The 121,896-nt window shown below is 43.8% G+C and overlaps 2 protein-coding genes across 3 annotated transcripts; both read left to right on the top strand.

The window, feature by feature from the left end:
* Nucleotides 1–19,738: 19,738 nt before the first annotated feature.
* Nucleotides 19,739–29,511, top strand: LOC143843024 (uncharacterized). The gene is made up of 4 exons (XM_077348512.1): nucleotides 19,739–19,769; nucleotides 22,898–22,960; nucleotides 23,078–23,276; nucleotides 27,426–29,511. Exons 2-4 carry the CDS (start codon nucleotides 22,907–22,909, stop codon nucleotides 28,295–28,297), a joined length of 1,125 nt encoding a protein of 374 aa, XP_077204627.1. The 5' UTR covers nucleotides 19,739–19,769; nucleotides 22,898–22,906; the 3' UTR covers nucleotides 28,298–29,511.
* A 6,102-nt stretch (nucleotides 29,512–35,613) lies between these two features.
* On the top strand, nucleotides 35,614–55,423 carry OTOL1 (otolin 1). Of its 2 annotated transcripts, none has more exons than XM_077348510.1 (5): nucleotides 35,614–35,684; nucleotides 48,807–49,181; nucleotides 50,065–50,154; nucleotides 51,555–51,626; nucleotides 53,920–55,423. In XM_077348510.1, exons 2-5 carry the CDS (start codon nucleotides 48,815–48,817, stop codon nucleotides 54,816–54,818), a joined length of 1,428 nt encoding a protein of 475 aa, XP_077204625.1. In that variant the 5' UTR covers nucleotides 35,614–35,684; nucleotides 48,807–48,814; the 3' UTR covers nucleotides 54,819–55,423. The 2 variants fall into 2 exon arrangements, with proteins under 2 accessions (XP_077204625.1, XP_077204626.1); XM_077348511.1 differs by having other exon boundaries at nucleotides 35,621–35,684; nucleotides 48,810–49,181.
* The last annotated feature ends 66,473 nt before the right edge of the window (nucleotides 55,424–121,896 follow it).

Below are 121,896 nucleotides of genomic sequence, written 5' to 3'. Positions count from 1 at the left end.
CCCAGTGGTCAGAACTGTGATGATACACTCTATATAAAATACCTATATTCAACTCTTTATGAAGTGTAGCTGAGTGGTTGAATGGGATCTGTAAATTATGGCTCCAACCAATATATATAAATTTTATCCTTTTTGGAGACCACCTCTTATTATATGTATCTAGGGTTACCACTCTTTGCTATGATTTAATTCTGTGCTGAGAGTGTATCTCATGTGCGTGAGGCTATTTTTAGTGTACGCAGAGTGTAATGCTTTTTGAGTGACATACTGGGAGAGGGTTTCACAAGCCCCATAAAGACTGCATGCTAATAAACAAAGGCAGAGGGAATATAAAAGATGAGAGGACTTCCTTTCAGAAGTGGTTGGATTGCAAGTGGTTGGATTGCAAAATGAGTCTTAGTTAAGTCTTTCTCAAACCGTTTCTCGAAAAACAAACCTAACTTGACAGCAAGGCAAGCAAAACAAGAATTCCCAGAGCATACTGGTGAAACAAACAATAAGAATTTATTTCAGAAGCAGGAAATTGAGATATTGGATGACAAAGGAGTGAAAAGATGTCTAAAGGAAGATACAGAGACTGCAGAGACACCAAATTAATTTGTGTTGTGAAAGACATGCAGTGCCAGCTCTCCTCCTCTGGCATATCCAGATAAGAGCAGACCGTTCTATATCCAGCTAACCTCAGACCTTAGTATGGGAGCAATTTTGATCCAGCATCAGGCAGGCTGTCACAGAATTGTGGCTTGTGCTTCCAGGAAACTAAGCCCTGTGAAAGCCATAGTCTTTGCAAGGAGTGTTTGGCTCTCGTTTGGGCTCTCACACACTGGAAGTTCATCGCTGGCAATGCAAAAGTAATAGTTCTGTCTGCTCATACCCCTCTAAAGTACATTATCTCATGCAAGGTTCAGAATGGTCAACTTTTCAATGCTGGAATAGCCCAAGTGACCCTAGCCCTGGTAAACAGAGGAATTCACTTTTAAGAAGAAGAGAAAGAATTCTCTGCTCCCTATCATTGTAAGGAGATATTCTCCTTACTCCGTTTGCTGTCCAGTAGCCATCTAGCAGAAGGTTCTCCCACCCTTTTATCATTGCTCACTTTCCCCATTTTATCTATTTCATTTTTTTAAGAAACAGAATAAGTCTAGCGATGCATGGATGCCTTGCAAGTCTCAGATCCCTAGTTTTACAAAAAATAAGGGAAAGTTGTATATTGGGTGGGGGGCTGTATATCGTGTATCTTTCTTTACAATTAAAAAAATGCCCTGAGTGAAATTGATCAATAATTGTATTTATTTGTTTGTTTGTTTATTTATTATATTTATTGATCGCCACTCCCAGGCCTTGCCTGCCCATGGCGATTTACAATAAAATGATAAAACCACATAAAAACAGAAGAAAAAAATATAATCCCATGCCACTGGGGATAAAACTAATGTAATCCCCCCATTCCCTTCTTTGCACACTCAACTGTAGCCACCCACAGCCTCCAACGACTGTCTTGGGGGGTAACCCATAGATGACCGGCAAATGTGTCCTATATAGGGAGAGACCCGATATTCTTAGCATGGCCTCAACGAAATGCCTTGTGGAAGAGCTTCGTCTTATAGGCCCTGCGGAACTGATATACTTCTGTCAGGGCCCTCATCCCTTACAAGAAGTTGCAGGCTCTCTCCCGTTCCTGATAGGGTTAATCAGCCTCATCCCTTCGGATGCATAATTCTGACACCGGGCAGGAATGGGGGAGGGGGGCAGCAGGTGCATGGACAAGGGATTACCAAGTCACTACCAGCGCTGGGGGATCTGCGATTAGATGCATAGGCATTTAAAATTAGCGGGCATCGTGGGACCTTTAAAACACGGAGAAAGGGGATTGGTTGCCTGGGTTGATTGACAAGTGGAAGAGAGTCACGTATAAAGCATGTTGCTCTCCCCCACCATTTCCAGCAGCAGTTGTAGAGGATGAGAAGTGAAAAAGGTGACATACTAGAACTAGACAGCAAAAAGGAGAGGAAGGGCTGGGAGGCGCGATAATATTTAGTGCTAGGTCATTCAGCTGTTGTAATGGTATTATTACCGATGTGTGGAAATGCCCATAATGTTAGTACCAGGTTTAGATTCTTATCAAGTGAAGGTGGATAAATGTTGTGTTATTTAAAGGTATATTTTTATGGTGATTAGCACTCAGCATGGTGTTTCTAATTACAACTTATATTAATGCTTGTAAGTTTTAATAGGCTCAGTTGAAAAGATATATATCAGCCCTGGTAAATTCATCAGGAACATTTGGACACATTTTTTCTTTACTCCTGCTCATGTCGGCAAGCCAAGACTTGCTGCCATAGAAGATGCTGCATTTCTTTTTGCTTCTGGCAAGGGAAGAAAAGAATTGCCTTATTGTAATAAGCCATGGAATTTTCAAGACCAGCATCTTGTTTCTAGCTGCAGCCACCTACAATGCTTATAAGCAAGGAATGATTATATCACCCCACCCTTATTGCAGTCCCCCAGCATATCTTATTCAGAGGAATATTTCTATTAATATGAAGGTTCCTTTTAACCGTGACTAATAGGCACTGCTAGGCATATCCTCTATGCCAGGGGTAGTCAAACTGCGGCCCTCCAGATGTCCATGGATTACAATTCCCAGGAGCCCCTGCCAGCATTCGCTGGCAGGGGCTCCTGGGAATTGTAGTCCATGGACATCTGGAGGGCCGCAGTTTGACTACCCCTGCTCTATGCCAAGCTTTCTCAACTAGGGTTTTCCTGATGGCCCTGGAAGGGTTTCCTGAATGGTTGGGCATCTATCCATCTATCCATCTATCCATCTATCCATCTATCCATCTATCCATCTATCCATCTATCCATCTATCCATCCATCCATCCATCCATCCATCCATCCATCCATCCATCCATCCATCCATCCATCCATCAGGGCTTCATGACTGGATCTGCTGGAATTTAGCTGCAAAAAAGGAGCTAAATATGAATAAAGACTGTGATGCTTTGGGAGTGTGAGTTTAACTCTTTCTTCTACAAAAGACTTAAAGCAGCCCCTCGAGGTTTGGGAGGGGGGGATCTGCTCCCATCATGAAATTCAGTATGATTTAATGCATTATGTTAATACTTATTTTTTGCTTCATTTCTGGTTTTTAGACTTCTGGTTGGATCTACAAACCAAATCTTATTGTATTGTTTATTGAATGTCCCATCTTGATGTGTATGCAATGTGTACACTATTGATTTTAACTACAGTAAAATAATAGAAGCACAGGGAAATGTTAAATTTAGCCAATGACAATGAGGTTTAATATGAAGATTAAACCTCATTGTCATTGCGAGGAGCAGCGAGGGGAACATGATCTCCATGTTCTTGTGTGCAGCAGCCAACTGTTAATTCTCCAAGGGGTAGGGCTTGATTAAGGTGACCAGATTTTAAGATTGCTAAAGAGGGACACCATTGCCTGGGGAGGGGGTTATATGGAGCAACAAAATGTCTCGTGGAACGCAAATATAGTATTGTAATTTTTAAAAATTTCAACAATTAACAAATAAGGTAAAGGTAAAGGTATCCCCTGTGCAAGCACCGAGTCATGTCTGACCCTTGGGGTGACGCCCTCCAGCGTTTTCATGGCAGACTCAGTATGGGGTGGTTTGCTAGTGCCTTCCCCAGTCATTACCGTTTACCCCCCAGCAAGCTGGGTACTCATTTTACCAACCTCGGAAGGATGGAAGGCTGAGTCAACCTTGAGCCGGCTGCTGGGATCGAACTCCCAGCCTCATAGGCAAAGCTTTCAGACGGCTGCCTTACCACTCTGCGCCACAAGAGGCTCATCAATTAACAAATACAAAACATTAAAAAACGTATGTATAATATTATATATATTTCTCACTCGAGTGATTTCCCTCCCCCCCGTAGGTTGCTGTCCTTGCTTAAAAGGTGCTTTGTGAGATGAGGGGCCGATGGCAGCGATCATGTAACAGTTATGGACAGGGTAGACGGCATCCCAAAGACTGGCACAGCTTGGGAAAGATACACTTCGCTGGGTAGAGAACATAGCTTACAACCCAAAGGAAAAAAACATGCCATCTCTTTGATGTGTTAACATCCCTCAGTTGACTGTCCTGCTTCTGGCAGTCTTGAACTCTACCTCCTAGTGCCCAGATTGGCCAATGCCCTATCAGTCCATGTGGGAGGGGGATCTAAAAAGGGGAGCTGTTCCTTTGTTTGGGGTTCAGAGAGACAGACATACAAAAAAAGAAAATTCAGTGTGAATGATGAAGGAGGATGGTGCTTGTAAATACAGTCCTGGGGAGAGGTTCACTTTGCAACAGTAAACCTCCCTCTGAGTCTGCCCCAGATGTTGAAGGATTGTAAGTTAACTAACAAGTGGCCTTCCTTCCATTTCACAGTCAGAGTAGTTCAGCAGTGGAATAGGCTGCCTAAGGAGGTGGTGAGCTCCCCCTCACTGGCCGTCTTCAAGCAAAGGTTGGATACACACTTTTCTTGGATGCTTTAGGATGCTTTGGGCTGATCCTGCGTTGAGCAGGGGGTTGGACTGGATGGCCTGTATGGCCCCTTCCAACTCTAGGATTCTATGATTCTTTTTATTTGGCTTAGCCCTATCTAGAACTATCTTGTTTTTTGTGTCTTGTAGTTAGTTCCAGTGAGTTTGTGCCTTGTAGTTACTACAGTTATTCAGCTGAGGAGCCTTGCACATTCCTTGCTCCTGGGCTTGGCTGCTTGACAGCACTATTGTAAGATCCCTCCTGGGTGTAAGATTCCCTTCTAGTTAATGCCAGGTGAGAGGGGTAGTTAACTCAGGGGCACTGGAGATATGAGAGCCCCAGAGTAAATTTTTGCCCCCAGCATGCCAGCGAGGGGAAGTCTGTAGGAGAAAGCATTTGACCCCCTACATGGTGATAATAAAATGTTTTTGCTAAAGTTGCCATTCAGTTTGTTTCAGTTTCAGTTTGTTTTAAAATCTTTTACATATAAGTTGGTCTTGCAATAAGCATTTCTATGCCTTTGTTCTTTGATACAGACTAAATTTCAAGGCATATCAATCAAAAAGCCTGTAATCAGCATTAGGACTAATAATAGAAGTAAAATTGTTTTTACTGAAAACAATTAAAAGATGCCATAATTAAAATGAAGTATACTTCCCTATCTTGAAAAATATATGCTGAAAGGGAGAGATTACCCAGAGAATCGGAAATTAACTGTAAAAAGGGTTTGAGATAGTTATAAGGCAGGGTAGATCTCAGGAGGAGAACCCCAGCATATCATATATACACACACACAAAGCAATAATAAGCAGGCACCCTTACAAAATGCACCAGGGACAAAACTGGGAAGCTTTAGCCTAGGGAAGGGACATATGCACAAACACACAGCAATAATCAGGCACACTTACAAAAGTCACCAGGGAGAAAATTGGGAAGCTTTAGTCTAGAGAAGGGACATACACACACAAGCCCGCCCCCCTTCCCTGGCTCACCTCGTTTGCTTGCCCCACCCACTCACTTCCCCAGCTCACCTCCTTTGCTTGCTTGCCCCGCCCACTCACTTCCCCGGCTCACCTCATTTGCTTGCTTGTTCTGCCCACTCTCTTCTCCGGCTCACCTCATTTGCTTGCTTGTTCTGCCCACTCTCTTCTCCGGCTCACCTCATTTGCTTGCTTGTTCTGCCCACTCTCTTCTCCGGCTCACCTCATTTGCTTGCTTGCCCCTCCTGCTCTCTTCCCCAGCTCACCTCGTTTGCTTGCTTGCCCCTCCTGCTCTCTTCCCCGGCTCACCTCGTTTGCTTGCTTGCCCCTCCTGCTCTCTTCCCCAGCTCACCTCATTTGCTCGCTCGCCTCCAGGCTGAAGTTGCACGTGCTGCCATGCACCTTCCCTTCCCTTGCAGGTGCCACCTGTGAAGAAGGCAGAATCCAGGCAGGCGTGTTATGTGGCGTGGGGACGGCTCTTGAGCTTGGTGAAGGCCTGGCTGGGCAGAGCTACGCTGAGTGCTCACTTTGCAGCTGGGCGCGGGACTTTCTAAGTACCTGACAGGACGTGGGACTATTTTGCCAAAGGCGGGAGAGTCCCACAAAAAGCGGCACTAATGGTCACCTTAGGCTTGATTTACTGTCTTTTCATTTGCCCTTTAGTGCTGTCATGGCTGACTTCGTATAGCACGTGCTGAAGTCTCTAAAAGTAACAATATACTTGGGTGGAGACGGATGGGGCAAACAACTAGCCTCTTAATTATTTCTTTTTATAACTGGGAAAGTGTCTATCATTAATAACTAGCCTTGACATTTTTATTTCTCCCATGTTTTTGTGAACTGCAACTGAACTCAAAAGTCTTAGCAAACTTAGCTGTCTTAGCAAACAATTACCATACTGGGTAATTTGGATATTATGGCATATCTTACTGATTTGCCACTAATTTACTATTGCCTCTGATTTGCCACTAATTTAACTTACTTTCAGGCGATTCTGCTCTAATCATACAGCTTTGGCTTCCAAACATCGGGCAAATGTATCGGGGGGGGGGGGAGTCTGGGCAGTTGTCCGTCAGGAGGTAGAGCTGGGAGTCATCTGCATATTGGTGACTGTCCAGCCCTTAACCCTGGATCATCTGGGCCCAAGGGCACATGCAAATGTTAAACAGTGTAGGTGAGAGTATCTCCCCCTGTGGAGCCCCACAAAGGAGTTGGTACGGGCACAAACCTTCTCACCTACTATTACCCTTTGTGCCCGGTTCTGGAGAAAGGAGCACATCCATTGAAGGGCTGTCCCCAGAATCCTGGCCCTGGTGAGGTGGTGGGCCGATAGCTCATGGTCAACCACGTCAAATGTGGCTGATAGATCAAGCATCACAAGTATTGCCAACTCACCCCAATCCAGCAGCCGCCAGAGATCATCCATCAAGGTGACTATCACCATCTCCACCCTGTGGCCAGGATGGAAGCCCAACTGGTATGGGTTGAGCACACCCCATCAACAAGCTAGGATAATTGTTAGGCAAATATTATGGGATATCTGTTATGACTCACAGAATGCAGTCCAATAATGTTCAAAACCAACAAACAGAAGTCCCAAGCACTGGAACATAAACTCAAGTGAGTTTGGTGAGAGCCAGCTTGGTGTAGTGGTTAGGAGTGCAGACTTCTAATCTGGTGAGCCAGGTTTGATTCTGTACTCCCGCACATGCAACCAGCTGGGTGACCTTGGGCTCATCACAATACTGATAAAGCTGTTCTGACCGAGTAGTAATACCAGGGCTCTCTCAGCCTCATCTACCTCACAGGATGTCTGTTGTGGGGACAGGAAAGAGAAGGGGATTGTAAGGCACTTTGAGACTCCTGGTAGAGAAAAGCAGTATATAAGAACCAACTCTTCTTCTTCCTTCTTCTTCTAGTAGCCAGGGACATGTAGCAATATTAGCCAGATAGATGCTTCATTTTTAGCTTATTGTAGCCATCTATCACACTAGTGTTAATAAACTCCCCAGGAAGATCAGAGCAACTCTACACAGGGTTGCCAGATCTCGGTTGGGAAATACCTGGAGACTTGGGGGGGGGAGTAGAGTTGGAAGTGGGCAGAGCTTGGGGTGAGGGAGGGAACTCAGTGGCGTATAATGCTATGGAGTCCACCCTCCAAAGCATCCATTTTCGCCAGGGGAACTGACCTGTTTAATCTGGACCTAAACTATAATTCTGGGTCAATCCCCAGGTCCCAGCTGGAGACCAGAACCCCTAGATCTACACCTCCCTGCTTCTCTCTGATCTTTCTTCTGAATAACTTGGCAAGGCTGTAAAATTTTGCACGAGGGCAATTAAGATGTTGGTTAAATCCTTAAACAAGGCTGGATTATAATGACACTTTCAACTTTATTTGCTGAGTTTAGCGTTGTAGGCAGCAAGGTTTTATGCTGATTTTATATTGAAATAAACTGCTGCCTTGCAGCTTACTTATGACCCAGAACTTAAGGATCTTATCGGTATGGCCAAAGGACATAATGCACTTCACAAGTCGATCTAGTGATCTTTGCTGTCAGATGTAGCTTCTATGTTCAGATAGTCTCACTTGAACTAGCTAAACGTCAGGCTTTCTCAGCCAGGGTTTTGTGAAGTTTCTTGACGGCCCTGAGAGGGTTTCCTGAGTAGGTGAAAGTTAATTTTACCATATTTTTTTAAAAAATTGTTAAACAATTATCAGGTGATATTACCAAATATGGTAATATCAATCCCCTTCCCCCCCCCCCAAATGGCCAGTGATGGGCCTGGAGGGGGTGGGAAGGAGAGGGTCCCAGGGTGGGTGTATGTTTTGGTTAAATCAGTCAAGTGCTCAGTTAGAATTATGCTGCTGAGGAGGGCCAGAGGCTGAAACATGTTTGGCATTGGTTCTTGCATATGGAGTCAATATGAACTTTTAAACCTGTACTTATGTCAATGGACATTTGTCTTTATATTGTAATTAGGTACTTATATGCTGGACCACTGGACTGTTGTTTTTAAAAGAAGTTTTAGCACTTCTGAATGTATTCTTTACATATGATATTGGTACATATAATCATAGAATCATAGAATCATAGAGTTGGAAGGGGCCATACAGGCCATCTAGTCCAACCCCCTGCTCAACGCAGGATCAGCCCTAAGCATCCTAAAGCATCCAAGAAAAGTGTGTATCCAACCTTTGCTTGAAGACTTCCAGTGAGGGGGAGCTCACCACCTCCTTAGGCAGCCTATTCCACTGCTGAACTACTCTGACTGTGAAAAACATTTTCCTGATATCTAGCCTATATCGTTGTACTTGTAGTTTAAACCCATTACTGCGAGTCCTCTCCTCTGCAGCCAACAGAAACAGCATCCTGCCCTCCTCCAAGTGACAACCTTTCAAATACTTAAAGAGGGCTATCATGTCCCCTCTCAGCCTCCTTTTCTCCAGGCTGAACATTCCCAAGTCCCTCAACCTATCTTCATAGGGCTTGGTCCCTTGGCCCCAGATCATCCTTGTCGCTCTCCTCTGTACCCTTTCAATTTTATCTACGTCCTTCTTGAAGTGAGGCCTCCAGAACTGCACACAGTACTCCAAGTGTGGTCTGACCAGTGCCGTATACAATGGGACTATGACATCTTGTGATTTTGATGTGATGCCTCTGTTGATAAGCCCAAAATGGCATTTGCCTTTTTTACCGCTGCATCGCACTGCCTGCTCATGTTTAGTTTACAATCCACAAGTATCCCAAGGTCTCGTTCACACACAGTGTTACCTAGAAGCATATCCCCCATCCAGTAGGCATGCTTTTCATTTTTCTGACCCAGATGCAGAACTTTACACTTATCTTTATTAAATTGCATCTTGTTCTCATTTGCCCATTTTTCCATTGTGTTCAGATCTCGTTGAACTCTGTCTCTATCTTCCGGAGTATTTGCCAGTCCTCCCAATTTGGTGTCATCTGCAAACTTGATGAGTAGTCCCTCCACCCCCTCATGTAGATCATTAATAAATATGTTAAAAAGTACCGGGCCAAGCAACGAGCCCTGAGGTACCCCGCTACTCACCTCTCTCCGGTCTGATGAAACATCATTGACAACAACTCTTTGAGTGCGGTTCTCTAACCAATTCCCTATCCACCTGACTATCTGAAAATCCAGATTGCAGTACACTTGAATTACATGCATAGTTATATTTTGCTTCTGCCCCTTTCTTACCTTTCTTGTATGGAATGGTGCCCCCCCCCCACACTGGTTGTACTAAGCTTCAGGATGTCACCCATTGTCTCTGCTGAGAAATCCAGGGCCTTTCTGCACAAGGACCAATGTTGCCAATTGGTCCCACAAAGCGGAGATGCTATTTTTTAAAGTGCAATATCAGCATTACGCATACCTGCTTTATTAGTGGAATTCAGTAGCATTTCATTCATTTCCCACAGGTTTCCGGTCCCGCAAAAATCGCTAGATAGGACGCGATTTTCCTGTGCTTTGTCCCGCCCCTGACCATCAATCAAACGTACAACCAATGGGCGGTTGTTATCATGCCCCGGAAAAGCCCCTTTCACTTTAAGAACAGGTAAAAACAAAACAAAACAAAACACGTTGCAATAAATATGCCTTGATTTGTGGCAACGGAGAGACCCATCTAGCTGGCAGCTGGCGATTCATCGTTACCACGCTCCCCCGAGTGAAAAGAACCCCCCCCCCGAACAGGCGCGATTTTCGGCCGAAAATAAAGGGAACTTGCAAACAGGGCTGTGTTGTGCTTGGGGACTTAGGGAGCTTTAAAGCACTTCTGTGGAGGGACTGTAGCCAGAGAAGCCTCGTTGGGTGAATGAAGGCCCGCTGGTTCATTGCTTTCTGCTTGCTCTGAGAAAAAAAAAAGGCGATCGCTTTGCCACAAGTTTGGAGGAGAGAGCCAGGGGGAGGGACTTTGTTGGAACTGCAACAATGGGAACGCACAGCTCTTTTTTGCTAGTGTTGCAGATTGTTTGCAAGAGTGTAGCACTTTTCGGAGGGTGAATCCACTTTTCCCCATTTCCCTTTAAGCGCTACAATGAATCGCTTTTTGCGGGACTGTTTCAGGAGTGTGGCAGATTATGTGCAACGTCTTGCGGAACTGCAAATTAGTAGTGTTTACAATTTGCAAGCCTTCTGCTACATTAAAGTCGTGTGGAATGGCCCCCAAAGTTGACCTTGGCTATCATGGCTACTGAAGCAGCGTCTTGCTGTAGAGCAGTGGTCCCCAACCTTTATTAGGCTGGGGACCGGCAGGGCATCGGGCCGTGCCCGCAGGGACCGCGCGGGCCACGCCCATGCTTCGGGCCACGCCCGCGAGCCGCGCCCGGCCGCGCCCGCGAGCCGCACCCGCGGATCGGCCCGCGCCCGCGAACCGCGCCCGGCCGCGCCCGCGAGCCACGCCCGGGAGCCGTGCCCGGCCGCGTTCGCATGCCACACCCGTGGATCGGGCCGCACCCGCGGGCTGCGCGGGTGCAGCCCGGCCCTGATTCCCTCTCCCCGCCCTCCCGCAGTAAGTAGCTTCCCGGGCTGCAAGCTTGCGTGCGGCCTGGGAAGTTTTTTACTGTGGGGGGGGGGCGGGGAGAGGGAACCGCGGCCCGGCGCCATGGCCTTTGCTGCCCGGCGCTGGGCCGCGGCCCGCAGGTTGGGGACCACTGCTGTAGAGGTTAGGAGCATGGACTTCTTCTTCTTCTTCTTCTTCTTCTTCTTCTTCTTCTTCTTCTTCTTCCTCTTCTTCTTCTTCCTCCTCCTCCTCCTCCTCCTTGTCCATCTGCGGAGCTATAGGCTGTTTTTTGTACTCCTGGTTTAGACTGCTTTTCTCACCAGTGCAGACCCAAATCTACTCTTAACGGTATTCACTGCTCCATTATTTTATCCTCACAAAACTCTGTGGGTTAGTTTAGGCTGAGAGAGACTGGCGGCCCATGATCACCTAGCAAGCATCAGTGGCAGACTGGGGATTCAAACCTGGGTGTCGCAGGTCCTAGTCCCACCAAAGTCAGCTCTAGCATGGTGTGTTGGTCAGAATGGCAAATGAAGATCTGGAAGACCCAAGGTGGAGTCTCTGGTTGGGAAGCATAACTGCATACAAACCCATACCCTCCCTCTCCTACCACCTCGAGGCCCATCATTGGCCATTTTGGAAGTGGAGGGGGGGGTTGACATATATGGTCATATCACCCGATGAATGTTTAAGAAATTAAAAAATATATATTAAAAATTAATTTACTCCCACCCTTTCGGGAAATCCTTAGAATCATAGAATCATAGAATCATAGAGTTAGAAGGGGCCATACAGGCCATCTAGTCCAACCCCCTGCTCAACGCAGGATCAGCCCTAAGCATCCTAAAGCATCCAAGAAAAGTGTGTATCCAACCTTTGCTTGAAGACTTCCAGTGAGGGGGAGCTCACCACCTCCTTAGGCAGCCTATTCCACTGCTGAACTACTCTGACTGTGATAAATTTTTTCCTGATATCTAGTCTATATCGTTGTACTTGAAGTTTAAACCCATTACTGCGTGTCCTCTCCTCTGCAGCCAACAGAAACAGCATCCTGCCCTCCTCCAAGTGACAACCTTTCAAATGCTTAAAGAGGGCTATCTTGTCCTCTCTCAACCTCCTTTTCTCCAGGCTGAACATTCCCAAGTCCCTCAACCTATCTTCATAGGGCTTGGTCCCTTGGCCCCAGATCATCCTCGTCGCTCTCCTCTGTACCCTTTCAATTTAAACGACGTCCTTCTTGAAGTGAGGCTTCCAGAACTGCACACAGTACTCCAAATCCTTCTAGGGCTGTCAAGAAACTCCAGGGTTTCACAAAACTCTGTTTGAGAAAGTCTGGGCCACATGTTCTCTCTCATGCTAACCAACCTCACAGGAATGTTGTTGGAAGCATAAAAAGGGGGAGTGATGCTGTAAGCTGCTATGGATTCAGGTTGGGAAATATGGGGTCTGTATTACTCAGCTGTGCTCCCATTTCTCTTTAATTAGGATATCTACCTTACATTTTCTCTTTGATCTGGGCAGGCCCTACAACATCAGGTTGAGCCCTTAGCTTAATTAGCTTAAAGCAGTGATATCAGGGCTCTCTCAGCCTCATTGACCTCATAGTCTGTTGTGGGGAGAGCAGCATATAAGAACCAATTTCTTCTTCTTCTTCTACGGTTTCTTGAAGCATGAAAAATATTTCAGGGTTTTCGCCATGGTCAAAAGGTTGAAAAAGGTTGCTCTAGTGTGTGGGCAAGAAAAAAGCAAACAGCAAACCTGTGAGGTTATTGTACAAGCACTTAAAATTTTTATGGCACTTGTTCTGATCAGAAACATCCTAGGGCTGTGTTGATCAGCTTTCTGCTTTAATGGAGCAGAACAAAACCCAGTGTGCTGGTCAGTGGAGCCTGAAACTCATAAAAGAAGTGGATGCTTATAGTGACAAACCAAATGGATTAGCTGGTATTATAGGCACATCAGCACTATGCCTATGAAATCATAAGCATGGACGAACAAGGTGAACTTGCATTAGTTGTGTTGTCTTCTTGGTAGCAAGCTATGTATTTTGAAGTGTAGCACTGCCACCTGCTGGATACATTTCATTTGAGAATGGTCCAATAGGACTTTCTCCGTAAAACTTTTACAGGGTAACTTGCCAGGCCTTTCCTTAAGACTTCCATTTAATCCGGGCTTGGGACCGGCATGCCCAGGTGTTTATGGCTATATCACTTATCATGCAATCCATCTCAAAGGAGAGAACAATTATGCTAAGATTGGTCAGTAGTCAAAGGAAACTAGGCTGGCAACTCTGCTCTGGTTCGGCCTCACTTGGAGACCTGTGTTCATTTTGGGGCACCACTGTTGAAGAGGGATGTAGACAAACTGGAGCATTTCCAGAGGAGGGCAACAAAGACGGTGAGGGGTTTGGAGACCAAGAAAGGTTGGGGGAGCTTGGTCTGTTTAGCCTGGAGAGGAGATGACTGAGAGGGGACCTGTTAACCATCTTCAAGTATTTAAAAGGGTGCCAAATAGAGGATGGAGCAGAATTGTTCTCTCTTGCCCCAGAGGGACAGACCAGAACCAATGGGATGAAATTTATTCAAAAGAAATTCCGTCTCAACATCTGGAAGAAGTTCCTGACCGCTAGAGCGGTTTCTCAGTGGAACAGACTTCCTCGGGAGGTGGTGGGTTCTCCATCTTTGGAAATTTTTAAACAGAGTCTCGATAGCCATCTGACGGAGAGGCTGATTCTAGGGTGTGGCAGGTTATAGTGGATGAGCGATAGGGTTGTGAGTGTCCTGCACTGTGCGGGGGGGGGGGGGTTGGACAATATTTATTGTTAGAACTGTTACTGATATGTTGTGACTGTTATTTAATATATATGATGTTCTATGTTTCCTATAACGTTCTATGTACATCCTGGGCCGTGTGGAAAGGGTGACATAAAAATATAAGAAAATAAATAAATAATAACTAAATAGATGACCAAGGAGGTCCCTTCCACCTTTGTTAGTCCATGATTCTATGCTTCTAACACAACCACTCCAAGATGGAGGTCCTATGGCTAGGAAGGAAGAGGGAAGAACAGGAAGTGCATCTACCCATTCTGGCCAGGATGCAACTGACCATCGTGCCCCAGGCCAGGAATTTGGGGGTGACCATGGATGCCTCACTTACCATGGAGGCACAGGTCGAGAAAGTAGTCTGCCCGGCATTTTACCATTTTCGTCAGGTGAGGCTACTAGTGCCCTACCTGTTGTCAGATTACTTGGTCACAGTTATCCATGCAATGGTCACCTCCAGACTAAACTTCTCTAACTTGCTTTATGAGGGCCTACCCTTGTCTCTGACCTGGAAGCTGCAGCTGGTGCAAAATGCGGCTGCTAGGGTCCTCACAGGAACATCTTGGTAGGCCCATATCCAGCCTGTAATGAGGCAGCTACATTGGTTGCCAGTTGCGGCCCTGATCAAGGTCAAGGTTCTGGCTTTGACCTTTAAGGCCCTCCATGGTCTGGGACCTACGTATCTGAGGGACTGCCTGTCGCCCTATGCACCCTGCAGGGCCTTGTGCTCTGCAGGTACTAACTTGTTGCTTGTTCCTGGCCCCATAGAAGCATGCCAGGCCTTGACCAGGGCCAGGGTTTTTTTGGTCCTGGCCCCTACCTGGTGGAATGAGCTCCAGGAAGAGTTACGGGTCCTATGGGACCTTCAGGCATACCTCAGAGCCTGTAAGACGGAGCTCTTCTGCCAGGTCTATGGTTGAGGCCAGTGCTGTGAGAAGATTGGATGGGCCACCTTAAGGAAGAGTCCCAACCATGCTTGGGAATGTCATCGGTGGTGGTCAGCTGTTGTACTCTCTTGTCGCCCCTGCCAGTGGTCATCCTCCAGCTTCCAAGCATTTGGCCAAAGAGTCTGAGGGTGTAGATGGATGGCTGTCCAACAACAGAAATAGCCCTCATCAGCATACTGATGGCAACCCAGCCCAAAGCTCCAGACCTGGCAAGGGGGCACATGTAGATGTTAATCAACATAGGGGAGACAATAGCTCCATGTGAAACCCCACATATCAGAACCTGTCAATGGGAGGTTCTCTCCCATAGTGCCACCCTCTGTCCCTGACTTCGGAGAAAAGATTGCAGCCATTTAATGTCTTACTGCACATGCATTGAAAGGGAACTATTTGACATGACAGAGAAGACAAAGGAGAAGGCAGGAATGGGGAGGTCACAATTTTTAAAAAAATCACAGGTGGGGTCCTTGGGTTGGTGACAATTTTGCAGAAAACAAAAACAAACCTGGTTGGAACCTCTCTAACTTGGGGCTGATGTTCCAAAAATTAATGGCAACACATGTATATTGGACAGGCCCCTCTCCAAGTTCCAGCAATCCATTTTGCAATCCAAAATACTCCATAAAAACTAGAGGGGGGGGGGTAGGAGATCTTCATGGGTCCCCCCTTGGTGAAAAGCAGTATTTCCAAAATAACTCATGAATAGGTGTTAAGCTACTGTATCCATCTCAAAGGACCTTTCTGGGTATACCTGAGTAACAAAAAAATTGATTATATTTTAATCTCACGTTGTTCATTTCTGCATTTTCAATGAACCTTTCCATTGAAGTATTTGCAGTTCACAAACACACGTCTGTGTAAAAAGAAAGGAGCTTGATTTCCAAACTGAAACATTTTATTTCTTCCCTTTTTAATTGGGATAACCACAGGGTCTGTAACGGGAGTCCTGTGTCATTATGAAAAGAGTATTGCTATCATTGCTTCTGCTCCAAGGAAGCAATAAGTGCAGAAACAGAGAAAAGAGTTTCTCTCCGGAAATTAACTGAAACCCCTTGTTACCGAATCCACTGGGTTCACACTGAGATCACTCAGGGGAGTCCTGCTTAAAGATAACTCTTGTTTCTCTGAACTCTGCATTATAATTTGAATGTCCTCTAGGACACATGCAACAGAAAGGTTCTTCTTTACATGCTTGTTAGCTGAAAAAAGGTTTTTAAAAATCTAGAAAGTGTGCATTTCGTATTAACTAAACAAGGAATGAACTGGATACACTTTGATCTTTATGCGGTTACCATTAAAGAAAGGCTGGGCTGAGAAAGGACCACATGTGGCTGGTACGTCTTTGATGTGAGGTCTCCCACTATTTGGGCCCCTCTCTCTCTTCTCCCATGGCTTGAGGGTCAATTGGCCAGCTGCATCAGGACTGTGTAGCCTCTTATCTTCTTCTTTGACCTCGCTGCTCCCCACCCACCCCACCCTCATGTTTGTTCAACCATTGTTATGATGCACACTTATTTTCTCTGCTTATGTTATTTGCCTATTCATTCTGTCGTCACAGCTGGCAGTGGTGCATGGGTTGGATCCATATTAGGGGGAGCCTGAGCTGGCATGCTGGCCTCTCCCATTTTGGGGGGCCTCCTTAGGAGGCTGTGTGCACATGGAACCACAGCGCCATCCCTGGCCTGGGGCGGGGATCAGTTGCTTGGCTTGCATTTTCAGGTGACAGGAAGGGGGGCCCTAGTAGAGGCTGCTGCTGCAAGGCCCTCCTGATGGCTGCCACCTCCCAGGTACCCAGCAGGCATCATTCTCCATGGGTCACATATGAGCCTGTGGGACATGCTGCTGCTGGTAGGGCTTCCTTGGAGTCCACTGGCTGCAAGATGGCTGGATCCTTCTACGCTTTGCGGATGCTCATTTGCATGATAAGAAAGCTGGGGCTATTTTATTGCCAAAACATATTTCTGGTGTTGGTGTCCTTTAGTCCACCTCAGCACATGTCCCATTGCGATGCAATGTCTAATTATAATGAAACCAAACTAGGAAATTAACAAGGTTTAATCCCGAGCAGAGTTACAGACCAAAGTCAATGCATTTTAGAAGGGTGCAGCTCTGTTCAGGATTATACTGTTACCCTATTGGGATGTAAGGGTGGAAACTCATATATTCTCTATATTCTTGTGTCTAATTTTGAGGAGAACAAGAGGAACAGCAGAGGGCCAGAAGGGAGAAAAGGAGTCTGCCTGTCTCTAACCATTACCCCACACTACTGCTAAGAAACATTATCCGGTTCCTGATCCTGAAAGGCAGAAGTTTCTTGTTCTCCCACCATTCACAATTAGCAAGACAATTTTGTATAACACGAGAGCTGACTCAGGGGATTTTTCGCTAAAAACCCCTTCCCCCGGATCCCCCACATTTCTGCAATGAATTTGAGCTGAGACAATTTATGGAATGTTGAGAGTCAAAGAGCTGGATCTGAGCATAGCAAATGCAGTGACATGAATGACACAATGCTTCCCCTCATTCTGCTATAGCTTCTTCTGCTCCCTGAAATCTCTTTCCCAATCTCAAGGCTGTTGTCTCTTGAGTCCATAACAATTGTCTCCCTAACCACTTTTCACTTGTACTGCATGTAATAGTTACCGTTTCAGAAGAGTGGATGGAAAAGAAAATTCACATTCTCTTTTTTGCAAAAGAAGAGATGATTTGCAATAACGAAGAGCCAATAAGGAAATAAATGTATATAGATGGTCCACTATTGCTCTCTAGTGGACTCAAAAGGCAACTGCAATGTGCCAAACCGGTGTGAACAGCTGACATTACTACTGCGCTCTTGAAGCAGAAAAACCTTCATAGGAAAAAAAGAAGGGAAGGCAGATTAACATAATTCCAAATCCGGTAAAAATTCTCCACCATTTGTGAGTGACAAAGGATTAAGCTGCATTTAAATTATAGGAAGTTACCAATTGATAAGAGGCTACCAAGAGCCAGCTTGATGTAGTGGTTAGGAGCACCATTTTCTAATCTGGCAAGCCAGGTTTAATTCCCCACTCTTCCACATGCAGCCACATGCAGCCAGCTTGGGCGCATCACAGCACTGATAGAGCTGTTCTGACAGAGCAGTAATATCAGGGTTCTCTCAGCCTCACCTAGCTCAACAGGTCTGTTGTGGGGAGAGGAAAGGGAAGGCGAATGCAAGCCACTTTGAGACTCCTTTGGGTAGAGAAAAGCAGCATATAAGAACCAATTCTTCTTCTTCTTCTTCTTCTTCTTCTTCTTCTTCTACAAACCAATTATATATTAAGTAGTGCCATTTATCAACCCAGTGAAAGATTTAATAACAGCACAGAGCACCTCTCTTTCACAGCTTTTTTCCCCGCACAAGTTTTCTTTCCCAACCACATCTTGATTCAAACTAGATAGGGCTGCTAAAGACCTGATATGGTTGTTATTTCAACTCTTCCAGCCATTACGATTTACCACATGTATGAGGAGGATGTGCTACACATGATTTCCCCAGTACACACAATCATTGTTTTTGAGGAAGAATGTGCATTTTCATCCTTAGTACACACATACTGGGAGGGAAGGTGGCATGGTAGAACCCAATCTCATCAGCTATTGGAAACTAAGAATGGCTGTGAAACATCTAGAAAAGACTTTGCAGAAGAAGGCAATGGCAAACCACATCTGCTTCTCACTTGCCTTGAAAGGTCCTTGGTAGGGTCACTAAAAGCCAGTTGGGGCTTGAAGGCACATACTTAGGGATGGGTGCAAACTGGGAAAATGTGGTTGCTGTGTAGGCAGCGCTGGTGAGAACCAAGCTTGAAGTCTGAGGCAGGATCGAGATTCGCAGCTGCTGATTGGCTCTTGGCTAGCTGGCTTCCCCCAGTGGATCCAAACAGTCTAGCCGCAGCCTGATTTGCTGGCTTGCGGTAGGATCCTTCAGGAATCCAACCAGTTTAAACCATCGCATGTCCGATCATCCGCAGTCGTGAGTCAATCCATTGTTCTTTAACTGTATATATTGTGGGGCTTGCTCAGGAGATTTTCAGTGGAGCCTTAATGCTACTTGTATCATGTGTCTTCCCCAATAAAGACCTGCAACGATTCCAGTGTCTTGTGTGTCCTTGATCCATGGATCTAACAGCGGTTCATTTTATGATTTGTGATGTGCTCTGTTTGCAAACCATGGATGATCATGAATTTTCAGCTGCCCCACAAACTGGTTTGGTTCAGAAGGTTTGTCAGGCAATAGAATGCTTCCCCAGGCATGCTAGAGTTAGAAAACCCAGAGTCTGACTGTCTTCTACTTGCCCTCCAAGTTTGGTGAAAATTGGAGTTATGGCCTCCCAAAGAAGATGACTCAGGAAAGTGCTTTCTGGGGAAATGAATGTGTATCATTTCCCCAGAAAGCACTTTCCTGGGGGCACTTTCTTTGGGGGGGGTATGTAATGTAGAGTCCATAAACCCAAACCTCACTAAACTTGGAGGGCAGGTAGAGGACAGTCAGCCCAAGACCATTAGTTAGTTTGGTGTCTAGACCTGGATTATATCTTGATGGGCCAGCAAATCCCCTGCTTTTTTTGGGTGTGTGCGTGTGTATGTGACTGAGATTTATTGAACTCTTATATCAACTTTGTTAAAAAGAACCAGGTTCTTCCTAAAAATGGTACCTTAGAGAAGACAGTTGCCCATTATTATTCTGAATTACAGGGATTAGGAAGTAATAACTAGCCTAGAGTCCTAGACTATCATTTCATATATAACAAAAGAGATTTTATTGCTCAGGGATATGTGAAGAATGGATCAGTGTCCTCCGCCAACTTTATTTATTTTATATCAGAAGGTGGTTCGGCTCCTCCCACATGCTTTTCTTTATTATCCAAAATTTGCGGTCTTTGTTCCTAGTTTTAGTATTTAAGCCAGTTCACCTTGCCTTTTCACTGTCACGGAGAAAGCTGTTGTGTATCTGAGGACTCCTTCCTTCCAGGTAAAATACTCATTATGAATTTGCTTGCCTGTGTAGACTGATGATTCCCCTCACCTCCTGTAATCCCAAATGGCTTGTTTCTGCTTAAGAGTGTTGCTGCATTGGACCAATGGTCCATCTAGTACAGCATCCATTTTCTAACAACAGTCTTCCTCTGGGATGACCTATCTGAATGGCTGCAGAGGGCCCCTTCTCTTTCTGCCTTCAGGAAAGCATAAAGGATAGTTTTAGTCCAGAGGGCCAACTATTGTGGTCGCCATGTTTTTGTGGTCTTGCAGCTCTTGCTGCTTTGCCTTGACTTCAAAGGAGACAGGGTGGGGGCATCCGTATTTTAAAAATACTAAAATAAATAAATATGGAGCTTTTATTTAGTTATCTTCATACGCTTTTCGATCGTGCACACTACAGGTCTTGAATATTCCAGTGCATAATCCATTTCCATTGCCGGAGTGAGACTAGTTGCTTGTGAATTGCAGCATTTGCCTCCAAAGGCTTTATTTGGCTCCATAATTCCTGGTGCATTCGTTCTACCAGATCTTGGAAAATGCAAGGTGCTGTTTTCTAAAATATATAACTCTTCTAAGAGTTAGGCATTTGTCTAAGGCAGGGGTAGTCAACCTGTGGTCCTCCAGATGTTCATGGACTACAATTCTCATGGGAACTGTAGTCCATGAACATCTGGAGGACCACAGGTTGACTACCCCTGGTCTAAGGGTATAATCTTTTTCAATGGGAATAATGGTGGTGGAATGTCCTGCCAAGCAGCAGCCCAGTTATGATGACCTCATTGAGTTTTGAAGACAAGAGATATTCAGAGATGGTTTGCCATTGCCAGCCTTAGTATAGCAACCCTGGACTTTCTTGGTGACCTCCCATGCCAATGCTAACCAGGAAGGACCCATCTCAGAGCCCATCCAAGTCTGTTAAATACAGAAGTTTGGTCAACTGTGGTCAAAATATGCCACTTTGTGTGAGAACTCTCATTTATGGTTGGTAGCTGATGAATGGGACAGTAATATCCTAGCCAGCATTATGACCTCCTCAAAGTTATCATGTTGTCTCCTCTGGTGGGGAAAAAGATCCCCCAGGAAGAATAGCCAGGAAGACTTACTTTTTGATATATTTTCCTTTGTGTCAGAAGGAGGAAATCCCCATTGTCACCAGCAGATAAATTTTGGCTAATCTCATACCTTTGGTTCTATATTTTTGTGGAAGCAGCCTGGGTAGTCCTTCACTCTGAGATCATGAATGCTCTTTCTATCTGCTTACAATCACCTTCCCTTCCTCTCTCCACAACAGACACCCTGTGAGGTAGGTGGGGCTTAAGGAGTCATAGCATTATTGCTCTGTGAGAACAGAACTATCAGGACTGTGATAAATCCAAGATCACCCAGCTGGCTGCATGTGGAAGAGCGGAGAATTAAATCCAGCTCACCAGATTAGAAACTGCTGCTCTTAACCACTATACCAAGCTGACTCCTTTCTGTTTCAGTAACTTCATTTCTTTTATTATTATTGCTATTATTCCAGGATAATTTTTACAGTATAGCTGGGCAATTTTAACGGCAATCATAGTATCAAGTGTTGTGAGCATGGTCAGGGTGGAAAGCCTGCTATTTCATCCCAGTTGGAGGGAATTTGAGTCAAGAAACCAATTTTCAAATCAGAATAGTGTATTCATGAAATTCAATAGCATCCCAGCTTTCTGTGTCAGCTTATCTCTTCAGGGCTAACTGTGTATCTGCCACAGGCCCCTCCAAGCACAGTCCAAAGAGCATTCTGGGACACACACTTAGTAACTGCAAAGTTCCGATTTACACTAAAAAACATCTCTAAACAACTTATGAGCAAGCAGTAGGGCCAGCTGTTTAGGAGAGCAAAGCTTGAAGTGAGAGACTCACTGCTGGCATGTTGTTGTGGACTCCATGGAGTCAGCTGGGTGTAGTGGTTAAGAGTGGCAGCTTCTAATCTGGCGAGCTGAGTTTGATTCCCCGCTCTTCCACATGCAGCCAGCTGGGTGGCGTCGGGATTGTCCCAGTCCTGATAGTGCTGACTGAGCAGCACTGTCGAAGCTCTCTCAGCCTCACCTACCTCACAGAGTGTGTGTTGTGGGGAGTGGAAGGGAAGGTACGTTGAGACTCCTTTGGGCAGTAAAAAGCAGGGTATAAAAACCAATTCCTCTTATTCTTGATTCACTCAGCTATAGATCTGGTTCAGTAACAGTACTATGAAGTAGAAGAAGCTGGCTTTTTTATACCCCACTCCACATACAGCCAGCAGGGTGACCTTGGACTAGTCACAGTTCTTTTAGGACTGTTTTTGTAGAGCAGTTCTGTTATAGCTCTCTCAGCTTCCCTGCCTCAAAGGGTATATGTTTTGGGGAGAGGAAGGGAAGGCAATTGTAAGCCATTTTGGGACCTCTTCAGTTAGTGAAAAGTGGGGTATTAAAAATGATCGTTGGTTATTCACCAAAAAAAGGGTCTTTTTCCTCTGAGGACAGGAGGCTATCTTGATTGGGTGATTCCCACCTCTCTCTCAGAGAGGCAGGACTAAAATTCTTCTTCTTCCTGTCTCCTTGGTGGGCTTCAGTTCTTGCACTCCAAGAGTTACAATCTGAGCTATAATTGTAATAAACTAGTAAAAGGAGATAAGTATGTAGTGATCAACGCTTAACAGGTAGCTCCCACCAACAGGATACATATGAAAAAGCTATGGTGTGGAGGGTTTTCTGTTGGATCCACTGCCAGTTCTGAGACACATGGGTTCCTCCAATCCATTTTTCACATGTTATGTAATCAACAGTTCAAGGTAGTCGTTCCATTTTCTCTTCACAACAATCCAACAGGGCAGGCTAGGTTGAGATAAGTCATCCTACTCCCTATGTGTGTGGGGATTTGAAGCCTAGCTTTCCGAACTCAGAACCAATGCCCTGTCAGCTACACCACTGGCTCTTGTTCTTCTGAGGTAATACACTGAACGCAATAGACTGTCCTGTTAACAAAATCAATGTAACCCCCTCTATGAGTATAAACTTAGGCAAACAACGCTCTTGGTTATTTTGAATTTATTTCAGCCAAAGAAAATGTAATGTGTCTGTGTGTGTATGTCTTTTTAAAAAATTTCTGCAGATTTCAGATATGATTTCCATACTCCTGACCCACGCTCTGCTCTCCAGTGTCATCTGGAGTCCGGTAAGAATGACAGTCATCTTTAGCACTACTCCCCACCCGGCTTTCACAATGGAGTCACTCAGCGGTGCTGTTGAAACTGAAGACCCTAAACAAGCCTCCACTGTTCCCCCTGATCAGAACCCAGAGACAAATGAAATCAATCCAGTCGCAGATGGTGGGAGTCGAGCGAGTTCCCAGATTGTCGTAACACCTCCAGCAACCTTGTCCTCTAACAGGGCAGAGGGAGCGGAAAAGAAGAACTTTCCAGAACCAGCGGCTGCCTCCAAACAACAAATAGCTTTAGAACCGTCCTCTGCTGTAAACACGGGAATAGAAGGTACTGAAAACAGCCATAGCCATTCTATGCCGTTTTCTGGTGCTAACAAAGGCACCGCGCTTGCCGATCTCTTAGCTTCCGCCTTCTCAAATACACCAAAGGGAAACGGCACTGACACTGAGAGTCACCGTTTCTGTAAAATTCCAGGGACCGAAGGACAAAAGGGAGTCCAAGGTGAAAAAGGGAGTACGGGTAATTTTATCACTTAATGCCTTTGGCTTGCCGAAATCTTTTTTTTAATGAACACCCATTCATGTATTTCCTAATTAAAAACAACCGGATCAGTATCATACTGAAAATCCCCCAAATCTAAATTCTGTATGCAAGGAAGTAAAAAGATACTCGGTGGTGGTAAAGGAACAAGCTGTGTTTCTTGTGACCAAACAAACCACCGGTGCACAGAATTCCAAAGGCAAACAAAGCCATGTGCTGTAAACAAAACACACAAGGTCCTTCACCCTGTTGCACCCAGATGTTGTATCACATGTCTGGCCCATACTGTGGTGTGCTAACTCTCATAAGATGGTAGTGTTTGGTAGTACTGTATTGGGAACTTTTTGATCAGCCAGGTGTTGGGAACTGTTGTGTACCTGAAACAATATAACATGACCTGGCCTGAAACAGCTTACGCTGTGGGGTAAATCATTGCTTTTGAAACCATCTTCTGGGAAACCAGGCAGTTCTACAGAAGCTTAGCAGGTGTCCCTCAGTGAGAAGACCAATAATGGTTGAAACACAATTTATCTACCATTATCGATTGCTTCCTAAAGGCCAAAAACAGACAGGATGCTGGGAAATCACTGGTAGTCTTCAGGCAAAGGTTGGATACATACTTTTCTTGGATGCTTTAGTATGCTTAGGGCTGATCCTGCGTTGAGCGGGGGGTTGGACTAGATAGCCTGTATGGCCCCTTCCAATTCTGTGATTCTATGAAATCAGTGACCTGCTATTCCTAGCATCTTTAAAATGATATTTCAGGTTTCTGAGGCTATGATTTAATCCCTCTACCTGTGCATGCTTTCACCTATCAAAGCCATCCCCTCACTCCTGCCTGCCATGGATAGGAAGAAAGATGGGCAAATGGAGGACGACATTTTTGATAGACAAAACTGCATGTTGGGAAGAGTTGTAGAGAAGACAAGGAGTTTAACCTCAACTCCACCCATGATTTAAAATATTCTCAATGTCAGCACTTTTTGGGAGCTTTGGTCTAGAAACATAATTCTCTCCATTTCAGCATCCTTACTCCAGTTAATTGTTTACTACTGATGGGAGGTTAACAAAATGTGGAAATCCTTGAACCTAGAAAATGGACAAGATCTACTTGGGGTTATAGAGGAGAAGTGAACTTCATGCATGGCTACTAGTTTTTGTGGCATTTTGGCATATTTATTTTGCCCTAAAAAGCTATTAAAAGAAGGGGATGTTTCTCTAGGGGCAGAAAATGCAAAAACACAATAGGAAGGGGCAGAGCAAAGCAAAGAGCTGGTCGATCCACACAGACTTGGAAGACTTGCAGTGTGAGGCTGCATAGAAATGATAACTGGAAATATTTGATCCTTGGGAAAAGGCGTGTTGATCCTCCCAATAGGCTGTGAAGTTAGTGAGCCGAACCTCAAGTGTGGACAAAAGTCAACCAAAGTCTAAACAAAGGAAATGTATTTGTGTCTTTCCTCATGCTCTTCAATATCATATCTATAAAGCCAGCTTGGTGTAGTGGTTAGGAGTACGGATTTCTAATCTGGCAAGCCGGGTTTGTTTCCACACTCATTCACATGCAGCCCACACCTTGGGCTTGCCATGGCTCTGATAAAGCTGTTCTGACTGAGCAGTAATATCGGGGCTCTCTCAGCCTCACCTACCTCACATGGTATACTAGAGTGGAGAGGCTTAATTTTCCCTCCCTTCACGTCAAAGTTTTGACCAAACTGGGGTCCCAGTCACTTGATTTTTACAGGGAAAAACAGATGTCAGGGAGTTCCCTTCACAGATCTCCTAGGCCCAACTCTGTGTGACATACCTTAGTTTAAAATTCAACCAAATGGTTTTTCCTCCACACAAACACAGTAAACATGAAGTGGCATAAGAAAGACTCAAATGAAGGGATGAAGGGGGGGGGGGATCATTCAGAATCATGCATTATATCCTGAGTTTTACAGATCTGTTTCTCAGTTTTTAGCAGTACTTAGTTTGAACATGAGTATGTTAAACACCTCCTGTATAGCAATTTTTTAAAATGTTCAGTCCTTTCTAGAGGGGTTTATAATTCATCATGATGAGCTAAAATGGCTGATTTGGAATCACACCAGAGCATTGTGTAAATAAGTACATTTTAATGATACTTTAAATATGTTCTCTGGGACTCCTATAGCTGCCATCATTGACCCGCAGTATGATGATGGCTCTCATGGTGCCCTTACTGCCTTTCCATGCATACTTTTAATAATAAGGTCTGAAATTATATATTTTGCTCCGTTTGCCTATTGTAATAAACCAATATTTAACAATTCTCAGTAGGCTGGAATATTTTTACAATCCTTAAGTGATTCTTTTGCAAAGTTCGTAGGGAGGTATTCAGTTGGACTCTGCCCCCCGAGGAAGCCATTTTGGACTGTGTTCCACTTCTTGTGGCATCCATTTTGTGGTGGTTCTCACCATCCACTCTCAGAATTTGAATTATGCCCACTGGCTCAAAAAGTCTGGGGACCCCAGTCTACTCGGACTGGTAACAGTTCTCCAGGATTTCATGTAGAAGTCCTTCACATTACCTACTACTTAATCCAGGGGTAGTCAAACTGCGGCCCTCCAGATGTCCATGGACTACAATTCCCAGGAGCCCCTGCCAGCGAATGCTGGCAGGGGGCTCCTGGGAATTGTAGTCCTTGGACATCTGGAGGGCCGCAGTTTGACTACCCCTGAATCCTTTTGAACCGTAGATGCCACTGATCTGGGACCTTGTACATATAAAGGGCATGTTCTGCCACTGAGCCCTCCCACCTTGTATCTCGTTACTAGCAATCTGAAGGATTTAAAGCTGGCCTTTAAAACCTCACATACCTCCTCACCCATCTATACAAAGCTGCAACTGGTGAGACAGCTCACACTGGGAAAGGAATGATGCGTTTGGAATATGTAAGAATATTCAGTAGGGGACATCAGAAGAGATGTATAATTAGATTAGGGCCTTCCTGATATTTTTCAAATAATCTCCTCCAGCATCCTGATTGGCTGATTTGGAGACTTCCTATTCCTTTGAGCATACTCCCTCCCTGCTTGCTTCCAGAACAGTCTGAATGGATGAAGAACAGTTAGATAGACAGGACTTTCTCACCACTCTTTCTATACAAAGTTGTTTCTCTTCTAAATAAAACTATTTTATTCTTTTAACCCGCTTGGTGTTCCTCTCTCTTGCATATTTAAACTCCGTACCAGATATTTTCTTTTGCATGGATTTCTTATTCTTATTATCTTATTATTTAGTATTAATGTCCCAACTCAGAAGACATTTCTATATTCTGAATAGAGTCTACGAATTATGGGATACTATGCTATTGTAATCATTTAGCATTCAGATTTTCCTGTTAAAAATTCCAAGAAGTGAATGGCTTTAATAGTGCAAGATTCTGTCATGTGTAGATCCCCAATATATAGTACTAATATTGGTCAGACATCAAGGCAAAACAAACAGCTATTGTTTATCTTGTTTCTCGATGATATACGCAAAGAGGTCACCTGCAAAGTAGCAAGACCCTGTGCCATTGCCTGCCAAATCAGACAGAGAAATTTGCCCTAATATGATTTTTTTTTAAATCCTGATAATATTTTACTCTAATTTTAAACTGGTTAATTATTTTGAATAATATCAACATTTATTTTACTCTGTGTTAACTGTATGATAAGCCAATCTTTGATTGGGAATAAAGAACTTTGACTAATGTGTAGATTCCCCCCTAGATTCCATGCCAGCATTTCATATCAAACCTAGATGCTATATCCTTCATTGTACACGCTACCTTATTCCTGCACAAAGAGACAAAGGGACTATTAATTGTTAAAGCTTAGGCTTATCTTTATTTTATTGTTTTGTTTGATGCAAATAGTTACTTCCATTTCTGTTGTAATGTATGGCAATGTTCTTTTCCCTTCTAGATCAACCAAGGCTTGTGAAAAATACAGGAGAGCTGCGATCTTTGGTAGAGATAACTGGACAAAGGGCTGTGGCTGATATAGGTGAACCAGCATTCCGTACTTTGGTACAAGAACTTGGTGGGTCAAATTCTTCTTACGCAAAGGGTGACAAAGGTGATCAAGGTGAGGTTGGGAGCCCTGGTCCTAATGGTCTTCAGGGTCTGAAGGGAGATAAAGGGGATTTTGGAGAACCTGGTCCAAAAGGTGAACCTGGAGCTAAAGGGGATCTTGGAGAGAAAGGAGAAGGAGGCCAAGTTGGTGAGACAGGAGCACAAGGTTTGGATGGGGCACCAGGGATTCAAGGGCCTCCAGGAATGAAAGGAGATCCAGGGGTACATGGAATAGATGGTGTTCCTGGAGAACAAGGTCTGCCTGGACTTCCTGGCCGAAAAGGAGAAAAAGGACAGAAGGGAGACTGCAACCCAGTGGAATCCATAGCATTCTCAGTTGGTCTTCAGAAAAGAGCAAGTTTCCCTTTGCCAGGATCCCCAGTGAAATTTGAGAAGATTTTCCTGAATGAAAATGAAGCCTATCATCCTGAAACAGGCATATTTACTGCAAGCACAGGGGGTATCTATTCTTTCAGTTATCACCTGAGTGTTTCCAGCAGATCTCTGAGGGCTGCACTTTTCCATAACGGCCAAAGAATTGTCCAGGTGTCAAGTGTAAGGGAATCTCCACAGGGTGTTACTCAGGTTTCTGGATCGACGTTGGTTCAACTCTCTGAAGATGATGAAATTTGGCTTCAGATTTTGAATGGCTCTCAGAATGGCCTAATGGCTGATGAAACTACCGATTCTATATTCTCTGGGTTTCTGTTGTACCCTGAATAAAATTAAAATTATGGATGGGAATTCTGATGTTACCCAATTTTTCAGAGTCTGACACAAGTTTTATTGCTTCAGTCAACAGATTTCCATTTTCTATTTTGGATCATAATGAAATTTGCTTTGGTTTATGACACACCTGATAGGTTAGATCCCACATTTTTCTACAGGAATGGGGGGGGTTAGTCTTACTGAATCCCTCCTACCATGGAAGTCCAAGTCCCCCCTCCAGTACTACTCTTGGGGGATGGAAGACCCCCAGGAATAGCTTGAGGGAATTGGTGAAAATGGCAATCCCTTGCACATGCAGAAATCTACACAGAATCCAAGCCTATATTTCCATACACATCTAAAATTTAATGTTGAAACCCTAAGCATTGAAATAACAGCATTGACCAGTTTTATAGTCATACCATTAGCCCAGTAAATTCAGAGGAATGTCTGTAAGAAAACCATGAGATTTTACACTAGATCTCTGGTCCTCAAGGGTGACTTCAAAGCAATACTGCTGAGCTCCTTCACTCCTGTCTTGATAACTCCCTTCCAACTTGGCCTTTGTTCTAGGCATCATTTTACCAGTGAAAGCAAATATAGCCTTTGTGAGATGCACTGCTTTCTGCTATCCTTGGGCATCCTTGGATCAAGGCTTTGTGCTCATTCATGCACTTATTTCCTCCCCATATAATTCTGATCATAGGCACAGTTACTTGGAACCTAAGTCCCATTGATTTCTGTAGAAAGGCCTTCTAGTAAAAATGTTGAAGATCACAGCTGAAAGGAGCTTTGTCTGTAGAATAATTGTCACAGGATGTGGTTTTGCAGAAGCTTCTGTTTAAGCGAAGATATGGTTTATCACAATTACTTGAGTGGAAATGTACTTATTGGAGGTACTGAGGTTACACTAGAAAGAAGCATTTGTGGACTGGGACCAAATTATTGATCTTTGTGCAAAATTAACCTTCCTATGGATGTTTGTGATAGTTGATGAGGCATAAAGGTGGACAGCAAGAAACCCCTAATAATACTTTTCCTTTAGATCATCGATTCTGTTCTTTAATTTTAATCCACGCATTGTGACCTTGTTACTTTATAGTAGAGTGATTTCAAACAGGTCTTTTCCCTGTACTTGTTTGTGCAACGTGAATATGTTATTGGATTGTGGAAAAGTTGGCAAATAGCTGACAAATTAAAACTTTGGACATGGTAACCACTGAACAGAATTTGTTTTGCCTTTGTAAGTATTTGGTTCAACTCAGGTCTACACAGTTAGTTTCAGACATGCAAAAATACCCTGGGAAACTCAAGCAGGAATCTGAAGAAGTACTTTCCTGGTCATAAGCCTCTCTGGCTAAAATGGGACTTAGTCCCAAGGAGACCTGCTTAGATTTGCTCTCTAAATAAAGGATTTTTCCATAGAACATTACTGGTGATTTTCTCCACTGGAGTTAATAAAGAAAATAGACTCTTGGGGGAGTAGACTTGATCATGGGTGAAATGTTGCTGATTCCCCACGTTCAATCTGTCATGATCCCTGTGCTCTGAACTTTCTGACAGTGCCCTTCTTTATAGGGAGGAGATATATAGATGCAGACATTAGCCCCCTTCCTTGCAGAGTGCAGGTACCGGGGCCATTCAATAGGTGGAGGGAGGATTAATCTCAATCACATTGCAATCACCATGCATTGCCCAATTCACATAGGCCATCACGCAGACTGGGTACATCATAAGGACTGTGTGCTCTTGATATGTATGGCCACCAAGCTCCCATTGTGAGTCAATGTAATGTCTGTGTAGATTTATTTCAGAGGTCCTCATCCTTTTTGAGCTGGTGGACACCTTTGGAATTGTGACATAGCATGATGTGCGCAGCCAATTATTGTTACAAAATGGCGGCTGCAGAAGGTGGAGCCATAAAATAGCTGCCACATCTTACCTTCAGTCGCACAGTGAAGATTCTCATGCTGGGGTGGCAGCTGTAGTCAAAATAATGTTTTTTTTTTAATGGCACAGCCAGTCAAATCTCCAATGGTCAATCTGAAGCCCCACCTTGTTCTACCCACTTTCTAAAATCACTTGAGAGGCACCTGGTAAGGTGTTGTTGGGTGTCATTGCATCCATGGGCATCATGTTGGGGACTCCTGGTTTACAAAGAGATAATCCTACCTCCTCTTCCATGCAATTCAAGAGAAGCATATTGTTTGGAAAAAAAACAAGGAATGAGGAACAAAATCTAGATATGGCAACAAGCTTAAACTGGTGGATAACTTTGCTGATACATAAGTAACACTTAAACTTTCTGATTCAAAGCGTGCATTATAATTAAGATGCAATTGATTGAACCAAAGTAAGCAATTTACTTACAAATTGCAAGTGCAAATTGCCCATTTGTAATGACAGTGCAGATTTTTGCGCCTATTATATTTCATCCTGTTTTCCAATTTTTGGTTGGAGACCATTAACAGAAGTAGACTCACCCCGCTCTTAATTCAGTGGATACATCACTGTGAACAATAGATGAAAGGCAATATGAAAAGGCAATATGCATTTTATTGGTTTCATACTGTTTATTGCTGATTGCAATGGAGTGTAATTAGAAAAAAATTAACTCTATCAACATTAAAAAGGATTTTTTTGGGGAGCCATGCATCACTAACAGATCATTGTGGCAGAAGTTCAGACTTTATCTTAAAGTTAAGATTTTGCTTATGATATTATCCCATGTGCAAGAGGCACTCAGTATCTGCTATCTCCTACAGAAAATGTGCAGGACCGTTTCTAGGGAGGAAAATGATTTTAAAATCCACACTGTCCATGGATGTAGTAAGTCATACAGAGTTAGATCATTAGTCTATCACGTTCCACACGCTTTGGATAATGCACTTTCAATGCACTTTAGAAGCAGATGGTCGAAAATCCAGCTGCAAAAGCACATTGAAAGTGCATTATCCAACATATGTGGAATCCCTGAAGGTCAGCGCTGCCTACTGTGACTGGCAGCAAAGTCTACGGCAGACGTCCCTCACATCCACATCCCATGATCTTTTTGAAATTGGAGATGCCAAGAATCGAACCTGGGATTTTCTGCATGCAAAGCAGATGTTATGCCACTGACCCAAGGCTCCTTCTGCTAAAAAGGACACATGGCACTGCCTCATTTACCTCATCCACCCTGGGGATTTCTGTCTTTTGACCCCCACCGATGGTTCTCTTCTTTTTCTTCCGCCTCCTCCCACAGTCTCTCAGGGTTTATACTGTCACCCTCAACCAATTTCTAAGAAGCTGGCCTCAGACTAAGAGACTGTGCTTCAGCTCCTCTCTCTTTTGGGTCACATAAGTACCTGGGTGGCCCAGACTTGTCAGATCTTGCACATGGTTAGTCCTTGAATGGGAGACCACCACCACTGGGGTTGTTACAGAGAGGCAAGCAATGACAAATCATCTCCGTTAGTCTTTTGCTATGTAAAACTTACAGAGTCTCCAGGTCAGGTGTGACTTAATGGCATTTTCTACCAACAAGAAGACAGACCAGTTTTGGGGGTTCTTTTTCTCTCATTTTACCCTCTTGGTAAACATGGGCCCAGCAGGGCCAAGCATACTTCACAGATATCAGACTGAAAGCATTTTCGTTGAGACTCCTGGGCACAAATACTGGAGTGGAAGCCATTCTGCCACATCTGATGGCCCACTTAAGAGCAGCAGCTGATGAGGCAGCTTGCTGTGTTCCTCTGCTTCTTTTTCTCTCTCTCTCTATCAGGCTGCATTTTACACCTTGACCTGAAGAGTCTTGGGTCAGGAGCCTCCAACCGTATCTTGAAGGAAGGCCATTAGTCCTGAATACTTCTGACAAATCACACAGCCTATGATGCTGGGATGATTAATAGCCCAATCCTCAAACCCCCTATACCAGCAAAAAAGGGAAAAAAAGAAAAGAAAATCTGCAATTATTGTGCAAACTGGAAATGACAGCTAGTCCTGCTTGCACTTCAGCTGATGAGAGAAAAATCGATCTAGTAGGTGGTGAAGGCTATTCTTCTTTGGAAGCTTTCCAGATATAATACCTAAATAAAATAAATATGTTACACAGGAGACAACGCTTCTACGGAGGTGACCGTGAAAGATGCTTACACATTGCAAGTGGATTATTTACATGAATAAATTAGCAGAACACAAGAATGGGGCGGAGATGACATCAAAGTAGTGGTATTAAAGAACATAGAGGACTGGGATGGCTTCTGGAATTCTCTGCTTCTACAAACATTTTGTAGAAACAAGTGACTGGAGATCAGCCAGTTTTAGAGTGGCATTCCCTCCTGGACTCTACCAATTCAGGTTCTTGCTCTGTCTGTCTGTATGGTAATGGCATGGAGTAGTTTGCAAATCCTCTCCTATCCAATAAGTCTGCCTTCATAAAAAAAAACCAACAAGCATTAAGAGGTCTGAGACTAGGGCAAAGTCTGCACTTACTTTCTTTATTCCATTGTCAATCCTGTTGAATTCAGATCGCTTTGAACTCGGGTCTTCCTCTCTCCCCCCGTTCCCTATTGAAACAGGAAAGTCTTCTGCACGTGGTTAGGGAGGCTCAGAAGGTGGGGGGGGGGCTCTTTCTTTTCTTGAAGCCTCTTTCTTTTCTTGAAGGGGGGGGGGAGAGGAGCCAGGCAGGGAGCCTCTTTCTTTTCTTGGAGGGGAGGGGGAGAGGATCGAAAAAGGCAGCGGAGGGAGGAAAAATCCAGGACCGACAGAAGTTGATAGAAATTAGGGGCTTCTCCTTTAAGGCAAGCGTGTCACATGACCAGGTGTAGCCTTTCAGAGGTTCTCTACCACGGAGCTTTCTTTCCCAAGCTGGATATTCAGGATTAAAAGCAGTCTGAGATATCGCACAATAAAGGTAGGGTCACTCCGGATCAATCCTTCTTGCTGCAGAAGGAAAATTAAAATCACCCAAAATCCAAACGGAAATCGCATTCTGTGTAGAGGGCAGGGACTGAATCGATCTGGGGTTGGAATAAAAGCTCTGTGCAGTTTACACCTAGTTCTCTCTTTAATACACTCTTTTTCCCCAATATGCCGCTAGGGCTGTCAGCTCTGAACTTGGAAATACCTGGAAATTTTGGGGGTGGAGCCTAGGGTGAGTGGAGTTTGGGTAGGGACCTCAGTGAGCCATAGAATCTACCCTTCAAAGCAGCCATTTCCCCAAGGTTTTGGTTCTGTAGTCTGGAGATCAGTTATAAAAGTGGGAGATCTCCAGGCCCCACCTGGTAATTGGCAACCCTAGCAGGGAATATTTTTTTAAAATATACACAAGCATTCAAACACGAATGTGAATCAACGCCAGCCAACAAACTGTAGAAGTTGAGCTACTCCTCAAGTAGAAGTTCCGTGGCAGCAGACCGAGCCTTTGGTGCTCTCACTGCAAATTGCAAGATGGAGCAGCTAACGATGAACCTCCAAACACCAACCATTTTTCCAAACTTTTTTAAAGAGCAGATGGCAGATCCACAGCCATCCCCAGATCCACAGTGTGTGTGTGTGTATATTACTTTCATGAAGTTTAACTGTGGAAGTTAAACAATGACCCATTTGGCTCTATGCTGCCGCAAAGTGCCGTGGAACAGAACAGGACATTTTTTGTCCCTGCTGGGACACCATAAGTAGGGGAGAAGCTGGGCCTGGAAGAGCCAACTCTTCCCTGTGCACACGGGCTTGGTCCGCCATGGCTGCTGATGGCACCTGGATCTCACACAGATGCATTTCCAGTGGACACCTCATCATCCTTCTCCTAATTGAATAAGTCCTCTATTCTATAGCACATTTATGATAACAGTTAATCTTAATCTAAATATAACCTTAAAGGGGCATTAGCTCCATGGAGAAAAAAGTCTATTGTATGCTAGCCATGGTGACTAAAGCGAGCTTTAACCTACAGAGTCAGCAGACCTCTGAACGACAGTGCTGGGAGGCAGCACCAAGGGAGGGTCTTGGTCTCTATGCCATGTCTGTTGGCCCTCCAGGATAACTGGTGGCTGTTGTGTGAAACAGGATGCTGAACTATATGGACCACTGGCCCAATCCATCATAGCCTTCTTACGTTATTCATAGGGTTGCCAGCTTTGGATTGGGAAATACCTGGATATTTTGGGAGTGGAGCCTGGATAGGGTGGGCTTTGGGGAGGGAAGAGATATCAGCAAAATGAATTGCCATAGAGTCCAACCTCCAGAGCAGCCATTTTCTCCAGGGGGACTGATCTTGATCATCTGGAGATCAATTGTAATGGTGGGATGCACCTGGAGATTTTGCAACCCTAGTTTAATAACATCCACATTCACATATCTTTACTTTCCCAGATGCTTCCCAGAGATACAAAAGTCATTGGGTAATTTCTGGTAAAACAGAGTGACAGCTAGAAGACTGTGTACTCCATAGAATATAATCTCCTTAGCTCCACTGGTGAGCCAGTGTGATGTGGTGGGTTACACATTGAGCTTCTCTCTGGGCTCAACCAAACATTATGTTTGATCCAGCCCCACAGCTCTTGGGAATCAGAGTTCCCAAATGTTACCTGTACTGCTATATCAGGGTCATGCTGAGTCCTCACATTTCTCACGGCTGGACAAATGTTTTGACCTGGAACCAGTTGCCATCTCTGTGCTTCAGTAGTCCCACCTTTAAAATGACAATAATCAAAGTCTACTGTATCTGTTAATTGAGAAGTGAAGTTCAGTAATGATTGTATAGTCTTTGAAAATTAAAAATGCTATTCAGTAATATCTGCAGCATAGGTAAAGGTAAAGGTATCCCCTATGCAAGCATCAAGTCATGTCTGACTCTTGGGGTGACGCCCTCCAGCGTTTTCTTGGCAGACTCAATACAGGGTGGTTTGCCAGTGCCTTCCCCAGTCATTACCATTTACCCCCAGCAAGCTGGGTAGTCATTTTACCGACCTCAGAAGGATGGAAGGCTGAGTCAACCTTGAGCCAGCTGCTGGGATCGAACTCCCAGCCTCATGGGCAGAGCTTTCAGACTGCATGTCTGCTGCCTTACCACTCTGCGCCACAGGAGGCTCTTATCTGCAACGTATAACACAGCTATTGAAGGAAAAACATTGTTGTCTTGGAAGACAGATGGTGGGGAGTGCCTGAAGAACAGGGATCAAAGAGGCTGCGGAGTCCTGACCTGTAGATGGCATCGGATTTGCATTTACTCCAGTTTCAGCAACATTCTGTTGACTTGCTGAAGGCGACACCAATCTCTTTATTTTTCTCCGCCCCCTGTGTCCTCTGATTGGTTATAATTAACGAAACTAAAGAAATAAAATAGCTGTTCACTGGAGGGCAAGACTGGCTTCTCCAGTATACTGTGCAAAGTGGGAACTCTGGATAAAGAAGGGATTATAAGGTAGGAGATGCTAACAAACGTTTCTTTATGTCGACAAGGGGGATTTCTGTTCGATTTCAAATGTTGGCATGCTATGGTTATTGTATTTAAATGTCGGCGTGCTTTTTTAATTGTCTTTCAAACAAATGTGAACTTGCAGTCTTTTGCTATGTCTTTTTTTTCCTGGAGAAAACCTCCAAGTAATGCTTCATAGAGGGAGGAAGGGAGGGAAAAGACATCACCACCAAGTGTGACTTTTCTTCGTCGTTTTTACTGTAGAAACTTTTGGGAATTTGAATTTTATTAGCAGTCAAAGGTAAATGATAATTGGTTTATAAAAGCAGAATGCAGAGATGAACAATGAATAGGCAATAAAATCAGAGTCCAGTAGCACCTTTAAGACCGACAAAGGTTTATTCAAGGTGTGGGCTTTCGAGTGCTTGCACTCGAAAGCTCACACCTTGAATAAATCTTTGTTGGTCTTAAAGGTCCTACTGGACTCTGATTTTGTTGTACTGTTTCAGACTAACCCAGCTACCCATTTGAATGAATAGTCAAATGAATGCTAGTCACACATAAGCAAACATTTAGACAAAACTGAGTTTTGAGGCAGAGTGGTCATTATGCTGACCGAGATGAGGGAAACCTGAGTTCCGGCCTACATCCAGCATGATGAAGCTCACAGGATAAACGGGGGATGGTCAATACATCTTAATCGGATGTACTTTACAGGGCTGTTAATCCCACTGTATACCTGACCTGGAGGACTGTGTGCAGTTCTGGAGGCCTCATGTCAAAAAGGACGTCGACAAAATTGAGAGGGTTCAGAGGAGAGCAATGAGGATGATCCAGAGCCTGGGGACCAAGCCCTCTGAGGAAAGGCTGAGGGACTTGAGAATGTTCAGCCTGGAGAAGAGGAGGTTGAGAGGGGACATGATGGCTCTCTTGAAGTATCTGAAAGGTTGTCACTTGGAGGAGGGCAGGGAGCAGTTCCTGCTGGCAGCAGAGGAGAAGACCTGCAGTAATGGGTTTAAACTATGTGGAGAACGATATTGGCTAGTTATCAAGATGTCCCCCCCCCCCACAAGGAGGTGGTGAGATTCCCCTCACTGTCAGTCTTCAAGCAGTAGCTGGATAGATACTTATCTAGCTTTAGGCTGATCCTGCATTGAGCACGGGGTTAGACTAGATGGCCTGCATGGCCCCTTCCAATTCCATGAGTCTCTGACCCTAAAAAAATAGAGCAGGGAAGGAAGGCTTACACTACGCTGTTCTTGTCGGAAGAAGAGTGGGATAAAATTAATATATCAATGTTTTCATGGAACATCAATGTTCCATGAATCTTTTATGGAAAAAGGGATCAAGTTAGGATATGAGGTATTTTTTTTAATTTAATGAAACAGGGAAAAAGAAGAAAAGGACAACTCTAGACCAGAAAAAGTTCATCACCATTAAATTCCATTGGAACTCAGGGGACAAGTTAGTTGTGACTAATCTCAGTGCTAATTCAGCTATTCTAATTGGAGATAGATCAAGATGGGTAGCCAAATTAGTCTGATTATAGTAGTGGGGGATGAAAAAACAAGAGTCTGTTAGCATCTTAAAGACTAAGAACATTTGTGGCAGGATCTGAGCTGTCTCTGAAGAAGTGAGCAGTGACTCATAAAAGCTCATACCTCATTATTATTATTATTATTATTATTATTATTATTATTATTATTATTATTATTATTATTATTATTATTATTATTATTATTATTATTATTATTACCTCCCTCCCCCCAAAGGCTTGGGGTGGGTTACAAAATTCGGCTAACCCCCCCCCCCCAATATCCCATTAAAACCGATTAAAAAAATAGAAATACAACTAATACAAAATCCCATTGATCAAGAAACTGCGGCAAAAAACAACTCCTCCTAAGCCTAAAACCCAGCTCTCTAGAGGGGGAGGTGTAGAGGGTGCTGATACACCTCGCTACCGCCATTCTTAAGGCCTGCCGCAAAAGTTGTTAGTCTTTAAAGTGCTACTGGACCCTTTTCAATGGGTTTAAGGATGACTAAAGCTGCCGTTCGTAGTCACTTTGAAATCAGCACACAATTGCATTCAGTGTCAAATGAAACAAGCGGAAGACGTACCACTTTTTACCTTTCCGATGAACAAAAATGTGACAGTCTGCTGTTCGGCACCCCACCTTACACATTTATTGACACACAGCTGCTTGCCGGACTGGGAAATAAGCTTGCAGACAGGATTGAGAAGTGGGCTGGCACAGACTTGAGTGTCGCCGTGCACAAGCTTATGTACGGTGTCCACTCGCAACCCGTTCCCCCTAGGTTGTGTCGGCTGCGGGAAGAGGGGACTGCGCCTCTGATACCAGGATAACAACAACAGCGACAACAAAAGGGTCTGCAGCTGAGTGGCAGAGCACGTGCTCTGCATACATAAGTTCCTTGGCACCCCTTGAAAAAAGATATCGGGTAGCAGGGTTGGGAAAAGATTTCTGCCTGGGATCTTGGTAAACTGCCGTGAGTAGAACAGTCAACTTTAGGACAGGCAGCCAATGGTGGGATTCAGCATCAGACAGTGCCACAGCCTCATAAAAACTTGACTGAAGATGTTATGGACATTCACTGGAAGCAGACAACACAGGAGGTGCCATGCCAGGTATTGTCATCCGGGGAAGCATTTGCAAGAGCGGCACTTTGAGGAGGAGTTGATCACAGAGGGTGATGACTTAAGTGTGTGTATGCATGCATGGGGACAGGCTGTCCAAAGCTTGAACTAGACACTACAATAGGAAGGAAAGTCCACAAGGTGTGTTGTTTTTCTGGAGGGTTTCAAACAGAGAAAAAGCCTTTCAACCCAAGAGCCTTGAACTAGTGATGCCAGGGACTGGTCCTAGGAGCACCAGCCTGCACACCATGGGTTCTGCCCTTAAGCCCTGGCCCCTTGTTCATACACAAGCATTTTCTTTCACATCATTATGCATCGATGGCCCATAAAACAAGGATAGGGAAGTCAAATTAGACCCTGATTTGTCAGGTGTTCATTTTTAGAATAGGAACAGCAGTGAGGAAACTGGGGCAGGATATAGTCTCAGTGTATAATTTGCCTTTATTATGGCTGAGACCGAAAGCCAGCAGTGGGTCCTGAAATGGTGGCTGGAGAGAAATCAGTCCAGTTACTAACCAGTGGGCCTCACTTTGCTCTGATTACAGGAAGAAGGTGAAATGGAGCAAGTTTATCTGCACCGGTAGGGGAAAGCAAGTTTAATGACTCCATAACTTGTCTAAAAGCTGTCGTGTCAGCCTTGCTTATTAGTTTGAGCAGCTGGATATGTGCTGTTCTGATTGCTCCCTCTCCAACTCTCTTTGTTGCTATTTTGGCCCTCATGGCACAAGAGCTGGATCTGACAGTTATGCCCAAGGCATGACTTCCCCTCTGTGTCTAGAACAGGGGTAGTCAAACTGCGGCCCTCCAGATGTCCATGGACTACAATTCCCAGGAGCCCCTGCCAGCATTCGCTGGCGAATGCTGGCAAGGGCTCCTGGGAATTGTAGTTCATGGACATCTGGAGGGCCGCAGTTTGACTACCCCTGGTCTAGAACATCTGCATGCCACTTACCACATAAGGGGTAACATACTGGTGCATTACACACAATGAGGAAAAAAATATCACATGGATTGAAGTACTATGTGACACTAAGGCCCTGCCCATTCAGCCAAGGCCTTCAGCATGAAACTGGAAGAAAGGGAAATTGTTTGTATACGTACATGTGTGAGAGAGAAAGATAAGGAGGGGGGAAAAACAGGTGACAGGATTTAGCCCTGTGAGGAAAAAGGAAATGGCAAGCCTTGTTAGTCAGCTTGGTGTAGTGGTTAGGAGCGGTGGTCTCTAATCTGGAGAACTGGATTTCATTCCCCGTTCCCGGGCAACCAGCTGGGTGACCTTGGGCCAGTCACAGTCCTGTCAGATCTCTCTCAGCCACACCTACCTCACAGAGTGTCTGTTATGGGGAGAGGAAGAGAAGGTAATTGTAAGCCACTTTGACTGCTTTGGGTACAGAAAAGTGAGGTACAACCCCCTCCCCCCCAGCTCTTCTTCTTGTGGCGTCAGCCAGACTGCAAGGTTCATTCACATTTCAGTCCCACTATACATAGGCTCATTCTTCTTTCTGATCAAGAAACCAATATATTATCTGCCCCCTTAGTTGTTCCCATTCTCTGCTGCTTATATGCCACTTCCAAGCACTCCTCCTGCCTCTCTTACCTTGTTTGTGAAAAGGCCTTTACTCACAAGCAGACCATTACTTATGCAAAGGACTCTCTTGAGCTCAAGGGAACCATTCACCTGGAGGAACTTCAAAAAAGCGGTGTCATTCCTCAGCCGGATCCCCTTCCCACTCTGTCATTGATAGAATCATAGAATTGGACGGGGCCACACAGGCCATCTAGTCCAACCCCCTGCTCAACGCAGCCCTAAGCATCCTAAAGCATCCAAGAAAAGTGTGTATCCAACCTTTGCTTGAAGACTGCCAGTGAGGGGGAGCTCACCACCTCCTTAGGCAGCCTATTCCACTGCTGAACTACTCTGACTGTGAAAATGTTTTCCCTGATATCTAGCCTATATCATTATACTTGTAGTTTAAACCCATTACTGCGTGTCCTTTCCTCTGCAGCCAATGGGAACAGCATCCTGCCCTCCTCCAAGTGACAACCTTTCTTTCTTTCTTTCTTTCTTTCTTTCTTTCTTTCTTTCTTTCTTTCTTTCTTTCTTTCTTTCTTTCTTTCTTTCTTTCTTTCTTTCTTTCTTTCTTACCTTTGTTTTGGGATTTCTAATGTAGAATATTCTCAGGCTCCCATAAGCACTATCATTGGGAGTCTGATCCTGGTAGTCTGTCTAGTAGCCCACTGGGGCTGTGCTCCCCGGATCCTCTCTCCGGAAGTGACCTCGAAGCAGAAAGTGATTAGACCGCCAGTTTAATTATTTGGATTGATTGAGAGACCTATCCAAAAAGCCTGAAGAAACGACCAATTTTTTTTTTTTATGAACGGAAGGAAAGAAGGCCAATAAGGCAGGCAGGAATCTCAGTTATTGATGGTGAAGAGCTGAAGAGCTTTTTCTCTAATCTATCATCAAGAAATGAAACATGAATGAGAAATTACAGGAATGATTCTACCCGGAAGTTTTATTGCCTCTTTCTCTCTTCCTTAATAGAAGAGACAGATAATTTTAGCAAAGGCATTCTGCTTGGGTCATTTTGGTCCAAAACATAAAGCTATTCCAAATCAATCCTGAGTTAGAGCAAGAAATGCATTTCGATAAAATGGTCAAATAACACCAACAAAATAATACCTGATTTCACAAGAATGAGCACTTTGAATGAATGGCCCGTTTATACTGAATAGAAAATGAACATACAGGGAACCCTTAACATGTCTAAGCTTTCTTGTGACACAAAAATGTCTCTCTTCAGTTGAATTACCAGTCTATATTTTGAGGGACGATGGATGAAGAGCCGGCCAGAGTACAGCAAAGCGGACCACAGGTGACAACTTTTAGGAGACATTTAAAGGTAGCAGATTATCAAGATTTCAATAGCAGAATCATAGGCTGGTCCGGTATATTCCATCCTGTTCCCTGACCTCCTTACAAGACACTTCTTATAGAATAACAACATTTTCAAAGGCTTCAGAAGAGGGAAAAGTGAAGATACTGAAAGAGATGATCTGTTTTGAATGGCTTCTTAGCAGAGCCATTGATATCCCAGAGGTTATGTGTGTGTATACCGGGGAGGGGGGGGGGGAAGCAGTACTCCATCCTTGGCACTTCTGGGATGATGTCTGACTCTGCAGATATTTTATATGTTCCTCAACTGTGTTTTCGGTGAATGAAGCAAGTATTCAAGTGCTTCTAGGTTTCCCTCCTGCCTTTGTCAGCCCTGGCATTGCTGCTGTTACTACTCTACTGTTCTGTTTGCTGGTGTGCAGCATTTGATAATAATGGTCCTTTCCAAAGATTCCTCCTGAGTGTTTAAGTCGGTGTTCTGCTCCAATAAACCTCACAGGCCATTACCTTGCTAATTGTGTGAGCTACAGGACTCGTACAATGCTGTGGATTGTCTTCGCTCTTGGAGTGGGATATACCCTGAAAAGGGAAGTGGCCACATAACCTTTCCCATCTTGTGTCAACCTCTTGCCAACATCCTCTTTTAAAAAAAGCAAAAAACCCAAACAACCTCTCTGTTGTTCGGCTCTTGGCTGACTCCGAAGCTGGGATTCTTGAGGTGGGTGTCTTATTGTCAGCTTACTGGCATAACGCCTTCCACCGGATTGAAGATAAAATGCTGTGGCATATACATACTGACCTCGGTGCATATATTGTGACAGTCAATTACATTCATGCAGTGATCAAGATGAGAAAGCTTTCTATTTCCTGTGCGGAGCAAAAGCCAGAGTTAGGGGGGAAAAACCTTCCAAATTGTTTGTTTTGTTGCCAATGGCAACAGACCTTGAATCATTGCCCCTTAACAGAAGATCTCATCTTTGGACTGGAATGGCACCCTTGTACCTCTACAATCAAGACTTTGGACATTTGCTTTGGCCTAGGCAAAAGAAAAGTCCGGCCGATCCCTCTAAAGCATCCTTTTTCAACCTTTTGGTCATGAAAGAGTCCCTGAAATAATTTTTTAGCCTTCAAGTTGCCCTGGAGCCAAGCCTCCCTGCCACACCCCGGAAGTTACATGTCACTGGAAATGACATCACCGTTTGTGTTAACAGACAGGCCTGCGAGGACTATGGGAGGAGAGAGATAGGACATGATTTAATGTGGGAGTAGACATGCAGGCTCTGTTCCCTCCCTCTCCTCATCCAGCCAGAGGCCTAGTCTTCTTTCATTGGGAATGCCATACCTGGCAAAACCATGGCGGGTGGGGGGGATTCTCAGATGGAATATCAAGAGTCTGTCCTGGCCTCAACCATATCCCTGGTGGAAGAGCTCTGTCTTGTAGGCCCTGCGGAAAGCTGACAACACCGGCAAGGCCCTTAGCTCTTAGTGATGATTGCTGGGACATTTAGAACTTTCATTTTGAACGAGGGCATACTGTGAGTTAGTATTTTAATTGGCAACAGTCATAGCTGCAAATGAAAAGATACTTCTGTCTCTGGCTGAATGGGTTGTCATCTGGTTGTGTGAATGATGGTAGATGAGTGGACCTAATAATATGGTTGTGAACTATGAGGAGGGTCAGTCCATGACAACATTTCATTCTAAAGATTAAGATATGAATAAGCTGCAATTTCCTCACCTCTTCCGAATTAAATTAGTTAATTAACAGGAAATTTTATGAAACAATGAACAAAACAGTATATCACAAAACAATTGCACCTTCCTAATGCATTTCTTTCATTTTCTTCTTGAGTAACACGCTTAATTTTGCTTCCATTTATTCCTTCCTATTAAAACCTTTCAATGTGTGTAATTGTGCTTGACTTCATAGTCATTATGGAATTATCTCTGACTAGAATACAACTTTGCGGTTTGCAGTGGACTCAATGAACTACTGCAAATGTTCTTCAGCTGCTCTGAGTGTCCTAGCTCACTCAAGCTTGTATACCAGATGTTTCTTCTCGTTCTAATATAGTTGTTATTAGAAATGTTGCAGGGGATAAAATTCCATAAAACTGTTGGTCTTGTTAATTTTGCCTGCTTGAAAAAGGCTTCTGGAATTCCAAGTTGTCAGACTTTGAACCAGGCATCAACCTTCATCAAATATGAACTAATTTTACACACTCAAGAGAACATCAAGATTCCTTGGTAATGGGCTTCTTTGAAATCTCACAGCTAAACTATTGCACCTCCCCTCTGATTTTGATGGTTTTCATTAGAGGACAATGCCAGGCATGAGAGCCAGGCTGAGATGAGGAGGTGAAACTATTGCCTGAGGGCTTTACATCTTCAGTAAACAATACACTAGCATAGGAGTAGTCAACCTGTGGTCCTCCAGATGTCCATGGACTACAATCCCATGAGCCCCTGCCAGCGTTTGCTGGCAGGGGCTCATGGGATTGTAGTCCATGGACATCTGGAGGACCACAGGTTGACTACTCCAGCTATGTAGATAAAGAAGCTGTATGACACACAGTGGATAATAACAAGCTCGTCGCTTTAAGGTCTCTTCACTCAGGGTTGGACTGAATAACTCCCTGCTATTCAGTGTTCCCCTGACAGATAAAGACTTTTTCCTATGGAGAAAGACTTCCTTCCTCCAGTGACTCCCTTCTGTTATTGCACATTGCTAAGTCCACCTCATGTTTGCAATGCAATGACATGAGGCCTTTGAAACAGACATTCAATGGGAATTTTATGCCCCTCCTGACTCATGCAGATTTCCCCCCTGCTTGAGACTGACTGTTTATGCACTGGGAACTTTACTGCCCCAGCTCCCATGCAGGAGCACAAATCGAGGGCGGATTAAGTGCACTGGGCCAAGGGATCCCATATGTGGGTGCAGGAAGAGGTGGGGCAACCTGCCATGACTAAAATTCCAGTCTGCAGCCTGGCATGAAGCCTCCAGTGCGTAAACGGTCACTGGGGTGTGTGGCCAAAAGGAGTGGCTGTCTTCCTTCCCTTGCTTTTTTCCTCCTCCTTAAATCACCCCCACGAAGCCACTGTCTGTTTTGTTATGAAACTTGCCTGCAGCTGCAAAAGTAATATGATTTTGCAGATGGAGCTGATTGCAGCTCAAGAAGTGCTTCGCGAGGAAGAAAGCAGCACAGAGGGAAAAGCAGAAGCCACTCCTGTCTGTATATCCTAGTTGTGAACAGAAGAAGGCTCTAGTGTCTCGGGAGACCCAGAAAGTCTGATTTAAAGCCCTTGTGTTGGTGTCCAACAAACCCAAAAACTTCGTAACATCAAAAGAGTTTTAGCAGAAGGGAGTAAATTGAATTCAGTAGTGGAAGGTAATGATGATTGGATCTAACCCGGTGGTCCCCAACCACCGGGCCGCAGCTCCCTCTCCCCGCCCCCCCCAGGCCGCAAGCTTCTTTTTGCGGGAGGAGGGGGGAGAGGGAAGTGCGGCCGGGCCGTGCATGCGCGTTTGTGCCATTCGCAGCCGCATGTGTGCATGCGCGTTTGCAGCTGTACATGCACAAAACGGCCGTGCATGCGCGGCCGCCGGATCGCCCTCCCACACCCTCTGGTCTGGAGCCTAAAAAAGTTTGCGGACCACTGATCTAACCCATTCAGGTTTTTCAAGTGGTATAAGATTTGCTCCAGGCACCTCCCCCCTTTAAGAAATAAAACAGTATCATTGAGTCTATTTGAATAATTTATTATACAGATCTACATCACAGCCAGTTTGGTGTAGTGGTTAGGAGTGCGGACTTCTAATCTGGCATGCCGGGTTCGATTCTGCACTCCCCCACATGCAGCCAGCTGGGTGACCTTGGGCTCGCCATGGCACTGATAAAACTGTTCTGACCGAGCAGGGCTCTCTCAGCCTCACCCATCCCACAGGGTATCTGTTGTGGGGAGAGGAAAGGGAAGGCGACTGTAAGCCGCTTTGAGTCTCCTTCGGGTAGAGAAAAGTGGCCTATAAGAACCAACTCTTCTTCTTCTTCATATCAGAACCATGCTAACATATTTAAATGGGGGGGGGGGCTATGCTAGACAGCTGGCAAATACTGCATTTGTTGGATAGACCCTCTCTGACTCCAATATGATCAGTGTCTACTTAAATATAACTTTATCCAGAATGTAAGGCCTACCAGGAGTCCTTCCTAGCTGTTTGACTACCCAGGTTTAACCAACCACAAGTAAAACCTGGACTGTAGCTATTCCAGATTCTGCTACTCTGTAATTATAATAAAACATGAGAGAGACTTAAACCATAACGGACTGCAGGTCCTTGGGCTGGAGATAAAGATGCCGTGTCTCCTACTACTAGCATGGAGGAAAAGGTGTTGAAAATCACCTTTGGAGTGATGGCATGACATGACTTTTGTGGTGACCCTAAGAATGGCATTTTTGCATTGACACAACTGGGTTTACTGGATGCGGTGATGGAAAGTGAACTCAAGTCACAGCTGAGTTATGGAACCCCATGAGGCATTGAAGGCAAGACATGTTCACAACCCTGGGATTCCTGAGAGGTCTCTCGTCAAACTACTTGCAAGGGCTGACCAGGCTTACTGTAGCTTCCAAGATCTGTTGAGATTGGGCTAGCTCTATGGTAAAAGGAGACATTGCATTGATGCAATGTCTTGCTTCTGGATGCATGCCAGAAAAGACATCTTGCCATTTCCCTGATGGCATTCCCCAGGTGCCTGCACCCCCAGTCTCTTATCAATTGCCAGCTGGCAGCTGGCAATCTAGCTTGAGATAATGGGCCTGCATGTGGACTCTGTAAATAGCACAGGGTCTGTGGAATGGAGTTGGATGGGGTTCAATAGATGACTTCATCCACCTCTCCTCTTAGTAATAAACTCTCCCAAACAAACTTCATATATGCGTTCATTTCTATGTGATGCAGGGGTCCCTGTGATACTAGTGGGTGCCGTGGTGCCTGCTGACATCTTTCTGGGAGGCCATTGACTGCTTCTTGAAAGTGGGCGGGCCTCTTACCCAGCCGAGCTTCTGATTGGCCATTGAAGATCCAATTGACTATGCATATTTAAACAACATTGTTTCAGTGGCAACTGCCCACCATATTTTCTCTCACTACTCCTCTTCTCCCTGGAAATTGAGCTTCCTTTCTGTGGCTGGCCTAGCCTCCTATGGCAGACATTTTGGGGTTGCACTCACCACGTTGTGTCAGACTTCCAAAGGTACCCAATAAGCTGAAGAAAGCTGAGGGCCCTTGATGTGATGAATAAACAGCTGGAAGTTTCTTAATGTGAAAACGAAGACTGTTTATGCCAGTTTGTACTAATTCTGTTGCGTAAAACTCTTGTTATAATTTTGTTTGAACAGCAAAATTAAAGTCCTCAACAGCCTGCCAAGCTCTTACCTGCCAGATGCAGCTGCACATGTTGACTGGGCTTGGTTAAGAAAATGCTGGGGGGAATTATGGGGAATGAAATGGGGGCCTGTTGGTGAAAATAATGTGGAAAGTGGCATCCTTCTGGAAGCCAGCGTCCACATACATTTGATAGTTTGTACTCATGCGATTAATTAGTTCATGGAGGAATTTCCCTTATCTTGCTTAGGAGAGAGCAAGTCCTAGGTAGCACAGCGAAGCATATAAATATATTTTAACTGTCCCCAGGCAACTGCCTGGGTGTGGGCCAGTTTCATTAGAGATAAGGGAGGAATGTGCATATGGAAACATATAGGAACAAGGAAAGTTTAATTAGCTGAGAGAGGCCCAAAGAATTTTAACAGAGCAGAGATGGACCCTACTGTCTTTTGGTACAAGCAGCTAAAACTAGAGGCAATGTAAATTATGCCATACAGCAGCGGTCCCCAACCCCCGGGTTGAAGACCGGTCTCGGTCCATGGATCAGTTGGTACCGGGCTGCGGCTCCTCCTCGTCCTCTTCCCCAGCTTGCCCGATCATGGGGCAAATAGGCTGCATTTGGTTTAATGAGTCAAATAGTTTGCAGGCTGGCTGTGGAGAAATCCTTATCCTTTATGATTTGCTCATACAGTGGCTCATAAAGGCTTGGAATGTACTCAACTGAGCTCCATTTCCTTGTTAGATGTAATACATACTAGGTGAGAGCATGACTTGAACTATTCGGCTGTTTCTGTCGTATCACCAACCAAAAGATTTGAGCAAATAGTTTTTGCTGCCACAAGTCTGTGACCAACTGCAGCATCTGAGTTTGCAGAAAGTGTGGTAGAAGAACACCATTGCAGAATGGACTCTGTGGGAGCAAACCGCCCTGAGGTGTCGAATCACAAGGGAGTGGCATAGAAGTCTCAGAACAAATAAATAAATAAAACTGCAAGACTCCGAAAGCCCTAAAGCAGGGCAAACACTGGCAGGAGCTCATGGGAATTGTAGTCCATGGACATCTGGAGGACCACAGGTATATACCCCTGCCCTAAAGGAGCAATACATCTAATTCCTAAGGCACAAAATAAAGTGTTAAAAATGGTTTTACACCTAGAAGAAGAGCTGTTTTTTATACACTACTTTTTACTACCTGGAGAAGTCCCAAACACTTTCCGCACCCCACAACAGACACCTTGTGAGGTAGGTAAGGCTGAGAGAATTTTAAGAGAACTTCTATTTATTTGTTTGTTTGTTTGTTTATTTATTTATTACCTGCCACTCCCTGGTGGCTTGTGGTGGGTTACATACATATACGTAAAAACCCCAGTTAAAAAAATACATAAAATCACAATTGTCATCCAGTCAGAGAAAGAAGATACGTTGGAAAAACAACTAATCTTAGTAGCCCCCCAAACCAACTCATAACAGAGTGAGAGGGAGGAGGGTGCAGATGTCAGATTGCAGACCGTCACAGAATGGCTGAAATGGGGGCCATATAGATCTCCCTGGCCATGCTGGCCTCAACCATTGACCTGGTGGAAGAGCTCCATTTTACAGGCCCTGCAGAGTGCTGGAAGCTCCCGCAGAGCCCGCAGCTGTTCTGGGAGCTCATTCCACCAGGTAGAGGCCAGGACTGAAAAGGCCCTGGTCCTGGTCAAGTCCAGTCAGACTTCCCTGGGGCCGGGAATAACCAACAGATTGGTACCCGCAGAGCATAAAGCCCTGCGGGGGGCGTAGGGCAACAGGCGGTCTCTCAGATATGCGGTTCTTCTCTGCAAGAACAGCTCTAAGAGTACTGTGACTAGCCCAAGGTCACCCAGTTGGCTGTATGTGGAGGAATGGGGAATCCAGATTACAATCTGCTGCTCTCAACCAGTATACCTCACTGGCTCCTATTTCCTCTGTTCGATTAGAAAAACCTCATTTCTTGGCCATTTTCTGATATCCTCTGTTGCTCTAGAAAGTACTTGATTACTTTAGGAAACCTATCGAATCCCAAGGAGTACAGCCAGAAAACTTGCTCATGGTCCCTTCTCTGGTCATTCCTGATTCTAGCTATAAGGGGACAGCATGTAGTGCTAACAACTTGTAAGCATCCTGTGTAGATGATTTACTCACTATTGTGTTTATCTTTTCCAACAGCAGCAATAATGTGGGGTGTTAATTGGCGCTGGGCCATCTTCATCTCAGTGAACACTGTTACTGTGCTGAATATAGAGGGTAAGAGTACTCCATCCCCCAAGCACACTAAGATCAAAGCCATTCCCATAGAAGCCACCGAAAGTCATGACACCTCTGTTGCCCCACCAACTGAAGATGGCCTTTTCACAGAAATAGCTGATACCAGTGACACAACGACGGAGCTGTCCACTCCAAACTACGCCTTTAGAACTGCTACCACACTCTTCCCATTTGAGAACTTTACCCTTGATTCGGCCGACTTCTTCTTTAACTGTTGCGATTGCTGCACCCCAACGGCAGGACAGAAAGGGGAACCTGGAGAACCTGGCCTGCCAGGTAAGGAAAAGCAAAGCAAAAGCTTGCTGATGTTACAGTCTCGTCAAAGAAGGATGATAATAATGTGTTTCTTATTCATATATCAAGAAAACAATCAACCACTGACCAGTATTTAATGGGAGTAGAGCCAATGACCTCCAGGTGGAACCTGGAGATCTTCCAGAATTACTTATCTCTAGACTACAGAGATCAATCTCCATGAATAGTATGGCTGCTTTGGAGGGTGGACTCTTTAACATTATACCATATTGATGTTCCGCCCCTCCCAAGGCAACCCTGGGGAGAAGGGAAATCAAACATCTCACCATTAATATAAAAGTTTTGCTTTCATCATGAGTCAAGTATAAGACGTGAAGAGGCCAAAAGCTCCACCATGGGAAAGTAGCACTGCAGCAAAAGTCTATCTCCCCCAACAATCTATTTTTAACTGGAATTCATGCGGCATCTCCTAGGAGCCATGTTGGTGTCATAAAATGAAAATGTGTATGTATGCTTTTGTGTGGTGCACAAAGAAGATGTAAAGCCAGTGTTTCCTTGCTGTTTGCCTGCAACTAGTTTTCATAGGCATTCCTATATGTTAATCCTACATGTATGCATTTATTCATTTATTATATTTTTAACCTGCCCTGTTTCCAAGGAGGTTCTCTCCCTGACCCTTTTCATCTTGACAACTCCTGTGAGGTACGTTAGGCTCCAAGATGGTGGACCAGGGCAAGATCATACATCCAGTGAACCTCATGGCTAAGTGACAATCTGAATTTGTAATCAGTTATGGCTTTATTTTTCATGGAATGTATTGTTTCACTTGATATCATTCTTTTGACTTAGTGGTTCTCTTCAATCCTGTGATGTGAAAATTCTGTTGCTTGATTTTTAAACACAGGAATGAAAGGAGAGATGGGAGAAAAAGGCCTTCCAGGTCTACCAGGAATTCCTGGACTACATGGCCCCAAAGGATTCAAAGGAGAAAAAGGTATGGAGAGGGAGGAAGTGGAGAGGGATGGTGATTTGTTGGGGAGGGATGGCATTATGGCACTGCCCAATCTCATCAGATCTTGGAAGCTAAGCAGGGTTCGTACTTAGATGGGAGATGACCAAGGAAGACTCTGCAGAGGAAGGCAATAGTAGGCCACCTCTGCTTCTCACTTGCCTTGGAAGGCTCTTCCTGGGCTGCCATTATTTTGTTGTGACTTGACAGCACTTCAGCATGTAAAGTGGGCATTTCAAAAAAAAAAAAATATGGATTTGGTTTCCATAACAGCATTTCCCACAAAAAGACAGAAATCACAATAAATTATTTCTTAAAGCCACATTTCTATTCAGAACTATATCCAGTTATAGTGCAGACAGGAATTGGGTGCTCACAGATGTGTTAGATCTTTGGCTGCCTTTTTTGAAGCTACATGCCTCTAATTTTTTTAAACTTTTTCTTAAATGTTTGACATGTTTAAATTTCAAGGTCCATCATCTTATGGTGGCCTTACTAGTTGTTGTGGTGCTACTGGAAATTGGCGAAACTGCAAATGAAGGCACACCCGTTGCTGAGGATGGAGGATGCTGTCATCCACTAAAAAGATTTGAAATAGTTTTTGGAAATCTGAGGCACGATGGTTGAAATTCAGGCCTACCTTAATGGTGCTACAGATGTCTGTTAGAGCAGCGGTCCCCACCCCCGGTCTGGGGACCGGGACCGGTCCGTGGATCAGTCGGTACTGGGCCGCGGCTCCTCCTCATCCTCCTCCCCAGCTACTGCCTCAGGGGCTGCCCTGCCACTCTGCTGTTGGCTCGCCTTTGGTGCTCTTCAGCGGCCGCCATGGCTAGGGCTCCCCCTTGGCATGGTACTGTGTAACTGCTGCTGGCAGTGCTCCCCAGCGGGCGGCGGGAGGTCAGGAGCACCGGCGGGAAAGCAAGTGGAGCAGGGGCTCAGGTGGCAGCGGCAACATCCATTGGCAAAAGACTATCCCCCCCAGGCCTCAGTAAAATTGTCAAGCATTGACTGGGCCCCGGTGATAAAAAGGTTCGGGACCACTGTGTTAGAGGGCTGTTGGTGTGGTTATTCTATCAGCTCCTATCTATCATCTCCATCACTTACAGAAAGTCAGGACGCAGATATCCCTCTCCTCCCTATTAAGCTTCTGCTGTCATTATGAACCAACTTGGTGGTAGCCAAGAAAGATAAAACTCAAGTTAACTAGCTCTGTGATCCATACGCCATACAATGATTGCATTCATGGAAGAGACATCTAAAATGTTCATAGCTGATTTAACCTAAGGAAAAGTGTGGTATAAGTTATGTAAGTAGAAGTAGAACCACACACAAAAAGTCAATGACAAGAGATATCAAAAAGTTAATAACAAAAGAAAATGTCTTAGGCGATAAAGGAGAACATGGTGACCAGGGAGCAAATGGAACCCCAGGATTTCCAGGCAAACCAGGAGAACAAGGTAAGCTGTCTATAATCTGAGGGAAATCCATGAGATTGGGCTATCCACAAAATAGATCACAATTTAATGCACCTCTTTTGCCTCACTATCATCTAGTCCAATAAATCTTCAAATGCCCAGATGCGAAAATGCACCCCTTCAAAAATTTATCCAAACCAAATTTAAATGTAGAATCAGAGGACCAGGAAAGACTTGTGGGGGATTTCTCATCTCCTCCAGCAAAACTCATGACTTCTTTCCTTTTCCTGCTTTGTTATCTGCCTACCCCATTTATCAGCTTCCCTTCTTCCTTCTCCCTGGCATCCTTTCTCAGTCAAAAACTGGCCAAGTTGCAAAAGTTGCGGGGCAGTGAGTCACTCAGGGGAGTTACTCAGTGAGTCACTCAGTGAGTCACTCAGTGAGTCACTCAGTGAGTCACTCAGTGAGTCACTCAGGGGAGTTATGTGGTGGACACCACCAAGCCTGGAAGAGTTATGCAAGAGGCACAGTAGCAAGTGGCTGAGCACTGAATAAATGAGCAAACATGTATTTTATATTATTCAAATAAAACCGTTTATAAATCTGATTTAGATATATGGTTTGCAGTGGTGTGTTTCAGCATCTGTATTTCAGCATCTGAATCCATTGTGATTATACTACAAATTGCTATGCCTTCCGCATATATTTTTAAAAAATGTATTTTAAAATACCTATAACTGAAGAATTGTTGGCGTTAGAAGCCTGAGCACAGAGAAAAAGAGACACAGACAGTAGCTAGGAGATGGAGAAAGCTCAGCTAGGAAAGTGAGTACAATGGATTTAATCAAACTGGGAGAGGAGTAAGGAAACAATTCTATTACATGTAAATAACAATATGCTAAAACAAGGTACTGGAAAAGTACAAATTTATTGATTATCCTCCCTCATTGGTGACAAATTGCCACCAGACTGCCTTTCTGTGTGCAACCTACATATTTAACAGAGAATAATAAGAGCTGTTTTTTTATATTCTGCTTTTTACTGCCCAAAAGAGTCCCAAAGTGGTTTATAAACACATTTCCCTTGCTCTCCTCACAACAGAACACTGTGAGGTAGGTGGGGCCGAGAGAACTCTAAGAGAACTGTTCTGTGTGAACAGCTCAAAGAGAACTACGATTGGCCCAGGATTACCCAACTGGCTGCAAGTGGAATAGTGGGGAAACAAACCTGGTTCTTCAGATTAGAGTCCACCACTTTTAACCAGTATACCATGCTAGCTCTCACAGGAGTGCAGTCCTAAACACAGATACAGCCTTTTAAATGTAGAAGTCATAGGGCTTAAAAGACTGTAACTCTGCTTAGGATAGCACTGTACATGGAGCATCATGAAGTGTCTCAATGCCATTTTGCCAGTGGGCATGAGAAACATAACATTTCCACCTCTGCATTTATCTATTCTACACACCGCATTGGGCTATCCGACATCACTGGAACTTCTTGATGCACAGGAGTTTCTCATCATGTGCTCCTTGTCATATGTGACATTAAGGCTTTGTGTGTGTACAATGTACATACATTGGCCTCACATTTTTCAGAAATATGTTGGCTGGGTGTCCTGTCTGAACAGAGCTCTGTAAAGTCAAGGCAGCATCTCAGCCAGCTGCTGGGCCAAGGGAGAGTGGAAAGCACTGAGGCTGGATTTTTAACCGAGCAAGGAGCTTAGATGTTGCTCCAGCAAAGACTGAGTGAAGACTTAGTTATGGCAGTGAGTGCTCTGGCATGGCTGGAATGCTTCTTGACCTCATGGGACTTGAGAGATGTTGAGGGGACACCTCAGGGACTGTAGCTGATTCTATGATGGGGAGTCCCAGGACCATGAACAGAAGGCATAAAATTGGGGGGGAGGTCCAAATCAGATGGAGGACTCTTGAATCCAGTATTGTCCTTAAACCCACCAAATGTATTTCTCATAGTAGCTGTTTGTAACCCTGGGGAGTTCAGAGACTAAGGGGGAAGTCAAAGCTACTTCCTGGATGGGAGGACTGATCCTTTCTCCCTGGGCTTCTCATGGATGTTGAAGGGGGTTCTTGGAGTTTCCCTAGATGCTGCCTCCTGGGATGATGCAAGGAACTCCTTGCTTTCAGAGTCTTCCTCTTCTTCATACTTTGAGGAGAAACTGCTGCTTTAGGAAAGATGATAATGGGAAGACAAGTATACTTGGTCTTGATCAGGAAAGGAGATTGCAGCTGAGATCAGTGTCTATAACAGATCACAGAGTTTCTTGAAGTTCACTCTTCCTTATGATCTTGTATGTTTCTTTGTTTGATATTTTTAGGTGAAATTGGACTTAAAGGTGACAAAGGAAACTATGGCCTACCTGGAGCGAAGGGTCAAAAGGGTTCCAAGGGGGACACATGCGAGAATGGCACTAAAGGAGAAAAAGGAGACAAGGGGGAGCTGGGATTGCCAGGAATTGATGGAGAACATGGTGAAAAAGGAGAAAAGGGGGATGTTGGTGAGAAGGGTTACTGTGGAGATCCTGGTGAAAAGGGGGACAAGGGAGAAAGAGGGGAAATTGGGCTTAAAGGGGAAAAGGGCATCAAGGGAGACATGGGAATAGATGGCATGCATGGTGTAGATGGCCCCAGAGGAGAAAAGGGTGACCCAGGGATCAGGGGTGAAAAAGGTGACCCTGGACCAACTGGGATGATGGGACCTCCTGGGATGAAAGGATTTCCTGGTTTCAAAGGAACCCGGGGGCCTCCTGGGAAGAAAGGTGCGAGAGGGCCCAAAGGTCCAAAGGGGGAGGCCACAACCATCCCAAGATCGGCTTTCAGCGTGGGCTTATCTAAACCTTTCCCGCCTCCGAACACTCCTATTAAATTTGACAAGATTCTGTATAATGACCAGGAGAATTATAATCCTCTGACTGGGAAATTTAACTGCAGCATCGCTGGGGCATACGTCTTCTCTTACCACATGACTATCAGAGGGCGGCCTGCTCGGATTAGTATTGTGGCCCAAAATAAGAAGATGGTAAAAACTCGGGAGACTCTGTATGGTCAGGAGATAGACCAGGCTTCATTCCTTACAATTTTGAAACTGAATGTAGGGGATCAGGTTTGGCTGGAGGTCACACGGGACTGGAATGGGGTTTACGTTAGTGCAGAAGATGACAGCATATTCTCCGGCTTCCTTTTGTATCCAGATGATGTATTTGAAACCCTATTATAAGTGTAGCTTAAAAAGAATTACCAAGGGGGAAAAAAATCCCTTCCTCTGTTGTTATTGTAGATAAGTGTATTTCAAAATCCATATTCTAGTTCAAATATTTATATGTATGATGAAATACATTCACTGGCAGAAGAATCCTAAATTTGAAACACATACCTTGAGGTAATAATTTTCACGAATGATATCATAAAAATGACTTTCATTAAAAGAGGTGGGGTTTTTTTGCATTTTAGTTCTGTGGTAGCTAATTAGGTCACTGAAATTACCTCATGATATCAGCTTAGTTTTCAGTTAATGCAGGCACGGACCAGCCTCACATATATTTCCCCTGCTTTAGAGTTTAACATCATTCTTGTAGAATCTGAACAAGCGTTGTAGAATTTTACGTGGAATCAAGCACACTGAATGGCTAAAATATCCTTTGATCACTTCTTCCAATCACGTGAATAGATCTTAAGACTGTTTGCTGCTCAGTCCAGCATCAAATGATAACATAACATCTGATGTCGGGAACGAACCGTATAATCAATGTATAAAATAAGCTTAATCATGTATCAAATGGCTGTTGTGCTTAAATAAATCATATTCATTTGGAACTCTATATAATAAAGATGACTCCTTGACTGAAAGTGTTTCATTCCCTTTATGTGACCAGCAGAAATGAGCCAAACTTGTTAACAAACTGAATGATCGGATTATGTAAGAACAAATGACGAAAATGAGAACGGGCCCTTATGACCTGGGTGGCATGAACAATTGTAATCAGAAGAGTCACTATGAGAAAATTGGCCAATGGCTGATCTACAGCATTCTTATTTTTCATTTAACCCTTCCCAATTCATGTTGGGCACCTTCCCCCCAGGTTTAGACCCTCCTGTGTTGGACTACCAATCTTTGTTAAGACATTCCTTTTACATTCTTCTTCTGACTTGCTTAAGATTCATAACCTCATCAGCCAATGATAAAATGGGCTTTTATCAATGTCACCTTCCTCCCTACCTTTTTCAATGCAGCTCCAGCTACTGGTAAGGTAAGGAGGAGAAGGAAGACTAGAAGTGAATGACAGCAAAAGAAGGTAGCCCACCTCCTGACCCATCATCTTTCCCACCAATTCTGTGCTTGCACCCAAATCTGGATAGAGTCTATAGTTGGATGGAGAGGTGAAGGGACTCACTTCTCTCTTCCCTTCTCATCTTCAACATATAATGCTTAGTGCCATGATTCCCGATATGACACTCATGGGTATCATGATGAAGAAGAATGTGCAGTTGAGTCGCCATGGACTCATGTTGACCCAAACCACAATTTGGTATTAAGAAATAAGTTGAGGTGGCTTGACATTGCTTTCCTCAGCAAAGTAAATCCAGTTTACCTTGGTAGCCTTCTATTCAAGTGCTGACCATGGTCGATCCTGCTTTGATTTCAAGTTCTGACAAGCTCCAGCCAAGAGCCAGCTGGATGTAGTGGTTAAGAGCGGCTGCCTCTAACTGGGAGAGCCAGGTTTAATTCCTCACTCCTCCACATGCAGCCAGCTGGGCACCCTTGGGCAAGTTACAGTCCTGTTAGAGTTGTCCTCACAGAACAATTCTGTCAGAGCTCTTTCAACCCAACCTACCTCACAGGGTGTCTGTTGTGAGGAGAGGAAGGGAAAGCGATTGTAAGCCACTTTAACACTCCTTTGGATAGTAAAAACGGGGTATAAAAACAACTATTATTCTTCAACATAAGAGAAGCCACATTGGATCAAGTCAGGGATCCATCCAGTTCAGCAGTTCTGTGTCACACAGTGGCCAAACCCAAGTGCCATTAGGAGGCCCAGAACCCCAGCAGAAATATATATCCTGGTGTCCACTCTTTCCCCAAACAAAGCCAGTCCAATATTTTATCTCCTCACTAGAACAGGATGTGCTTTAAAAGACCACAGGAACCATCAGCCATCATCTGTGCTCAGAGCACGGGTCGCTACAGCAAGTGGATACTTCGGTTTTGACCCTCTTTCTGGCTGCTCGTTTGTCCTCTCTTCAGGAGTGTTGTGTTCATGGGTAATATCAGGTAGTAACATTTCCATTCAGAAATGTTTCCAGCTAGCCTTATCTGCTAACACTACGCTGGGACCAAGGCCACCTGCACAGGTGGGGACTTTGAAGGCTGCAGTTGCCGTAATACGTAGTCCACCCTCAACAGTGTATGCTTTTTCGAAAGGCTGTACCATTTGTCACTGCCATTAACCTTCAATTCACGAAGACATCCCAGCTCAGCAGAGCTTTCTTTTATCTCCTCTCGTGGGTGCAAAACCAAAGGAATGTTTACCAGTAGAGATAAGCTGCCAGGTAACCAGCAGCTTCTGGAACTCTGGCCTGTCTGAAAGGAAAACAAAAGTACTTCAGTGGAAATACAGTGACTTCATGAAAAATTCAGGATATCACAACTTCACTTTAGAGCTTTCCTCTGAAAGGTGCATCATATTTTCTTGTTTGCAAAAGCCACTTTGCTGGAACAACAGGAAAGCATAACTTTTTTTTTTGTGATGCACTGAAGTTTCAGGGTGGTCAGTCGCAGGCCCACAATAATATTTGCAGGGCAGAACTATTCATCAGATTTGCTTTCCTCTTTTGCAAAAAAACCTTTTAAATTCAACTTTCATGCCTTTTAGAAGAGGTCCCCTTTTCACAATTCACAATGCCCTGTTGCACTGACATTTCATGTTATCTTCATCCAATGCTGTTTTCCTGTTCAGAAAAGCTTCTCCTTAGTTGCAATAAACCCCAGAACGTCAGATAACAGGCATTTGTATAACCCAGGGGCCACTGAGGACTGATGAAATGGAAAGGGTATGTGTGGGACAGGGGGTAATTGCCACCTTTTCTCCACCATGACTGATTATGCATGGGCAGGGATGGGCAGGCCAACTCCTGCATGACAGCAGGGCTAATCTCCACTTATGCGCGATGCCTGTGCTGTCTGAGCCCCCTCCCAGTCCTAGCCCACTTAGGGCCTCTGAATGGCCCACAGTAAGGGAATGTGGATTCTTCTGCATTCCCTTTCTTGCTGTACTGGGCTTCCTGAGATTGCAGGTCTCATTAAGAGGCTGGATATGAAATGAGTGCGGCACACCCGGCTGGGATGCCAGGGTCTCATAGCCAAGCGACCAGGGTAGCCAAATGAAGTCAGCGACCCGCTCAGGTCATTTCCCAGGGCAGGGAACCACTCTCTTGGCTGGGAAAGATGCGGGTTCCAGGGTGCCACTGGGCCCTTGATTGGAGCTACTGGACGGCTGTGAGGGTCAGGCTTCCTTTCTAGTTCTATGCCAACCCCCTGCCTGAAGGAATAAAGCTGTGGCCATGTTAATGCCAATCAGTAGTCCCATGTCTTATTCAGAGACAAATGTCAACCAGCTAGTCAAAAGCCAGTTATCCTTATGGGCACTGCCTGTGAATCTTAAGGCAGAGCTAGGTACAAGAGGTTCACCAGATTTGTTTCTTCAAAGTGAACAGCTCCAAGAGTAGGCTTTCCCCCAACCTATCAACTCTATTCCCCCAACCATAGATTGAACAGGAAACAGAATGTTTGAATGTACTCGGAGTCTGTTGTTAATACAGCAAATACTGAAGTACCTACAGGATCGATCACACCCACGTCTGTCATTTTGTTTTGCTTTCTTTAAGCATTTCACCTCTTTATGCTGCAACCAATGGCTCTCCATTGAGAAATCATTTCCTGCTAAGTGAAATCTCAGTCTTGGATTTATGCTGGCATTGTAAGTCTTAACGAGTCTCCAATCTGGCCTCCAAGTTATTAGAAACGCTATGTAGGAAAATTGGATTTTGTTTCAATGAGGACAAACTAATAAAATCACTACTGGTTTTTATTTTAGTTTGGCTGTGATTTAAGCAAGTAATACTCCATTTTATAGGACCCTTGGAGTACTCATCTGACATTTCTAGAGGTCTACATAAACTTTCATGGCCTTATAACCGTTTATTAAGCTACAGGGTCTTCATAAATATGCAAAATAGCTTTGGTAATATCATCTATGATTGTTCATCAATTTGGTATTGAAAGAGCACCAATTTAGTCAATAAAAACGTCTGCCTATAATGCTTATATTCTCTAAGCTTATTTCACCTCATTTAAACGAGTTAATAAAATGTCAGAATAGTAGGGTCACTGTGCTTATAGGCCTGAAATTGTTTGTGTGGTTCGTGTTATCGATAAGTGGCTCTGTTGGGAGAGAGCCAAAGGCAACACGGTTTTGCAAAGTATAGAAAACGGTTTCAGAAGCTCAGATGCTACGGTTATTTATTTACGACCTCAGAGAGCAATCCTCAACGCATAAAGTGTCTGTGGTTTATGTTTGAAGATTAAAAATGTATACCAGGAAACTGAAACTGGGGTACTGGATTGCTATTATTAATCGTTCTGTAACACTGTGATGTCTTTATCCCAAACACACACCAATGGTTTCCATGGGACATGTTTCCAAGAATTCAGTCCTGTATTCTCCTGTGGCCTTCGCCAAGTACAGCAGTGAAGTTGCAGCATAGCTAGAAGGGAGAACAACAAGATCAAGATGAATGTGGCCTCTTGGATAAGTGAATTAATTTCTGCAAACTGGGCAAGGTCCCTGGTCGGCTCAGGGTGGGTAACATCAGGTTTAAAATAATATGTACAAATAAATGTCATTTATTTAACCAAATATTAAAATTTAATTTAAGTTTTAAATTTAATTTAAAAGCTGCCACCTCTTCCAATTTACAATCTCACTGAGGAGGCTAGTTGGTGTTGGATGGATTGTGTTGGCTGGATGGGTTCTCAAGCAGGGAGACCAGAGCCTATTTATTTCCTAGCCTCAGCTCCGTCTCTGGAACTGTTTAAAGACCTTGGGAGGCCTGTTTTTACTTGGGAAAGTGTTCTACCAGGTCCAAAGGCCATCATCCTGATGGAGGCCACTATTATCTCTTTGGGTTTAGTGACCAGGTGTACCACCTTTGGCGGGACAGCCCTGCCTTTATGGCATCCGCCCCACGTCCTGAGGCATTCCCCAAATGTCCCAATTAGAAATTTATTTTATTTTATTATTTTGGGGGCAGCCCATGTGGCAGCCCAGCAGGCGGACCGGGCTCAGAAGTCCCACGTGCAGCAGCAGCGTCACCCTGAAGCACCCCGTGTGACATCAGGCATCCGGGCTTCGGGACCAGCTTGTGTGGTGCCACCATTCCCGCTGGCTGTGGAGATGGGCTGGTGATGGCGGTGGCCTCAGGGCTCTGGAGGCCAGCGCTGAGGGTTGGGCAGGTGGCAGCGGCACCTTGTGGCCTCCCGCAGTGGTGGCTCCTCGCACAGAGGATGCCAGAGATCCGGTGTGTGGCATCGTCGTCTCTGCAATGGGGCACCGGGGCCGGCCACTTGTAGCCACCCCTTCCTGAGGCCTTCACTTAGTCACGCCTCCATCCAGCCTTTCTTCTTGAGGTGGGGGAAGCAGCGCTGGACTGGAACACGTGTGCCAGGCCTTCCCTGTGTGCTGGCTGCATCAGTCCAGGTAAGCCCAGCCAAGATTTTTAAAATCATAACACCGGACCCGGGGAGAGGGGGTGGCAGAGGATGCCCCGGCAGTGAAGCCCACCCTCCGGCGCCTCCCTCCCTGTGTCCCACTTTACCATTTTTTAAAAATCTGGTCACCTTATCTTTGGGGCTAGGGACCCTGAGCAGATTTTGATTACTTGATCTCAGTGATCTTTGAAGGACATAGGGGACATCCAAAGAAATAAAGATCTATGATTTTTCCCTCTACTCTTTTATATTCAGAACCACTCTATGAGGCCTACTGTAATTTGGCCTACTGCACCCCATCCACCCTGGATGTGCGCTCTCACATGGCAGCTTGGATGGTGAGGTTCCACCATGCTGTGGGATGGCATGGGCCTTTAAAAAAAAGGTTAAGAATGTGGTATTGCGTATCCACACAATAGCACATTCTTAAAAGAAATGCCCCAGGAGGCTCTGCCACTGCGCAGCATTGCTGGCAGGGGCTCATGGGAATTGTAGTACATGGATATCTGGAGGACCACAGGTTGACTACCCCTGCTCTAGAATTTCTGTTCTCGACTCATCATGATAAAAGAATGAGAAATGCTTTCCCCACAACTTCAGTGGATTGCTGTCCTAGTTCAGAGAAAGTAAATGCTGTGTTCAAGAACTTTTCATTAACTCCTCTATTTCCCCACCCAGTGATAGTGACCTGGGGAAATCTAATTACCTAGGAAACTTCTATCCAGATGTAGCATCTGTCTTTCAACGAAGTCCTGCTGTTTTGGCAGTTTTTGTGTCTGGGTCGTCTAAGGTGCACGCAAGTCAAGGGCCCAGACACAACACACACAGTCAGTGACTCCACCATCGCCATAGTGTCTTAGGACCCTTCTGGTGCCCAATTATCTGCTCTAAGCACAAGACTAAACTGTCCTTGAAGACCAGCTGCCTGGTGGCATGTGAGGTTGTGTTTCCTCCATAAAACTAATAACAAATGCGATTGCAAATTAGCTCTTCCTCACAAATTCCCCTGCAGTCCCATAAAATGTGGCGGTGGAGGAGAAACTGGGTCAGTTCATTTATTAGTGAAGATGGTATAGACTGTGTGGGCCTGTTGATTCCTGGCACTTCACAATAATAGGTCCTGTGGTCTCCCATTAAAATGTAAATTGGTGGAGCAAATGTCTGCGGGACTGTGCTATCTCAATGAGCAGTTTGAATGCTCCCCAGAAGAATGCAGCTTTCATAGCTGTTGGGGACTGATTAGTTCAGCTTCTCTTGGATGACAAATGACACATTTTCTTTCTGGGCATATGTTTCTTGGGTTCTTCACAGGGGTACCATCAGAGAGGTGGTGTTGGAGACTCCAGTTCAGAGTTATATTTGTACAATGATGTGCCATGGCACAATGGGAGCATTAGCATGAACATATGAAAGGGATATATAACTGATGCATCTGGAAAGGATCATTAGACAGCATTCTCTGGTTGCAATGACAGCCTCTGCTTGGAAAGATCTAAAGTAGGCTAGCAGAGGCCAACGCTTACCATGGCTTGGATCCTAGTTGAACTTTGTGCTCAAAGAATGCACTTCTGCTTACCAGAATTTGCTAATTCCATTCTGTGTGTTGCAACTTATTCTTTGACTCCATGATGTTTCTGGGAGTCCACTGACCCAATAGGTGCCCAGCTTGGGCATTAATGGAAGATTACAACGAAGGTTGGAAAGTTGCCATTGGTGCCATGCAAATCCATGTGTTGTATAGGATATGAGACCCAGTTTATGCACCCAAGCAACAGTTATTTAGAAGCATGCTGTTTTTAAATGTGAAAGTTCCACTCAGCCATGGCAGCTAATAGATGTTGATAAATGAGGACCTGTAAGGACTTGTGGGGAGAATCTTCATAGGGTTGTCAGGTCCATTGATGCTGCCAGCAGGATATGGGGGTGTGCACTCAAAGCCTGAAGGATTCTGGTAATTAACCTGATGCACTATTGTCACCTGAAAGTGACATTGGTATGCTGGGGTCAGCAGGTGTTTGTGTGAATCCAGGTGCTTTAGATCTTGGACAAAATTTACTTCTAACCATAGATCTTTGTTCAAATCCACTCTCCTTATCAACCTGATGTGCCGACATCATTTCTGCATGACAACAGCACTTTCGGTTAATTTCTATAGTCCTTCTAGCTTGGGGCAAGTTTGGGGAGAAGTTTGTTTGGAGTGTGAGGTGTGTCATTAAAGTGGAGATCCCTGCCCAGAATAGGAAAAATAGCAACTCTATTTCTTTCCTTTTCCCAAAATTGCTCATAACCTCTCTCCTTTTTCTGCTTTCCTTTGCACCCACCAGCCAACCTACCTTTATTTGACCCTTGTACATCACACTGGTTTATGTGGGATGATGGCTCTGGAATAATGGCCTGCAGCAGTGGCAATTCAGGTGGTCGAAAGTTGCTCAGTGCCTGCTGCTGGCCTTGGCCCTGATGAGTTCTCCCTCAAAGGTCAAAAAAGCCTTTCAGAAGGCCCTGCCCTACCCTTGTCTGACAGAAACCAAGGCATGAACACTGAGGGGCTTTTCACACGCCTTCAAAATCGCACAATGGTTGCCAATTGAAAACGCTACTGATTTGCCATTATGCACAACGTCGTTGACCATCTGCCACACACCTGAAACCGATCAGCAAAAAGCGCTTCCTTGTAGCGCTTTCAGCGAAATCCCCAAAAGTGGATTCACCCTCCGGAAAGCGCTACACTCCTGCAACCAATCTGCAACACTAGCGGGAAAGTTCTGTGCGTTACCATTGTTGTGGTTTCTACAAAGTCCCTCCCCCTGGCTGTCTCCTCTGATCTTCCGGCGAAGCGATCACCATTTTTTTTTCTCCGAGCGAGCGGAGTTCAACCCACCAGCAAGCCTGTTTAGAGGCTTCCCCGGCTTCAGTCCCTCCCCAGAGTCGTTTAGTCACTAAGCACAAACAACAGAGAAGCCCGTTTGCTGATGTATTTTCCCTTTATTTTTTACACTGTTTTCGGCCGAAAATCGGGCCCGTGAGGGGGGGGGGTTTCTCTTGGGGGGAGCGTGGCAACGATGAAACGACAGCTCAAACACACCTGCCAGCTGATGGGTCTCTCCGTTGCAACGAATCAACACATATTCATTGCAATGGGTGTGTGTTTTTTTTTAAAAAAACCTTTCTTAAAGGGAAAGGGGCTGTTTGGGAGCATGCTAACGGCTGCCCATTGGCTGCTTGAGGGCCAGGGGCGGGACGAGCTCGGCAATAGCGCTTCCTTTCTAGCGACTTTTGCTGAGACCGGAAGCTTGTGGGAAACGATAGAAACGCAACTGGATTCCACTACAAAGTCAGGTATGCATAATGACGAATTGCACTATTTTAAATGGCGGTTTTTCGTTCAGCAAACAATTTGCTACAAGGATCCCGGTGCGGAAAGCCCCTGACAATACCTCTGTGGTTGCCTATCAACTGTCACAGAGGACATTCAGTTCTTCAATCTGTAGGCATTGCTTCTGTCATTTCAGAGTATTTAATCCTTGTCCCCAAAATGTATTTTTAAAGGTTTCAGAGTTTTCTTCATACCTGGTTCTTGTCTCAGTATTGTAGAAAACTCTGTCTTGTCTATCCATGGAATTAATTTGCCAATTTGATTATCCACATATGGGGCCATGTTTAATCCCTTTTAAAAGCCATCTAAACTAGGGGCATCACCAGACCTAGTGGTAAAATAGTCCACATTCACTGTGTTACGATTCTACTGCTCATATATTTCATTGGACGTCCCCTAGTATTTTGGAAGAGGAAGAAAAACATGCATAATTTTACAAAAGTGTATCAAACTTAGATGTGGTTACTGTAAATGGAAACTGCCCAGACTCTTTGCATTTCCTTTCAAAGGAAGTTTCTCCAGCCTCTGAATGTTTTGGTTGCCCTTTTCCCCCATCTTTTCCAGCTCTACAGCATTATTTTTGAGACGGAGTGACCAAAACTGTATATCCTATCCCAGAGTCATCCAGATCATACACCAGGTGTCCCTTAATGACAGCCACTAATGAATAATTTCCAGGTAACACAGTTAGTGTGTCAGAAACAAACAGGTCTAATTGGAGGGCTTCAGCAGTATAGCAGCAGGCTATATGTCATGAAGGCTACTAGGTGTATTGAGCCAATCACTTTATCTCCGCCTACCCAATCTCAATAAGTTGTTATGAGGATAAACTGGAGAGAGGAGGAAGAATTGCATAGGAATTTCTTAGGAGAGGTGGGATAAAAAGTATATCAGAAAGGTAGGGCTCTGTAGAGTTCTGCACAGTAAACTTAATGGAACTGCATCCAGCAAGTCAGCTGATTAAACAGCTAAGCTGCACCTGTGCAGTGGTTAAGAGTGACAGCCTCTAATCTGGAGAAGTGGGTTTGATTCCCACTCCTCCACATGCAGCCAGTTGTGTGACTATGGACCAGTCACAGTGCTCTCAGAGCTCTCTCAGTCTCACCTACCTCACAGGGTGTCTGTTGAAGAGAGGAAGGGAAGGGGATTGTAAGCCACTTTGAGACTCCTTTGAGTAGTAAAAAGTGGGGTACAAAAAACAGAAAAGAAGAAGGGTACTTAAACCAATCTTTCATTTTGGCACAGAGATGTTGGCGATTGACTAAGAAAATTAAATACCATGTCTATGAAAGGGAGGTGACAAGAACTAAAGAACAAGGTTGGTAAGAACAGCTAGTGTGAGTCTATTTTCTTGTCTAATTTTAATTCATTTAGGTTATGTTTGAAGTTATTCTGTAGTCTAGGATTAGAACTCTCCAAGCCAAAGTTCCATCAATGTTACCTAACATTTAGCATGTGTAAAAATTATTGACATTTGTATGCGCTCCAATAGGCATTTTATTTTATTTGAACGGTTACCACAGTGCATTGACTTAAAGGCGCTAACTTCAAACGCAATTCTCTTCCACAGGACAATGTGGTGTGAACAAAAGCGAGTGTGTTAAAAGGCTGTATTTCTTGTTCCCTTGTCCAAGACCTCGCAATCTGGTTGCAGTTTTTAGACAAAACACAGTGGGAATATTACAATGTGCGAAAAGATCTTGCAGAATGCTAAAACGGCAGCCTTTTTTGGCATTGCGTTGTGCTTCGGCAATGGGTGAACAGCGAGAAAACGACAGCAGAGGGCAATATTGCTTCACTACACACACAGAGGGAATGAAATGGCATCATCTCAGGCTCAAGGAGTCATCTGGGGGAAAAAAGGGGGGAATTCCTAACATCCGAGTGTCTTTTACCTTGACTCTGAGCTTCATACAAGGACAGGGAGTGAAGAACAAAATATGGCCTCATTAGAGAGAGAAGAGGGCGGAGATCACGGCTGCCATTCCTCACATTCTGTTCTCGGGATACAGAAAGTTTTGTTGGTTCTGACAGGAGCTATCACCCCTTGTGGAAGGTAGAGAGGACTGAATCGAAGCCCCCTCCCCCTCAGCCTTCCATTAGATGAAAAGGAGAACTGGAAGTCTTGATTCAGTTCCACTCCTCTCCCAAAGGAGACCAGCATTGTTAAAGCTAGCACATCAGCTGCCTGTTGCAGTCCATGGTGCATCTGTAATACTTCAAGGATAACTCATCAAGCCTGCTGCAAAAGGGCCCTGAAATAAGCACAGAGGAGCGGGCTTTTAACCCTGAAGACCTCGCCATGTCCTGGAACATCTGAAGAGCTGTCCTAAAAAATTATCTTAGGAGAAAAATGAAATTCTTGTCCAGATTCCTCCTGGAGAATGTTTGTAATTTGTACTTGAGGTTCATTGGGTGAAAAGAATAATTCCTTTGTAGTCTGTCTCAACCCAGCCCCACAACAATTCATGCTGGCCTGAAAGGGGAAGGGAAGTGCCATTTAATTCTTTTGAATGGGAAGACGCCACGTTTCAGACCAGTATCTTTATGTAACTGTATGTGCTGCTCTGCTAAGTAAGAAATGGGGAACAAGATCATTAATAATTTCTAGAGCATTCTTCAATGTAAAAACTTCACCAATCATATTTCATACACAGATCTGTTTACGGCATGCACAGGGCTCTCCAATGGACGTTGGAAACTAACTTATACCAAGTCTAACTACTAGACCAGTGTGGCGTTTACAACCATTAACAGAATGTACAGAGCAGAATTTCGTTCCCCTTTATGCTCCACTCCATAGATTCCCCCCCCCCCCAATTAGAATGTGGACAGCCAAAGGGTCAAAGCACTGCACTAGGAAGGAGGAAATGGTGGAACTTAGAATCATAGAGATGGAAGGTACCTTCGGGGTCATCTAGTCCAACCCCATACACCAGGGGTAGTAAAACTGCGGCCCTCCAGATGTCCATGGACTACAATACCCATGAACTCCTGCCAGCGCTCACTGGCAGGGGCTCATGGGAATTGTAGTCCATGGACATCTGGAGGCCTGCAGTTTGACTACCCCTGCCCTACACAGTGGAGGAACTCACAACTACCTGCCCATCCACAGTGACCACAGTGATCCACAGTGACCCCAATTGCTTATCCAAGTGATTCCCCCACCAAAAATCTCCAGAATCCAGCCTGGTCTGGAGGAAATTCACCTACCATCCCACAGTGGCGATCAGCAATATCCCGTGTATGTACTTATTATACATCTTCAGCAAATGAAAATACCATGCTATCAAAAGTCCTGCATTGCCTGGTATCTTCTACTCTGACCATTGGTCAGACCATCCATAAACTTAGGATGTTGTACTTTGAGTGTGGACTTGATCATCAATGTCAAAACTCAACACTCTGTGTCTAGTGCAGCATGCTGGGTTCTTGCAAATCTGTTTATCATAAGTTTTTTTTTAAAACCCCAACAACAATAGAAAATACAAAGGTACACAATTGCCAAGTTTATCCAAATGTGCAAACTCGTCCGTCCATTCGATGACTTGCAAATAACAGAATTTGGTCAAGTGCTTTAATTGCCTTGTTAATGAGGCATCCAAATGCTGTAACCTCCTGCTGTGACTGATTCTTCTAATGTCAAATTGCTGGTGCATAATTAGAGACAGTTTGAAAAGACAGACAAAACATATCTATTAGCGTACAGTTTATATTAGGAATTATTCATTTATTGGAAGAAGGAGAAACATCTTGGTTCTAGTATATGGCCAGAGATCTCTACCAGAGAAAAGCCAGTGAGAAAGATACTTACCAGCAATTTGGGGAGGAAAATGATCTTAAATTGGAATTTTTTTTTTTTGGGGGGGTGCTTTCGGTACCACACCCTTATCAATACATTGGGATCAATGGTGTTAGAAGCATGTAACTCTGTTTAGTATTGCACTGTTAGGATTGCACTGTTCATTTGCTTGCATCCCATATGGTCACCTGTCATACTTCATGGCAGATTCGAATCCAGGGGGAAAAATCTGCAAAAGCAATAACTGATAGGTTCAGGTGGGTCGTCATGTTGGTCTGACCCAGCAGAGCAAAGTTTGAGTCCAGTGACACCTTTAAGACCCACAAAATTTTATTCAAGATATAAGTTTTGGGTTCAAGGACACTTCTTCACACAAAAGCTTGTATCTTTATACAGCTATTGCTGTATAAACATAAAAGGCTAAGGTCTAAGTGGGTGGACAGAGGGCGGGGCCAGTCCGGTTGAGGGCTCAATTGGAAGGCACGAAGCTCCCTGGTCCAATCCCTAGAATCTCCAGTTAAAAGGATCAGCCTGGCAGTGATGTGAACGATCTCAGACGAAGACCCTGGAGAGTAGCTGCCAGTCAAAATAGACAGCACTGACCTTAATACATGGATGGTCAGAGACATCCATACAGAAAAGATTCCCCCAGTTTAGAAAGCTTAAAAATCAGTGCCTTAACTGTTAGCAGAAACTTTTACCTCCCCAACTCACTACCCAATTGCCATGTCATAAATGTGGCTGAGAGATTCAGTCACCGATTCCCCTTTCCCTTTCGTGGGATTTGTTCATAGGCATTTGTTGTCACGTTGTTCTGGGAGGGGAGTGAAACTGTGAAATGTTCTGACGCTTGTTAGGTAAAAGAAAACCCCGCTGTTACGAACAACAGAACAACAGAACGGCGTACGTTCAAAGCCTTATGAGAGAATCCCATGACAAGACTCCTCCAGACTGAATGGAATTTGTCCTCCAGAAACGTGCAGTTGCAAAATTGTTGAATACTTTCAGCCTCTGTCAGGAGTGATCTGAAGACTCACTCAGGGCCCTTGAGCGGAGAGCTCGGGAACGATGACATTCTGTGTGAATTTAACTTTTAAAACTTTTTTTTCCAATTTGTAAGAGAACTTAGTGAGTCTGAGAGTACTTTGTTTACTTAGCCACAGTATTTACTCAGCCAGTTTTGAATACAGGTAGATAATGAGGGCGTCACCCCAAGGGTCAGACATGACTCGGTGCTTGCACAGGGGATACCTTTACCTTTACCTAGATAATCCCCCCCCCAAATGATTTGCATTTATAGTCCATTCTGATGCGATGGTTGTTGATGCCTTGCTACATTTACCCATGCGATAAATATATTGAGGACCAAGAATGATGAATAGCATCTCCAGGATCAAGTTTAGGGAGTTAAGCCTTTGCTGGATTTAGTGTATGGTAATTTGTCTTTCTGTCTGTCTGTCTATCATCTGGCTTCTGGTTGTTGCCAGCTTTGCAAAGTTTGAGTTCTGAGAGACCCGAAGCTGATTACTCCAATTAATTCAAAGTGAGCTTTGAATCCCCCCCCCTCCCCAAGTCTGGAGTATACAAACATGAAGAAAGAGATCACAAAGGACCAAACAACCTGCTTATAGATTGACTGTCTGAATGTAATTGGTCAGTGAGGTGAACTGCAAGTGATTGGGAATCACTTTGCAGACGCACCTAAACTACCATACTGATTTTGATCTGGTTTAGTGTTACTTTTACCCCAATGTGTTTTTGCGAGTTTGTAAAGATTTATTTCTTGTTAGATAATCTTAGTATTGCCACAGAATTACCCAGTGTTCCTGGGTTATAAAATAAAGCTGTTAAACAGGTTTGCAACTGCTCTAAAGATGTCGTGTAACCTTTCGTGGACAGCTATTCACTGGGTTCTCCTAGTTGCTAAACTGTTGAATTTCAATGTGGGAAGTTCAAGGTTTCATGCATAATCCACCTCGGTGTTGTGAGCTGTTCGGATACTGGTTTAATATCAACATTTATATGAATGGAGTGAGAAGATAGTTACTCTCCCAGATAAAATCAAAAAATTAATTTCATATTCTGAATGTAAAAAAAAAGAAAGTAGTGACACCCAGGGTTTCACAGGTATGTGGGACACATAGCTGCTCTGGAGCTTGTTAATCCACCCCCTCCCTCACAAATACATGCACACAAACCCCCTCCCCTCTCTCTCCTTCCCTTTTCCTTCCCCGATCTACTCCCCAGTACCTCCCCCCAGATGTACACACATGCACACAAACACTCACATAAAGAGTCCTCCCCCCTCCCTCCTTACCTTTTCTCCCAGGAGCACCCCAGCCTCTGCCAGCCTGGAAGGCAGCACCTGGGCCTGTGATGGCATCATGGCCTGCGCACCAGCCCCCGGAGACGTGGAGGGCAGCCACCCCACCCCCAGGAGCTGCACGGCCTCCACCCCTGCCCCCAGAGGCCTTCCCACCACGCATACTCCATGCTCCCTCCCCCCTCTCCTCAGCTTCATGGCAGTGCTGGCCCACCCAGGACAGTGCTGTGGTAGTCCGGCCTCCTCCTGCAATGGTCTGTGCTTCCCCAGCCAGCTTCCTGCTGTGGTGCCCTGCAGCTTTCTCAACCTCTTCTATGGACCTCACATCTGTGTCCATTAATGTCTCAGGGATCGCACCAGAAGATGTGTTCCACATCAAAAAGTTTACAAAGGAAAAAGGTTGGTTGCATTAGTATGTGAAGGCACCTCAGAAACCTCCAGTGGCATTGAACCTGGAAATGTACATCAGATGAGCCTGGAAGTATGGAAGGTGTTATCTTTTCCTACTTCACACCACATGCATGGGAGGACATCATCTGAGGAAGTCTTTGTACACCTTTGTGTCTTCTGTTCTTAAGAGTCATCAACTAAGGGAAGAATGAAAATGATGATACTTCTGGAACAACCCAACTTTTCATCAAACTGAGAAGACCGACATTATGCTATGAATAAATTTTTCAGGAAAGTAACATTAAGATCTGGGAAATATTGTAATAGTTTTCTAGCTTCTCATTTTCATGGACAATGGTAGAATAAGTTTACTTTTGAAACTGGAAGAAAATTCAGGTGATGTAAGCGTTTCCCCTTAATGAAGGTGTCCTTGAAAAACGTCAAATTAGTTTAGAAGAAGTGTGTCGACTTAGGATAGAAGTCTTGGTTGACTTAAACTAAGTGCCATGAAAGTAGAAATATTTGCTAATGAGATACAATGTCTGGTACAAAAGGAATGAAGGAAAGAAAGGAGACAAAAGAAAATCTTCATACAGAAAAGTTATGACAAATATGGGGTAGGAACATAGCTAAAGCTGAGACTGCTTAAGAAGATTTTTTACAGGGTCAGAATAAATTAGCATGTTTATTCTTTTCAAAGGTGACTTACTTCGAATCAGACAAAATATTTCCGTAATCTATTTTTACTGGATGGGCAGGAGCAAATCTAGGGATTAGCAGGAGGCAAAATGGTCAGCATTATCTCTCACTCAGAATATCCATAACAAGTGGACAGTTCATCCTGTGATGCTATCATTTGGGGACTTTTTCCGCCTTTTGTGTTGTTGAGTCACAGCCAGATCATGGCATCCCCATAAAGTTTAAAGGCATGAGAAGTTCAGAGATGGTTTGTTGTGGCCTGCTCCTGCATAGCAACCCTGGTATTTTTAGGTGGTCTCCCATCCGAATACTAAGCAGGGCTGACCATGCTCAGCGTCCAAGATCTGATGAGACTGGGTATCCTGGACACATGGGGACTAGCCTGTCAGAATATTCTCCATATCAGGAATTCCATATCAAAAGCACATGTGTCAGGAAGAAGGGTTTGAGATCAATCTTCTACAGCCATGCCATTGTCACATGGGTCACATGGGCACACAGTTTTGTGTGTGGACACACTGGGTCATGCAGTGTCTTCCTTGCATCCCCATGAATTCAGAAATGGAACAGACTGCCCAGGACAAACCCAGATTTCTTTTCACATCTGACGATTGAGTCTCTGGGCTTGGGCAAAATCACCGCTCTATCATGAAGAACATTGGATGTCCTTGTACAAATCATTGTCTCTCAGCCTACCCCACCTGGCAGCATGATTATGAGGATAAAATGGCAGAACCATGAATGCCACCCTGAGCTTCTTGGAGGAAGAGAGGGATAAAAATGTAACTAATAATAATCTAGGTTGTGAAATAGCCACTAAGAAAAACTCTCTTAAGCATCATTATCTAAATGGCATCATTAAGGCTCCATTCTTCATAAATCTTAGAATCACAATGGGATTTAGGAAGAGAAGGCAATGTTCCCAGTTTCATTTCTTTTTTTATATTTATATTGTTTCTCAACAGCTTTGGTTCTCTGCATTTCTCTGTTGGCATTGCAGATTTTGTTGTATTGTGTACGCATTCTGTACAATTTTTATATACAATATATATAATATTTATACAGTACACTCCAATCCAGAGCTCTTACAGACTGAGCTCACTACAATCAATTGTGTAAATTTCATTAGGCTTGCAGTCATATAGGTTATATATCTGTAATTAGGGATGGGCATAAACCAGCTCATCAGCTAGTGAACAAATTTGGCCAGTTTGTGAAGTTAATGGAAAGTCAACTGGCACAAACCTTCCATGAGCTTTCAAGCTGTTTGTGGAGGTTTGTGCTAGTTCAGGAATGGATATATTTCCAGACAGACTGTCTCTGCTCAATCTAAATGTTCACCAAACTTCAAAGCAATGAATCAGAGTCCAGTAGCACCTTTAAGACCAAGAAAGATTTGTTCAAGGTGCGATCTTTCGAGTGCAAGCACTCCAATGAATCTTTGTTGGTCTTTTCCAGCTTCTTTTAGATTGATTTACAAAATTGGTATCCTGCCTTTCTGCCCTTATAAGGGTCGCCAAGGTGGCTAATTATTGAGTCTGTTGAATGTGTGACTAGAAGTGGAATAGCAGTTTCTTCAATTCCTTAGGTTCCCCCCTAGAAGCTAAAGGAGGCTTTTCAAAATGAGAGGATTTGTTTGAGGAGAGATGTTTTGACTCAGTGTTTGGTGAGATCAGTGTACCGGTTTGCTCTCAATGCACCGGGGTGATGGAATGGATTCTTAGTTCATTTAATTTTACGTGATGAACTAATAGCTATTTATTTAAAAAAAATAGGTTATCTCCCCCCCCCCCCCGAACAGTGCTGAAATGAAAACTTGTCTTTAATCTGTTTTGAAGGCTTATATTATCCTGTGGGTGATGATCAACCCTCTGCCGTTATTTCTTTATTACATTCTGAAGGCATTGCTCTCCCGTGGATATAAGCTCATGGAGAAGGAAGGGTATGATTGCAAATCTGGATTAATATTAAAATATTTTCCATCAGAACCATTTTCAAGTCAGATGAATACTTAAGAAGACACCCGAAGCACCCCTTGCTCCAAATGAAAACATATTTCATATTAGCATGTCATCTTTGTATTCGCAGAATGTCTGACTAATGCCGAAATATTTTCTCAATATGCTGAAACAATGTGCAATTTCTTTGCTGCAATGTTATCTCGCAAAACAATGCAAAACATGTAACTTCCTACTAGAATTGCTAACATTCCATGTAGCTTCTCATCTGTTCCATCCTAGAAGCTAAGTGTGTCAGAAGCACCTCCTTGTCCTTTTGTCATAGGTAGATTTAGTCTGAGCATGCCATTGAAGTCAATAGTATCCTTGAGTATAAAAGCCATAAAAGGGTCCTCTTGACCCTTGTGGCAGCCCAGTTATTGTCAGGGGCTAGCTGACGAGAACATATTTCATCCATCTGAAACAATAACATTGGCTCCTAGCTTGTTTCCAAGTCAAATGCAATGTACTGGTTATGAGGTGTAAAGCCCTTCACAGTTTAGATTTCATGTATCTTAACAATCATCTCCTCTCAAATGTCCTTAGGTGCCAGTATGGTCTTCAGGCTGTGACCTAGTGACTGCACCACCACTTAAGGTGACCCACCTGGCATTGACCAGAGCTCATGTAGACATTGGCATTGACTAGAGCTCATGCCTTTTCCCATTGTAGTTCCCACTCTGGGGAAGGGCTCTGAGAGGAGATGAGGGCTGTGATGTCATGAGAAATATTTAGGAACCAGGAAGAAAGGTAGATATGAATATTTAAATAAACAAACCCAGTAGTACGTCTCCAACTGTAATAATTGACCTAGAATCAGGCTAAGGTCATTCATGAGAGGGAATTGTTTTGGATGCCAGAACTGATAACACAAGTTGTCAGTCATTCAGTCATTGATGAATTTTCAACTCTAAATCCGTGAGCTTCTTTGATCTCATAGCTGACACAGTGGAGATGGCGAGCACAGATATTACGGTATCATTGTTGGTAGTCATTAATTGTTCTGAGAAGCAGCCAGTTTCATCCTGAGGGAGACAATGTTATGCCAGGCAAGAGCCTACATTGCAGGGCTAACACTATGTGTCCCCACATCAAACTGCCATTTATGCCCATGAAACTTCCTATTTCCCCTCAAATCTCTGCTTTTTAAAATCCCATCATCGTGATCACTGTCCTCTTAGGACGATCAAACCTTTTGTTTATGGGAGCCACAAGACGTAATAAGCCTCGATATGAGACCCCCTTAAGAAACTTGGGGAATGGAAATGTAACACAGTGGTTGAAATTCTTTTCCTCTTTTCCCTCCTTTATGTAGCCATATAGGCAATATAACTAGTTAAGAAGTTAATCTGGGGTCTAAGATCTTTTAAGTAAGCTGAATTTGTATTATTAAACCTAATTTCGCAGTGTCTATCAGCCCAAAATCAAAGCATAACTAAAAGAAGACACCTAATGGAATGGGCTTATATTACAGTGTGGGGTTTTAGATTTCCTATGATAGCTGAATTTGAATTATCTAACATATCTCTGTAGTGACTTTCAGCCTAAATTTAAAGCATAACTAAAAGGAGGTTTCTAACTGAGGAGGTGTAAATATAACTAACGAAAAATCTATTCTACTAATTAATGAAGACTCCATTTTATTATTTCTGGTATTAACAATGTACACTTATATATATTTGTTTCTCTTCTTTCCGTACAACTAAGCAGGCTTATTTTTTTTTTCTTTCCTTTTTCCCTTTCTCTAGTGGAACTGTGGAGGGCTCTAGGAATACGTTAAGTATAAACTGTTTATGATTGTTAAAACTATCAGAAACTATGCAAACAAATGTTGAAATGATGGTAACAAGGTAGACTTCTTTTTTTAAATGTGGTGCAAACGTGAAAAAGTCTATAAAAAGTCTATAAGCTTTGGGTAAAAGTCCATAATATTGTAGCCAGTCTTATAATCTTAAATGGAGAGAAGAGGGCTTTTAAGATTGAAACGGAGAACCAAAATGTTTTTCCACAGTGCTTCCTAACCCACATACAGAGCTTCTTTTTCTATGCGACGACAGCAGCAAAACTAGAATTGGCCAAGAAATGGAAAACACAAGAACTACCCTCGACAGAAGACTGGCTGAATAAACTAGCTGATCTTGCCAAGATAGCCAAACTGACACTAATAGTTAACGGAAGAATAGAAGAGGCCTTTCAAGAACAATGGGGCCCTTACCTGAACTATTTACAAAAGGGATTAAAATGGGGAACCATGTGTATCAAATGAAGAGCATAGCTCTCCTTTTCTGTATTAACAATGTAGATTGCATGTATCTCACTGTCTTCAACTTTGGAAAAATAAAATAAAAACTTTCTATAAAAAAAAAAAAAAAAACCTTTTGTTTACTCCCCGAAAGCCCATCCAGCCTGTGTGCTTTCCCAAAATGTACGTGGCTGGAAAAGGGTATAAAACCGCTTCTCTCAGGCCCCCAAAGCACCTCTCTAGTGACCAACATCCCATCAGATGGCCAACTCAAGTGCAGGTTCATTTGTGTTGCTTTGTTTCTTTCCGGAATATTCCATATGCAGATCAGTCATTATAATTCTTGCTGACCCTTTTCCTTCCTTGTTTTTCCTGGTGTGAGTGTGTTAGCCTAACTAACTGCACATGTGTCTTCTTCTCTAGCTTATTATCCACCTTGTGTATGTGTCCCAATAAAAAATGAATTCTTTTATTTCAATATCTAATGTCTGCCTCAGGTTCCTTAAGGAGGCAATCACCTCGTAAGCATTGGCAATAGATCTTGTAGTTACCCCCTCTTGCTCAGCTAATTCCCACAGCCACATGCTTATTAACACACATTTTGGGAAACAACAATTCAATCTATTTGGATGCCTAAAAGGAATGCAGTCTTCTAGCTTTAGTATGCTTGCTTGGAGGATTTGAGTATTCTTCTTTTCACCTCCATAATTAAAAATCAGGCCTCTTCTTTTTGTCCACTTCAAGGCCATTTGCTGGTTCAGGAGGAAATATCCTCAGGCCGACACCCCATCCAGCCTGCTGCTTCGGCTAATTATCCATTCAGCTCTTGAGCTTCCCAATGAAAGCAAGGCTTTAGAATCCAAATAAGATAAAGTTTGCCTCCAACAACTAGTAAACACATTTGAAAGTTTCGTAGTAAACACATTTAAAGGCATCACTCAAGAGGCCAAAAGCTTATCCGAAATAAATAAAGATGGGAGCCCACAGGCAACAGGCTGCCGCCATCTTCTGGAAAGGATCCCAACTTCATAGTTATTCCAGTTTGGTCACTCCAAAAATGAATGGATTTAGATCTTGAAATTTATGACATTCTTTGGTTTGTTGATTTCACAGCTACTCCAGGTGGGTCATGACAGTATTTTATACCACAAGTGGTTAAAATCTTTGTGTTTTTGTAAAATTTAGCTGGATTTATAGATCCAGTCTTTATTAATTAAAAAAAAATACATAAAATGCATGGAATAAACAACATTCAACATTTTTTACAGAATAATTGTGCTTTACAAGATTGCATTCTTCTAGTCAGTGTCAACTGACCTCCTTGCTCTGATATACTGTGACTAGTACAGGTTGCACTCCTTATTAATCCTTTGCACGTGTTGGGTACACTTGGAGAAAAAGCCTACCTTTTAACCAGCCTTATTGTGGGTCCCGTGGGATGGGGCCAATGGAAAGTTCCATCAAATCCCAGCTTATTTTTAGCAACCTTGCAAGGTTTTCCAGGCAAGACATTTTCAGGGGTGGTTTAGCTATTGCCTGCCTTTGTGTAACAACCCTCCCCTGAAGGTCTCCCATCCAACTAGAAGCCAGGGAAGGCCCTGCTTAGCTTCTGAGATGTGACAAGATCAGGCTCCAACAGGATAGTCACAGCACATACACAAAGACATGACGCTGCCCTGTACCCTTGTTCTATCTCAGTCCATATTGTCTATTATGAGGGTGATTCTTAGTAACAGGAAAAGCTGTAAGGCTCAGCGGTGAATAGGGTTGGGCACTTTGGCATCTGAAGCGTCCGTTCCCGCCCAAAGCAGCCAGTGCTGCAGTGTGGGGGGCAGAGGGGAGGCTTGCGCCTCCCCCCCATGCTGTGGAGCTGGCTGCATCAGGCGAGAACGGCCGCTTTGGGCGCCAAAGTGCCCAACCCTAGTTGTGAACTATACTATCCACTGACTATGACTATTTAAGATTGCACAGTATGTGCAAAAATAGATGTGCGTTTGGCAGACTTCCCCCACCCCGGCCGGAATGTAGGCACACATTTTCTTCACAGGGTCTCATGGGAGTTATTACTTCATATTATACTGGAAATCTCTGAACACCTTCATCGTAATGGAAAAATCTTTCACAATGGCGAGTTTGAAAGATGTAAAAATTATTCTCTGTCACTGTGATTTTATGGGAGAAGACACTTCGGAGTGCTAGCTCCCAAAGCAATCCCAATAAATCAACACTACTGAAAACATTAAAAAGTTTGGGAGGGCAGGACAAAAATTATACCTCCAGAAAATTATGGGTTTTTTTTTCTCTCTCTTGTGCTATTGTAATGCTTCCTAGAACATTGCAGAGTAGCACTGGGGTCCTGCTCCATCTCTGAAGTCTGCATATGTGAATTGAATCAGAAATAAAAGGACAGGCTTTCATTCAAGAAATGTGCATCAGAGAAAGTGCAAATCGCGCTTCCCAGTGGCGCTGGGATTTACGGACGGATCCCATGTGCTGTGCTTTATACGTTAAAAATACTATTGTGAAAAGTAAATGTTCAAATACCTTTGGGGATTTCGTGTGGGAGAGGATTTCTGATTTGGCAACGACTGAAAATCACAATATTTCGGGGAGTATCAATAAAGAGAAATAATATGCATTTGCATTCACAGCACTGAACTCTAAAACACAAAACACTGTTGAACAGGAAAGCATTGTTCAAACAATTAACAGGGTACGGCTGAACGTGTATGTGGGATTATCTGTTGTCCCTGCTCTTTCTACCCATACTGAAAAGGTCAGAATAAAGTTACGTGTATACAGGAATAGAAATCTCTCAGCAGGCCTGTTCCAGCTTTACTCTTGTTCACTTTTCAGTGAACTATTCAGACTTTAGCCTTTCATGTATAATTTCTGTACATCACAGACTCCTTTTTTTCTTTATACATGTGCCGATAATTCTCATGTAACATTCAACAAGGGCATAGCTGAATGTATGATTTAAAGCCCATATTTATCCAGGTCCCCTGTTTCAGACATACATGCATGATGTACATGCAGTCACTATAGGGCTCTGAACAGGGCTGTTATGTGTAAGGGCTAACCAGTTGAGAGGACTGCCGGTACGGCACAGTCCTGGCAGGTGGAGTTGGATCCTGGCAAGCATAATGTATAAAAAATGTTTGCTTGATAAGCATTAGCATCCATATGGACAGGGTGGTGCTCTAATGCAGGGGTAGTCAACCTGTGGTCCTCCAGATGTTCATGGACTACAATTCCCATGAGCCCCTGCCACCAGGGACGCATGCCTTTAGTTCCCCCTGACCTCTTAACAATGGACATTGGTCATAATGGTAAGGGATCACTTATGTGGTATGAAGCTATGCCCTATCTCATCTGTGCTCAAAAGTTTTTTTGTTTTTTTGCCATTATGTTGCAGCTGACCCATGGCAACCCTGCAGTTTTCAAGGTCAGAGATATTCAGAGGTGGTTTACTGTTGGTCTTGCTCTGCATAGTGACCATCATGGTGCTCTCCCAACCGAATACTAACCAGAACCAATCCTGCTTAGCTTCCAAGGCAGGGGTAGTCAAACTGCGGCCCTCCAGATGTCCATGGACTACAATTCCCAGGAGCCCCTGCCAGCATTCGCCAGCGAATGCTGGCAGGGGCTCCTGGAATTGTAGTCCATGGACATCTGGAGGGCCGCAGTTTGACTACCCCTGTTCCAAGGTCTGATGAGATTAGGCAAACCTGAGCATGCAATTAAGAGAGAACCAGGACAATTGAAGTCTGAGGTTCAAAGAAAAAAAAGACCTTCAGCAACCTCACCCTTCTTGTGTTTTCTTTCTTAGGGGAATAGGTTATTTGATATTGTCAGTCCTCAAAATTACTGGTACTGTTGGGTGGGTTGAAGGGTTAACAATTCATGATGATGTCATGTTTTTTTTTCAAAAATAGGAGGTGGGAGAGAGGGTAAAGCAGGATGGGGGAAACAAAAGAGAAAGGAAAGGGTAAAGAGGAGGAAATGGTGAAGATGGAAAGTACTGCTAAATTGTAACCAACTTAGGGAAAACTAGTAGAGCTTTCAAGACAAGGAAGTTTGGAAGTGATTCACCATTGCTGGCCTTTTTATAGTGACTCTGGACTCCATTGATGGTCTCCCATCCAAATATTAACCATGGCTGACCCTGCTTAGCTTCTGAGATCTGATGAGATTGGAGCTAGCCTGGGCTATCCAAGTCAGGGCAGGAGAAAGGCGGACCCTGGAAACAAAAAGGAAATGTGGAGCCCATGTAGTCTGCTGTAGGTAAGGGAGGGTTGCAGTCTGAAGTAGTGGAAGGCAGCTTCTCTTAAGGAATATCATGTGACCTGAATGGCAGAATCTTGCCTCTTTGTCTTTCCCATATGCTGTTCTCACCACAAATGAAATTTTAAAATAGCCACTCTTTGCAAAGATGCAAATTTCCCAGGCAAATCTGCAAGCAAGTCACTTGCCGGCCTGACAGGCAGCCATCTCTTTTCCTGCTCTCTTTCCCTTTTTGCCAGTGAAATGTTTTGGCTCAGGCTCTAGTCTCTGGATATGTATGATAGTCACAACCTGGCATATTCTTTCAAAGCAATGATTGATATTTGCCTTGCAGTGTCTGTGACTCTATTATCTGCAGCCTTATTTATACAGGAATTCAGCTCCAATCACTTCAGTTTGAATGAACTGATGACAATAGGAAAAGAAAGACAGACTCTCACAAGGGAAAGAAGAAAGTTCTATGTAGAAATCGTTATCTGAAGAAATTAGCATTTATAACTATGTTTTGAAGGCAGGTCAAAACACCCCAAATCTGAGGCCATCTGCCTATGTAAAGGTCATATGTGGGACATGATCCGTGACCTTGCCATGCAAGCACGAAATATGGTACTCCTCAATAAGCTCAATTTCTACTAAAGGGAGGAAAGTGTGAGCTGTTCCATAAGATTGTGTTCAAGCATAACTTTGCTAAATCAGCTTGGTTGAGTGGTTAAGAGTGGCAGCTTCTAATCTGGCAAGCCAGGTTTATTTTCCTGCTCCTCCAAATGCAGCCACCTTGGGCTAGTCAAAGTTCTGTCAGAGCTGTTCTTACAGAACAGTCCTATCAGAGCTCTCTCAGCCCCATCTGCCTCATAGGGTGCCTGTTGTGAGGAGAGGAAGGGAAGCTGCTTTGAGGAAGGGAAGCTGCTTTGTCAGCTGCTTTGAGACTCCTCTAAGAGCCTCTTGTGACGCAGAGTGGTAAGGCAGCCGTCTGAAAGCTTTGCCCATGAGGCTGGGAGTTCAATCCCAGCAGCCGGCTCAAGGTTGACTCAGCCTTCCATCCTTCCGAGGTCGGTAAAATGAGTACCCAGCTTGCTTGCTGGGGGGTAAACGGTAATGACTGGGGAAGGCACTGGCAAACCACCCCGTATTGAGTCTGCCATGAAAACGCTAGAGGGTGTCACCTCAAGGGTCAGACATGACTCGGTGCTTGCACAGGGGATACCTTTACCTTTACCTTTACCTTGAGACTCCTCTGGGTAGTAAAAAAAAAGGAGGGGGTATAAAAAACAACTCTTTTGTTCCTGTTTGAGCACTGCTGGATCTAAGCCAATGTTTGAAAGTCACGTTGGACTGTATGTGTATGTTGGTGTGTGAGATTGAGATTTTGCTCCTATAAAGCTTTTGAGAAGTTTTCTAGGACTAACAAAAGCAGAGGCAGGGCTCTGTGTCGTAGGCTTGTTGATTATTTCAAAGTCACTTTCAAAGTTTCTGTGCCTTCTTGTAAGAGAAAACGAGGAGGAAACTACAAAAGTCTAGCTTTCCTCCTGACACTTTCTTACATATGTCAAAAAAGCATCTACAGTGAGGCTTTGGTAATATGAACATTTATTCCATGGATAATCAGCTCAAAGGGAGATCAATCATCAACTAAAATTCTTTAATCATCTGACAGTTGTTGACAATGGAATGCAGTTGCGTGTTCATTCACTCAAGCAGAAATCTTGTCTCGACAACGCAATCCAAATACAGGAACTAACATATGTATCCAACGGGGACTTGGATATTAATTTCAACAAGATATTAGTTTCCACATTGGTTTCAACAGGTTTTAAGCTAATGCATCTGTAGATTCATCTGTAATAGGGAAATTCTCAACCTGTGTTGGAGGTATTCCCTTGATGGTTAGTGCTTAGGAGGGATTGGCCTTATTAATTAGGCAGTATACAGATCATAATTTAAAAACATTTGCCATAAAATAAACCCCCATATATCCCCCAAAACACTTGCATTTTATATTTCATTAAAAGCCATACCAAAGCAAATGGCTTCTCAGGTCTTCTTGAAGATTCCTACAGATGGTGCCCTCCCTTTCTACAGAGTAGGGGATCCAGTGTCTCTGATTGAGCTAAGTTAACTGGGGAGCCAGCTAACAGGTGACAACCTGAGGACTGCATCTAACATACACCAGATGATCAGATGATGTGAAACATGTGAATAAGTACAATGGAGATTGACTTCTGTGCATTTGTCAGGACTTCTGTGCTGAGCCAATGGTAGGTCTTTAGAACGCATACATAGAATCTGAGAACTGAAACAGTGGTGGCAATCCCCTTCCTCCTGACATGTGTTGATCATCTACACATTTCAGATTGGCATAGAGGGTGCAGAGACTGTTTGGTATAGAGGTTAGAATATTGGTTAGCAGGTTAGGAACAGAGAGAACCAAGTTCGAATCACTCCTTAACCACAAAGGTCACCGGTTGACCTTGGAACTGTCTCTTGCAGTCCTATACAGACTTTCCCTAGACCAAACCCATTGGTTTTAACCTATTGTAAAGGCTCTTGTGAAGATGTAACATAAGAATGGGGCACCAGCTCTATTGTCTGGACGTTACAGAGGAAAGGTGAAATAAGAGGCATGAAAGCCAGGGAGACCTAGGTCTTAAATCCCCTTCTGCAATGTAAGCTTACTGGGCAACCTTAGCCCATATCATAACCCTCTCCCAGGGTTGCAATGATGAAATGGAGGCGAGGAGAACAACGTAAGCCCTTTGAGTCCCCATTAGAAAGAAAGGCATAGTACTGACAAAGTTAATAAAAATGATAAAGACACAACCAGTAGGCCAAGTGCTGCTATCTCGAACAATCCATGGGTGGAAGGAGGGGAGGCAGACTGGAGTTCTTCACCCAGAACAACTGACATCCTTTTGGATAGGTCATTTGATTAAAACTCTTATTTTTTCATACCTACAATGCCCGCCTAGCGAGGATCCATTGACTGGGCTTCACGCACTGGGCTCTAGTCCATGGATCTTTAGACCAGGGCCCATTCTGCACACAATAGATAATGCACTTTCAATGCACTTTAGACGTAGATTTTCCTGTTCTGCACAGGAAAATCCAGCTGCCAAAGCACATTGAAAGTGCATTATCCTATGTAACAGACTACAACCCTTCCGGAATAACTTTACAATGAGAATCTGTGTCTAGGAGACATCCCTGCCACATTTCCAGAGTTGCCCCACTCACTCTGTGGATGCCAGTTTTTGTGGTTGGCTGCTAGTTTGGAATCAGCAGATTATGTACAAATTCCTTGTGCAAAGGTTATTGGTGCCTCTCTCTTCATTCTTCCACTGTACCATATTAGCAATCCCAGAAGCCTCGTGGTGTCAAAGAAAATTTCTTCTCTTCTCTGTTAGCCTTTGGTAAAAATGATGAATTCATATATAATGGAACCCCAGTGTCAGGAACAGTTATTCTGAATAGACCTCTGGCTAAGATAATATTTTACAATATACGGGGAACTCTGAAGAATGGTATATTCATTATTTATGTGACAGCCAGCCATGGATGTATGGCTTTTTCCTGCTCTTGTAACACCGTCTGCTTTGACACAGAACAGAGCTTCTTTTAGTTTTGCACTGGAGGGTATAATTTCTGCTGCCACTTTTTTGTGTGAAAAAGTGACTCCCTAATGAGGTATTTCCCCATCACTAGATCCATTGTTTTTACCGGCCAGTGCAATGAAGTGGGGGGGAGAAAAGGACAGGAGAGGAAAAGGGAAAGACATTCCAACACGTGAGTTTAACGTTTGATTTTACAAGGTAACCGAAGATGCTGGGAGGACTGTGTTGCACTTGACAGTAACGTATCACAAGAAGAATTACTGGGACAGAACTGAAAATTGCATCTTTAAAAAGGCAGTGCCTCTCAGCTGTTGGACTCAGCATGATTTTTAGTCAAAGGAAATGAAAAGAAAGACTGACATTCTCCTGTGCATTTGGCCTTTGTATGTGCGCAGTTGCATATTATCTTTGACAAGATAATGCCTCCAAATGGTACGCTTTGGCAAACAGAACACTTTTGTGTGTGTGGAAAAAGGTCCTTTGGAGTGGTAATCAAATTATGTATCAGCGCGTTGCTTAGGGTTGCTTAGCACTAGTTAACTGCATAAGGCTTTGAGCAAAACATTACAGAGTATGAATGTAAACTCAAAGGGAGTTAACCATGTGATTCAATGAACACATGTGCCGTAAACATCTAATAGGGTGACTAACAGTGTGGTCTGAAGTTGAGCTATACCCTCATAAGTCCTTGGGCTTAGGATAGGGTAACACTGCTCAAGATTGCACTGACAATACCACAGGTGGCATATGTCATGGCAAGTGAGAAATAGGGTTGTGAGTGTCCTGCATTGTGCATGGGGTTGGACTAGATGACCCAGGAGATCCCTTCCCACTCTCTTATTCTATGATTGTTTTGAGTTGAAAAGTCTTAAAAATCTATGAGCAGAAAGCCAACCACAATCAATATTCCAGCACTGGATCTTATTTATTCCACTTTGTCTATAAAGTTGATGTCTATTGTATAAGTGTCATGGGTGACTCCACCATACATAGTTCTGAACAATGAGCCCCTGGGCTGAACGGGGATACTGGATTTTATTTCACTACAGAAAATCATTTTCAGCCCTTAAGTGTTTCTTCTCTGATCAAGTCAAAGTGATTACAATGTGCATTGTCCCTTGGTATCCTGAGTTCCTCCTTTGCAACACTCCTCCCGCCTCTACTCATAGATATTCGGTCTGACTTGTATCTAATGAAGGGAGCCCTGAGTCCTGATACCCCAAACACCTTGTTGGTTTCTAAGGTGCCATTGAACCTAAATCTAGCCTGTTTTACTGAAGACTGTCACTGCTGACCTCCAAAAATATAGAGTATTGATAAGCGTATCATTTTAGGTGGCGCAAATATCCTGGTTCAAAGCAAAGTTTCAAAGGTTTTATAGTAAAGAAAGGGGCCCCTTTTAAAGAATGGCACATTTACAGCAAAATGTCTTGACAGCAGAATCCTATCCACTATTCCTAAGATTACTTTTCAAAAAAGACTCCGGAATTCTGAGGAAAACCAAATTCAATGTGATCCCAAGAAGCTGAACCTTTGTCTTTAGGAAAAACAGCACAAAATCTCTTTTTTTGGGGTGGGGGAAACAGTGACTTCATATGTTAAAATTTTTTTTGAATCATAACTCATTTTGAATCATAACTAGTACCTTCTAATTTACACTTCACTGAGATAATGGAAGACAGATTGGAGAAAGTTTTCCTCCTCAGCGTTGTGAGAAGGACTGAAAGGAGATAGATAATATAAGCAGTGATCCATGGGAATAACCACTGTAGGGTAGTTTTTAAACTGTTGGAATAGGACCTGGGAGCTCCCATACTGTCCTGAGTTGCTGACAAGATATAATGAGAAGGGAAAACCATGTATGCAATCCTGAACTCTTTGTTGGACAGATGTGCAGTGATACTTAATTGGGTACAATGCTCTGCAGGGTTATGGTTCTTCTGGCATGGTATGTTGGCAAATAGCGTTTGAGATAGTCCATGAGACAGATACTACCTTTGTTGCATGCTCCTTGTATCCAGTCCATGTGATCCTATTTCTTAATAGGTCTGTTGTGGGGAGAGGAATGGGAAAGCGACTGTAAGCCGCTTTGAGCCTTCTTCGGGTAGGGAAAAGCGGCATATAAGAACCATCTCTTCTTCTTCTTCTTCTTCTTCTTCTTCTTCTTCTTCTTAAGTATTGGCTATCTTGTGAAAGTGTGACTGGGTGAAATAGGTATTCAAATAGTTATGGTATTTCAGCATTTGGTTCTCGCATGTAAGTTGAAGCGATCAGGCTAAACTTAGGACATATTTTAATGCAATGCTCAAAGCTAAAGGCATGAAGTTTCCTTTATAATGGAAATGTCATCCCCAGAGACAGCACTCCAGCACAAATTACTCTTTGGATGGAATGCTGTGCTGTCAAGCTTGACTAGGTTAGGGGAAATGGGGGGACTTTATGTAGAGACTGCTTGGTGCAGTGGTTAGGAGTGCAGACTTGTAATCTGGCAAGCTGGGTTCGATTCTGCGCTCCCCCACATGCAACCAGCTGGGTGACCTTGGGCTCACCACAGGACTGATAAAGCTGTTCTGACCAAGCAGTAATATCAGGGCTCACCTACCTCACAGGTGTCTGTTGTGGGGAAAGGGAAGGGAAGGTGACTGTAAGCTGCTTTAAGACTCCTTTGGGTAGAGAAAAGTGGCATATAAGAACCAACTCTTCTTCTTCCTTCTTCTTCTAGTAGCCAGGGACATGTAGCAATATTAGCCAGATATATGCTTCATTTTTAGCTTATTGCAGTTTTATGTTATGATTAAACATTACTTTAGCTCAACAACTGAACTAACCTTAAGGATCTATTGACATGATTCAAATGAGACTCACAGGGACAGATCAGGGAAGTATGTAGTAGAAGTTCAGGATAGTGGTCAGGACCGTGGACAGCTCATAGCCAAGAGTCTAGGATCCTTGGCTACTATCAGAATACTCGCACTCAAAGATCTGGTACTCCAGTTTAATTGTTCTGTTTGGTTATTATTATCATTATTAAAAACTCAATGAACTTTTGGTTCCATTTTCTTTTGGTATTACTGGCTTAATTTCCATCTTTTAGAAGGAGGTTTCTTCAGCAGCTTCTGTATAGCAACAAAATACAAAACAACTCAATAATAATTCACTGGATCACTAGTTGAAAGAGTGTCTGGTTATGAAAGGCGAAACTGCTCATTTAAAAATAAAGTTCACCCAGACCTTTAAAAATCCACGGAGCAGCCACTTGGTTAATAACTCTGAGACATTTTAATGTCATATATTTTTACCTGAGGACATGAAGTTACAGAAGTGTGCATGAACACACGCATAAATGCACCTGGAGCTTAGTTTATGCCAACCTATCCTTTTACACTGCTAAAATTCTGCCTTATTTGAGGGAACATTTCCCCCCCCCCTTTGGGACACAAGAAATAATGCGAGTTTCCCCCTCTTAATCAGGAAAGGTTGTTATGTTCTTGCTTCTACTGGGAATGTTCCTCCATATTCAGAAAAAAATGAAATATTTTCTGATTAAAGAAAGATCCGATAACAATATAGATTTCTATGAATATAGCATTGTACAGCTTGCCTGTCATTTAGACAATGTAATTATTTTCAACATTCCCTTTGAGGGGAAAGTTTCGACTCTTCTCTTGATTTAATAGGTTTGGAAGGAAAATTTTTGCTGATCTAGAGAACACTTAGCATTCCAGCTCTTTTCTTAGAGCAGCTAGCTTTTCTAATAGAAATTCTATCATTTTATTCCAATTACAACCCTCCAATTCATTTTGAAGGGGAAAAATAATGTATGTGCCATATATTTTGATTCAGATGAATTTCATTTCACTAGTTTCCACCCTTCAAACCATGATCAAGGAATGATCTAAATTTCTTTGATAGCTTGATTTCCTTTGGAGATAGGGCAGACAATAAATATAAATAAGGACAATTAATACAATTTCAAAAGCAGATTGTTATGAGTTAATGATTTCTGTTTTAATTTCCCCCTCACACCTAATTCAAAATATTTCCAGTTAAAATAAGTACATTTTCCTATGTTTCTGCATCAAATGTGCATAAATAATGTACCAATGGGGTCGAAACTGGTGCACCCCCCCAAAGAATCATCAACAGCAATGAAAATAAGGTGAATGGAAAACAATGATAATGTTGATATGAAGAGTAAAAAAAAACATTAACTTGGCCACATCATCTGTACTTTTATTACTTTATTGCAGTCAATTTGAGCCATGTGTATCTTGATTTTAGGTCAGCTTTAGACCTACACCACTCAATTGTTAGATTTAGATGGCCCAAACAGCCAAACTAAACTGGACAAAAGTTTGAGAAATGTTCAGGGAAAGCACCCTGAACTTCAGTTTGGGGGCTCTGAACAAACCAAAATTTGTGCCACATTTTGGCTTGTGAGGAGCTGGTTCACGCTCATTGGTCAGACTGTACCAGGAGTAAGTGTGCAGTCCTGGAGACCTCACTTCAAAAAGAACATGGACAAAATTGAGAGGGTGCAGAGGAGAGCTATGAGGATGATCCGGAGCCTGGAGATGAAGTCCTATGAGGAAAAGCTGAGTATCATGAACCTCTGCCTGATTCCTGACACTGAGGAACTTGGGGATGTTCAGCCTGGAGAAGAGGAGATTGAGAGGGGACATTTGCTGTCTAAGTATTTCACAGAATCACAGAATCATAGAGTTGGAAGGGGCCATACAGGCCATCTAGTCCAACCCCCTGCTCAACGCAGGATCAGCCCAAAGCAGTCTTTAAGCAACAGCTGGACAGATAGGTACTGTGGATGCTTTAGACTGATCCTGCATTGTGGGGAGTAGGGGGTAGGGCTGGGCTAAATGACCTGTATGGCCCCTTCCAACTCCATGATAGTATCCCTACTGGTCACACTGAATAGAGGCCAGCAAAGTTTGGATTATATATGAACATTACCAATTTGTAATGCTTCCCTTAGGTTGAAGATGACCTGATCTGAATTTGATAAAGCTGGAAGGCCCTCAGGAAGTACAGAATATTAGCTCTTGAGCTCTAAAAGGATGAAATTATATGTCGGATGGCATTGTGGGAAGCCCAGTCAACTGGAAGTTTTGGAGCGGCTTGTAAAAAGTTCATCTTTCTAAGTCTATTGACTTCAGTGGATATAGAAGAGTATAACTCTGATTGGGAGTTCAGCATCAGCTTCCTAACAACACTTAGACCTTTTACACACTGGAGGTTTCGTGGCGGGCTGCAGGCTGGAGATTTAGTTGTGGCAGGTTGCCCCACCTCTTCCTGAACCCACACGTGGGAGCATTTGGCCCAGTGCACCTCATCCGCCCTCTATTTGTGCTCCTACATGGGAGCTGGCGCAGTGAGGTTCTCATTGCATGAACGGTCTTAGCAAGGTTTTCTTTATCCCTATCTCCCATGACTGCCCTGTTCTACATCCTTATGCATTCTGAATTTTGCATAGTATTCACAAAGCAAGCTCCCCTCAACATGGAATCGGATGCCATGATTACACTGACACGCTGCTCTGTCACAAAATAACTGGGCCATCAATCAAAGGCTCCAAGATTTTGATATTTATGCTCAATTTATACTGCACTCAGATCCCACTGGGTAAGTGTAACCTGCCTAGGAGGCTTAATTAGATGAACTGTTAGGGGGAAACAGCATAAAGCATGGGAATGAGTTCTTTCTGAAAACTGTTTCATGACTCTCTGATAGCTCCACCAGGATATGTGTGAACTTTGAAGGCTTCTAAATGAGTTTCTCTCTCCCCCCCCCCCCCATAATTCTGTATTTCCTGGAGGAAAATTTTAATAAAGAACAGCTACATTTTCAGCTTATACAACTTCAGTAATATGGGAAATCTTTCCAAGTACAAATCTGATTTGTTAAATTACTTGTCAGAAAGTTTTTTTTTCTCCAAATGTGTATTTTACAGGAGTAATTTATTTTAGACACTAGGGGCAAGGCCCGTTGCACCCAGGAATACAATGGGTGCTAGCACATAGACCCTCCTGGGTTCTGCATGTTTCCCCCCCCCACTCCTAGATCAATCTTGAGATTGAGTGTGGTGAAGTGGTCAAAGAGTAGCAAACTAATTTCAAGAGCTGGGTTTGATTCCTCCATATGCAGCCAGCTGGGTTGCCAACTTCAAGGTAAGGTCCTGGTAACCTTCAGGAAGAGGAAAGAGAGAAAGACAGGATGAAAGAGAGAGAAAGAGAGAAAGAAAAAGAGATGAGGGATGGGAGGGAGGAAGGAAGGCATCAGTTCTCCTGCAGAAAACAGCTGCTTTGGAGGGGCGCTAGTGGAGGATGGAACAACTTACCATCAGCAGAGCCTTTCAGAGAGTCCAGCACTTCTTCTACCCAGCCAGCAGCAGGAAGAGGACAGATAAGCCCTACGATTTGCCCTCATTGGCAGAGTGCTTTCTCCCTATGGTGGCAAACTCCCAGGGCGGGCCAATCAGGTAGGAAGTGAGATGGCTGCACACAATTTGAACTTAATGGCCCTCATTGGCAGAGTGTTCTCTCTGTATTGGTGGCACACCCCCAGCGTGGGCCAATCAGGTAGGGAGTGAATTGTCTGCATGCAACTTCAACTTTGCAATGTTTAGTGATAATGAGAGTATTTAAGGACAGCAGATTCCAAACACTAGATCAGGCCCAACTTGGGGAATGTATTCCAAAAAGCAGTTGTTAACCCGTTGTTACCTAGCCCTCTACCCTCCTTTAATGACACTTATAGCACATGGGAGCTGAAGTAGTTAGGTCAAATTGAGAGTAAGCTTGGTAGTGGTTAAGAGTGACAACCTCTAATATGGAGAACTGGGTTTGATTTATTCCTGCTCCTCATGCCAGTCACTGTTCTCTCAGAGCTCTCTCAGCCTCACCTACTCACAGGGTGTCTGTTGTGGGGAGAAGGAGGGAAGGTGATTGTAAGCTGGGTTGAGACTCCTTTGGGTAGTTAAAAAAACATACATAAAATCCAGCTCTTCATCTTCTTGGTATACCCCCCAAAGGATCCTCTGCTTATATAGATCAGAGGCATGGGACAGTACTTTACAAAAAATATCCTAACTTTAAAGTACCAGAAATAAAAATATCCTAACTTTAAAGTACCAGAGTATGAAAATAAAATTTGACAAAAGTGTTTGGTATCAAGAATATCAGATGCGATGGGAACTTCATCTCTTTTCATGTAAAAAGGAAGACTTCTGGATTAAAGCAAAGCATTGATAAAAAGCACTCCCTGCATGGGAAAACCCTGACATCTGGAATGTATCAGGAATGCATAGTATAAAAGCCATTTGAACATTTCGAAGTTCTTCATACCTTCTTGTCCATAAACCCTGATTCAGGCTTGCAAAACAGAAAATACAATTCTTGAATTTCCTTCTGGGCACACAATTCCTGGGTCGTGCAACCATAACCCCAGAAAGGCCCATTTGCTGTCTCTCTCTTTGTCAGGTCAAATCCTTTCCATCAAAGTTACGCTTATGCAGGTGCCCTTTCTCTCACAGCCTGGCTGTTTTGATCCTTCATACTATCACAACCTGGATTCCAGGCTTGCACCAATGAGGGTTCAGGACCCTAATTTTGCAGCTATCACAGTACCGATCAAAGTTCACCAGTGGGCAAGGGGATCCCCTCCAGCTCACTCAGTAATTATGACTCAGAATTCCAAGAGGAGGAGCCAAGATCAGTGTCTGAGGATGTCTAGAGAGACCAGGAAGGGCCCAGCACTGTAGAGTCACCTGCATATGACATTGCCTCGGTGTCAGAGGCCAGCCTGCCAGGGCCTATAACAGAAGCCTCTTCACCAGCCATGGAGAGAGTTTCCAGGTCTTTACTTCTTTTGGACTGCAGGAATCCTAGTAGCAGAGGGCCTGGAACAATGTGGCACAAAGCAGGTGAATTAAATCAGAGTCCAGTAGCATTTTTAAGACCAACAAGGATTTATTCAGAGCGTGAGCTTTTGAGTGCAAGCACTCTTCGTCAGACTATGATCTTCTTACATCAGTGGTCCCCAACCTTTTTATCACTGGGGACCAGTCAATGCCAGGGACCACTCACCGAGGACCACTCAACGCCTTTTACTGAGGCCCGGTGGGGGGGGGGGTAGTTTACTCCTCTACTCTCAATCCCTGCCCTAGCGCTCTCTGATCGCTATGGTAATGTTTAAACATCCCTTCAAAATAAGATACAGACACACCACAACAATGAAGTGTGTTGTAAAGGGCTGGGTGGGATGAAGTAAAGGGTCAGGGGTTGGGAGAGAAGGTGTCCTTCAGGGCCCACCTCCAATTAGTTGAAGGACCACATGTGGTCCTGGGCCCATAGGTTGGGGATCGCTATCTTACATGACAGGGAATATATAGCAAAATTGCGATTCTATTACATCAGTAGACTGTGTCACAACCAAATACAGCCAATGATAATCCTTTGTCAAAGCAGCCAATCAATCCCCTAGAATTCAGTGTACTTTACAAAAACACAGGGAGAAACCAAACTGCCTTTTATTTGTGATCAAAGGTTCTCACCTCCCCATATGTTGCCTGCTCCATCCCTCTCCATACAACTGTGAGACATTCCTCCCAGGGAATTGCTGGTCACTATACCAAGGCCAGGGAGTCAAACTCAAAATTCCATTACATTGCCATATCTTACAGTCACATTATCACAAATAATATAAATAGTGAGTAATATGGATGGATTACAAGCCATGTGCAGAAATAAAAACAACAATGTCTTTTTGGGCAGACTTTTTGCAAGGTTTCCTGCCATGCATAATACACCCAGGACTGGTGACCTAGACATGAACTGGAGCAGCAGGTAATAGCACATCCCTAATTTTCAGCTGCTCTCTTGCAGCTACTCAGCATATGCATAAAATGGAGATGTAGTCAAATGCACTTCCATCAGCTTTTTAAATCCATTGAGGGCCATGCAGGAGCCTTGCTTTACAACTGCCTCTTCCCCTCTGCAGGACTTCATACACTTTCACTGCTACCTACAGCCTTTTGGATTCAGAGGCCAGACAGACGACGTGGTTCTTACTGATCCTTTTTGTTCAGTTTGCAGTTCAGTGACACAACTTCTTAGGGGATCATCAAACAGTATTATAATGCATCTTGATTAGATTCCTTTAAAAAAAAATCTCCCATATCTTTTCAAGTCTTCTGTTTTGGGTATATTAATCTCTCAGTAAATTCATCTGAAACTGTGGTTGCTTATGAGTAATCGTAAACTGTCAGCTCTGAAAAGCTACCATTCGTTAGCTCTGCAGGCACGAAACATGGTGATAAGTGAGGCTGTAAAAAGTCAAATGAAATGTTAATAGATTCAGAGGGACAACGCCATGAGCCACTTAGTTTATATGCAAGTACTACATTGATCAGTGTTAAGAAATTATCCAGGGTGGTTTCCTTGATACTTGCATTTCTATTGTTATTTCATATGATGATGCTTCCATTGTTTGTTTTTTTTAAGAGAGAGAATTGTACATCTATTTAACAAATATCTACCAAGTGTGATATAAAACTTTAGGTACAAATAAAGTCTACTATGAATAGTAATGGAGTTATTTTAAGAAATGTGCTGGCTGGAAGAGAAGAAATAAAGGACTGTTTTTTTTGGGGGGGCATACACTTGAAGAAAAGGGACATGGATACACTTGGTGGAATTAAACAAAATACTTCATCTTCATTCAACATTTAAATTGCCTATGTTTGCATAAATGCCAAAGTGTGAATCATTCCCCTTCTCTCTCTCTTGCTCAAATCAATTACAAACTCATTGTAATTAACTTTTTATTTTTCTCTCACAGGACAATAAGAAAATGTTAATAAGCAGAACTCAGGAGACATCTAAGTTTAATGGGTGCAATCCAGGGGAAGCTGAGTGCTCTTGACTGACTTGCCCTGAAATTAATGGGATATAAGTTTTTATCTGCAACTAAGTACTTATCGGCTTGACTAGTGGGACAAGTCATGTCTACATTTTCCTAGACTGCAGTCATGCAACCTCATAGATGAAATAAATGAGCCTCTTGTGGCGCTGAGTGGTAAGGCAGCAGAAATGCTGTCTGAAGCTGTCTGCCCATGAGGCTGGGAGTTCAATCCCAGCAGCCGGCTCAAGGTTGACTCAGCCTTCCATCCTTCCGAGGTCGGTAAAATGAGTACCCAGCTTGCTGGGGGGTAAACGGTAATGACTGGGGAAGGCACTGGCAAGGCCACCCTGTATTGAGTCTGCCATGAAAACGCTGGAGGGCGTCACCCCAAGGGTCAGACATGACTCGGTGCTTGCACAGGGGATACCTTTACCTTTACCTTAAGTACTTATCGGCTTGACTAGTGGGACAAGCCATGTCTACATTTTCCTAGACTGTAGTCATGTAACCTCTTAGATGAAATAATGGATGCTGTGAATTTTGCATTGAATGTGGTCAAGAGTGGAACTTACCTTCTTTAACTGTGATGATCCATGAGTAGATTACTGGGCCTGTTGTGTTCAACACTGAATGACTTGAACATCTGCCAGGGTTGGCATTGGGCGTTGTGCAAAATGAAAGGATCAAATCAGATTGGCAGCTTTTAGCATCACTAAGGATGACATAGGTCCCCAAACCTTTTGGATGGATGCAGTCCCAAAAAGAGGAAACAACAACAATCTGTTCCATGAGTCAAGTTCTTAAAAAAATTATGCCAACCTCCTAGCGAACTGGCTCAGGGTGGTGTAACACATTGTGTGTAAAAATACAATAATTAAAATAGAAATAAAAATGTAGATATTAAATTAGCCTTTAAAACAATTAAAGTCAGTTGAAAAGTACTAGCAGCAGAAGCCATATGCAGAGTATCTGTTGACATTCTCTCAGAAGTTAGGCTACACCTTAGGACTTCTTACATAGATAAATAATTAAATAGGATAGGTCGGAATCTAGATCTTCTGGAAGCTCACAGATTGGATGCCTGAGATGCCATAGGTTGCCTTATCTTCCTTGCCTGGTATTCAGTGAGAAGGATACTATCTATGTAGCTACTTTGCTCAATAATTATGAACAGACCCATCTCCCATGAATTTCTCTAGGTCTTCTTTAGAACTATCTGAGACTGTGCCCATCATGCCCCATATTATGGTAGTGAAATGCAAAACCAATAAACACATCAGGTATTTACATCTCATGCCAATTGTAGAAGAAGAAGAAGAAGAAGAAGAAGAAGAAGAGTTGGTTCTTATATGCCGCTTTTCCCTACCCGAAGGAGGCTCAAAGCGGCTTATAGTCGCCTTCCCATTCCTCTCCCCACAACAGACACCCTGTGGGGTGGGGGTGAGGCTGAGAGAGCCCAGATATCACTGCTCGGTCAGAACAGTTTTATCAGTGCTGTGGTGAGCCCAAGGTCACCCAGCTGGTTGCCTGTGGGGAGTGCAGAATCGAACCCGGCATGCCAGATTAGAAGTCCGCACTCCTAACCACGACACCAAACTGTATGCAATTGGTCTGCAAACAACAGAACATTCTCATTCCTCTGCAATACTCATGCAGCAGACTTTGATGAAAAATACTGGTTACAGCTCCTCACACAATAAACAAACCCCAGTGCTCAAACCTGTCTTGACTAGTGGGTTCTGGAGTTGCCAGCTCCCCCTGACTGCTGGCAAAAGATTGGCGTATGTGTGTGTGTGTAGAGTTTCCATTTCCAGGTTGGGAAACTCCTGGAGATTTGGGGTGGATCCTGAGGAGTAAAGGGGGGTATCAATGGGGTATGAGGCCATGCAGTCTACCCTTGGAAGCATTAATTTTCTCTAGAGGAGAAGAAGAAGAGTTGGTTCTTATATGCCGCTTTTCCCTACCCGAAGGAGGCTCAAAGCGGCTTACAGTCGCCTTCCCATTCCTCTCCCCACAACAAACACCCTGTGAGGTGGGTGAGGCTGAGAGAGCCCTGATATCACTGCCCGGTCAGAACAATTTTATCAGTGCCGTGGCGAGCCCAAGGTCACCCAGCTGGTTGCATGTGGAGGAGTGCAGAATCGAACCTGGCATGCCAGATTAGAAGTCCGCACTCCTAACCACTACACCAAACTGGCTCTAGTGGAACTGATCTCTGTAGTCTGGAGACGAGTTGTCATCCCAAGCAATTCCCAGGTCACATTTGGAGGCTGGCATCTCTAGGGAAGGCTGCAGCTACTTAAATCGCCAAGAGGTATTGGCTATTACAGTGTTGCCTATTTCTAGTCCCACTTAGAGCTGGGCGGGGGGGGGGGCGACAACCCTATGTAGTAATATTAGCAGAGAAACCATTTCTCTCCTTTCACCAGCACAACCACCGTTAAGCTTAATCCCCTGAGAATCTCGAAACTGAAACAAAAGTCCCGTTGCATCTTAAAGACCGTAGCTGTTTAGGAACAGCCCATCCACCACTTTCAGTAAAAGCCTGTTTTCTACCACTGTCCTTTAGGTAATGTGACACAAGTCTCCAGTTGTTTCTAACAGATTACTATTATTTATGGCTCTGGCCCTGGTACTCTACAAACATAACGGAGATGAATCCTTGCCCTGAAGGGCATGCAATCTAATTTAGACAAAGAGATGGCAAGGACTTTAAAGGAAGAACAACAGAAGGAGGCAAATTTTTTACAAAAATGAAATAAATGTGTAACATCAAATATTCTGTGACAAGAATGTGAGCTTGGTTACCATGGGGATTGTTTCTGAGGGGGCGAGGCCACAAGCCACATGAAATTTAATGGAGAAAACAGCTAGTCCAACAGGCAGGCTATGGGGAGGAATTTAGAACTAGCATTGAGAAGAAGTGCCATTAATATGAAACAGAAAGAACCTCATGTTTGAGGGCAGCATAGTTCAAAGGGACACAATTGCCCTGGAGTGGCAGAACTGATAATTTAGAGGCATTCTCTTATGTTTTACAGTGCTAAGGAATGGATAATTTGTGAACTTGCCCTAAGACAACATGACCTTACTTTGATCTAGAGCAGGGGGTAGTCAAACTGCGGCCCTCCAGATGACCATGGACTACAATTCCCATGAGCCCCTGCCAGAATTCGCTGGCAGGGGCTCCTGGGAATTGTAGTCCATGGACATCTGGAGGGCTGCAGTTTGACTACCCCTGATCTAGAGCTAGGCTTAGAGATGGTTCTTCATAGTAAAGTTGTTTTAACCCATTTGTGTCCTGTGGACTCAGAAATACTACAAACCCAGTGAACTGAGTGAAATGGAACGGCAAAGTATTTTTGAAAAAGGCTCCTGAGAAATCAGGAACAGAAAAGCAATCAGGAAAAGCAATTTGTAAAAAAAAAAAAAGATGTTGCTGTAGGCGCCTCCCTCCCCCCTGCAGTGCAATGCTCGCCAGGCCTTCGCTCAAGGCCTGGCAAGCGCCGTCCATTGGCATGCTGGCGGGCACAAACGAGCTTGCGCAGAGCTCTATGCAGGCGTGTTTACACCTGCCGGTGGGCGCAAATGTACATGTGCAACCGCTTCATTCTTTGCGCAGAACAGTTGAGCATGCGCGTTTGCGCTCCCGGCTCCACGTATGCGCATTTGCACGGAGCTGCTGCACGTGTGTGGCGCCGCAGGGCCGCCCTCTCTCTTCCACCCCTGCTAGCGGCCCCCAGCCTTAAAAGCGTTGGGGGCTGCTGGTTCATAGGAAGAACTAGAAGGCAGATTGAAAAATTGAGCAGATGTATCAGAGCATTCTAAGTTCTTAGTAATGTTTTTGCCTTGCAGGGGGATATTGACCACCTAATGAGGACACTGACAACCATAATTTTGGCATAAAATATTTGGCCACAGCCTTTATTCAACATTGAGCGTGGCAAGCATGGGAAGAGAATCATGCCATCTTGTGGTTACCCTACCACAAGGAAGCCCACCACAGCCTGCCCCTCAACGGGTTGCCTTGGCTATCCAGCCCCAAAACCCGGACATAATGGCAGGCTGAAACAGGGGGGGAGGCACCATGGAGTGACCCCTCTGGGCACCAGCCTCTGTTGGGTTCTCCTGCCCCCCGGAAATGCTAGCCTTCAATCAGGCTCTGCATCCACACAGCCCTTTAAAGGGCCCCCCAAATCTAGGGGAGGACAGCGCGCAAGCTTGGCCTCCCCAAAATTGATCCTTCCCATGCTTCACTTCCGCAGGCTGTGACAATTAATCAATAATATAACCCAACTTCTAACAAAAAGTCAAACAATTCATAAACAGGGAGGGAGGGTGGGTTTTGCGTCTTTGGGTGCCCTGAAGGGGGGAAAGAGGCCAAAGAATATCAGGCCATCCGTTTAACTGACGCCCAGTTCAGCCACACCCCCTGTTGCCATGCCAACGCACATACTGCTCAGAGAATGCCAGGGCTGGGCAATCTCTCCAACCAGCCAGGTCCCTGTCGGTGTTCCTCCCCCGCAGCAGCAATGGCCCCCTTAGATAAGTCTTGTGGGCTTTTTGCCTTGCAGGGGGATATTGACCACCTAATGAGGACACTGACAACCATAATTTTGGCATAAAATATTTGGCCACAGCCTTTATTCAACATTGAGCGTGGCAAGCATGGGAAGAGAATCATGCCATCTTGTGGTTACCCTACCACAAGGAAGCCCACCACAGCCTGCCCCTCAACGGGTTGCCTTGGCTATCCAGCCCCAAAACCCGGACATAATGGCAGGCTGAAACAGGGGGGGAGGCACCATGGAGTGACCCCTCTGGGCACCAGCCTCTGTTGGGTTCTCCTGCCCCCCGGAAATGCTAGCCTTCAATCAGGCTCTGCATCCACACAGCCCTTTAAAGGGCCCCCCAAATCTAGGGGAGGACAGCGCGCAAGCTTGGCCTCCCCAAAATTGATCCTTCCCATGCTTCACTTCCGCCACTGAGCCCGAATAGGTATATACCTCTTCGAGCTCCCGCCACCGCTCAATTTTGCAGCCAATTCAAAATAACATGTTGGATCCCATGGAGCCAGATGTCCATGCCCCACTCCAACAAGTGCACCCCAAGTGCACCCCATCACTCTTATAAAGGGCCCAGAACTGCAAATGCCATACCATGGGGCCCCCAATGAGTAATACACATCCCCATACAGCTAGATACCCAGGCTTTAGCTCCACCTGAGATCACAGAACTCTGGGCGACAGGTGAAAGGGTCATTCGCCACCAGGGACCATTCCTTGGTGATTGTCCACTGTGCCCAGTGGGGCTTCTTGTGAGACATAGCTTTTAGCAACATGGCATCCTAGCCACTCAGCCCAGACCATAACTGTCCCTTGAAGTTACCAGGGCCCAACACCATTGCCCCTGCCAATGCTGGCAAAGTGTCATATGGCAATTACTGCAACAATGTTTCCTGGTGCTCAGCTCAACGTTCACAACTATAGCTAAGCCAACGTCCCATGATGGTCAGCCAATGCTTTGAGGAATACGGACTCCCACTGTCACGCTTGAACAGGAAGTCTGCCATCGCAGCAATGTCCAGGAAGGCAGCTGCATCCAAACAATGTCCGAGCCAGGTGATGCCTTCAGACCCTCAAGTGGATCACTTCCAGGACTTATAGCATGCCATTCCATCTGCCGCATGGTGCCATTCTCTGTAACCAGCATCAGGCACCCCCGTTGACTGCCGCTCTGAAGGAAACCAAAAGGTTGTTACTGGAAAAGAGTTACATGAGCACCCTCGCACACTGATTGACACTGGCCACGGTCCCATGCTCACCCTGGGCCAGCCGCTCTCAGCCAATACCCCGCTCTGCATACTGCATACCCTGCAGGAGCCCTAGAGATGTTTCCCCTGAGCACCAAGTACCAGAACCCTATTGGGCTCTAGGCCCTACAGGTTGTGATCTGTGGGAAAACATTGTACTGCATGCCCTGGCAAAGCCCTTAGTACTGTGCCACCCAACCTGGGCAGACCTCCCTTGGCCAATGCCCTGCTCTGCATCTACTGCATACCTTGCCAAAGCCCTGGACATGTTCCTCTTGAGCACTGAAGCCCAGCCCATCTTTGGTTCCCTAAGTCCTACAGGTTGCAGTCCTTGGTGACATTGTGAACCACCACTAATGTACATACACCTTCTGATCCACGGATGTCATACCGGGGTAACCCCATATGCCAGCATATTGAGACCTGACTGGATCTGCTAGTAGCCCAGCCATGAAACATCCACCCTGAACCTGCAATATGCTTAGTCTACAATGCACAGGCAGATGGGGCCCATGCCACTTTCCCAGGTTGGAGTCTATGCAGTCCCAAGACAGCTCCCTGAACTCATGCTGGCCATGTGACACTTCTCCCTAAACCACTTGTTTGTCCCAGCCCCAGACATAATTTAAGCAACCTCCCTGAAGGACAAAATTGGTCTCTCTAGTCAAAAGAGGCCCCATCACTCCTAGAACTGGAATCTGAGCAACCCCAGGCCCCCACGCTATGTGGGGAGTTGGTGAGGACAGGTGACAGGTTTGCAGCCACCTCCTCCCACAAGGCTGGCCTGGTCAGACAGTATCTCATATATCTGCAGACCTGGGCTGCAACGCAAAGCTCAGATGATCAATGAGGCCATCCAAACAGATCGGATGCATAGAAGTGAAGAGGTATGAGGGATTGATCTGCAGAACTTAATATGTAGTCTGCCCCTGCTCCCTCCAGCTGGAAACAGCATTTTGCGTCTTTGGGTGCCCTGAAGGGGGGAAAGAGGCCAAAGAATATCAGGCCATCCGTTTAACTGACGCCCAGTTCAGCCACACCCCCTGTTGCCATGCCAACGCACATACTGCTCAGAGAATGCCAGGGCTGGGCAATCTCTCCAACCAGCCAGGTCCCTGTCGGTGTTCCTCCCCCGCAGCAGCAATGGCCCCCTTAGATAAGTCTTGTGGGCTTTTTAACTGTGTTTTTTTTTAATGATGTATATGTACCACATATTGTGATCCATCCCAAACCTGCATGTGGAGAGGGGTGATATGTTAAAACTAGAAAATAAATGCAGGGTCTTTTATAGAAGGTATCACATATGTGCATATGTTTCTTCTATAGACATTCACTAGGTATGCTAAGAAGAGCCTCTTGTGGCGCAGAGTGGTAAGGCAGCAACATGCTGTCTGAAGCTGTCTGCCCATGAGGTTGGGAGTTCGATCCCAGCAGCCGGCTCAAGGTTGATTCAGCCTTCCATCCTTCTGAGGTCGGTAAAATGAGTACCCAGCTTGCTGGGGGGTAAACGGTAATGACTGGGGAAGGTACTGGCAAACCACCCCGTATTGAGTCTGCCATGAAAACGCTGGAGGGCATCACCCCAGGGGTCAGACATGACCTGGTGCTTGCACAGGGGATACCTTTACCTTTAGGTATGCTAACAATACTGGTACATAGAAACAGAAAAGGTACATTGGGCCGGTCAGGTGAGCCTCCTACTCTTTGTGGTATTCTTTCTTTTTACCAGTCTGTCTCAGTATACTTTTTAAATTTCAACACCGAATTCTATTAATTAACGTGCATGCTTGTATTTTGATTGAAAAATAAGGATTTGCACATGAAAGGGATTAGAAAGTCTGTCAGGTAGTACTGTTCTCAAAAAATTATTACGACACTTTGGTGGATTTTTATGCTTCAGGCATAATTTTTAATCGTTTTTTTTAGCTTCCGGCTTCATTGGTGGCCCCGAATAGAGGCATTTCGATAACTGCTGATGCTACATAGGAAATTAAGAGGTGTAAGAATACCTGTTTACCAATCACATCCCAGCCTTTTTTGCAAACAGGTTTCCCGAACTTCCACTATTCAGGGAGGACACAAAATATTGCATCATCTTTCCCTATTTGAGAGTACTCTCTTGTCAAACCACTAACAAAGCACTTAATCAGTTGTTTTGCTGTGGGATTGGAATAGATCCTTTATAGTTCACATTAGCACTATGCATCAAGATTCTACCCGAACTGTTCTCTCAAGACTTGTGTTTCATTAAAACTGCAGACACTACAGTTAGGCTCTGGGGTGATCAAACACCTCTCTATTCAAATCACAATCTACAAATGTTAAGGTCTTTTTCAAACAGTTGAATGTCCTCTTGGTATGACTGAATGAGTCTCTTCCTCTGTTTACCTGCTTAAAGCACCACTTCAATGACATTAAAGTGACCCAAAGGAAGGGGCCTCTTATGTTGTTTTGCTCCTAGTTCTGTGAGGGAGGCAACAATGGGAATGGTCTGTCTAATCTTCCTTGCTCATTTGGGTTGTTTGATGGATCAGGTCCACTGTAGGAAGGATCACAAATATTGATGAGTACTTGTACTGCCACCTGGGAATTGTAGTTTAATGGTGCAAGCTTTCAGCATATGCCAACATGATGAATGACGCAAGCTGCTGAATATCACCAACTTCCGTGGCGCAAAAGCTGCACATAAACATGTATAGCTGAATTGAAAGGAGCCACAATGATGAATGGCACCACCACACAGACACAAAGCATTTTTTTCATTTCAATGGATTAATAAAGGATCCAAATTGGATTGAACACGATAAGCTGTATTTTGATCATTTGCATTTTGATGCTCTCTGCATCTATGGTTCAGTCAATTATTTGGACAGTTGCAGTCCGAAAATGTATGATGTGGGAGCACCATGCAGTGAATTTGTACATCTAAAAGCCTGATTCACATGATCTTTGCACCTCCTGCTTGGATGAAAAACCATTCTATATATCAGGTAGCAATATATATATAGGGTTGCCAGACGGAGCCTGGAAACTAAAGTATTGTCACCAACATGTCTACATCATTTCTAGGTTGTACTTGGGAGTGACATAGTGATGTCAGGTTTAAAAATAATATTTTTCTTGCTACTCTTCCAAATGGCTGTGGGTAACAGAGTTTGCCAACATACTTACAAAGTTTGGGTGTGTTTGTGTGTGTGTGAAGTATGGACCCACACCAAGTGTACATGAAGGTGGTCAGCACCACATGTGCCTGCCCATCATATCCATCTATCAGCACTAGGTTACTGTTACTCCACATCTATAATACGGAAAACCTCCTTCAATAACTCAAAAGTCCTCCTATCTGATCTTGGTGTGACTTGCTGTGAAGTCATAGGACGAAGCATCACAAGTCATTCTATATTTCATAATTTGAGCCAGCCCTCCTCCCACACACACTATTGAAGATCATGGGAACCTGCATGGATCAAAGCCATGTTGCAACTTTGTAGTAAGGAGGGAAAGTGGTTGACATTGACCTCAAAAGCTGATTGCATTTAAACTTATGACTGAATCTTAAGTGTATTTTTAATGCTAAACAGAAGCACCAATTCAGATAATGGCCATGGCATGACGTGGGAAGGAGTTTTATTCTTTCTCTCCTTTGTTTTCTTCACCTCACAGGTACATTAAGTGCTTTAAAAAACGTGTCGGGAAGTCAGATGGGCACTGCCCAGGCAACCTCTGCATTCTCAGGGAAGCAAACAGAAACTTTGGTAGTAGTGGTGGTGGGCACATTTGAGGTCAGGAAAACAACATAAAGAAGAGGGCTAAAGTCTCCCCACTAAAAGTGGAGGCGATGTTAGGAGATCCTTTGTCCATCATAAGCAGAGCTATACCTTCTAAGCTTATTGACTTCAATAGATTTAGAAAAGTGTAACTCTGTTTAGGATGGTACAGTTGGATCCTGGATCTTTCAGCACCTTGACATTTCATTTGGTCCTGAGATTCCGCAGAAGCTGTCTTCTGCACCCCATAGTGCACCCCATCCCTTTTTGTGCATTTGGGGAGATCTGTGACATACATAGGGCACTGGCCACGAATAGTCAGGACCACAACTTATTGATGTGAATAGATAATGGTATTAAACCCTAATCTATGAATTGAAAAGGCAGATGATATGATCATCTAGAATTATTTCATCACTAGACAGCTCTAAGTTAAGGCCTTAGAATACATTGACAATGTCAATAGAAGCGCTTATTAATAATAGTATATTACTCTGCTCTTTTTATTACTCAAATTTTGAAGAGCAAACAACTATAAAAAACCCTGGCAAAAATATTACAGATGACAGTAGAAGGAGCACAGCAGTATAATGTACCCTGATCATTATATGTATTAGTATATTCTACCTTGATTTACAATATTATTAAGCATGTTTACCACCCTTCTTGATTGAAAAAATATATTTGAAAACACACATTTTATGCCCTTTGGTGCTGACACAGACTTGTGAGATCAAACATTCATGAAATAAATTAAATTAAGCCTGAGAATTTTTATGAAGCATTAAGTTTGAGCAGGAGGTCAAAAACACACCAAAATATGACAGGCACCTTTATGGGATATTAACCTGGCTCCAAGGAGGTGTGAAATGAAAAGACTTTGGTGAAGTGAAATGAAGAGACTTATGTGATTAACCCATGAGGAGGAGGGCGAGTGAAGCCAAACAAAGCATAAAAGTTACACGCTGAAGGAGATCTTTCTCTGGTGTCAACCTGTACTAAGAAGGTCAGAGGAGAGATGGACAATTATCTCAGGCTCGAGAGCCATGGTAAAGTTACAAAACAAGCGAAGTTAAAATATTACCTTTCCTCTTGCCTACCAACCATGTAACAATCCATCCCAAACTGAAACATCACATTTTCTGTTCTTAGGGATAAGTCAGGATTCAAAGTTTGCAGAACATTCTAGGGGTTTCATGTCTCCGTTTCACTGGACCTTTGGGACCTCCCAAAGGTTGAAAGGCCATCTTGATTGACTAAAGGGAGAGCCTGGGTTTTGTTATGGATGGTAGGACCCTGCCCTATGGGTTGGCATGCTGCTATGAACAACCAGAGGCACTCATCAATAGTCTAGGCCAGGGGTAGTCAACCTGTGGCCCTCCAGATGTCCATGGACTACAATTCCTATGAGCCCCTGCCAGCAAATGCTGGCAGGGGCTCATAGGAATTGTAGTCCATGGACATCTGGAGGACCTTATAGATCAAAGTTATAAGGCTGCTTCATGTGTTCCTGTGATGTAGCATAAGGGGTTACAGCAGACAAGAAATGTCTAGAAACCTCCCATGCTCAAGCATAAATGCTTTCTTGGCATGCACATCTATTTGGATGGCAATCATTATTTATTAAACTACTGAAATTTCTGTTTATATTTTTCTAAAACCAGCATGCAAAACAGGGAATTGGTTGCAATACACTGGTTTTTTTTTCATACCCTACCTTTCACTACCTGAAGGAGTCCCAAACTGGCTTACAATTACCACTCCCTTCCTCTGCCCACAACAGAGGTAGAGGGGCTGAGAGAAATCTAAGAGAACTGCTCTACAAGAACAGCTCTAAGAGAACTGTGACTGGCCCAAGCTGGCTGCATGTGGAGGAGTGGGGAGTATAAGGAATGTATGCAAAGGCAGTAGCTGATTTACATTATCCTTGTAATTCCAGGTCCTCTTTAACATGCTCCTCCTTCATTTATATGAGTGGGGAGTTTGTATACACGCTAAAGTCCCCATGTGATTAACCATCACACATTTTATATTTAGAGGATGTTGGTAGAGATAATGGTAGGCTGTCTTATGGTGACACTTTAGGGTTTTCAAGGTCAAAGAACTTCAGGGATGGTTTGCCATTGCCTGGTATTCCTTGGTGGTCTCCCTGCTCAGCTTCTGAGATCTCATGAGATTGGACTGACTTGGATATGCAAGTCATGTATTGAGGATCAGTGGGGGCGGGAAATGGGATCCCTCAAGATGAGTCTTTGTGGGCCCCTCTTCTGTATAGCTAAGAGAAACCCACCCTTTTCCTCTGCTAAGCAGTCTTGCTGCATTTCCACAAGGCTAAAGGTTTTGGAGTTTCAGAACTGGATGTGACTGTAAATAAAGCCTTTCAGATGTATAACAGTGACACGAAAGGATTTTATTCCTAATTATTTTGCTTAAAGTACATATTCTTATTTTCCATTATTTCAAAGTACAAAAAGGGGATGTAATGTGCTTGAACCAGGTATATTAATTATACATCTTAACATATCTTACACAGATAGCCTTAGTATTTTCTTAGGCAGCAGCCAACCACTTTAAAGCTTCCTGGATTCCTCTACAAGCTTTTCTTTATATACTTATGGTAACATTTTGCCCCCACAAGTCACTATATTCATTACAAATAACGCCTTGCTATTTCATATCTAGTCTGCATCATGGCTGGGAATTCTCTGTAAGCAGACATCGAAGAATTATGAACTGAAGCTTCCACATGAATGGAAATGGCTTGAAATTGTGCCTAACAAGTGACTGTCCCATCTACCAAATCTTGTATGTACAGTAGTTCAGAAAATGGGTCTAACTCTACTGCATGGTTTGTCTCTATTTTACTATTTTCAAAATTTTGAGCTTAGAAAAAAACTTAGCCTGAGATCCTGTACAATTTCAGCCAATCACAGTAGACAGTACCAGGCCAAATGAACCAGTGGTCAAGCTCTGTATAAGGGAGCTTCATATGTCCATATTTCCATTGCACACTTTATGTAATCCGCCTCGAGTCCTTCCAAGGAGGAAGGTGGACTATAAATGTAACAAACAAACAAACAAACAAACAAAGTTGTTTACATAGGTTAGCTTAATAAATAGCATAAAAGTGATCAATCTTTGTTGCCGCCCTCTGGACATGCTCCAGTTTTGTCTAAATCCCTCTTCAATTGGGCTGCCCAAAACTGAACACAGTACTCCAAGTAAGGCCGAACCAGAGCAGAGTATGTTGGCTGAACTGCATTCAAAGACTGAAAGTGTGTGAAGGCATTCCCAGGATAAACTGTCTCATTAGAGTGATGTAACATGGTACAAATGGTTTAATTCCTTCTTTTTTTCATCACTATTTCTTTACATCTCTTCCCTCTTTCCATATCTCCTTGAAACTATATCCTCCATCTTTCCCTTTCATCTCTGACAATAATCTTTGGAAATAATTTTGTATCTCTTCTCTTCACTGGGGGCTGCTGATAGCTACCCATTAATTTCTCTCATAGTCAAGTGTGCTAGGGTCACCTTTTGGAATGACTAATGAGCTGGTTGAGAGATGGTGTGATTCATAATGCCACAAGGGAATAAATCAGATTAGGAAAACACAAGCAAGACAGAGGGAGGGGGGTAGCGTCATTGACAGTGGTCCACTTAAGCAAAAGGACTTACATTAATGGAGATCATATATGAATGAATGAATGAAAATGCACTCAGAACATTCAGAAACAAGACTTTAAAAAGGAAGGAACAGAAGAAATCCTCAGGGATTTTCATCAGATATTCAGTGATACCAAAAATGCTTGCAATTGTAAATGACAACGCTTTTGAAGATTGGATTGAGAGGCCTCTTGCATATTGAAACCAAAATTCAAAGCTTTCTATAGCATTGATACCAAGAATCAAGGGGACTTGAATTTCTTTGAAAGGTTGTTGTATAATGTTACCCTTTTTTTCTTAAGAAAGAAAAAGCAATGCTCTAAACTTTACTAAAGATAGAACCAGCTTTTCAGCTGGCAAAGAATGAAGGAGGACTCTTGGACCATGGAAAGGCTATGCAGGAATGTGTCTGTCTGTCTGTCTGTCTGTCTGTCTGCCTGTCTACTGCCTTTGTTGCTGAGACTCAAAGTAGATTACAAGTATGAAATACAATGCTATCAGACAGCATAAGACACGCGACTAAGAGCTCCAGAGAATAATGCAAACCAAAAATGGCCTAAGATATGATATAGCATTAAAATGTTGAAACTGGATAACAAAGGAAGAACACAGTACAATAAAATTAAGCAGATGTACACAAGCTACAATGAATATTACAATACACTAGAATCCTATCCCCATGTAAAAGCACTCTCTTTACCTGTTTCATTATACTGCAGTTCTAAGTCCTTTTAAAAATGTCCTCCCCAAATATATGTTTTGCCATTCTGAGGAACAATAGAAATGTGGGGGCCTTCCTGACCTCCTCAGGCAGGCCGTGTCACAATGTGGGGCCATGACAGAGAATGCAAGCAAACAGGCTATTGCTGGTCTTACCCATTTTTAGGGTGGTATCTTCCAAAGGCTATGTTTTGATAAGTGAAGCACTCATGGTGGAAATGGCCCTGCAGGTATATGTACCATGAAGGGCTTTGTTGGTGATAATGAAATGAATCCAGTGACTGATCAGTAAACCATGGAGCTTATCTGTTCCTCATTAAAGACTGCCTTGTCTTACTACCTACAAGCCCTTCCTCATTGCACCCTGGTTAGGGATTCCCTCCATTCTACCATAAGCTCCATTTCTGTCTATTCTATAGCATCTTCTGGATCCAATTCATGCATCTCTCTCTGGGTTAATTTGGGTAGCACCTGTGTCAGTGATTGATATCTGATGGACACCAGGGACTCATTCATTGATCTTGACATGATTTCAGTGGCCATGATATACAAATGGATTCCACCTTTCATATCCCTCACATGCCCTAATACAACAAGGGGATTCACAAAAGATAGAAGAAGTGCATGCACAGCCCATGGAAGTATCCATTGCAACACCTGTGGGTTCTACATGCCCTTTGATTCAGATGGCAGTAGACATTTCTCATAATATTTTGGCCTAGAGAATCCTCAATGGGTGTCTGTCCACTTACTTCCTGAGAACCTTCCAGAGGCTTCCAAAACCATTCTTTGCTTTATAATCTGGAAATTCTTCTAAGTGCTTAATGTAAACAATTTTCCCCACGGCTTAGTACCATCGCTTAGTGCGTTGTCCCCAGGATAAAAGATGAATAAGCATGCCGTTCCTTTCTTCTCAGATCCTTTTGAATATTTTAAAACTTTCAGCCTCTTTTCTCTAGGCTAAGAGTGCACAGTGCCTTCCTTTAGCCTATGTATCGTTTGTCTCCTGGATCTTTTATCTCATTTTGAAGCTCTTGTTTGACTCCTTCCTCACTCATCAATACCCTTCTTGAGACGCGATGCTTGAAACTATACACAGTGTTTTAATCTATCAGTTAGATCCATCACAGAAGGCAAGAAAAGAATGCAGTTGCCATTTGTCTAAAGTCAGGCTTTCTCAATTTTTTTTTTACTGTTGAGAAACATCTGAAACATTCTTCAGGCTTTAAGAAACCCCAGAAGTGGCATGATGGTTCAGAAACAAAGTTGTGTACACACCCAGCTGTGGCCCCTCCCCTTCCCACCTCCTTCAGTCCCATCATTGGACATTTTGGGAGGGGTGGGTTGATGTGACCATATATGGACATATCACCCAATAAATGTTTGACAAATCTAAAAAATATACTAAAATTAATCCTACCCATTTGGGAATGCCTTCCAGTGATTCAAGAAACCTCAGGGTTTAAGGATACCCTGGTTGAGAAAGCCTACCTTAAGTCAATCCTATTATATTACCACTTGCATTTATACTTCCACAAGTTACTGTACAACTAATTTCTGGAAACTATCTTCCAGGAGATACTCTAGCTGTTACAGAAGAATTTGTACAAAAAGAACTGCACTAAACCTATTTATTTTTTGGCTTGTGTGTTGCTGGATTACTGACAAATTGGAATGTGTTCAGAGAAAGGTGACTTGGCTAATTGAGGGGTTATAATCCATGCCTTACGAGGAAAGGTTGGGAGAGCTGAGTATGTGTAGCTTGGAGAAGAGGAAGGCAAGAAGTATATTTTATTTGTTTGTTTGTTTGATTTATTTATTTATACAGCCAATCCCTGAGACTCAGGGCAGTTTACATACAATGTAGAAACGGTACTTATAACTTAGTCTTCATAAAAACTTCCATACAGCTTGTACAATAATGTCAAATAATACTTATACATCCCATAGTGTTTCCTATAGCTTACTCATGTGACCTGTTGGGGGGCGGGGATGTAGGTTCAGTGTTAGCATTAGGGGTGGGGAAGTATTTGTAACATGATTAGGAATGGCTAACTCTAACCTAACATCCCATAATCTTTCTAAACCATGTCACAAAGACTTCTGCAACACTAATCCTTCAGCAGAATTTTAAAAAATCCTATAAAGCCTTAAAGTGCCTCTGGCAGCGGGGGAAGGGCTTTTCCTTCCCCTCGGCCCAGCAAGTATGCCCACCGCATCTCAGACGCAGTGGGCGCGCTGCCTGGACCGTGGGGAAGCGGCTCTGGTGGCAGGGGGGAGGGGTTTCCCTTCCCCTCGTCCCAGCCAGCATGTCTGCCGTGTCTGAGACACGGTGGGCATGCTGGCTGGGCCAAGGGGAAGCAGCTCATGTGGTGCGCCGTTGTGTGTCCGCTGGCAGATCATCGCACCCCATGTTGAGCTTCCTGGCTCCCTTTCTATAATGTGTGGTAAACTAGTCCAGTACTGTGCAGCATTACTTCACCATAAGCCTAATAAATTGCAGGTCTGTCCCAAACAGTGTCACACCCTTCCAAATCCATTGACATCAATGGGACTTCATTGGATTTCAGAAGTATGTAAGGAAGATGTTGAACTTTTTTATTACCCATCGCTGGCTGCTGCTTCTGGCGTGGCAAACACAAACTACATTGATGCTGAAGTGACATGCGGGGGTCACATCCTGGGTAAATGCTGTTTCAGGTTACAGGGAAAAGAAAATAATCCAACCCAGAGGTGCCAGGATTGGCAGCATCCCTCTCTCATCTGTAAGGAGTTGTTCTGCTCTGACCTTGGAGAGGCACCTGGAAAAACCAATAAAGGATGGGAATCACAGGAAACATCTCTGTCCCCATTTCCAAGGTTAATTAAGAAGTGAACCAAAAAGTAGCATTACAGAACAGAAATCAGGACCTGGCATGGGATGCTTGCCCATTTGGGAGCGTAGACATTTTTCTTTTTCAGTGAAGACTCCAGTTATTTTTAGGGTGCTCATGTATTTCTTACCAAAGCCAAAATAGTATAACATGGCTATTTACAATTTATATCGAGCATTTTCACTGTACAAGCGTCATGAAATGAAAAGATGGTGCAGAATGAATCAATTCACCCTCGCAGTCTCAAAATTTCAATGTCACCATCTGTCCTGCAGGGCAGACTGAACCTTTGTTGGGACTTTGGGGTATGAAAACTTCAGACAGTTCAACAGGCGCTAAATGATTCTGTACTGTAATTTTCTGAAGCCATTACTGGTCATATTGAATCTCTTAAATAATGTCTGCATTTTTCCTATTGGAAAAAATGGCAAAAGGGTTTCTCTACAATGACATCAGGACAATTACTTTAACAAAATTACCACACATTATCACCAGAATGTCAGAAGATGGCAGCCAATTTCTGTTGTTTGATCAGGATATTAAAGATCGCCTCATTCTCCAAAGGGGGGGGGGTAACCACTCTCCAGGGGGAAATGAGATTTAATAGTAATGTTCAGATTGCCTGTCAGCCCTAAACACATTTCTATCTATCAAGCCAGTAACATAACATTGACTTCTCTAGCATTTAACAGTTCATTTGCATAACCCAACAGCCTCAGTACTTTCAGTTTGTGGACAGTTCTTCCTTTCAAACCGTAAACAAAGTAAGAATGTGCACCATCACCATAACCCTGAAAACGTCATCATTTGGAGGAACTGCACGGGTCAAACAAATGAGAAGGGAGAAAAAGCCCAAGTGGGACGTAGTTTATTGCAGCACCTTAACCGTGCCATGTTAAGCAGTGCTCTCATAAGCCCTTTGACTACAATAGATTTAGAATTATTCTGTTTATGATTGCAGTGTAAATGGTCAGCCATGGAAAAACCCATTGAAATGATCGGCTCAGTTGCCCTGACAGTTCTGAAGGGCAAGCCAGGAAGGAGGTGTCTGGTTGCTTGTGGCTGAAGAGCTTTTATTGTTGAGTAGTAGAACAAGCAGAGGGCCACTGGGAAGGGTGGTCACCTGATGGGAAGGGTGGTGCTGGTGGGAAGCAGAAAAAGAACCGTAGACGAACAGGTTTCAAATAGGGAGCAGGAGAGATGCGGGAAAAGAGATAAAGGCCTAAGAAAGATGTCTGAGAGGGGAAGGGAAATTGGGAAAGAGAAGGAGGAGATATTTTAAGTACATAAAAAGACTTTGGATTCAGACTTCTAAAACATTATTTGAAAATATATACCACAGAGGCATCTTTACTCCCAATCTGTGGATATGAAGGTCAGGCCATAATTTGTACCAGGTAATGCTGGCCCTTGGGCAATGTCTTTCACCTCAGGATTCATTGGGCCTACCATTAATTCAAACCACATATTTCTTCAATTTTGCATCATCAAAATCTCAATGCATTCTCTAGGAGTGAAGCATGTAATGAAAAATATTGACAGCTTTGATAGTTACGTGGTTTTATTCATTGAACAGTTTTTTTATGCCATATCTGTTGTATACTACTCTGACCACAGGAAGGCCAGGATATACATCTTGGTGTAGTTGTTAAGAATGGTGACCTCTAATCTGGAGAGCCACAGTTTTAATTCCTTGCTCCTCCACATGCAGCCAGCTCGGTGACCTTGGATTAGTTACAGCCCTGTTAGAGCTGTTCTCACAGAGCAATCCTGTCAGAGCCCTCTCAGCTCCATTTACCTCACAGGGTGTCAGTTGTGGGGAGAGGAAGAAAAGGTGATTGTAATGTGCTTTGAGACACCTTTGGGTAGTGAAAAGTGGGGCCCAAAAATCTTCTTGCTCTTGTCACTGACTGTGCTCCTTTATTTAAATTGGTATACCTGAACTAGGAAACGTATTTCTTTTTAAAAATGCTAGTAGGAAAAAAATACATGATCCCCTCAAAATCAATTGATGGCTCCAGATCCAACAGAACTTGTATTTTACAGCACATTTTTCCCTTGGCATCTATTGACTTGAGGGAGGATCATTCTCCATAGGAGGGCCCTTAAATCTGACTAAAAGATAGATAATGATAATGAAGCCCAGTGGCATAATCGATAGGGCGAGAAATTCAAAAAGATGTGATGTGACTTCAGTCTGAGTGGCTCAGCTTTGACAGTAGCCTGCATGAAAGAGCAAGAACTTAAGAGTACCTTTTTGTTCAAAACTTTATCACCCAGAATGACTTTATCACGCAACTTTATTTTTCATGACAATGCAAAAAGTCCTCTTTCTTCCTATATAATATTGCAAAGTGCCCAAGGACCAGAGGATCAGTGTCAGGAGGTAGCTCACCCATAGTCTAAGCCAATTACAGAAATTGCAGGATTTCTAGTTTCAAGAGGCTTTCACCCAGTCTCCTCAACAATATTCAGCAAGAGATGATTCTAGAAAGTGTCCTGGGCAAACTAAATCTTGGGGGAAAGCCAACTGGGGACGAAATGTCTCTGCTTCAGGAAGGCTCACCTCTAAAAGATGAAGGGATAGCTGTCATTTATATAAATTATGTACATTTAGCATTTATATAAATAGGGAGTTGCCCCAAAAGATCAACAGAACCACATTTAACTTAAGAGATAACTTCTCTCCATTGGGATGGATTGTAATGAAGCAACTGGACAGGAAGGTAAGGCAGGTCAAATCTCTTGGGAAAGCTTGGAGACTATTTAAAACTATAATCCTGGAAGCTCAGATAAAATGTATACTACAGGTTAGGAAAGGTTGTTGTTGTTGTTGTTAGGTGCGAAGTCGTGTCCGACCCATCGCAACCCCATGGACAATGATCCTCCAGGCCTTCCTGTCCTCTACCATTCCCCAGAGTCCATTTAAGTTTGCACCTACTGCTTCAGTGACTCCATCCAGCCACCTCATTCTTTGTCGTCCCTTTCTTCTTTTGCCCTCAATCTTCTCCAGGGAGTCCTTCTTTCTCATGAGGTGGCCAAAGTATTTGAGCTTCATCTTCAGGATCTGGCCTTCTAAGGAGCTGTCCGGGCTGATCTCCTCTAGGACTGACTGGTTTGTTCGCCTTGCAGTCCAAGGGACTCGCAAGAGTCTTCTCCAACACCAGAGTTCAAAAGCCTCAATTCTTTGATGCTCGGCCTTCCTTATGGTCCAACTTTCGCAGCCATACATTGCAACTGGGAATACCATAGCCTTGACTAAACACACTTTTGTTGGCAGGGTGATGTCTCTGCTTTTTAGGATGCTGTCTAGATTTGCCATTGCTTTCCTCCCCAGGAGCAAGCGTCTTTTAATTTCTTTGCTGCAGTCCCCATATGCAGTGATCGTGGAGCCCAGGAAAATAAAATCTGTCACTATCTCCATTTCTTCCCCATCTATTTTCCAGGAATTGAGAGGGCCGGATGCCATGATCTTTGTTTTCTTGATGTTGAGTTTCAAGCCAGGAAAGGTACAAATAGGAATAAAAAAAAAGTTTGCATGGTTAACCAACAAAGTCATGGGAGCTATAAAAGGTGATAAGGATTCCTTTAAGAGGTGAAAGACTAGTCTGAGTGAGGTCAATAGAAGGGAACATAGGCCTTGGCAAATAAAAATGCAACTTCAAAACCAAGTTCCAGGGGAAGATGCTGCTGTGATTAGAGTACATTTAGAGGTTACAGGGAGGAGATAGAAAGGAAATCATCACAAATTATAGACCCTGAAATAAGTTACATATGCTTGGAATATTTTGTTCTTGGGACTATTAGAGATGTGTTATTTTGAACGACTATGCCAGCTATAATTAGTTTGCTAGGCAGTTGCCAAGATGAATATGCTTCTTTTTCCAAAGAACAGATCATGCTAAACATATTAAATTGGTCGGAAAGAAATTAGCTTTGTTTATATTTTCAAGGGCATTTTGTGATTAGATTATATGAAGATTTTCAACATTTCAGCAATGATAACAAGAGAATTTTGTTATCTACCAGACTCTACCAGAATCTTAAGGTTAAGTCTCACGGCAGAATGTTTCACATAAAGGTCTAAAAAGTAGATGGGTTTAGGTGCAGTGTTCTGGAAAAATCTCATGTGGTCACTTTGGCTGGTGCCAATGGTCCTCTTGGTTCAATTACTCCATCTGGAGATGATTTATTGTTGTAATGTGTGTGCATGCTGCTTCGTTTACAGTCATCGCAAGAAACTAAGTGAGCAGGAACTGTGACAATATGGTTCTTTCACATGTCGTGATTGACCTTCCTGATGGGTAGTATTTACATAAGCAGAGATCAGGTTCTTTGGTTTTGTTATATATTTCTTCTATACAGACATTACCAGATTACTCTGAGAATTGTTGTCCATAGGCTGTGAAAATGCTTCTCAGATTCACACATGGAAAAGTGGGCTTCCTCCTTGGCCTTTGAAGTGAGGCTACTTAGGTTTTATTCCTATTCCCCATGCTGTTCAGCTCTAGTGTTCTCCTCACACCTCTGTGACTACTCCATCCCAAGGCCACCGGTCTTGACAGTAGAGCAATTGCCCTAGGTACACTTTCAGGATACAGGACCTTTGTCTGTTCTGTTTCCTTTGTACTGTAATCTGGAGTCCCATCTTTTACCTCTCATCTACTCTGCCTGGGCTGTTCCCCTACCAGTCTGCTGGCACATTGGGGTTGGAGATGCTACTTTTGTCAAGCTCCAGAACCTCCAGCCAAGAAGATCTGCTACCTTGGCCTCACCTGAGGCCTCTAGGGGGTGCTTCATGGGCCAGATGAACTTGGCTGACTCAGCATGCACTCTCAGCTGGCCAGCTGTGCCCTTACTTTCCTCCTGAAACTTCCATGTTGCCTCCACTGGTACTGGCAGTCAGAATGGGCTCCACCCTTCCATGAGCATTCTAGTATCCCCATTGGCTGGCCTTTCAGTGAGGGTTGTAAGAAGCTCCCTAACGCCTCCTTCCATGAAGCCTCACAGGCCACTTGGATGACCACATATTGTTTTTAAGTAAATCATATCCTTTCAGAAGATTACCAGGAGCAACATGCCCATTATCTCCCCCACTCCCATATATCTGTGCTCCGTTTATCATTCTTAGTGCTGCAGCAGACCTCAAGGTCACTAGCATCCCACTCTGCTGATAAGTATAGAAGTTTTTCTGTGTGTATCAGGCCACTGATCAAATAAATCTTTCAGAGCTTCCTTCTGCCAAACAAAAATGTAATCAGGCCAATGAAAATGTCACCATAACAGGCAAAACATGTCAGAAATAGCTGGAGGTATTTGTTGGTATTAAAGAGAAGCATTTCCAGTTCCATACACATATTTGTTACCTCATAACTGGAACTGAGGTCTAGTTCTCAGTGAAATGGTAAACCTGCATGTAATCTCTACTAGCGAAACAACTAATGTGTCTCGACACTTCACCATGGGCCAAACAACCACAACCACTACAACCCATTTTGCACTTTGAAAACCAGATGCCAGAATTTTTCTGACATTTAGTTTTCTCTCTGGTCTTGGGCCCCTCCTCCTCTTTGTCCTCCACCACCATCATCATGAGCCAATGAGACTAGGGTTGCCAACCTCCTGGTAGTGCCAGGTGATACCCTGGAATTAAAACTGATCTCCAGAGTTCATAGATCAGTTCCCAGAATTACAACTGATCTCCAGAGATCAGTTTCTCTGGATAAAATAGCTGTTTTGAAGGACAAATTCTATGGCATTATATCCCAGTGAGGTTTCTCCTTTTCCTGAAACTCCGCCGTTCTCTAAGGATGCCTGTCCCCAGGTGGTTTTACAGCTCATCTCCAGGAGACAGAGATCAGTTCTCTGGGAGAAAATGGCTGTTTTCATGGGCCAGACTCCATAACATTTAATCTCGTGAGGTCCCTCACCATGCCAAATCCCAACCACTCCTGGCTCCACCTCCAAAGTCTCCAGGTATTTCCCAGTCCAGAGGTGGCAACCCTATGTCACCTCCAGTCTCCCCTCCCCGAAATATCTAGGAATATCTGAGCTCTGATTTGGCCACCCTAACTGAGAATCCTAAACCTTGCTTCTCTATCTAGTTCAGCCTAAGGATTAGATCTCCAGCTGCCTACTTCTGCATTTGAGGTCATGTTGAGTGCCTGGCACTGTTCTATCTCAAGACTGTTTCCCTTAACAGGAGAAGAGCTGCCACCATAGGTGATGGATGCCTCTTGCAGGTCTGCAAGTCTCCTCTGTATATCTGTTTGCTTCACTAAGCAATTCCCAGTCAGCAACCTTAATTTGAATGTCACATATTTAGAAGAAGAAGAAGAGTTGTTTCTTATATGCTGCTTTGAAAGCCAAGAGCTCACTGTACCACCCACAATCCCCAGTTCCAACTACCTTCAATGGGCAGGGAGCTAAGCATACACGAAGCTCTGAAATACACTGGATCACTTCCATCTGCATTCTGCCTTTATCTTGAAGTTAAGGTATGGATATTGTTACCAGAACAGGACCCAGAGAATAGGAATTAGCTGATTAAAAATAAGGGTTTTTTAAAGAAAAAGATAAAAACTACAATAAAAAGATGAAAAAGGGGATATAGAACTAAAAAAACAAAAAAAAAGATAAGAAGAAATACACAGACATATAAACAAAAGGCTACAACAAATACAAGTAAAGATCCTTATCACTTACTTTGTAATTACAGAAGAAAAGAAGGGGAATTAGCTGTTAAAGGGGTCTCCAAAAGGGTAAGCACATGCTCTTTTATCTGTGTACATGGAAGTTGTATTCCAAAACAATATTCCCAAGACGTAAGGGACAGAGACCAACCGATAAAATGAAAGATTTATTTACTAACAACTAAAAACACATCACTAGAAGAAACCAAAGCATCACAGCCACAAATGAAACACCATTTCTCTCCCAAAATGCACTCACACATTCACTATGAGGATAAAGTAAGAAAGAGAGAAGAGACAAAGAGAGGGAAAGGAGAACATTTATCTGAGAGGGATAAGAAATTCAGGATTGCAAGGAGTCAGTGTCGAAGTCCTATGCAACAGAATGTCAAAGAGAGAAGAGGGGCCTCTACAGTACTTTTGGGGTATCCATACAGTGGGAAAACCAGGCACGCAAGCCACCAATTTGAGATGGTTTTCTTATGAAGAATGGTTGTTTCATAGCTAGACCTTGGACACCATTTTCCCAGGTTCAGATGTGGTTCAAGATACAATGATTGAATTTGACTGGGCAGTTTGAACTGTCAAAATCCATTGGGAAATTTCATAGGGAAATACCTGGCCTTCCAAGGTAGCACAATAGTTGGATAGTTTTAGCATATTGACAAAGAACCAAATATGAATGATGGGCAAATGTTCTCCTGATGGTTCATCTGGATTGGATGTTCGGCTTCCTTTATTAATCACTGGGTTGGATTAGCAACATTTAATGGTTGCCCAACTGTCTATAGCTGTAAATGGTTCATATTGCCTAGATGTATTCCTTGAAGCCAGGGATATGATTGTATTAGTCATGCCTGTGCATTCTGACGACACCCTGTATCTATGATGGCATTTATCTTAGTCATGGTAGACCCAGTGTACTTTTTAAACTCAGACTTTGGGGTCCGCACTGCACTTAGGCTTTCAAGGGCATTTCCTTCAAAACAACAAAGAAGGGATAAAAGGCTCTTAAACCTTTTTTTTGCCCCATCCCTGTGAAAGTGGACATTTTAGGAGTTCAGTTGGAACTTTGACCATTTAAAAAGACATCTATAAGAGCAATTTCCACCCACCCCCAAAATCAATAGAAACATGGCTAGGAAAAGCAGAAGAGGTCACTGGATTTTGTAGTGCTTCTGTCTCCTGCTTGTGGGATTGCTCTACCTTCTGAAGCCCAATATGTGTGTGTGTAAGGCGCCATTAAGTCACAGCCTATGTATGGCAACCTCAGAAAGGGACTCTCAAGGCAAGTTAGATGGTTTGCCAGTGCGTTCATCTGCAGAATCTTCCATGGTGGTCTTCCTTCCGTGTCCTAACTTTGCTTAGCTCCTGAGATCTGATGAAATGGGGCTATACTTACCCTCCTAAAACCTGCAGTCTTTTAAAAACACCTGGAGCAACAGATATTACAAACTAACAATACATTGAATTAATAATAATAACAACAAGAACACATTTATCCAAAATAAATCTGTGCTTAAGGCTGGCATTTCTCTGAAGTCTAAGAGAATGCCCACATTAAGTCAGAATGATGTTGTCTGACAGTTTAGGGTAAGGGAAATCAATGTTCAGATCTTGTGATCCTTGAAATTCATTGTCAGCCATCTACTGTCTCCCTCTCTCTCCCTCTTTCCCTTTTCTCCTCTTTCTCTTTCATCAGAGCATATCTCATAGGGATTTTATGAGTATGGAATAAGAGCGGGAAGAGCACTGAGAAAGGGCAGATAAGAACTGAGAGATGACTTCTCACATACTCGTTTTCCTACTGTAGAAAACCATCAAAGATGTACGATACCCTCTGGGAAGGACAGGTGCCCTTTCTCTGGTATAGCTGATTTGATGGGAAGCTAGACAATGCACAGTCTGCACTTTAGCCTGTCAGCCATGTATATCAATATGGGAAACCCATATGAGTCAGAACTTCGCATCTGGGCTGCAAGCTTCAAATGACATGCTTTCTGATCCCTGAAATTAGAGCTTGGGCGTGCTCTAACAAATGTTTTACATTTAATCTCTTATCTATGCATACATAGAGAGAGGGAGGAAGGTCAATGCTTATGTGTACTGTGTGCTAAAAATAGTCTTGTGACATATCCCAATTCCACATTAAGCACAGTGGACTTCCTCTACCTGTGTAAATAATGCAAATTACTCTAAAAATTGTTGTTGAGGATCTCATTTTAACTTGACATGTCAAGTTGTTAGAAAACCAGTGGCCATTGCCCTATAACTCAATGGGAATAGTTGGCCTATCTATTCTTCACGTTCGAGTGAGATTAAAGAATAATAGTAGAAGAAGAGCTCTTTTTTTTTGTACACTGCTTTTTACTACCTGAATAGTTTGCAGGTAGGACCTGGGGATCTCCTGGAATTACAACTCATCTCCAGGCTAAAGTAATCAATTCCCTAGGTTAAAAGGGCTGCTTTGAGGGGTGGAATCCATAGCATTATAGTCCTCTGAGGTCCCACCCCACCCCAAACCCCACCCATTCCTGGCTCTACCCCAAAGCTTCTAGGTATTTCCCAACCCAGAGCTGGCAATCCTATACCCAAAGGAACCTAAAAGCAGCATACAATTACCTTCCCTTCATCTCCCCAAAACTCCCTTTGTGAGGTAGGTGAGTATGAGAGCATTGAGAGAACCATGACCCAAGGTCACCCAGATGCATATGTGGAAGTGGGAAATCAAAGCTGGTTTTTCAACTTCTTCAGGCATCAGAATCAAAATGTAGCCATGTGTTCCTTGGTCAGTAGCTCTCAATAGGTCCACCAGTAAGAATCATAGAATAACAAAGTTGGAAGGGACATCCTAGGTCATCTAGTCCAACACCCTGCACTATGCAGGACATTCACAACCCTATCACTCATCCACTGTAACCTTCCTCCCCCTTGAACCTTCACAGAACCAGTCTCTCTGCCAGATGGTTATCTAGCCTCTGTTTAAAAATTTCCAAAGATGGAGAACCCACCACCTCCCAAGGAAGCCTGAGATGACGATGTGTGAGGGGGGGAAATGATATCATATATTGGTCAGGCAATCAGCAATTTAAACAGGGACAACCGGAAGGCAGTTTGCAGATTCTTTTGTGTTGCTTAACCCATGGTAGTTTCATTATTAATGTCAGTGTTATTAGTGCACACACTTGGTCAGAAGAAGAAAAACTCCCCTCCCCTCTCTCTTTTTAAGGAGCCAGAGTGGATCTGTACAAAATGCTGTACTGAAGTAGTTCAAAGGGTAAGAGAGATCTAGGAAATATGAGTGCTGTTTTCTCTCTGCACTGCTTGCATGATAATAAAGGATGATCACGACCAACATAACAAAAATAGCTCCCATCGATCACCGGAGAAGTAAAATCTGCCCTTCTCAAGTGGATGGATTTCTCTCCCCCATCATCCATCTTGATTCCACACCATAGCTGCGACTCTAGCAAGGATGGTGAATGGTGAGTAAATGCTGCGCCCATTTTGAGTTTCTGAAATTGTCGAAGGTCAAACTGAGAAAAGCCTTTGGCGTTTTTGGCAGTGAAATATACAGGGCGAAGGGAATGTTCCGTTTTCACAAATGCCTTTGGCAGGGCTCCTTTTCAATATGTCTGCTCATTAATCTTAACCTAAGTGTGGCTCTTCTTCTCATCTGTCTTCCCTTGTGCTATAGCTGAGTTGTCTTTGTAATTATGAGTGCAGAAGGTGCTTCTTTTGAGTGCATTCTGCCTTGGGATGTCATTCCGTAAGGCTTGACTATTGTAGCAGGCCAGCGAACTAAATTGTACGCTCAGTGCATGTGATTTATTGCTACATGAAGAGATAAATAAGGGGGGAAATGTACAGTGCTCTTAAACACATTGTAGTGGTTTCAGCTGCTCTCTGAAATGCCTTAGAAACAGCATGATGTTCTTTTCTTATAGCACACATGTATCTCTCTCCCCCTTGAACTTTTTGGTTTTGGTTAGTGGGGCCCTGCTCAAGAAACCATCTCAGGTGGATGCAGGATTGCCACCTTCCAGGAGGACTTTCTCAGGACTTCCTCTAACTTCATGGAATGCATTCTCCACAACAGGGGCAGTCAACCTGTGGTCCTCCAGATGTCCATGGACTACAATTCCCATGAGCCCCTGCCAGCAAACGCTGGCAGGGGCTCAAGGGGAATTGTAGTCCATGGACATCTGGAGGTCCACAGGTTGACTACCCTTGATCTAAGATGTTCATTTGTCCTCTTCACTCATCCCATAAGAACATAAGAAGACACCCTCTGATACTACAGTTCCTCCCCATTCTCTCCATCATCCATGTCAATTAAGGACCTGTCATACCCACCAGGAGGAATATGAAATGATAGCAGGTGCATGGGAGGAGGTGAGTACGTAATCCAATTGTTGATTAGTAATTAGTTGCCAGGAAGAGAGGGACATTTTTGTGATGTAACATTTTAATGTATATGTAATTAATAAAATTTGTATATATTTTAACAGATGGTAAACCACCTCAAGACCCAATGGGGAGAGGCAGTCAAGAAATCTAACAACAATAACAACAACAACAACAACACTTTTTTCCCCAGCCTGTCAAGCTCTTTGTCTCATCTACTGTAGCCCTCAGATTAAGTAGATATTTAACAAGACATGATGCTCTAAAGAAGCTGGTTGTGTCTGTCTAATATAATAATAATATAACTTGAAAAAAGAGATCATACCATGAAGATGTTCAGTCTTTTTTAAGTGTTGGGGAGGGGCAGGATAGCAGTTGTTTGCTGAAGACTGAACTGAAGCAATTTTAAATGTTAGAGCATTAACATTAAGAGAATGTCAGCAACCAAATCATGTGAACAGATTCAAAGTCTGTACTTATGGAGGAAATGCTCAGCATGGTATGCCTGATATTGTTCTTCTTCAATTTGCAGTTGCCAAACACAGTGTATCCTCTCTCCCCGCTTAGCGTGCCCAATTGTGCAGAAGGAATTTCATTTTTTAACCCGTCTGTTTATGACAATCTGTCATAACTCTGCTTGCTTTTTAGTGTCCTTTGAATCTGGTTAGCTCTACATACAGTAAGGTATCCCCTGTGCAAGCACCGAGTCATGTCTGACCCTTGGGGTGACGCCCTCTAGCGTTTTCTTGGCAGACTGTGGTGGTTTGCCATTCCCTTCCCCAATCATTACTGTTTTACCCCCCAGCAAGCTGGGTACTCATTTTACCAACCTCGGAAGGATGGAAGGCTGAGTCAACCTTGAGCCGGCTACTGGGATCGAACTCCCAGCCTCATGGGCAGAGCTTTCAGATGGCTGCCTTACCACTCTGCGCCACAAGAGGGTCATTATACAGTAGCT

Source organism: Paroedura picta, chromosome 8 (assembly GCF_049243985.1).
Source record: "Paroedura picta isolate Pp20150507F chromosome 8, Ppicta_v3.0, whole genome shotgun sequence".
NCBI lineage: Eukaryota > Metazoa > Chordata > Lepidosauria > Squamata > Gekkonidae > Paroedura > Paroedura picta.
The sequence above is the reverse complement of the archived record's forward strand: the minus strand, read 5'-3'. Positions and strand labels throughout refer to the sequence as shown.

Excerpts from the sequence above, each read along its gene's own strand:
- LOC143843024 (XM_077348512.1), top strand. The coding sequence starts at position 22,907 with ATGATTTCCATACTCCTGACCCACGCTCTGCTCTCCAGTGTCATCTGG. Across the intron at positions 22,961-23,077 it reads CCAGTGTCATCTGGAGTCCG|AACCCAGAGACAAATGAAAT; the intron begins GTAAGAATGACA and ends CCCCCTGATCAG. Across the intron at positions 23,277-27,425 it reads TGTAAACACGGGAATAGAAG|ATCAACCAAGGCTTGTGAAA; the intron begins GTACTGAAAACA and ends TTTCCCTTCTAG.
- OTOL1 (XM_077348510.1), top strand. The coding sequence starts at position 48,815 with ATGTGGGGTGTTAATTGGCGCTGGGCCATCTTCATCTCAGTGAACACT. Across the intron at positions 50,155-51,554 it reads AGGATTCAAAGGAGAAAAAG|GCGATAAAGGAGAACATGGT; the intron begins GTATGGAGAGGG and ends AAAATGTCTTAG. Across the intron at positions 51,627-53,919 it reads AGGCAAACCAGGAGAACAAG|GTGAAATTGGACTTAAAGGT; the intron begins GTAAGCTGTCTA and ends TGATATTTTTAG.